Below are 144,179 nucleotides of genomic sequence, written 5' to 3'. Positions count from 1 at the left end.
GACGGAGCCTGAGGGGATTTCAATCCCCTTGAGCTCCCTGAAGCCTTTGTTTTGTTTGTAATAACATTCTGTCCTCTAGTGTTAGAATGTTCTATAAGCCTTATAGCCCTTTGCAGTTGGGCTATACCGGCAATTAAAGTCCCGCTCTCTTGTTAAAAGCTCTCGCCTTCGGCTCAGGCCTTTAACGCAGGATCGGGCCTTTAATAGCCGGTACAGCCTGCTATGGCTAGCTATAAGGCTATATTAAATTGGCCAAACCACCAGCATAGACATGTGATATATAGAATAGTACAGCTATGGGCTACAAAATTATCAAAATAATAATCTACAGTTTTTTTATGTATATTTGGAGATTAGATATAGACTTGGACCACAGTGATCTTAGAATTGCTCTTCCCTGGTACTGATCAGGGTCAAGCATTGGAGTGTCTACTGGGGGGGTCTCCCTACACCAATACAAAGTGACACAATACAATTTAAATGTTTGATGGGTACTTTCACTGTTATTGATTTCTGTCTTCTCCCAATAAAATATGTAATTAGTCTTTTCGTTATAATAAATGCAGGCTAAAACCTCCCAGCAGTGTTTGGCATAGATTCCTGTGAGAGCCAGAATAAAGAAATTGCACATCGTCCCAATAACTTGGTGCCCATAAAATTCAGCCCTAGCTGTTTTCCCCGGTCTATGTTTAACTTCTTAGTATTGGGCACAGTTGCATTAAAATCGCCTCTTGTCCAAGACATGTACTTTGCCTCATTCCGATTAACAGCATTAGTAGTGGTTGAGGAAACTGTTGGCATTGTAGCTTTAAAGCCTGTACATGCATGCGAAAAATAGAAAAGTTGAGTTCTACAGCACTAACGGACAGATTCATGAAACCTAATTGCGCTCGCAAAGGGCCAGATTCTCAGAATCTGGCCCTTTGTGAGTGCAATTTTTGCATTTGGGATTCATCATCCCAAATGCAAAAATCGGTATTAGCGAATTCGCTAATTTGCGAGGAATTACATTTAAGGAATCTCTATTTGAGATTCCTTAAATGCAGTTCATCATCCATTTTCAAATTGCGAAATCGCAATTTCGGGCCGCTATTTACCGCGAGGTCAAACCTCGTGGTAAAAGCATTTTTTCTAAGTTGCATGTTGCACACACACATGTCCTTTGGACATGTGTGTGCGCAACACCAATGTAGATTACCTTTCAGGGGTGCTACTGGGTGTCCTTTGGACACCCCTAGCACCCTTGAAATCGCATCCTTATTTGCTAATCGCAAATAAGGAATGTGTAGGAATCGCAATTTATTTAGCGATTCCTACATGAATCCCGATTTGCGAGTCTGTAATAGCGATTCCCTATGAATCGCTATTACAGACTCGCAAAACGAGTCGTTGATGAATCTGGCAGTATGACTTCAGGACTGTAATTACCATGTCTGGAATTCGCTGCACCGTTATTACCACTTCCTGTATTTTCAGACCCTGAAATTCAGGGCCCAGAACAACTGCAATACTAAGAGTGGCCTTGATCTGTATCCCATGGTGAGGAAACTCACATAATTCATAAAAAAAAAATTCTTACACAGATGACAATTTTCCATAGAGAAAGATTTTGTTTCTGGAGGAGAATCCCATGCCATGCACCACCCAGAAATATGGAGATTGGCACTTTTCTTCTCCACCTCATGAATATACTTAGGACTGCTTTTAATATAGTAGTTATGTATGCAGTATTTAAACTGGAAAACTGTCTCGAAAATGTTTGTGAATACCAACAATCCTAAAATGTTAGGCCACATGCATCAAGGTATTTAGGAATCGCAAACGGTGCGATTCGGTAAAATCGTCCGTTTGCGATTCCTAAATACCTTTTTAGTATGCATCAAACATTTTTGGAAAAATCGCTATTTTTAGCGATTTCCAAAAATGCGATTGATTCTAAGGAATCGCAAATTTGCGATTCCTTAAAAGCAATGCATGATTGTTTTTAAAATTGCGAATTCGCAATTAGGGGGGGCAAATTACCACGAGGGTGAACCTTGTGGTAATTTGTGAAAAAGGTTTAAAATGCTCAAATTAGCATTTTGAACACTGTCATGTTACAGACACACATGTCCTTAGGACATGTGTGTGTGAAACATCCATTTTAAAATACATTAGAGGGGTACAGGGGGGGTCCCTGCACCCATGGAATGCATTAACATTTTGCGAATTCCAATTTGGAATCCGCAATTCCCATTGATTCCTATGGGTCTTTTGGCCCATAGGAATCAATGGGAATTGCGAAATCGCAAATTGGAATTCGCATAATATTTGCGATTCGGTAAAAATTGCGATTTTTCCGAATCGCAAATTTAATGCAATTTCAATCATGCATCCCGTTTTGCGATTCCTTATTTGCGATTCCCTAAAAATCGCAAATAAGGAATCGCAAAACGGACTTTGATACATGTGGCCGTTTATCTATTTACTAGCTAAGGGAGGATGGAAATTTACAAACTATGACTGCAAGTGAGAACAGGTGGTGTAATTGCATTAAACTGGCACGGAGTTGTTGGTACACAGGGGTTAACAAAACTACTGGTTGGTAAGTTACGGAGAGAGTGTCCAAAAGTACGGCTATGGCTCTAAGCATGGGCGAATTTTGCGAATTGGCAATTCGCGAATTTGCGGATTTGCGAATTGGCAATCTGCAAAATTCGCGAATTCGCGCGAATTTGCGGATTTTTTCATTTTTGCGTGTTCGCGAGGCGCTTTGCAATTTCGCTTTTTTTTTTGCCTGCTTAATCACTGCCACCCTCTTGTTTTTTATGCCCATCTGCCCTCTGTACCACTTGTTTCTGTGCCCTTCTGCCCTCTGCCCCACTAATTTTTTGTCCACTTCTGCCCTCTGTCCCACTTTTGTGCCCTTCTACCCTTAGCCCCACTTAGAATGGCGCCGGCAAGCTGCCAGCGCCATTCTAAAATAGCTAGAAATAGCTTCAACAGGAAGCACTAACAGATAAAGTAAAGCAGGTGCTCCAGTTGAAGGTCAAATTAAGTTACACAATCATTAATCACCCCACGTTTGGGGGTGATTAAGGATTGTGTAACTGAATTTGAGCAGCACCTGCTTTACTTTATCTATTAGAGCTTCCTGTTGAATCTGACTTTTGTAACTATTTTAGAATGGCTCTGGCAGCTTGCTGGTGACATTCTAAAAGAGTTACAAAAGTCAGCTTGAACTTTTGACCCAATCCCAGTTCGCGGATTTCCGTTCGCGGATTTTGCGGGAAATTCGCGAATCTCGCGGATTGCGAATTTACCGAAAATCCGCAAAATTCTCGAGCGGAACGGATTTTCCGCCCATGCTTATAAGGCTCCTAGTGTCTAACAATTCTTAATATGGGAATAAGGATCAGTAGAAAATGTTAACATGTGATAAGCTCCACTACACCATGGGGAAGAAGAAGGAGTGGGAAGAACCATCTGGAGCAGATGAGAAGAGTTAATACCTCAGGTTCAGAGTTTATGTTGGGATTATCACAAATCTGATTGTAAGAGGGGGGTTATATACTTTTAAAGAACATATTCCAATCCTCAAACTCAAACTTTCCCAAAAACGGAAATTCAGTGACTCACTTCTTACCTAGGGCAAATCAAGAGCTCAATGCTAAATACCTACCCAAAATTTAAAATAATTAAGACTGAATTCCTTTTGTTTACCAACATCCCCAAACTATTACAGACTCAATTCTGCCTCTCCAACATGAACTTTGATTGCTTCACCAACCAGCTAACAGACAGTGTAAAAGTACCTAAAGTTAGATTTGACACAACTATCACATTCAAAGACCACAATGTCTGGAAGCACAAGACAGGGTGGCACAGTATATTCCTCTTCAAGACTGTGAAACTCCTTCTTTCACACACCAAATTCTGAGCAAAGGTACAAGCCCTTGTTCTCTCTCACCTACACAGAGACAAAGCTTTGTTGACGGTCTGCCAGACACTACTTTGGCAAGCTAGAACTAAATAATACAAACTGTGGCATGCCTTATCAAGGGCTTGAAGAGATTCGACCACATCACACACACAAACTTCACTGGCATCCCATCCAGACATGTATCACCTTCAGGACCAGTTGCATTATCTACAAGAATGTCATGTACAGTAATCCAACATACCTGGCTAGGGCCTACCCACTCTATGTAAACAACATCACATCAGGAGCCTGGGCCTCAATGGAGTGGAGATGAAGAGGTAAAAGTATAAAAATGTAGGCAGGCATACTCCATCTACGCAGGATGATCTGGAACAATATCTCAGATTATCATCACCAGATTAGATATGACCCATCTGCCATTCGGAAAGAAGCAAAAGACCCATCTCCTAAAGGCGCATTACTTCTCCCAAGGAGTATTTACAATTTACCTTCTGTATTGTAAATGATCTTAGTCAAACTCTTGGGCTGTCACCTGTTGTTCAGAAGTCTTTGCGCTGTTCAGATATCATTGCATATATTCAAACATAGATACATACATACACACATGCCTAAACTATTTTGTCTAATTTGTCTATGATGACAAATGTAATAGTGTTTGAAGACAGGAAGAGGACAACTACGGAACAAAATGGAGAAAGACATTTATCTTATTTACAGAGGCAGCTGATTCCTTTAACTGCCTTATGCTAATTGACAGGCAGTCAGTCCACGGTAAAAGAAATACTGCAATTCAAGAAAAGTGCCTCAAAAGTGTGTCAATACGGGGATGCTGAGGACAGCAACATGCAGGTCAAAAAACAGGTCTGTAAGAAACTGGAAAATGTTTTCATGAAGATGTGAGTAGGCCGCGTACCCCATGGGACCCTGTGAAGCTTCTGTTAGGGCTATGCCACGTACAAAATTTCATGTGAGTTCCTTGACAAACAATGTTTTACAAGATGAACACCAAAACATGTTATGAATTGGAACTAACTAATTTAGGTATATTCTTATCTTAGATTAGGGACACCCACTTGTTCTGATGAATGCCATGAGCCCTTTATTGTCATCAAGGAAAAAAACATGTTGACTCACTCCAGCAACTATACGATAATTCTGGCCCGCAGGTTCACTACTGCTTTTAAATTTTTCATGGATTCCACCAAATACTGCTAATAAATGCTCTTACCATTGTTTTGGGGGCATTACATGGTTGCCGTGTCCCGCTGCTGGTCTCCCTGACACTGCTGCACTCTTCCATCAGCGCAGCGCGGCCGAGGAGGAACTTCAATCCCCTGGTGCCTTTGCGGGGGAAGCCGACGCTGCCTACATCGTGCCCGGAGGCGCTTAAATCAGAAGAGAGCCCTGGTGGAGAAGGGCTCTGAGCATTGTTTTGGGGGCATTACCTGGTTGTTGTGTCCCGCTGCTGGTCTCCCTGCCGCTGCTGCACACTTCCATCAGTGCAGCGCGGCCGAGGGGGAACTTCAATCCCCAGGTGCCTTTGCGGCAGAAGCAGCCGCCGCCTACATCGCGCCCGTTGGCGCTTAAATCGGGAGAGAAGCGTTGCGTCGCGGGACCGTGCACAGGCCACACCGGGCTAAGCCCGGACAAAGGGCGGGCCGTCTGTGGCTGTCCGGGCCTTGAAGTGAGGTGAGTACCCGATAACATCATTGGGAGAGGTACAGCGACCACAACTGTCCCGGGCACCAAAAGTACCAGCACTATTACTTCCTTCTTTGAAAGCGTGTTAGAAGATGCTTTCAATCAGGTCACCTCAGAGATCGAACTTACTGAGAGGAGAATTTCTATGGGCCATCCAGCACCTAGTATGCATATGTCTGATGGACCAGACATGAGTGGTTCTATAACCTCCTTACCACTATCACCAACTATAATAATTAATAAGTCAATTCCTCAAGGCAAATTAACCATGGGACAGGAGACCGATAATAACACCACGGACACCCTGCAATCCCAGCAGGACCTTCAAGTAAATATTAGTGCCACCAAACCGGCTGCAAACTCAAAGAATGCAAGGGAGAAAAGGAAGAGAGGTCCTTCAAAAATAACTGTCAATAAGAGGAAACAACCACCTCGTAATAAATCTCAACCAACTCCGCTGAGTATGTGGTCACGTGGAGTAATTGGAACGGGTGGGGTGTCAGCCAGTATGACTGCGCAACCAGAAGATAGCACAGTAGACTTAACTGGAGCAATCCTTAACTCTATTTGTACACAATCTGAGCCAATAACTGTAAATGGTATACAAGGAAGGACAAATTAAAATTCAATTGATACCATAGTGGACTCCACTTTTAATTGTTTGAAAAGTCTAATGGACAAACAGTTTAATATTATTTTTAAACGTTTGGATAGATTGGAAAGTTTGGTTAAGAAAGAGTATGCCAAAAGAAAGGGGGTTACTATTATTAATCAGATTAGGGGTGAACGGCTTTTGAAGGATATGGAAGCTATTAACAAGGGCTTTGTGGGGGTGCCAACAATGTTTGTGGAAAATGTGATGGCAAAAAGATCAGCCTGTCTTCTAACCCTACCCCTGGTTCTGTGGTTAGCACACTGCCCCTGTTAGAGGCACCCGCTGTTAACAGGCACCCAAGCCATACTTCCTTGTCTGTAAAAACCCCACCTGCATTACCTGTTTTAGCCCACTTGAAAGTGGTGGCAGGTTCTAACAACAAGTCTATTTCCGACACACAGGCCAAAAAACCTGCTGAGGTTGTTCTGCATCTGCCCCCAGAAGCCTGCTATTATGTCATAATTCTAGCCGGAGTACCTTCATTAAACGAAGACCAAAGCGAGTCCTGGGACCAACTTAATTGATTGGTTATCCAAGTATAAGGGGACGGGTATGGAGATTGTTAATGAAATTTTGATGGTGAGACGGGTGGGGTGGATTGGACCTTCAGTTAAGAATATTATGGGTGACTGTATAGTCGTGAACTTTAGGCACCCCAACCTGGTGAAATGTATTTTGAAAAGCAATATCAATCCCTTTAGAACCCCAACTATCACTTGAGTCCTTTAATAGACCACCCCAGAGAGCTTGCAACTCAGCTACCTTAACTCATTCTACATACAACCGGTTCGCAGCTCTGTCAGATTTAGAAAGACAGGATTGACTACTAAGTAAACCATTAAAAAGAACTGAACAACCTATGGAGGTACAATTGGGTAATCAGGTTTCGATGAAACCCCAGACTACTGATACTCCTCAAAAAGTTTCTTTGGAAGAAGCTTTATTATCCTGTCCCATTATTAGCGACCCTATATATTTAGAACAAAATTTAAATATACTTAGCTGGAATATTGCAGGCCTAAAATCTAACGTAAATATAGAAGAGTGGACGAAAATGGTTTGTAATTATGACATTTTAATGTTTCAAGAAACATGGTGTACTAGTAGCTTGCTTCTTGAGGGATTTGTTTGCTATAATGACATTGTACCGAGCCCTGAAGTTGGCCGACCCAGTGGGGCATTATCCACATGGATTTAGATTAATGCAGGTAGTAATACTAAACTCCTTGAGACAAATAATGGCAACTTCCAGGCTACAATCTATTTATCAGGGATTACATTATGTTTAATACATTTTTATAATAATGATTATATATCAATGCCAAATAGGATTTTTATTGATTTATTTGAATTTATTGATAATTTGGCAGATGAACATAGGTATGGCAAATTAGATAGAATCTGCCTGGGGGGTGATTTTAATGCACATTTGCACAACAGAACAGGTAAACTGGTTGTTGCATCAGCCCGGGTAATTCCATGTAAAAGAGGGGAAGAACTGTATAACCACCTATCTACTTGGGAGTTCACCAACGTAACGGATAAAGTTGGCTGCAAGCCCAATAAAGGCCCACTGCCTACCTTCAGAGGACATGGTTGTTCATCTACCATTGATTATGTGTTTATATCTTCCTCCCCCGAGAATTACTTAGTCAGGGCTGAAGTCTTATGCGCTAGCTATAGTGACCACAACCCAATTCTGACAACTTTTAGATTTATTAATACATTTTTAAAAATGGAAAGAAATAGGGGCAAAGAACCTGGTAGCATCAACTGACAAACTTAAAGTGATCTGGAAGGGCATAGATAACAAGGCCCTACTCGCACGTACTAAACGTCCTATCCTCTACTTGTGGATACGTGCTTGTCCAGCAGATGCTGAGGTATAGAGATTATCCAGGCCTTTACCGGATTATGTGCTGGTATTAAACACAAAATTTCCAAACCAGTCACAAACCCGAGTAAGAACCCTAGATGGTTTGACGGCACCTGTTCCAGGGCAAACAGAGATCTCCGCAAAGCATTAGCTGGTGACCCCAGGGACATGACCCTGGTCAGAGCCCTGAGAGAGCGCTGTAAGAAAGTGATCAAACTGCGCAGAGAGGAGATACTGAAGGCACGGTGAAATTCACTTGCACAAGCCGTTGCACTTAAAGATGTTACTGGGTTTTGGGGTGAGGTAAAAGCAATGAGGTTCATGGGACTAAATATCACTCCCATAAATTGCAATATAGCCAGCAAGTCATGGGAAGAGCATTTCTCAAGAATATATACAGCCCCCATAAAGACTGTTGATAGCTATTGCCCAGTTTATAAGGTTGTTATATCTATAACAGAAGTAGAAGATGCTATACATCAAAGTGCAGGGAATAAAGCGCCAGGTTCAGATGGTTAATCCATTGATCTGATTAAATCTGAACCAGATTTCTGGTCCCCCTTATTATGTAATGTTTTTAATAATCTGTCCGATTATATAATCCCTAAAACCTGGTCAACTAGTATTATTGTGCCCATTTTTAAAAAGGGCGATAGACTCAACCCTAGCTGTCATCGCCCCATATCTTTGATAGATAATACTGTGGAGATTTTGGGAAGGGTCGTTTTTAATAAGATCAGAGATTGGGCAGAATAAAATCAGATTGTAAATTGTTGTCAGTTGGGTTTTAGGGGTAATGTGGGAATGATATCACAGTGTCTGAACCTAAACCTAATATTGGGCAAATATACTATTGCTAAAAAAGTTCCATTATACTTAGGTTTTATGGATTTAAGTTTGGACTTTGATTTTGTTAACCATTCAAGATTATGGGAGATTCTTTTATATTACGGATTTGATGAAGCACGTGTTCACTTTTTGGCTCATTTGCACAGAGAACTAAATACACAGGTAAGGATAAATAATGAAGGAAAGGTCTCCGGGGATATTTTAATTGGTAGGGGGGTAAGACAAGGTTGTGTCTTAGCCCCCCTACTTTTTATTCTTTATATAAATGAATTAAACATTTCCCTGTCTAAATTGACACCCGATGTACCAAAAATGAATGATAAACTGCTTCCCGTACTTTTATATGCGGATGATGCGGCCCTGATGAGTCGCACACCGAAAGCACTTCGTACTTTAATCACGGGTTTTGTATCCTTTATGGCCGGCCTGGAACTGTGTACTAATTTTAAAAAATCATACATAATGTCCTGCTGGCCTAAGAAACATTGCATTAATCATATAGTGTCAGGAAACGATTTGCTTAATAGCACTAGCACTTTTCCTTACTTGGGCTTAATATTCTCAGAAACTGGTTCATGGCAAGGCCATGTGGCCCATGGTAAATATAAGCTTGGGAAGGCGGTAAATTCTATTATCAGCCTATGACAGCCTAAGCAGGCAGAGGTGGTGACACCATTACTACAGATTTATAAAGCCCAATGTGTTCCAACAGCAACTTATGGTGCTGAAGTGTGGGGGTACACAAATTGCAGTGAAATTCAGATTGAGGTAAATAGATTCTGTAGAAAGGTATTAGGGGCACAAATCACATCACCAAATTATATATGCCATAAAGAATTAAACCTACACTATGTGGAGGATTTTATTAAATCTCGGGCAGCATTATTTTGGCAAAAAAATTGGCAAAATCCGGCTGCGATTCTGGAGATAATTAAAGATTGTCCTAAATACGACAGGGGCGGCCATATACCATGGCTTGGAGCAGTAAGAAATAGCCTTGCCAGTGTGAAGCTGGAGCATATTTTCCTCTATCCCCTAGTTACAGACGGTATAAATCTAAGAATTGTAAGAGGGGCACTGTATGATTTATAACGTAAGGAGAGAGGACACATTGAATTCTGTAAACCATCGATCATCATAGCTCTATCTTAGTGCCGTCAGTTAACAAATACAACATGCCACAGGAATACCTTAAGAAAAACATCAGGAGATGGAATAGGAGTTTGCTCTTTCATATCCGGGATGGCAGCATAAAATACTCACTTTGTTTTCCGGATGGTTTTAAGAAAAATTTAGAAAATGTGTGCTGTCCGTGTGGCATTGGTTGTAATCAGACACTGTTACATTTCTTATTCTTCTGTAAATTTTATGCCAGATATACTAAACAGTATTTAATTGCTTATTTTAAGGCGCATGCTATCATTGATTTTAATCTGGCATTTCATGAAACCTTGCAGCTAGAAAGTGATGATGTGATTTATCGAGTAAGCTTATTTTTGCAATCCGCGGTACGCTCGCGATCCTCTATGAATACACAGTAGAATATGTGAACTCTCTGTAAAATGCTTACTTGAATAGTATTATCGGTTTTATTGGAACTAGCAGATTTATAAATTGTCTTTTTTCACTGAGTCTAAAATTTACATATATGCAAATTTGCACAATTTTATTTTTTGTCTTTTTGTGCAACGGTTAAAGTGGAACTAGTAGAGTTACAAATTGCCTGTTTGCACTGATATGTTTGCATGTATGCAAATTTGTACAATAAAAGTGCTTGTTTAGTTGTATAATGCATTTATGGCACTTCTTGTACTTTATTGCTACCTTTGCACATCAGACTTTTATTATTAATGATGTTTGACCCGAACAAATCCAACCTTATGTTTTTCTCGTTTGTATATTTATGTCCTATTGGTGGTGATGATTTGCACTTTTATGGATATTTTTATCCGAATAAAGACCATTTGACTTGACTTGACTGCTAATAAATCTTAAAGACTTGGGAGATCAACAAATAATGTTTATATCTTTGGCCTGGTCTAGACTCACTTTGGACAAAACCCTCTGGATAGAAAGATATTTTCAGAAAGGGGATATCCAACAAGCTTTTCAGCTGCTGAACATAGGCTCAAAGATCTCTATAAAGTGCTCCTCAAGGAACCCATTGGGTTTAAAAACTCCCCACCCAACAAGGAGCACGACCCAATGATGAAGCACCAACCTTTGTAGGGGCGTCCCTATAGCCTAAAAGTGGATTCCTTAAACAGGGTCTATCCTAAATTTTGCTTAAAAATCAGATTACTTCAAGAACAAATGTAGATCTTCTCCCTGAATATGATACTTGATGTGTGTGCTTCTAAGCTAGAGAGGATGAAAGACAGAGCGACCAATCTATCTCCTGCCTGTTTACAAGCAATGCAACATGTTAATTTTTTGCTTAATTCCTTTGTTGAATCTTCCAATTGTCTTCATGGTTCTCAATCTGGGTTTCGTGCGGGTTTTTCCACGGAAACCACCCTCCTTGGAGTGTCAGAGACCATCAGACGCCAAGTGGATAATGGGGAGACGGTGGCACTCATTCTGCTTGATTTGAGTGCCGCCTTCGACACCGTCTCCCATTCCATCTTATTGTCCACATTGAAGGAGGTTGGCGTTGGTGGTCCCGCCTTGGCCTGGATCGCTAATTTTCTTTCTGACCGCACGTTCCAAGTCTTTTCCTCTACTTCTGTCTCTTCTATTCTCCCCTCCACTCACGGTGTTCCCCAAGGATCTATTCTTAGTCCTCTTTTCTTTAACCTGTATGTGAGGCCGCTTGCTTTTTTAGCGGAACAGGCGGGCCTCACAATCTACTCATATGCTGATGACACTCAAGTCATCTACTCCCTCTCCACCAATAAAAACCTCCCCTCGTCTTCTCTTCAATCCGGGCTGAAACAAATATCGGATTGGATGCTGAAGAACAAGTTAAAATTAAATGGGGACAAGACAGAGCTTCTCCTGTTTGGCCCAGACACTTCACTCTGGGGCCCACACCATTGGCCAGCGGAGATGGGTCTTCTTCCCACTCCATCAGAGTCTGCCCGCAATCTTGGGGTTCTTTTTGATAACCAGCTAACCTTCAAGCAACACGTTGTTAAAGTCTCCGCCACCTGTACCACCATCATCAGGTGGCTGAGAAAAATCACGTGGATGCTGCCTGCGGACACCTTGAGGACCGTAGTCCAGGCTCTTGTCATCTCCCGCCTGGACTATGGGAACATCCTTCTCTTGGGCGCCACCAAGGAGGTTACCAGGAGGTACCAGGTGGTGCAGAATATGGCAGTTCGCCTCATCTGTCACCTTCCTGTTAGATCCTCGGTTTCCCCCCATATGCGGAAATTGCACTGGTTGCGTATCGAGAACAGGGTTAAGTTTAAGGCACTCTGCTATATGCACAAAATCATGACTGGTAAGGCCCCTCACTATCTGTCCGCCCTAGTACAGCAATATATTCCCCCTCGGACACTCAGGTCTTCCACGCAGAATAAGTTCATGATTCCGCGTACCAACAGAGCCAAAATGGGTGGACGCTCGTTCTCCCTGCTGGCCCCTTCATTATGGAACGCCCTACCTCAACTGTTGCGCTCTGAATTTTGCTTTCTTACTTTCCGCAAGGGAATTAAAACCTGGCTTTTCAACACTTAACCCTATGGTTTATTACTTTTCTCACTTTTTCTTGCCGTTAGTTTGCCTTAGCGCCGGGAAACCTTCGGGTAGCTGCGCGCTTAATAAATGTAATTATAAATAAATAAATAAATAAATGCTTTGGCTGAGAGATTACCACAGCACAATAAGTCAGTCAGTGGAGTTTTATGACTGTTGACCATAAAGCTGATTCAGTCCTGATGAAAGCAGCCATGGGTGTGTGCGCATTGGGTGTATGTACTAATTCCACTGCAGTGAATTTTCAGAACTTTGAGGGCTGCACATGCTGTTGGTCAGTACTGATGTCAAGTCTCCATCAGGTTACAGTTGCAAAGCAACTCCGGGGTTCCATGCAATCTTGAGAGCTGTGAGTTTCGGGGATGATTCTTGAGTAACAGTTGGTCCTCTATGATGTGACCTGGGATGTAGAACTGATAACCCCATGTGTTCAGCAGTGAAACACTGAGAACATGCGCTACTACATGTACCCAGATGGTCTGATAGATGTATTCAAGGTTGACTAGCAGTTGGAGGGTGAGTTTATTTCTGATGAATTATGTGTTCTTTTTAATGGAGGGATAAAAATGGAAAAGGGGCTGAAGCACAATTGGGTGTCTAGTTCAGTTAGGGAAACAGTAAGGCTTTTTTAATAACTCTGAAGTGGAATTTAACTGTCATAATAACTGGCCTTATATGGGTATGGAGTTGGGTATACAGACCACTGCATTTGCCACTGCCCAACTGTCATTCTGACCCCTCTGAATTCACCCAGCACATGACTCGGCATCTCAAACATAGATCGGCCAAGGCATGAGTGGGGAAGTGCACATTGCATTTCAACCAAGATAATGGACCATGGTTTCTGTTATCAGAGGGCAGAATGGGATTCAATTAATTTCCATTCCATTTTCCAATTCCGAACTTTATTTCGATCATAAAAGACCATAAAAGCAGACATAAAATACAAACATCACACAATTTTAAACATTGCAAAACATTACCATTAATAATTGGTTATACAAGTTTATAACAAGTTTTTTTAAATGATAAAGTTTAAAAACATTTAAAACATATAATTCGTTGTTAAGAAGAACAAAGCAATGGATGACGGACTGAACATTTAACATTGGTGGATTTAAAATCTTGCGACGCCAAAGCCACATGAAGTTTAGGAAGCGGGACACAGCGAAAACAATGTGGGGTGCGTTGCAGTTCGCCTAACTCTAAAGGTCAGCCGTAGCTCTCTAAACCCCATGTTCCTGCATAGTGGTAAAAGCCAGAACCTCCTGGGAGCGTTGTATCTTAGGCAGAAGAAAAAGACGTGCATAAGGGTTTCTTCCTGACTCTCTCAAACAGGACAGCCCACTGGGGGGGCTTTGGTCCATTTATTTGTAAATTAATGTACTGGCAAATAGCCCCACCTGAACTGGGCATAAAGTGTCTTTGCCATGTGCGGGGAGACCTCATCAAGAAAAGCCGCAAATAGAAACTGGTCTTTGAGATTAAGAAAGTCAGATGTTAGACTGCCAGATTTTATGCCCACATGGAGGTCAGTCAGTCTAAACGATCTGTAGGAATTGACTAGGTCAAGGCGTGAGATTGTCAGGAATGCTTCTTCGGCATGGGTCCATAAGTTTGTCCATTCTAGTCTAAAGCACAGGTCTTTTATATGTGCAAACCAGTATAGTTTTCCCACCCCAGGGAGCCCAAGAATAACCTTTACTTCCAACTGATAAGCTGCTGGTTCTGGAGTCGCCCATAATCTACGCCAAAAAGTCAAGGGTCGTAGCCCAATCTCCTCATTTATAGGTCTAAGCCCAAGATCCATTCGTATGGGGGCGAGAGGGGTACTTGGTGGTAGGCCCAAGAGCTGTCTCGTAAAGTTGTTCTCGGAGCTAACCAGTGCACCTACAGGGCGGTGTCCCCAGAGTTCCGCCCCATACATTATGACGCTCCTGATTTGAACTTTATAGATCTCTATCAATGAGCCCGGTTGTCTAGAGGTTAAGCTCCTATATCGTTTTACTGAGTCCCCAGCCGTCTGTGATAGCCTCAAGCCTGCCTTTTCTTGCTGCGTACCCCAATTAATTCCATCAAAAGTTCCAAATGAGTCAAAATATGTCAAGTGCGTCCCTGCTGGCCCGGACTTAGAAGTGACTAGGAATGCAGCATCTTCAGTTTCCTAAGCTACTTCAAGTAATCATATCCAGAATCATATCCATTTCCCCCCTAACCTAACTGCTCGAGAAATCAGATGCAAGCAATCCTAGACAGGAGTTTACGAAAAAGAGGTTGCACCCCTATGACACTTTTTCAACCCTGGGGAACACTTTTTGGTTGGGATTTGGGTTAGCAGCTTCAGGGAGAATACCTGACCCATTGGAAGCTTTAAATACCTGCCCCTCTCGAAGCTTTCTCAAAGGATACACTTATTTTGAAAAAGCTAAGCTTCCTATAAGAAACTCAGGATGCTGTTTTGGAATGTAAACACGGTGATGGTGGTTGGCCTACTGTGCCCTGCAGTCCACCATCCCTGTGTTTACAGAAAATCACTGAGGGTCGCAAAGTCCAGCCTGCCTAATGAATAATAACTAGGGACATAAGGCCTGATGTATCATATGGTTTTTCCCATTCTATTCCTAAGGGTAAATGTGTTAGTACATATGGGCCATAGATCTGATATCTCTCGCAAATGGTAATTTTGTGAAATGGTACATAAATTCATTCACAAAACCAGATTATATTTGCAAATGTCAGTAAGCAATTTGCAACCGCTATTTGAGGTAATTATAGTACATCAGACCCTTAGAGTAATTCAGACTTTCCTTTTGGAAAATATACTACAATACTACTTCTAGCTTCAAAAGTGATTTACTAGGATATATAGACACTTTTTATATACTGTGGGGATAGGCATCATACCTCCTCATTGTTAAAGCAGTTCACATTTGTAACTGGAAGGAGAAACAGGCAGAGTTACTTTTCACTGTGCAAAATTAAGTAAATGCACACAATTGCATGTGCTGCACAGACAGTTAATTGCAATGTAATGTACTGAGTTTACAATGATTGAGTGTAATGGCACAATAGTGGTCTAAAACAAACAAAATACATTTTGTTAGGTATTAGTTCGCAGTTTGAAAGACCAGTATCCCAAAAAAGGCCTCAGTAATCTAAGAAATTATGCACATGTATTACTTGCTACAAAGAGCAAGAGACCTTTTTCAGAGAAAGCAACATTGTGTGTAGGAAAAAAAATAATTTCTACATTCTCACTGCCTCTTACTGACAATCGATCTCATGTTAGAAGTTTTACAATGATCCTTTTCTCACCTTCAACAAGATATAGTATTAGAGCTCAAAGAAATCTAACAACCTCCCATAATGCACCGGTTGCTTGACCTGCCCTGAGCCATTAGCTCAGAAAGCAGGCATTCACTGTGCTCTCACAATACAGAACCATCCCGAAATGCAGTATACCTTTCTGTTCCAATAACAAGCAACAGAATAGCTCTCCCGGTGCACGTTTCTACTGGCATCTGATAAGTGGACCACCTGCCTGGACTGCCATGGGACATTATCCAATTAATGAGACATCAAAAGAGTTTTCACAATGCACCTCCATTCTGATGTACATCATAAAATGAATTCCAAGTAGTGAAATATGATTCAAGCTCTCACAATGCAGCTCTACGGGGCTGGTTCTAGGGCGGTGAGACCGGTGCCACCCCAGCAGGTGCTGACTTCAGGGGGCGCCGTGTTTGCAAGTTTGTTTTGTTTTTAAATCACCTGCTCCCGCGTTTCTTGCGTCAAGCAATTTCCAGCCAACAATAAAAATGTCAAGATAACTCCTGTGATTACTGTTCTTCCTGGAGAGAGATCCGAGTTGTGTTTAGTGGACGTTTTGACTCATCATAAGGTAGTGCAGAGGGAAATATGCCTGCTGCAAAGAACGGGTACCATGCAGATCACAAAGTGCATATACTGTAAATAGGTCTGGGGTTACTGCGGTTGTAAAAAACATCATTTGTTACTTGCATTTATAATTTAAAATCCTAATATAGAACAATGAATTATTAACTGTCATCAAAGAACTGCATGAACACTGCAAAGAGCATAGATTAATGTTGCAAAAACGATTAATTTGGGTAATAATCAATTCTTAATTTTAAAGAGAACACTAAACTATGGTGTTCGATTTTCAGTTCTGAATTTGTGCTTCTCCAGACCAAGCACTCAAACTATCCTGCCTGTCAGTGATATGCCATTCCTATACCTTGAAGTCCTCTGGCTTATGTAACATTTCCTATATGCCGATTTACACAAATATGAATGATTGCCTTGTGTAATGTGTTTGTAATGCACAGTGCTCCAACACCCTACACTGGTATGAGTGGCACTATATAACGAATTAAATGTATCTGCAAGAGAGTGGTTATGGAGACTTGAGTGGCACTGTTAAAAGGTGGTGGTGAGGGCATCCCTGGTGGAGGTGGTCACCTCCTCCACCATGAATGGAGGGGTGCCAAAAAACATTGTCACACCAGGTACCACCAGTGCTAAATCCAGCCCTGCAGCTCTATACCGACCTGCAGTATGCATTTGTATTGTGCAGAGCTCTCCCAGTGCACTACCTACTTGTCTTCTCAGGCACTGACATCCCAATACTAAAATATTCCCAGAACTTTCACTAAGCACAACTATCTTGAACTGCTGGATGCACTTGCACCCCAATAGAAAAAGTTGCATGGAGCTCTCACATAGCTTATGATTTTCCATATTTATCAATGACCTGGTCCTTTCATCAAGGCAGATTTTATAGAATGCACCCAAATTTCTACCTATACCATGTAAAACTATCTTAATGCTGTAATGTTCGAACAGCTCTTTTTCAATGCACATCTACTACAACTAACTTCATTCTCCACGCAACGGTACTCAGCTGGAGCTCTCTTACCGTAACTCTCTGTTACAGAGACTTCTTCTCACGTCTTCCACACATCCCAGCATCGGCCAATAGATACGGCTTCAAATATATCGCTAGTCAAACATATACCATGCACCACAATTCCAATGTTGACATTGCAATGGGAGTGTCATAGATTGTGTCTACACTGACAGGCTCTATGCACCACAATCTCATTACGAGGACAATAACAATTTTCTCTGAATGCTCCTTTGTCCACCTTGTGTGTCACTCTCTCACCTTAGTATTTTTTCAAAACACATTTATTTACATCCACTTATTGGGGGTTACAACTGTGTCCCTCTTTCTCCTGACATAATTCAGTATACCTGCTGCCGAAACCAGTATCTTCCAGGTTCACTGCTCTTAATTCTGATTGTGCGTATTAATCCTCCAAGTCATCTGAGGATGTTAAAAATAGATTAAGATAAAAAACAAAATGTTATGATATGCATGTTATTTTATCTTATGTTGTTATGTCACAGTATGATATGGAAAAGTACAGTACAGTAAAGCACGGTACGATATGATATTGTATGTTATATGGCTATTTTAAATAGAAAAGAAAGACCTAATGCTCAAAATAAAATGCTATGAAATATGTACAGATAGCTGACATATTGAGGGTGGCTTGGCAGCATAGAACCTTTGTGGTCGTTTGTGAAATTAAATAGGTTGGCATAGAGGTTTCTGTCCTATTTGGTATATTTTTCCCTCCCTCCTCTTGGACCTAAAAGTAGTGTAGGGGGGGCTTCTTCCTCTATGTTATTTTTCTTGGTATTTACCGCAGGTTTCTAGCAACTTTGCTACCCCTTGTACCTTTTCCTCATTTGATTAGACTATTTTGAGTTACAGGTTGTTCCCTTGGTAGACTAAGGGTTCGATTCCGATTTGGGAAAAACCGCTCCGAATAGCCGTTCGGAGCATTTTCCCCGTACAAATCGTACCCTGCAACCTCCCCCGTACGTACGACGAAGTACGATTGGTACCAGGAGCAGGACTCTGTACGAATCGTACAAAAACCGTACGACTCGAATCTCGAAAATCATACAGACGTTTTTTTTCCCGAATCGGAATCGACCCCTAAGTATTAGCACATCAGCAGTGTTTTATTAACCTTGGCACAGTGAGCCTTCATTGGTGGAGGGTATTTCTTTCTTTCTTTTTCTTTCTATTTCTTTTCTATTAGGAACTAGTAGGGCAACAATGGAAGGATTTAAAACATTTGGCTTCAGCGATGATGACTTTTCAGCGCTCATCGGACTAATAGCTGGTTCTAATGGAGATAGTATAGGCCCAGTCAAGGACAATAGTGAATGGAAAAAACTTACAAACCTAAAGAAAAAGGCAAAGAGAATGGAGTCTCATGCATCATTTATGCTTGAGTACTTCAAAGCAGGGGCTATTCCTCCGGGCTTGAGAGTCAGAAATGTTCCAGCTCTCTTTGGTAAGGTACGGCTATTCCTGGAGTGATGGTCACAGATTGCGAACCGTTGCTCCAGGGACTGGATGATCCTCATCATAGAGACAGTGAAAGAGATGATACAGATCTTAAATAAAGAGATTCTGGAACTGGAAGTAAAACTTAAAACCAACACTAGTGTAGAAGAAGGCAAGAACAAACTGCTTAGTATAAATCAAGAGCTACAAGAGTTTGAAGAGTACCTTTTTAAAAATAAAATTAAAAATTAAAAAGGGATATCCGTTGGTTTTCACAAGAGGAGGTTTACTCTTACCTTCAAAGCAACTTCTATCAAGAAGAACGCAATGAAGGTGGCCAATTAAAAACACGTACTTGCAAAAGACAAAAAACATTTTCTGACATGAACTCCTCAGATTCAGATTATAAAGGCCCTGTAACCAACGAAGGACCAGGCCACAATCCAAGAAATTGCAGAGGACTATCTTATAATCAACAACAACATGGACAGTCACCTTATTTAGAGCAAGGCAGGGGCCGAGGGCATCTGAGGTTCCAAAGACAAGAAAGGATTCATTATCCCCAAACAGAGCAAGCACATCCACAGCCATACATGCGGACACGAAACCAGTAGTATTTGAAGTCTTAGACAGAAACACTCTAAATGAAGATACCATCCCTATCTTCAATCTGTCTAGGCACCAGCTTGCCATAGAAGAAAATACCTTTTTGAGTAAAGGGCTTTTCTTTGTCCCCAGTACACAACCTGATATCTTCACTATGAACAAAGATATTTTTTCATTCTTTCGAAAAAACTCAACAATAAAAGTTCATGCCTAACAATCCTCCCTCAGAAGAAGACATCAACTATTCAGGTTGTAAGCCTCCGTCCAAATTCAAGCCATCCCTTGAGATGATAGGACCTGAAGTTGCAGTCTTTGAAAAAACTGTTATAAAAGAATTTGAGAAGGTCACCAAATATGTCCGTAAGCCACTTCCCAATCTTACCTGGAAGCACAGGCGCTTAGAAACCTACAGAATAATACACACATTACCACCCGATCACTGACAAAATATCGAAGGTCAAAAAATCGACCTACAAAAATATCGAAGCAAAAATACGGACATCAATATTATCAACATCATATCTACAACATGGTAAGTACAAAAATATCGGAAAAAAACCTATTGATGTAAAAAAAATTGTTATTAAAAATATGTTTTTTTAGTTAAATAAATATGTAAAATAAAATAAATAACACTTATAAATAAAATAAACATAATGACAATACAATATTTAATAATGTTTCAAATTAATAAGTAATATATAACATTTAATGACACATTAATTAAACATATACTTATGATAAATATTATGTAAACTTACTTAATAATCAGTTTTAATAATTATTTTAATAACTTCTAGATTATGAAAACATATTATAAATTACAAATACATCTATACACATAAAAAATAACATAAATACAAATTAAATAATTATGTATAACAAATGTAAAAAAAAATTACTTTTCAAAATTTTTAAATTATATATATACTACGTTAACTAAATTAAACACAAAATATTTTATAGCAGAGGGAATAAAACTAACATACCAACTCAAAAAAAACAACACTAAAGATAATGTTGGATAGCGTAGGGCTTAAAATGACTACTCCCCCTCCAGGGAGTGCAACAGTAGGGAAAGTGTTGGATAGCGTAGAGGTAAAAATTACAATTCCCACTCCAAAGAGTGCAATAGTAGGGAAAGTGTTGAATAGCGTAGGGGTAAAAATTACTATTCCCACTCCAGGGAGTGCAACAGTAGGGAAAGTGTTAGATAGCGTGGAGGTTAAAATTACTACTCCCACTCCAGAGAGTGCAACAGTATGGAAAGTGTTGGATAGCAGGAGGGGAAAACTTACTATTCCCACTCCAGGGAGTGCAACAGTAGGGAAAGCGTTGGATAGCGTAGGGGTATAAATTACTATTCCCACTCCAGGGAGTGCAACAGTAGGGAAAGCGTTGGATAGCGTAGGGGTTTAAATGACTATTTGCACTAAAGAGAGTACAAAAGTGGGAAAGTGTTGGATAGCGTAGGGGTTAAAATTACTATTCCCACTCCAGAGAGTGCAACAGTAGGGAAAGTGTTGGATAGCGTAGTGGTAAAAATTACTATTCCCACTCCAGAGTGTGCAACAGTAGGGAAAGGGTTGGATAGCTTAGGGGTATAAATTACTATTCCCACTCCAGAGAGTGCAACAGTAGGGAAAGCGTTGGATAGCTTAGAAGTAAAAAATAACATACTTATAAATAAAATAACTTTTTAAATTAATTAATGAATTATTTATTAAATAATGCTAAACTATTTTCAAATAGCAATAAATAATTAATAAAACATAATTACTAAAGAATAATTAATTAACAAAAAATAATAATAAATATCAATAAATAATAATAATAAATATTAATTACCAAATAATAAATATTGATATATAAAATATTTGCAATAACAAAAATAATTATTACTAAACATTAACCACCAATTAACAATTACTTATCAATATATTAATTAAATGTGTCAATAAATAATATTTAATAATATTTAATTACCAATTAATGCTGAAACAACAACACATTCATTTTCATAACCAAAACATTTTAAATTACAATAATTACCGAACAATAATTAATGTCCAATAAATTAATTATCAATGCCCCTAAAACATTTATAATTATTTAATTACATTTAATTACTTCAAACACTATTCCCCTATAAACACTCAACACACTCCAATACTAAATAATACACTTAACATAATTATCAATTAATCAATTAATAAAAAGCAATTACCAATTAATAACAATCAATTACCAATTATTAATAATTAACAAATATATAATTATCAAGACCAATTATTTAAAATAAGTTATTACTTAATTACAATTAAATTATGTCACATCATATTCCCCTATGTACCCACAACCCGCTACAGAACTTAAACGCAAAAATTAATTAAAATGAATTTATAATTCCTAAAAATGTATAATTATTTTAGTATAATTAAATTACTTCCCACCCTATTCCCCTATAAACTCACAACTAAAAAACAAAAATAACTTAAAAAAACATTATTAAAATATAAAAATTGTACACATATATATTAAAAGAAGTAGCGAACTTAATAAAACACATATAACACATACATATTAAATACGTAATAAAATACATAACAATAATATAAATATCGATATTAGTAACATCAATATTAATATTAATAACATCGATATATTTGATAGCGATATTACTAACTTTGATATTACTTACATCGATATATAAACAAAAAATCGATATTACTTACCTTAGGGTCGATATTCTGTCCATTTATATTCCTAACATCAATATTCTTTCCCTTTGATATTGTGACATCAATATTAGTGTAGGTCGAATTTTTTTTCTCTATATTTAGGGGCCCGTTAGGATGACGGGTGGACAAGCCATCCCATCGTAAAAAGAGTCCGCCCGTCATAAGGTCGGGGGTCCCATGGGGGAAATTAGGATGCACCCGCCACAGTGGCGGGCGCATCCAGCATTCCTGACATTGTGACGGGCGGAACACTCAGCACCGCCCGCCACAATGCCAGGAAGACATGCTGTGCACTTCCATGCACAACATGGCAGGCACCGCGTGGTGCCTGCCATGTTGTGCATGGAACTGCTGGGGGTACCATAGGTACCCCCCATGTGCACCCCCCGGAGTCCCTGGGGGCCCGCAACGGGCCCCCAAAGCAGACTCTGCATGCCTTTCCGTGGCGGCAATGCCACCATGGCAAGGCATTTGAAAATGCCCATTGTAATATGGCTGGCGGTGTCTGATAGACACCGCCACCATATAGAAGCCTTTTCCACGCGGTCGCAAGGCGACCGGGTGGAAAAGCGGAAGACGGTCTTTCCGTCCGCCATGGACCCCCCAGCCATGATAATATTATGGGTGGTCATTCTGGCACGGATTGTGGGCGGATCGCCCCCACCAGGCAGGCGGTGGCTACAGCCGGCCTGGCGGGATCGATCCGCCCGCCATCCTAATGGGGCCCTTAGACTGCTCATCATTACCATCAAGCCATTTGACAAAAGCAGGGGGTATAGTGCTGATGGATAGTGACATATATTCAGAAACAATAGAGACTATGCTAGCTGTACCTGAGCATTACCAACGTGTGCGCAGGACAGCAATAGAAGATCTAAAAAGAAGAATAGAAGACAGCACAGCCAAAGCCTTTATGGATGGCTACATATGCCAAAAAGAGATGGAATTCCTAAATAAGAGCAGCACAGTCATCCCTTCACTGTACAGAGTCCCTAAAACGCACAAAAATATAAGGGACCCACCCATGCGACCTAACCAGGGAGGCAGTGGCAACTCTGTTGGCTAGAGTTCCTGGGGAGAGACCAAATCATTTCATCTTGGAGTGTCTAGATATAGTCCTGCATTGCAACTTTTTTGAATTTAAGGACAATCTCTACCAACAGATACAGGGCACCAGCTTCATGTGCTCCCAGTGTAGCGAATACTTATATGGGAGAATTTGAATTAAAACATATATTCAATGAGGTAGCTCCATATTACAAGAATATAGAAGTCTGGCATAGGTTCATAGACGATATATTTATCGACTGGACAGGAGATGAGTCAGACTTGGTGCAGTTCATTGAATGGCTCAACCTAAGTGACTGTAACTTGAAGTTTACGACAAAATACTCACGTGACAAAGTATAATTCCTCGATATTTGGATCATGAGTGGAGAGGACAGCATTGAGGTCAGCCTTCACAGGAAAACAACAGCAAAAAATGCGGTGCTACAACAAACTAGTTATCACCCCCCCCCCCCCCCTTGTCAAAAAGATTCAATCCCCTTTGGGGAATTTTTGAGAATCAAACGCAATTGTACTAACATGCATGACTTTACGACACATGCAAAGCAACTTAAAAAGTGGCTCTTGCTTAGAGGATATCCTAAACGCTTGATCAGATAATCTATGAAACGTGCCAAGTATTACAACAGAGATAGTCTGATCAGTGGAAGGGAAAAATAACCTTTAGAAAGTATTGTTTGTGTTGTTAACCACTCCAGTTCCAATAACAAAACACAACAGATCATACATAGGAATTGGAAGATTCTAAACACCAACGAAGACAGTATGGCACTTATGAAACCCATAGCGGCTTTTAGAAGGAATTCTAATTTAAGAGATTAGCTAGGCCATAGCAGAATAAAATCACCTGCAAAAATCTGGGAACAAAGCACAATGGAGGGGCTTCCACCAATCCTAGGTAACCACAGATGTAGTACATATCATGCCTGCCCAACAGCCATTACCACTGAAACATGGACTTATAGCACTAAATCAGGAAAGCTGAAAAGCCACACTAACTGCAGAAGCAGTATTATGGTGTACCTGATCTTCTGCCCTTGTGGACTTGGTTACATAGGGGAGACAGGCGGAGAATTTTGCCTGGGACTGTCAGAGCACAAGTCGGCTATTAAGACGCACAAAACACAAGCCCCTATGGTAAAACACTATGGAAAATTACCATAGTGGGAAGGATCTCAAATGGCTCATCCTAGAGAAAATCATGAGCTTGAAATTTTCTTAAGTGAATACCAGCTAGGTTCATGACGGTTTTAACCCATATAGCAAATGAGGTGGAGGTAATATCTTTGTGTGGTTTAACAAAGGATATGAGTAATTGGTTCACACCAGGGGCATGAAGACCAGACATTCTCTGATCATACTCTCTCATGCAATCAACTACACAAAGTTTAGGGCAAAAACCAAAACGTGGATAGAATATTGAGCCTGAAATAGTTTTGGTTCTTCTATAAATCTCAAATTTCACACCAAACATTTTACAGGATCTGTTTGAAACCTCTAGAGCTTTGACATCGAAGACTCTTCGACAGGAAATTTGTTTTTTTCAGGAGAGATTAATCAGGCCAGTTAGTGAAAAGGCCTAAAATTAACTTAACATCCCAGAGAGACTCGTATTTGGGCTCAGGAGGCCTTCTTTGACTAATGCTTTTTATTACTCTGCAAATAATTACGTTATTACCTACCATTTTACTGTTGACCAGGACATGGCCAACAGAGACAGCTGATCTATAGCAATTGATAGCTCTGTAGCTAAGACCCCTATCAAATTGTTCGACAAGAAAGTTAAGTATGTCAACAATAGGTACCTCCAAGGAATCCAGGTCCTTTCCAGGCACCAACGAACCCAGCTAGTGAGTGCCTGTGGCCCAAGACTCTCTGAGGAGAGTTGAAGCTGTTGACAAACCCCCTGAGATTTTGTTGGATCTCCTGACACCTTCTAAGCAAGAAGGCTCAAACTCCCTGTCTGAATTAGGGAGGGACTTCCTCCATCTACGTCTGTTAGGAGATACTCTTGGGTAGGGATTAGGAAGGGGGGTTGCATGCTAGTTCCAGAATGGTGGGGAACCAGACTTGAGATGGCCAGAAGGGGGTTATTACAACAAGAGAGCACTGGTCCTGTCTCACTTTCTGTAAAACCCTTTGGATCATGAGGAAAGATGTAAGCTTTGACTCCTTTCCAGGATTGGAGAAAGGCGTTCACTGCACCCGGGTTGGGCATCCAGCTGAAATTATTTTCCAATTGAAGGGTTTGTCTGCTCACAAATAGGTCTATTTCCATGAGACCCTAAATCCTGTTCAGGGTCCTGAAGACGGAAATGTTGGAGTTTCCAATCGCTATGATCTAACAGGAATCTGGAGTTCCACTCTGCAGAGATGTTCGTCTTCCCAGGGAGGTATTCTGCTTTGAGAGAGATTTTGTATTCCAGACAGAACATCCAAAGTTTCTTGTCTAAGTTCGAGAGGTCCACAAATTTGGTACCTCCCAGGCAATTTATGTAGGCTACTGCGGACATGTTGTCCATCTTTAGGATGACTGACCTGCCCTGTAGAGAGTGTTTGAAGCTTATCAAGGTGTAAAGACCAGCTGTTAGTTCCAAGTAGTTTATGTGGTGAGAGAATCCTCTTGCGACCAGATGCCACCCGTGTTCTGTTCGAGAAGGCAAGCTCCTCAGCCATGGAGGCTTGCATCTGACTCCAAAACAAACTCTGGTTTTGAACCAAAGATCGCTTTGCCCTTTCACCCGTCTAAGTTCTCAGGCCACCAAGCTAGTTCCAATTGGGCTTGATGATCCAAGGTAATCCGATCTTCGTACCAGAGACCAGATATTAAGGGTCTCGCTTTTTCCCTTTGGAAGGCCCGATAGTTTAGGGGACTGGGAAAGATTGCTTCAAAAGAGGAAGAGAGGAGACTGAGAAGCCTGGCTAGCTCTCTCAGAGAAAGATCTTGTTGTTTCAAGACATGACGCATTTCCGTCCTGATTTTGATGATTTTCTTTGAAGGAAGTAAGGGAAGAGATCTGCAGGTATCTATGGTGAAGACTAGAAACTCCAGAGATCTGTACGGAGTCCATATTGATTTTTCTTTGTTGATGATGAAGCCTAAGATCTTGGGTTATTTGAGAAAGGTCTTGCGACATTATAAGAATGTTGTCTAAGTAAATGATCAGACAGATGCCTCTTTCCCTTAGGTAAGAGGCAATTGTTCTCATAACCTTGGTGAAACACCAAGGGGAAGAGGAAAGGCTGAATGTAAGAACCTGGAATTGATATAAATGGTTTTTCCACAGGAATTGAAGAAAGGGTTGGTGAATTTGTGCCATGGAAATGGTGAAATAAGCATCCTTTAGGTCCAGTTTGACCAACCAGTCTCCCTTCAATAGATGATCTCTCCGGAGATGGATCCCCTCCATCTTGAAGTGCCTGTAAACTAAATATTTGTTTAATTCTCTTAGATTTATCACGGGTCTCCAACCTTTGTCCTTTTTTTCTACGAGGAAGAGAGTGCTTATGAACTTGAGTTCTTCAAGGGGAACTTCTACGATTGCTCCTTTCTGGAGCATCGAGGAGATCTCCTCTTCTATTATTTTTTGTTGGTCTAGAGGGCAAGCGGTCTGTTAGGTGCTTCTGTAAAGTCTATCATGAATCCCTTGACAGTATTTAATACCCAAAGATCTTGTATGATTAGTCTCCAATTCTGAAAAGAGAATCTGAGTATGCCTCCTACCTTTTGGGGAAAAGAAGGAGAGGTAAGGAGGGGAGGAGTACTCACTTGGAAGGTTGCTGTTGATGGTGGTTCTGCGGGATCTGAAACCTCTGGTGCGCCTTCCTCTCCCTCTCTGGGGGTAGAATTGGGAGTTGATGAACTGCTGATAACCTCTTCCGAAACCGCGTGATCTTGGGAAGGGCCTTTGGTTAAATCGGCCGGAAGAGAGGCCCCTTGTTCCAGCCCGCCCAAAAAGGTTAGAGTTTAAGATCTTGCACATATTTTGGTGGGTCTTATCCAAGGCCAGAAATGTAGAGATGTATTTCCCCAGAGATTTAATAAGGTCTTCTCCGAAGAGTAAACCTATGGGGTTTTGTGAGGTTTCCTTGTCGGCCATGTTGGAAAGCTTAGGGTAGATCTTTGGCAAAACAACTCTTCGTCTCTCAGCGTTTAGGCTAGCGTTAGCATTGCCAAGTAGTATTAATCCTATCTGACTCCAGCCCCTGATTAAATTTGTGATAAGAGGAGTGCCATTTATGTGGCTATCCTCCGCTGCGTCAATAACCCTGGCTAGGGGGCCCAGTACGTCGAGGAGACAGTCTTAACACCCCTTAAGGGATCTTTCCATGCCTTTTCTTGGATCCCGTCCAAGTTTGAAACAGCACTTTATCAGTTCCGGGTCCAAGTTTGGGGTGTTGAAGGTTTTGTCTTCAATAGAAGGTCTAGAGCACTCGGCTCTAAGGATATTGCGGGTATCACGTTCTAAAAGGTTCCTTAACCACTTTTTAATACATTTTGCCACGTGGTCTTGAGGTCACCACTCTGAGCTTCTAGGGTGCTTAAGGTTTAGGGGAGAAAACATTTCTTCTCCCAGAGGGTCGAGATTATTATCCTTTGAGGATGATAGGGGTTCCTGAGGATTGTAAATGTCTTGGTTATCGTCCTCATCTAGGTCTAGGATATATTCATCAGGGGTGTCTGATGAATTGTCATCATTGAATTCATCGACTCCCGTAAAATCATGAGCACTCAGATATTTTGGGTCGCTAGGGACTCCAAGATATTTTGTGCTGCCAAGGATACCCGAATATGTCATGCCGCGAGGGGCACTCAGGGAGTTCGAGGTGCGTTGACCTCCATTGGTAGTTGGGATGCTAAGACCTCCCAAATTAGATGAGGTGCTAGGACCTCCCTTAGTGCTCTTAGGAGTTAATTGCTCTATGTTTTTTGTTTTCTTTAATTTTTTACCTCTCAGTTGAGTAAAGACATCATCGAGGATCTCTGAGACCTTGTCCTCCTTGGAGGGGAATGACCTTTTAGAGGACATGACCTTGTTGAGGGTTTCAATCATACAGCTTCTCATTTCGTTATGTAAAATCTTTTTAAATGCTTTGTTATCTAGGTTGGGTGTAGGGGCAGTGGGGTCATCTGATTCTGAGTCAGATATGTCGCAGGGCAGAGAGCGAGAGTTTTGTTTTATGAGAAATGCTCTGTAATTGAAAGAAACGTTATCAGTGCACAGGTGGATAGGTAGAACCATACCCTTTTTAGGGAAGTAGGATTAATTAAGGCAGGTATTATGTAAATCTTAACTAAGGCAGAGGTTATATAAGGTAGGCAATATAAAGGGTTTCTCTCCTTTTTGAAAAAAAAAATGTTATGCAATAGTTTGGGAAATTAATGAAAAAACTTGCTGAATGGTAGGAGGCAGAAGCTGAACGCGATATCTGATGAGTAACTGGCACTCACGCCATACGCGAACAGCTACTGCTGCTCGTTGTCAAGGGAACCGTTGCCTCATGCTTGATCGTCTTTGCAATCAGCTGGAGGCCTGCTTGGCAGTGCGGAAGAAAGGACCTTGGCAACAGGAACACGTGACATGCTGGTTGCCAAGGTTCATTTCTTTAAAGTGAATGCGATGCGGGTCGTGCTCGAGCTAGTAGTCTGCATCGGAAGGGGGAGTAAACCGAGTTGGAACAAGGACAAAACAGGGGTCGCATTGACGAAGAGGAGTAGGTGAGGCTCCTTACTTTAAGCAATATACATTTAAACAATGAAAACATTGAGAAAACATCTAAAATGTAGTAATTTGAGATGCGGTAGAAAATCAAATAGGCAGGTAATTAGTCAGATGCTTACCAATGGTAAAAAGGGATAGGAAAGGGCAATAAAGAGGGGGATTTTCATAAATTGGAAATCGGTATGGAGGAGGGAAAGGGGGGGTGGAGGGTGAGATTAACCCATAGATTAAATACAATGAAAGGTATTAGCAAAACAGTTATAAAGTTAAGGAAAAAGAGATCAACGTATCTGCTCAGAGCCGCATTTAAAAGAGGCAGATTGTTGATGGCTCATGCCCTTTATGTATTCCTAATGTTCTATTCTGTAACCTTTGAATATTGTGATGTATGGGGCTGCTTGGAGACTGCATTAAAAGATCATGCATAATGTAGCCTCTGTTCTTGTAGTTAAATTTAGATTCTGTATCACACCATCCACCTGAGTCCAGCACCTATAACTTAGATGAAATCAGAGGTCCTAAGCACTGAGCTTGGTGAAATGAGAATGAGAAGAAATAAACACTGGCTAGTTGGAGTATTGCACTTGTGCTTAAGATTATACATCCGAGAGTCTACCACTCACCACATAGAGTGCAGGTTTGTTGGGGTATGTGAAATGTAGTCCTTTGCAGTATGAAGAGAATATCTATTCTTCTAAGGTTTTGATGGTCTACTGCAGTCATACTGTGTATTCTTTTAATGTCAAGAAGTAGGTCTTGATTATCTGAAGGACAAGATATGTTGTCTTCTCAGTCTTGTAAACATAAGTTTGACATGCTCTTTCTGCAGCATTGACAAGGGTGTTGTAAAGAGATCTCTTGGCATTGAGTGTTCCCCTTGGTTTAAGCAAGAAGCTGCTGCCATTTCCAAGGGTGCAATCTATGAATCAGCGTCTCTCTTGTGCTCTCTTGACTTGCATCCCATGCAGTTTTCCATGAATTTTGCCTTTTTTTCTGTAACATCTAGGTCCAAGGACTGAGCATTTCACACTGGTGTCACAGGACTTAGGGCACTGTAATTGTTGGCCTGATTTTATAACTTTAGTTGTGTTTTTAAGTGACAAGATTCATCAAGGTTCCCTGTAAGAGCAGAGATCATTTTATCACTGTAATCACAAGAAAGGGGTGAGGGTTAAAGACAATTTATACTCCGCCACCCCGAAACACCCCGAGAGAACACTAGTGTACACACGAAAGGGGTGGGAAGAGTAAATAATAATACCGTATATACTAATATGGTAAAAAATAGAGTCAGCCCCAATAGGGCAAATCGCTCTATTTGGAAAAACTAATCTCACTCACATACCGAAGTATGTGACATGCTTCATCATTGGGCCTGCTTACAATACGGCCTGGTGTACCCCACACAGGACGGAGCATAAGGGAGGGGGGAAAACAATAAATTCCACTTAACACAACATATAGTCAAACAGACTAACAGACACAACACTTAACACATCCACTGTGGTGAAAATAGTGCAAACACCTTGTGTTTCCAAACCGAAAAGTGTGTCAAAAAAATTGTGCAGTATGGGGAGTGATTTAAGACTGATTAAAGGTGTCAACTAGAAAAACAAGTTTATTAAACGTTACTTGGCACCTCTACCAGGATTAAAAAGATGAAAAAACAGAGGATGGGAAAATGCCTTCAGGAGATAATTAGGAACCTCAAGGCTTCCCTCCTACCACTGCCAGAGTCAACATGTTTCGACCGCTATTGATGCGCCTGTATGGTCACTCCGGTCTTCGTCAGGACCGTCGCATTCGGTTTCTTTTGGGGTCCCCCCGTAATCTGGGGGAAAGTTATTACCCCTACATGTAGGTAGGTCCAGGAGATCCTTACCAATCCTGTGTGATCTATGGAGAGTGTCCCCTTAAGTGTGGGAAAACAATCACTGTGGCAAAGAAAGAAGAACAGAGAGGGCAGATAAGGACCCTTATGTATATCCACCCATTCCAACTTTCAATAACGTACTTTGTTTAATTTGTGGCCACTAAGTGGTGTGTCTGTTGAGTTTTAGAAAGCCCCAGATGTATAGTCGTGCATAGGCTACTTTAATAACAACCTTAAGAATCCCTATGTAGTCTGAGAATCTTAGGCATGCATCCCTTATACTAAACCATTTGACTGTCTTGGAGCAGACAGCCGTCCCAAGTACTTAGAAGCACTATATACAGTACAATAACCATTCCTACCAACAGTATCCAAAACTGTTGTAATGTCCCCACTGTAGTCTTTAGACTTACCGAGTTTATGAGTTACAAACACTCGCACTGGTGTCCGGTGTACAGGACGCCAGAGAACACAATCTGCAAATAAACATATAGAGGGAACAATGAGGTGAAAAGTATATGTCCCTCTTATATGTCAAACACACTCTTGTGTTCTATTCCACTATGGTTGTCATCTTATTAACGAGTGGAGAAATTGCCTATGCCAGGAGCGATCCCCACTCGCAACTCAGCGCTCAAAATGCCCTCGTCAAAACGTGAAAACCGCTTGTGTCAGAAGCGTTCACCCCTTCAAAAACGTGCATACAGGATTGCCCTCGTCAGTTAATAAGCAGCCGCTCATATCTGTAGCGAGTATCCCCTTCCTCCTAGTGAGGCCCCCACGGTACCGTTCTGAAGGCTCGTCCTTTGCAGGTCTGGTACGACCCGTGGCACCGCGTAGATGGAATACGCGGTGGTGCACCCGCCTTCTTGTTGATCTGGGATGCACTCGCGTCCCACGTGACAACGTCTACGGACGTCTACGCGTCTCCCGCGTCTGTCCCGAGGATCATGGGAAGTGTAGTTGCACACGCCCATAGCACACTGTGCCCCGAGTTCGAGGCTGCTATGGGAGCAGAAAAAAAGGGCATTTCTACTAGAGTAGCGTGACATAATGGAAAAATGTCCTAATATTACCCTTAATAACATGGCATAATTATTCTCAAAAGAAGTGATGTAGGCCACTCACATTTCCCAAAATAATGGCGTATAACAGAAAATCTAGATTACTTGTAAGGAAGTCAGGTGAGATCAGAGAGTTGACAAATGAGTCCCTAAGGAAGAGTTTGTGATTATTGCGTGCACAAATGGTTAGGTGTATTATAAATACCATATTTCTCCTTGAATGTGGAAGAAGGCGAGTGACGCAGGGGAAAGACCAAAAGTGTATAAAAGAAAATCAATTACCCCTTCTTGGTATCCCATGACTCCGCTCATATACAGCTGGATAAGCCTATTTAGGGGTTCCAACAAGGGAGAATACACACGCTGGTGGGGCCTTTGGGACAAATCAAATACCCTCTTCGTCTTCGTCTTTCATGATTCAATATTGGTCTCAGGATGGACGCTCCAGTTAGTTCTAAGGAGTGCTTCAACATATTCAGAGAGCCCCATATGGATCTTTCTGGGATATCTAGACCCCTCTGGTACTGGAGCCAACCCTGTTGTTGGGACTGACAGATTCATATGTAGGGACATCAATAGCTAAATCTCTGTATTCAGAGCTATTGCCTACTTAACGCTTGCCATGGAATATCATCATTCAGTCCTACTAGGTGACTTTTTAATCGATATACCTATCTTTGCTCCCTGCGGAGCAAAAGATTCTGGTCGTCTACTTGGTATCTCCCCAATTGAATTTTTTCTATAACAGTCCACTCCAGGTCATCTATACCATGTCCCTTTTCCTGGAAGTGGGCTGTAAGACGGGTATTGGTCTTCCCGCACCTGATGGTACTGCGATGTTCAGTAATTCTCACACGGACCTTCCTACTTGTCATCCTTACATACATTAAATGACAAGGGCATGTGATCAAGTATATAACCCCCTGGGAATTACAGTTGGTATGAGTTTATTGTTCCCAGGGGGTACGGAGGCCTAGATCTATGGTTTTTGAATTACGTGTGAGGTGGCAAACGCTACATGATCCACACCTCGTGTGGCCAGTCAGTTTAGGTAGACCTGGTAGTGTATTGGTCTCCTTTACTCCCCCCAGCTCCCTGGGTCTGGTGTGTACCAGTAAATCTTTTAGATTCTGGCTCCGTCTGAATGAAAAGAGGGGTGGTAGAATGTTCATTCCCCCTGTGTTCAAGATTTTCCAATTTTGCATTACCAGGCGTTTGATATAATGTGAGGCCGTGTTAAAGGTTGACACAAAAACTGGTTTGTTCATTTCTGGTTTTACCGTTTTTACAAGTAATGCCTCTCGGTTCGTGTTGAGGGTCCTTTTCTTGGCTTTTTTGATTATTTTGGGTGGGTATCCTCTTTGTTGGAGTTTTTTAGTCAAAATCTCTGATTCAGATTGGAAATCTTCTATTGCTGAACAATTTCTCCGAATCCGGAAGAATTGTCCCACGGGTAAGTTCTCCCGCAGGGAGCGAGGGTGGAAGCTCCCAAACTCCAGCAGGGAATTCTTGTCCGTGGGTTTGTGAAACACCTTTGTCTTGAGGGTCCCATTCGAAGCTTCAATCATAAGGTCTAGGAAGGGTAATTGTGTTGTAGTGATGGTAGAGGTAAAATGTAAGAAAGGATTTTGGGCATTGAGCCATTCCAAAAAGCGATCTACTGATGATTTATCACCCCTCCAGATTATTAGGACGTCATCTATGTAACAACGCCATAGTCGGAGGTTGTCACACCAAGGTCCATTGCTGTCCAATACGGTTAGATGTTCAAACGCGCCTACATATAGCCCTGCCAGGCTGGGGGCGAAAACGCTCCCCATTGAGGTCCCATGGGTTTGAAGGTAAATGGACCCCTCAAATTCGAAAAAGTTCCTAGTTAAGGCAATTTCGGCCAAATGTAGGATGAAGGTCTGCGGTGTTTCAAACAACCACTCACGTTCAAACAGTAATGTTTCCAATACCCTGAGGGTTTCCCGCTGCGGAATGTTCGTATATAGGGCTTCGATGTCAAGCCCTACTAGGAATTCCTCTTCAGGGTTGAACGGAATTTCCTTCAATAGATTAAGGACATCTAGGGTATCTCTCAAATAAGTTTGTAATTTTTGGACCATGGGTTTCAGGTTGACTCTGGCAGTGGTAGGAGGGAAGCCTTGAGGTTCCTAATTATCTCGTGAAGGCATTTTCCCATCCTCTGTTTTTTCATCTTTTTAATCCTGGTAGAGGTGCCAAGTAACGTTTAATAAAGTTGTTTTTCTATTTGACACCTTTAATCAGTCTTAAATCACTCCCCATACTGCACAATTTTTTTGTCGCGCTTTTCGGTTTGGAAACACAAGGTGTTTGCACTATTTTCACCACAGTGGATGTGTTAAGTGTTGTGTCTGTCTAGTCTGTTTGACTATATGTTGTGTTAAGTGGAATTTATTATTTTTCCCCCCTCCCTTATGCTCCGTCCTGTGTGGGCTACACCAGGGCGTATTGTAAGCAGGCCCAATGATGAAGCATGTCACATACTTCGGTATGTGAGTGAGGGCAGTTTTTCCAAATAGAGCGATTTGCCCTATTGGGGCTGACTCTATTTTTTACCATATTAGTATATACGGTATTATTATTTACTCTTCCCACCCCTTTCGTGTGTACACATCATTTTATCACTGACATTGTTCATTGTTTACATGTGAATGTTATAATTAGTATAATATTTAATCTGTCATGTAGTCAATTGTGATGATATGAATAGTTTTTTTCTAATTGTTTAAGTTTTTATTTATCTGAAATCAAATATTCTAATTGACTGAGTGGCTTCTTCTACTCCTCCCTACAACTGAGCCACATACCTCTGACTGCTAGCCACCCAACCCCAGCTCATATGCTCTCTTTTTCCATTTGGATTAATATTGCTATCTTAAGGCATATGATAACCAGCCACTACCCATTTGCAATTAGTGTATCCTTAAAGCAATAATACAATTGTATTTCCTTCATTCATTTATATGGGCCCTAAAGCAGTTGTTTTTATTCCTATTGGGCAGCTTTTATTTGAAGCTGCAAAGTCTTTGGTGGTTTGTACATTGGTCTATATATCACAATGTCTGTTAGTTTGCCATGTTGCAGCAAAAATAAATAGTCCAGTTACACAGTGCAGTTAGACCAATACAATAGAACATAGTATGTCACCATATGAAGAGCTAAAGACAAGGGAACAGCACTGCAACTCTCAAGTATTCTAAAAAAAGGTTGTTTGCAGGTAACTGCAGGAAGATTGGCTGCTAGTATCCATGAACAATCTCAAAAATACACACATGCAGAGAGACAAAAGATACATCAACACCAGGTTTGTAGAGCAGTGGTTCAGAAAAGGAATTGGCCTTTACATGCCAACCCTTTCTAAAATGGTGATTGCTCTTCCAAACTAAAGCAAAACACAGCATATTTTAAACATTCAGGCTTCAGGCCTTGCAGGTCTACCATAAGCTATGACAGTCTCTTAGAATTAACTTTAGAGTGTCAGGTTCTACTTGGTAATTGCCCTAATCTGCCTTCTTTTATTGGTGACAGTTATTTAAGTTGCTAGAGATACTTGGGTCTTCATATAAGGGGCCAATTTTATTGGGTGGAATACTGAGATTTTTTGAAGATCTAAACAAATAACTTGGAACGCTTAGCAGGAGATTTAGGTATCTACAGTTGAGGAGATATTTGAGGCAGCAGCTCACAATCATTGAGGCAGTCCTTAAGGATAATGAGTTTCTGGACAAATTTGCTAGGATACTGAGTCGAGCATTAGCAGTATTTTTCATAAAATCTTGGTAGAAATTAGGAACTCTAAAGGTAGCATTGAGCATTCGGATAATAAATGGGAGCAAACATTTGGCTTTGAAGTTTCCACGACTGAGATCACTTTGAGCATTATATCATCACAAGACATGCTCAATGTATCACGGCTCAAGGTTCATTCTTTTCAAATTTTGTATGATCTATATTATATGTAAGTCTGGGCAGTGAACTCCGCTCCGCAATCGGAATTTGCAGAGTTTTCCACACTCTGCTTTATGTGGAGCTCACAGAGTTACGAAAACGCTCCACTTTGCATTGCGGAGCAGTTTTTTCCTTGCTTGCGTTCGTCAACGTCAAGTTGGCGAGTGCCAGTGAGGAAAATCCACCTCCCGGTGGGATTTTTCCTCATTCGCGATCGTCAACATCAAGTTGGCGAGCGCCAGTGTAGAAAATCAACCTCCGGAGGAGATTTCTCAAAGACGGCTGTCAGATTTCTCACTGTGCGTGGTCGCATATGCTTGCGACCTACCGCATTGAGAAACCACCCACTCGTGTTGATAAACCTGCCGCTCGAGTAAAAATCTACTCACGCGGCACAAAAGAAGCAGCGCCCGCTTGCGCTGTGTGTGATGCCATTTGCAATGATTGCACAGTTCGGACAGGCACCTGGCACTGACAATCACTACAAACTGCATTAATCTAAAGAAATTCCGCCGCTCGTTGAGATCTGCGTAGTGCGGCAGAGTTTTTTGTACACTTCGCGGAGTTCCGCATTGCGGAACTCCACGAACTCCGACCAGGGTTAATTATATTCCTCATAGGCTGTACAGATGGAGTCTTAGTGAGACTTCAGATTGCTTCTGAAGTCACATTCCCGTGGTGGATATTAAACATATTTTTGCTTCATACCCTAGTATTGTATCCTATTGAGCAATGGTGTTTGATAAATTCAATAGGGTTCTTAAGCTTGAAATATGACCAGAATCTAAGGTCATCTTGCTAGACATACCATCATATCGTCACTAATTTTTTTCACAAATACTGTGGATCGAATGCGTTTGGCACAAGTACGGTTTAAAGGGCAGCACCGGATTTTCGGAGCATGGTAGCAGTGGTTTTTTCTTTTTGTATGGGCTTGAAAAGTCGATTATCTTTGGCAATCAGAGATAAAAGAGACTTCGTAAAATCTAGGCCCAATTTAATGAATAGATGATGGCACACAATCATATCTGTGCGGACACCATTTAGTTTCTTCTGTTGAGTATATGACATTAGGTGTTTAATTGTGGATGTACTCTTTTTTTAAATTGCATTCCAACAATGTCAAAAAAGGTATTTTTATTCAGAGGATGGCTGTATTACTGAAAACGTTTATGTTTTAGATGATAGAGCATCCATCCCCAAAATTATTGTGGACTGAATTAGACTGCAATAGTTAGGAAGAAGTTTGTCCTTTGGAATTAGAAAGAAGCCTGGCCATGGAGAACCCCATCTCTCCACAGTATGTTGAAACAAGAGAGAACTCAGGCAAAGACAAGTTAAGGAGGGAAAAATCTGACTTAGGTGGTCAACAAAACCATGCTCCTTTTCAAACGACAATCTGGCATGAAAGATTTGGCTGAGACAGCATAAAGGGCTCTGTAACAACCCTGCGAGTGACATAGGATCTGACCATTTGATTTTTGATCTTAACACAAACTGCATGACCTTTTGGAAGGGAAAAGAACTGAGGAAGATATAGTAGAACTGCCTTCAACTCCCTCTTGTTGGATGACTTCACACTCTTCTCTGGACTCCAAAGCCCTTGGATTAACATATTTCCCAGAGTTGCACCGTCCCACACTGCCAGCATTCATGGTTATCATTTCCTAAAAATAGAATTTCGAAGGCAGACCCCTGTTAAGATTGTTTGTCATGAACCACCATTTAAGTAAGTTACTTATGTAACCTGGTACTGGAATCAGTAGTGTAGTCCTCTGACCCAGGACCCAAAAATGACAGGAGATGTTATACCAATGCTAGTAGAGGAAAACATAATCAGAGTAAAACCATTAGTGCAGATGCCATCAGCTGTACTGCACTTGAAATAAGGATCATTAAAGGATGTTTCAGCTACTGCTTCCTTACGGATGACAGAAATACCTGCCCAACATTTGTTCAGAACAGTGAAAAGGTGAATTTAATGTCTTGAACAAGGTGAGGTTGAGATTTTTTAGAGTCAGTAGGAATCTGTGGTCTTGGAAAATTCTGTAAACAAACTTAATGACCTTAAAAAAAGAAGAAAACAATATTAACTGGATATCCGTATAAGGGGATATTTGAAAATGAATCATACTCACCAGAGGAGCTAATAGCTTTGTAAATATTCTTGGGGCTATTGTGAGACCAAATGGTAAAACCTGGAACTGGTAATGACAGTTCTACACACAAAACCGTAGGTGTTTTATGAGAATTGGAACGGATTGGGACGTAAAAACAGATATCCATAAGATCCAATCGTGTTAGGAAATTGTTGGTCTTATGAAGGAAGAATGACTTGTAGTAATTCTGTCTTGAGCGATTCATGTGTTGTAAACAAATTTAGCAATTAGAGGTCTAAAACTGGTCTGGCATGGCCGCCATCTTTATCTCAAGGTATTGAACTCTATTTAGTAGCATTTGAGATCATAGAGGATTTGAAGAAAATGTAGATAGTGTAAAATAACTTTCCAGCGAATGTGAGAACTTATTTGATACTTGATCTAACAATCTCCAGAACCCATTTAGCTGACACTGAACTTTCCCACTCAACATGAAAAGCTTACAACTTCTTCCTGTAGGAATTTCTGGGAATCTCAATGTACAGTTATGCATTTACAGGGAGGAAAAGGCTACAGATTGGGGTTTGGTATATCCTCAAAGTAAAGGCCCCTTGGCCTTCTCCAAGAGGGCTTAATTGAGACTTTTGAAACTACAGGAGGACCAAAAGTGCTCTTGAAAGTAAATCCATTGTTTCTAGATGGAGGGCGTATTTGAGTTATTAACTTTCTGTCTTCCATAAAATTTCTTCACTAAGACTTCCAGTTGTAAACCAAACAGTTTTGCTCCGGAGAAACATAAATCCTTCTGCATACGCTTTGGAGGAGCATTAGGCTTCCAAGACCACATCTTTAGATGACGTCTCATTGTCACCCCAGATCCTGAAGCTGCAACTGCTGCACACAAAGAGCCAAGAGATATGTCCCATTGAAATTGAACTTGCTGTTCCATGATTGACAAAGCAGCAGTCAAATCATTCCCTTGTTGAATTTTGCCTGCTGACAACTGAAAGTCTCTCAGGAGTGATAACAAAGTGTAATCTCTGAAACTATTTGCCAAAATTGTGAAAATACAAGACCTCCTCACAACAGTCTCTATCTTTCTGTTAACAGAGTTGAAACTGCCTCTTCAAAAGTGACAACACCTTGAGATAATGACCCTGCCACCAATGAATCTACTATGATTGTAGAAGGAAACATCTCAGAAACATTTTGTAGGGGATTTGACCGTGTAAGAAATCTGGGAATGTCATGGCATTCAACATCCTTTCAGTTGTGTGCTAAAGATGAGGAACAGAGTCTGGCTTTTTAATTTGACATTGCCCAAAAATGATCATCCTCCAGAGACATTTGAGGCTCAGGAAGCGACAGAAGGTCTGTGAGATGGGCCAGTGTCCCAGACAATTCTACCCCTTGACTATCAGCTCTCATACCATCTGAGCACAGCTCAAAATCAGGCATAAGAGAAGTCAATAAAAAATCATTGCAAAGCCTATCCTTACAAAGAAATTAATCAAGCCTAGCAATTAATCACTAACCTTCAGAATGCTAGGATTGACAATCTTCACCCATCTTACATAGAGCAAAAAAAAATGAGTTGAATACCTTCCCCCTTTTGTCTTAGGAAAAGGTCAAAAGTCAAGAAGGTAGCCCTGTTTAAAGGACTTTTTGCTTTACTACTGTTAGTAAACAATATCTTGACATGGAAAGCATTCACTCACCAAGTAAGGACTAGTATGTGGAAAACGAAAGTGGAAGTAATGTAGAGTTCTCTGTTGACCTCCAACTACGTGTTTCCTGCCAAGGCACCAATACATAATTTAATTGCTACATATTTTATGGTGAAACTGAACTAACTCTAAGGAAGGAGGCTGCGTACTCCTCGAGACTAATCATTAATGTCTGACAAGCATCAGCAGCACTACCCTGTAAGTTGTGGGCAATGGCCTCTGCCTTACCGGTATGCCTTAAGACATAGGGCACACCAATAATATTTGCTTACATACAAATCTGTGTGAAGCAGACACTAGGTGATATTTCATTGCTCTAAAAATTCACAAATGTATATTAATTTATAAAAAGCAAACGTATCGTTCTTTTTTTTTCTGAATCAGAAAATGCTTTATTCGATTTCAAAGAATTAATAACATTATTTTTAGTTATATCTTTAATAATTTAAGAAGAAATATAAATAGTTAAGATACAATAAAAAGCAATAACCCGACCACGAGCAATACATAATAAAAAAGTAGATACATAGGCAAACATCAGCATAAATAATGGCATGCATAACCCCTGCATATCAATTAATGTGTTACAAGAAAGTCAGTTGTATCACTTGGATAAATAATTAGCAAGAGAAAGAGAGAAAGGAAGAAAGAAAGAGAGAAAGAAAGAAAGAGAGAAGAGATCGAGACCCCTGCTAAAATAGGGAGGGAAAAATTAAGGAGAAGACACAAAGGGATATTGCTCTACCATGCCTTGTGAAGCTAAATCCACATATCTATCCAAAGATCTCCATACCCCACTAGAAATAACAGGTGAAAAATGTTTCTCCTCTACAGAAGTATAATCCCAACGGAGAAAAGAAACCCAAGCCCACCATGTATGATAGGATATGGACCCAAATGATTTCCATTCCATTAGGATAATCTTAACCGCAATTGTCAATAATAAGTCTAGTAACTGCATATCTAAAGGATCCAATGGCAATGGCGATATTGTAACCCATGGGCCCAACAAAATTAAAGGTTACGAGAGCTGAAACTGAATGTCAAAGATTAGCAGGAGATGTTTGTGAACCAGCTCCCAAAAAGGTTGGAGTAAAGAATATTCAAAAAACATATGTTGATGTGTTCCGGCGGCTAAGTTACAACTCCAACAGAGATCATTTCCCTTATGTTTGAGGGATTACAGGTGTACCGGGGTCCAATGTAAAAGATTGAGAGAAAATTTTTTAGACTGAATTAGAGAAGGAGCAATTTTATTACGTAGGGAAGATTTTCCAATAATTTGCCAAGTTTCTGGTGAAATATGTTTAAAAAGGTCATGATCAAAATGATGTAGCCATTTCTGTTGTGTGACCGTATTCAATAAAGGCGGTGTGGTGGAAAAAAATGTATATATTTTAGAGGCCACATGACCTGCTTTAAGCCACATAGATAGAAGGGAAACTGTATGTGAATCTGGGTCAAAATTAACCTTAGCTACAGCAACCTTTATTTTTTTAAATGTATAAAAATCTAAATTATTGAGAGAATACTGCCGAGCTAAGAAAGAAAAAGGTAATGGATCATGATTTGAGTCATAAAGGTGTTTAACCAACGTGATACCTTTGCTAGCCTAGTATTTCACTGTTGTCGAATCAAGATCAAGCTTAATCTTAGGATTGTGCCACAAAGAAGACCATTAAGACTTATGAGTTGGCTTAGATACTTTTCTATCTATAGCCTTCAAGGCAGCAATGGTATCCAAAATAATACACCCAGAAAAAGGAATAGATAATGTGGACTCAGTTAAAAAGGAGGATGTAGGTAGAGGAGAAGACAAATCTAGCTCAATAAGCAACCACTGCGGAATATGTCAAGGATCTGTAGAAAACCAAAGAGCCCATTGAGAGGCTAAGAATGCCACTTGGTATCAATCCCAATCTGGAAGATTACAACCTCCTATATCATAAGGTTTCCTCAAATGCGTATCGGCTAATCTGGCTGGTTTATTGCTCCAGAGGAATTTTGAACTGAGGGTATCAATTTCATGGAAGAAAGACGAAGACAACTTGACAGGAAGCATTGAGGACACAAAATTAATAATTGGAGTTATCATCATCTTCAAAGTTTGAACACCATGAAATATATTTAGGTGACCATGTATCCAACAATTGTCTAACTTTAACTAAAGTTTGAGATTCAATATACAAGACGGTGTCTGTTAAATTATGACAGAACCAAATCCCTAGATATTTAATGTGCTTTGATTGCCATTTAAAGCCAGCATTCCCCATGTGAGCAGGAAAACAATACGTGTTGAGAGGAAACATCTCCGTCTTATCTTTATTCAGAGTATACCCTGAAACACTAGAAAATACTTTAAAAGTCTCGGAAATGGCAGGAATTGCATTAGCTATATCTTCAGAAAAGAGGAGCACATCATCTGCATAGGCAGCCGTTTTGATAGTGGTTGAACCAAATTGAAAGCCTTTAATGTCTTGATTAAGAGTATGTTGCCAAACAAGAGGGTCAATAGATAGCAAAAATAACGGACAACCTTGTCTAGTACCCTGACACAGATTAACAAAAGGAAGAGGTAGCTCCATTAACCCTGATATTTGCTCTAGGTTGCGCGTACAAAGACATCACCATATTAACAAATAAATCTCCAAGATTGTGAGACTGAAGTACTGCATGTAAAAACGGCCAAGAAACCTTATCAAAAGCCTTTTCGGCGTTGAGAGCAATGGCTGCCAAGGAAGGCTAGATAACTTTGCTTTTCCCAGGATATGGCAAAAAGTCTGGATACTATCCCTAGCCAACTTGCCCTTAACAAAAGCAGTCTGCGATGGGTGAATAAAGGAAGGAATATATGGTTCCATACGTTTGGCCAAAATCTTGGCAAAAGTTTTTGCTTCCATATTCAGAAGAGATATGGGGCAAAAATTCTTAGGTTCCAAATGATCTTTACCCTCTTTAGGGATTACCACAAAAGTAGCCTCAGCCGCAGAACCAGAGACCTACCCTGATGAAACAAAGTTATCAAAAACATCTTTGAGACTAGATACTAAAGATGGGAGAAAAGTCTTTAAAAAAGAATAGGAAACCCATCTGGACCTGGAGCTTTCCCTGAGTGAGTGGCCTTAATAGCATTGATAATTTCTTCGTGATCAATCGGTTCCCCAGCTTTACCCCATCAGCATCAGAAACAGTATGAGTAGGTATCGAATTCAAGAATTGTTGGCATTGATCAAGAGAGGATTGATTATGGGGAGTGTATAATTTGCTATAACATTCTGGAAATACTTCAAGAATCTCTTTAGTTTGAAACTTCCTAGCTCCAGAACCATCATTTATACACAATATTTGTGCTGATCTAATATTAGAATCTTGATACTTTAACGTAGCCGCCAATACTTTCCCTGCTCGATTCTTTAGGAGCAAATGTTTGGACTTCGGTGCCTGGACACCAATATGAGCTCTCTTAGTTACAATAGAGTTGTAAGAATATTTTATATTCTTAATATCTTGTAATATAAATGTATCTTTAGAGCATCTATATAAGCATTCTTTACGTTTAATATTATCCGCTAAATCAGAGAGTTCCTTTCTAATATCTGAATTCCTTTTTGCCATTTTTTTAATAATCTTTCCCCTAATCATACATTTGAATGCATCCCATAGAACCACTGGAGACTTAACCGAGGACTCATTCTCATGGGAAACGTTTTTGATATCTATGTTAAGCATGTCAACCTGAACCTGATCATACAAGATCTCTGTATTCAGACGCCAAGTGCATGGCTCCCTATTTTCTGAAAAATTCAGAAGCGTAAACAAGACCGCTGCATGAGCAGAAAAATGTATGGGATGGATGACAGGATTCGATGAATATTTTAAGAGTGCTGAGTGAACGAGAAGATAGTCAATACGAGAAAAACTAGAGTGTGGAGAGGAAAAAAAGGTGAAGTCGCTACCACTGGGATTATGTATTCTCCACACATCAGTAAGACTAGAGGAGGAACAAATATTAGTTATCTGCTTGTGAGCCCTGGGAGGACGAAACCTAAAAGCAGAGTGTCTGTATAATATGGGAGATTAAAGTCCCCACCAACAATCAAATTACCATTATGAGGAACTTCTGAGAGCTTTTTTAGTAATAAAACGCCAAAAAGATAGATCGTCACCATTAGGTGCATAGATATTCATGACATAGGTATCCAGAGAGCCATTGGATAAGCGAGTAAGCAACCACCTACCCTCTGAGTCATGCTCCGCAGTCACAATAGTCAGCCCAGAATTCTTGGAAATCATAGTCACCACTCCATTCTTCTTACCAGAGGCCTCAGAACAAGCAACATCAAGAACCCTCTGCTTCCGCAATAGTAAAGCTTCTTTATACACTATTTTGGTTTCTTGTAGCAAGACTAAATCACTAGAAAGGCTTTTACAATAATACAGCATTTTTGCCCTCTTCACAGGATGATTTAAACCACGCACATTTAGCAATAGAACATTCAGGCCCGGCTTATTAGCGAGGGACCAATATACCAAATAACACTTGGTGCAAAAAAAGGGGAACACATAGTATCAGGATCTGAAAAATAAAGATAAAACGAATACAGTGGAGACACAAAAAATGGATTGTAGCAGTAGGCTCCAGAAAAGAAGGAATAAGAAAAGAGGAAAATAGGAGAAGAAGGGACGAGAAAGAATAGAAAAAAGAGAAAAGATGTTTCAAAGTGAAAAAGAGAGTATAAAAGGAAAAACCCCACCTGGGGATGTTTGTAATAGACATAATGCATGGGGAGAAAAAAACGCGGAGGTACAACCACAGAGGCCAACACTACCAGTGCAGACTACTTGAAAGTAAATAGAAATGTCATAAGCAAAGGTATCCTTCTGAGAAATCCATTCAATTTTTCGTTGTGAGTAGTTTCAGGTTGCTCAAGCATCAGCTGAAAGGGAGACATCAGTTTCATGTCAGTTTATGACTAAATTATCTTAGAACCCAGATGGGATGTTACTGCTGACAAATACCATTACCTTTTCTAGTCAGAACAGATTGGAAAAATCCAAGTAGAAATAATTCAGAAAAGCTACTTTGGGTTTTAATATTGTATAACCCTAAAAAGTACCTTTATTATTAGTTTTATGTTTCATATCTGGCATTTTATTATGTTATAGGTAGAGTGACTGTGACGCCGTGACCGTGAGAGAGGAAATAGTCAGAAAGCCAAGAATATAATTTGAAAGAGCAGTAAACAGCAATGATTTTAAGTTTCAGGGTCATACTGACAATTCAAGTGCACTTCATAATTCAAGTTCCTCTGTACTGTTCTTTCAAATAAGACTATTATTAGCCCGCTTAGAATGCGATAAGGACCATGATTAGAAAATCAGTCTTGTTCGAAACTTAGGGGCATATTATCAAGGACCTGTGTAAAAATTATCGCCGTTTGATCGGCAGGAAACTGCCGATAAAACAGCGATATTGGCCTTGATAATACACCCTTGTTAATTCCCATAGAAGCCCATGTTCTTATGTTAACATGGGCTCATAGAAGCCCATGTTCTTATGTTAACATGGGCTTCTATGGGAATTAACAAGGGCGTATTATCAAGCCCATTATCGCCGTTTTATGGACAGTTTCCTGCCGATAAAACGGCGATAATTTTAACACTGGTCCTTGATAATATGCCCCTGAGGGGCTTATTTACAAGCCAATTGGGCCACCCCTGCTTCACTTTTAATATGGGAAAAAGTGACGTACCTGCAGCGCTTGGAGCTTGTAAATATTAAGCCCCGGAATCTTGTATTCTCTGTCCAGACCGATTTACAGTCCACAACTATTTGGAAATAATTGACTAATTTCTGCCGAAGCGCAATCAATTGAAAACTATTAGCGAAAGGTTTTCTAACTGTTGGTGGCTTACTGAGTACTGTAAGGAGGGTTGGCGTAGATAGATGTTTGGCGGGAAATAAATGTTACGTTAAATTACTTCGAAAAATGTACCTTCGCTTCTCCACCAAATAATGTTAATTAATATCACGGCAAGTTATCTTGACATTTCGTGTAATCCGAGGAAAGTAGTAATGACATTCTAAAATCCTTATCAAGTGGCTCTCAGAAGCCCCACACTGAAATCAATAACACGCAGATTGAGTTAGATGTGGTTTGAGTGGCGGGGCGGCTGCTGACCGCCTCTTAGGGAGGAAAACATGCAAGGAGTGATTGAACGCGAAAACAGCATACTGCAGAAGATTTAAATAAAGAAAGCCATCTTCCTGAACTAGCAATTTGCCGCAGGGAGCACTTCTGAAACGTTTAAAAGCCGGTTAATGATATGGTCTGCCGACAGATACTTGTGCAGTGAGAGGGAAAGGTTTCATCATGCTGTCCGTTTTTTTTCTTACTGAAAGCTGAGTCAAAAGCTGCGCAGTTGCAATTTCAAATGTCTGCATTGAATATCACGTCAAGTCCGAGAATGTGGCGAATCACTACAGCACAGTACCAGACTTTGAAGACGGGAAAGTTTTTGTCCCCGTGTACACAGTAAAAGGGTGAAAACGTAAAACGGAAACTCGTTTTTTTAGTTTTGTTTTTTAAGGAAATTAACATTTCGTCAATGGAACCGGGACATCTAAAGGATTTTGGGGTCCCAGGGACGAACGCATTTTAGGGGCCCCTGATCGGGACAGCTTTTTATTTATAATTATATTTCAGCTCTTTCATGCCTTCCTTGGCTAGGTCACTGACAGTGCACAGGCACACTACTGGTCCATATTCTAAATGTGTTTGCATCTAATATTCAGGCATAGTGATGTGTGCTTTCAAAATTGTAGCACAGCAGCAACTCACTTATATTACTGCAAATAATATCTCTGACAACTTCTCATTTCTCATATGCCAGGTCTTGTTTCGATTAAAAATTTGCAGGTAGATTCATCAAAGACCCGTTTTGCGAGTCTTTAATAGCGATTCATAAGGAATCGCTATTACAGACTCGCAGAACGGGATTCATGTAGGAATTCCAAAATAAATTGCGATTCCTACACATTCCTTATTTGCGATTAGCAAATTGCTAATCGCAAATAAGGAATAACTCCCCATTCAATCCTATGGGCCTAAAGGCCCATAGGAATGAATGGGGAGTATTCCTTATTTGCAATTAGCAATTAGCTAATCACAAATAAGATAGCGAATTCAAGGGTGCCAGGGGTGTCCAAAGGACACCCTGTAGCACCCCTGAAATGCAAATTTACACAGGTGTTGCGCACACACATGTCCAAAGGACATGTGTGTGTGTAACATGCAACAGAGAAAAATGCACTAAAGTGCTTTTTTCTTTTTTTCGCAATTTACCACGAAGTCAGACTTCGTGGTAAATAGCGACCAAATATTGCGAATTCGCAATTTCAAATTGGTTAATGAATTGCATTTAAGGAATCTCTAATAGAGAATCCCAAATGCAAAAATTGCACTCGCAAAGGGACAGATTTTCATAATCTGGCCCTTTGCGAGCGCAATTTAGCTTGATGAATCTACCTGAAACTTTTTATGGCTGTTGCATGAAACATAAACACATTTCTCTGTAAAATGTCTATAATAGACACACATTACTCACACTAAAATTAAATTAAAGTAAAACTGCATTTAAAGGAATCTGTTCAAGAATTATTCAAGGTCATTAGGGAAAGACTTTCTGCAGAACAGAGCTGGGGCCCTGGGCTAGAGACTACTTTGCTGTTGCCTTTAAAAATCTCTGCACTGGAATGCACCATATGTGCTTAGTTTAAAAAATGTTTTGCATAACTTGATAATGTTTCATGCTTCTGAAGCACTGACTCTCACCTACCATTGCATAGGTTTCAGTTATGCTGGAATGGGTGCTGAGTTACTGGCAACTCTCTTTACATTTACTGTTTCTGGTGGTCGGGGCTTTGGCGCTATTGGTTTGGTCTTGTGATTGACATGTAATTCTTCACTAAATACCTGCTGTGTCCAAGAGGTGCTTAATTTGAGCCGGTGGTCACATGCTGGGCACCTGTAATTAACTGTCAGCACCAGCTCTAGTGACGGTCCACCACAAGGTGGCACTGTCTGTTTAATTTTGAGAGAAGCACAACAACCGTGTTTATTAAGTCAAATCACATTGAAAACTAATAGAGCTGGCCTCTTATGCCAATATTAAAGCTTTGTGTGGCCTGAAATAGTCAGAAATGTCACATTTGTAGGAATGTGATGGTTACGTGTTATATTGGTACTGTTGTTGGCAACACTGGCAGAGGCAATGCACAGTGCAGCCTGCAGTGGGCTTCCGAGAAGTGCCCAGACAGTTAATGTTTTACAAATTAAGCACTTTTTGGTAAGGGAAGGGGAAGGGGAAGGGGAAAGGAAAGGAGAAGGGAAGGCAATCGGAATCTCTAAGGGTAAGAGTGACCTCTGTATTTTATGAAATTACTCAAAGCATGACTTTTAAGGTATGTATTTGACTGAATACATATCATAAAGAGGGAAAAAATGTTGCTCTGTACTTCTTTTCCTGTATAGCTGAGTGATTTGAAGTAGTTATAAGACAACGCATTGTGTCATATATTTCTCCTACAAATTGAATGGTGGGTGCCACCTGCCAAATAGGCAAACTGAATGGGGATCAAGTTCACAAGGCTTGTTGCGGTGATATGGGATAGGGATTTTAGGTGGGCGGAGCATAAAACCATGATGGAACTAGAGGAACATGTTCCAGAGCAGCGATGGGTATGAGGGAGTAGAGAATAATTAAGCTGTAATTGGGTGGTCTAGAATCAGCCTTAGCAACACAAACTGGCAGAATGGAAGTAAAAAAACCTTGTCCACCAGAGGCCGGCACAGGTAAATGTGCTGGGGCAGGGTGGGAAGCTGACAGACGCAGAATAGGTTTTATTCAATGAATAAATATTACCTAATCTGTCGTCTGTCGGCTTTCCCCCGCCGTGCCCTGCCCCGCCTCACCCCACTACACTTACCTGAGCCAGCTGCCACTGAGTCCTGGTCAATGATCTAGAAAAGCAGATATTTTCTTTGCTCAAGTGACTTCCGTTCCAATATGGTTGGCTGTTCTTGCTGTGAAGCATTAGATTGTGTTAAAAAGATAATTGGTGGTTCATGCTTACTGCACCGCCTGCACAGAGCCCTCATGGCAGAAAATGCGAAACTTCCCATACCTTTCTGCTCAATGACCATCTTTTTGGGGCTGCTCACAAATGTCTCCTCGCTCTATTGTTTCTTCAAAAAATGAATATGTAAGACATATACATATAGAAGATTTTGATTATGGCTATTGATCAATTTTCTTCTTCAAACTTGCTTTCATCATCAGTTGGAAGTTTAATTTTCTTTGAAGTACAGGGTTATGTGACATATAGTACTGCATAGTACTATATAACACGTTTGTACACTGCACAGCAACTAACTTTCAGACATATATAAGAAATGTGCGCACATTTCATTTGAACATTCACAAAATATTGCATTTCTACTGCACAAATGTTATGTCTATTGTTTTAGCTGTCAACAATTTTATATTGGTGTAAGCAATTGCCCCAGTAACCTTTAGAAATTCAGAAACTGTTCAAAACCCTGTTTTTGCTGAGGCTTTTTCATCGATCGATCATACTAATGAAATACAATACATAAACTTCCAGAATTTGAGCAAGCATTTTTGAAAATCAGTTTGAGAAGCACCTAAAATCAAGCAAAGGTGTCGAGATAAAATCATATTGAGCCACACTGTAAAACAGAAACCACTTGCACTAGTGGAGGAACTGCAGTTCTAAATTTGTGCAGCTTTCTAATCTGGACATGGCTGCCTTCAAGATATGCTGTGTTGTGTCATCATTTTTTTCGACATTTTTTAAAAGGTTTCCTTCCCGACTTGTCCAGTAAATGTAACACGAAATTCAGTGTCTGGTGGTTGGAGATCATTTTGCCAAAGCAGCAAAGAGAGTCACTTTCATTGACAGCGTCAACGCGGCAACTTCAGAAGATAATACATTGTGTTTATTATATGTGAGTAAAAATGCAGAATGGTTTCACCAGAAAATAATAGGGAGGGCTTCCCCTGATGACTGTCAGTTTCTCCATAAAAAAGTAGTTTCCAAGGTCGAATAAACTGAAGCAGAACTTTAGCACAAAAATTACTGATAGGCCATTATTAGGTCGAGGCTAACAGACAGCACAAGCTCTCTGGTTGCAAAAGACAGATTATGGGTTTACCAGTGCTCAAGTTGAGCTTGTGGTTTCGGGTGATCTGGCACTTAATAATCAATACTGACACTATTCATGAGCACCAGTTAAGGACACATTCATTTATGGTAGGCACGGGTAGATTGAGGGATTTGCCCAAAATCACAGTATATTGAGCCAACAACGAGACTCAAACCTGGTTCCCTAGCTACAAAGTCAGCAGCTCTGGCCATTATGCCACATCCTCTCCCCGCTTATATGATTAGTAGTTTAGGCAGTGCTAACAGGAGAAATGGGCTGGTGCAAGCTGCCTCGTGACTCAAGCCTTGGCCTTTATTTTTTTTTACAATTAACCATTGTGGCTTACCAATAACATGAAAGGGGGGTTGAAGCCCCTCCATTGCCTAGCATTGATTGACTTTCCTGTCACTCTAATTTGGCAGCTTCTCAGTTTTTTGGGTGTCAGTTTTTGTTTGTCACTGCACAAAAGGTGTTTGAATCTGTAAAATCTCTCTAAATGACTCAATTTAATGCTGTAGGCTCAAGGTATGCAGAGGATATTGGATAAGAAATCCCATCCACAATGTATTGTGGCATGCTTCATCGTAGGAATCCTCTCCACATCAGTGTATTTGAATACCGCCCTAGCGGGCGCATCCACATCAGGAGTTCTTATACAATTTTTTTCTGTACATAAGCAGGGATCCAGTGTTAAAAATATCTAAGGCTAAACCCAAAATATATTTTTATTAGTCAGCACCCTTGAAAAATACCTCAGAGAAGGATTGGTGGTGAAGTACAATGGTTAAACCATCCTCTTTGATGGCCAATATGTCTCAACTAAGTTTTTCAAGCCTAACCGGTCTATACTATTCTGTTCTATTCTATTCAATTCTATTCTAGCAATTTGTAAAGTGCATGGCTACCCACCGGGCCTCCTAGTGCTGAACTATCAACAGGACTCTAATGCATCACTGAATCTGAGTGTCTTGCTTAGGTCAGGTTAGTCTCAAAATAAACAAACAGCCATGCTTTTTACTAAAGTTATTTTTATTAATGATCACAAAGTAAGACATGTCGGCACAACTGGAGCTGTTTCTGCTCAGCTTCAGGGTCACCCTTCCAGGATCACATGGGAGGGGCCCCAGCACCGCGCCCAGTTTGGGATTGAGCCCCCTCGTACCTCAGGGCAACCCTCACATCTGAGGTGGCACAGCAGCTCTCGGAGGGAAGATGGCATCTTTGGTCTGCCATTACTGCTACATCCTTCCACGACTCTCCGACTTCTTCGGGTCTCCTTGGGACAGCGTCTGACCCCCTCAGGCAAATGCAGGGCAGTGAGAGGAATCCGCAGTGCTGTGTGTTGGCAATTCGGTTGTCCCACAACAGTCGAAGGAGGTTTGATGGGCCCCTGGGAGACGGAGAGTAGGAAGAGCATGTCCTACTCCATTGCCTGCCATACCACTCACACCTCACAACCATGCTTTTAACATCTTCCTAAAAGTCACTTCATCTTCAGTTTCGTGGAACCTGATCAGTAGAGAGTTCCAAACTGGGTTGTGGCCTGGCCGCCGACCATCATGGCCACACAATACTGAAGCTCTGGAGCCTGGCACCCAAATCCTGCAGGTAGCAGGAGTCCTACGCATCCGCTGGTGGTGGACCGAAATGTGCCAGGTGTGAAGGTAGCCTGCGCCTGGGGCAGTGGCCCTTGCTGTGCTCCTGCCTTGACTCACTGCTGCCATATACCAACAAAGGAGGGGCCAGCCCAGCCTGTCTCAGAGGCCCCATGGCGACAAGGACCACGGGGGAGCCTGAGGCTAGGGCTGCGGTGCCCCGCTGGGCCTGCCCTCCTCTCCCCCACAATTCAACAGGGATTTGATGGCTGTGGAGAATTGTTGCCTGCACGGGTCCAGCTAAACGCTCCAATCTTAGGTAGCAGACCTGCGGCCTGATGATCCGTGCCACACTAGACATGTTGCAGAGGAGAAGCCCAGCCTGTGCGTCTGGGGTGGAGACCAACCTTCTTACGGTCGCTGATGCCACTGGGCTGGTGGAGCCCCCATCTATACTTCCTAAGCATCAGCAGCCCTGGGGGTAGAGGTTGAGATCTCTGAGCGTTTCTGCATTGGGTCATTGGGGGCGATTGGGCCTGCCTCAGAGGCCCTAGGATGACATGGCCACGGGTTGACCTGAGGCTAGGGCTGTGGCATCCTGTTGGTCCCCTTGCTGCCCGGAGATTTCATTCAACAACCATGGGATGGCTGTTGGAGCCGGACGTCATGGGGCGGTTGTTTCCCCACCCCTTCAGCAACTTGACAGTGTTGTAATTTGACAGCGATTAGATTAAGCATTAGCAGAAGACATCTCAGTTTTAGCTATTATCGTGACATTCAGTGGACACCATTTTGTATTCATGACAACCATTTTATTTGTTACATGCAGGCGCGTGTCAACCATGTGCTTTGTCCTATCTTCCTGTTAACTGCGCTTGAAATCTGCCCGGCAACGAGTTATATTTAGCATCCCCCACTTTTGCACATGCCCAGTAGGGTCTACAGCTGTTGGTGATTAGTACCAGACAGGAATGTGTTTACCAGTTCCCAAAACCGTTAGCTCCTCCCACTGATCGATTGTGCCTTTCTATATTACCTTATAAGTACATAAAACTTGCTTCTGTGTTTGTACCGCCTTCTTTTGAGCCTCTGCGTGGGTATAAATGGACCATGCTCTTTTAGTTTGGGGTGCTACTTCTTGCAATACCAAAGGGTACTGTATGTACTGTAGCACCACCTCATGAGGTGTAATAAATGTTATCTTTTCTATTCCAGTTTCTGTGCTAACTTCATCCTATTGGTCTGAGGACCTTGTGCAGAGAAGGGCGAACCCCTTGCACTGGTGGGCCTTGCTGAGGCTTGCTACTACAAATTGGCGCCCGACACATGTAGCTCATCAACGACTCGGATGCCCAATGGAGTGGTCGCGACGAAGGATTGGGATCTCGCCGCAGACGATTATTGCCCGAGGAGACCCGAGTCTTGCCAAACCAAGGCGTTTTTCCCTTTTTTCTGATCTGACTATCGAGGTGGCGCCGGTCCTCGACTGAGATCTCTTCTGTTGATTCGCTGTGCAGTGACAGTTTGGTCAAATTTAGAACTTGGCAGTTGGAATCTGGAAGCCCTGTGCGTGCCCTTGTTTGGTTAGGTAGTTTTAGGAACACTTACCGTGGCATATTTGTTTGGAAAGACTAGTCAGATTTGTATTCTTTGTATGTGATATATAAGTTGCAATTTATATAGGCAGGTAATGTGGAGACTTTTCTCCAATTTGATTTGGATTGGAACGGCACATTGTACTAGAAGTACCTTAAGTGCTACTTTGATTATAATGCTGCATCTTTTGCCTATTTTTGGCATGCCTGTTTTTAGCCCACTTCTTAGGATGTGTTGCTTTTGTAGTGGTACCAGCTTGAGACTTGAGGAATCGCAACCGGCTCCCCCAGAGGGGACGCCTAATAAAGACATGTATGTTAAACACGGTCTTTCTTTCATAATGTACAGCACATTGTGGAATAAATACACTCGCAAGGATCCTGAGTTACGTTGGCCTACACATGGGTCATTTGATATACGAAAGATTGAGTATGTGGAACAATGTATGTTTAGGCGAAAGTCTAGGCGTGATATGTTTGAATGTGTGCGTATGTGGGAGAAAAAAGTGCGTGAACGAGCAAAGCGTGAGCAAGCATTGATTGAGAAAGATCAATGGAAGAATGTGTACGAGAAAGCATTGGAGTTGAGAAAGAAAGAAGGTAAAGAATTGAAAGAGAGAGAAGAGAAAGAACACAGATTGCAGGTATATGGCCAATACGCTGTTCGACAACCTCTCTATCCTGTCCTTAATAAACCGTAAGATGATTTTTTGTTACTAGATCGCCCTCCAGCTCCGTATGCCGTTCCGTCTGCCCCGTCTGATGATGATGAGGATTCCGGGTCAGATCAACAAAAGACGCGAGACACCCGTTCTATGCTGTCCATTGAGCGTTCGTCCGAACTCAGACAGGCTGCTCGTAAAGCACGTCATAGTTCTGCTCCTGCTTCCGATCTTTTAGAAAGTAAAAAGGGGTGGCAGGAAAAGAAGCAGTTATACTTTACTGAGACGTTTGCCTCGGAAGGTTTTGAATTTTTTCAGAAATATTCCAAAGACTTAGAACCTGATGATGTAGCAGCTGATTATAAGCACATGCGTGATGGTCTTTTTGTTCTCTCCCAGGTGAATGATGCGATCAGGCGTTTGGATAAATTATGAACTGAAGCGGCTCGCTTGCAGGAGGAGAAAAATACTGCAGACACAGCTGCACGGAAATCTCAGACCGGAGGGTCGCAAGCTTCTATCTTCGGAACAGATAAGACAATGATAGTTCATGCGAAACCTATGCGGGAAGCCGCACCTTTGTATGTTCCTTCTATAGGAGCGGGTACAAGTGATGATAAAAGTTCTAATGATGCTAAAGGTTATTTTATCTATAATTGGGTGTATACTCTTTGGAATAGGGCAGATGTAATGGCACTTAAAACAGTATTACCTGACCCACGGAAAAATCCAGCCGCTTTCTATGAGGAAGTTGAGGGAGCCATTAGGTCTTGCAATATGACCTTGTGTGATATTGATTTATTTTTCGGATTGATATTACCACCGCTTATGTGGAGGACCGTTCATAAAGTTAATGATCGCGTAACTTTTGGCGCAGAATGGAAAGATTTAGAGCAAATGGATGAGGAAAGGGAGCCTGGTCACAAGCTATGTCAGTTGATATTAGATCTTTCCACAGCTATATTAGTCAAGTTAAAAGCGATTTTCCCCCTAAAAAGATAGATTGGACTGTTCTAGCGTTGTGTAAGCAAAAAGTAGATGAATCAGTGTCTGATTTCTTTACACGCTTTGAGGAAGCATTTCATGATTTTAGCAGTCAGTCATTGACAGATGATACGGACAGACATCTCTTTGTTGATAAATATGTTATTGATCATATAGATTTTGCAGAGTTCCTCAAGGCTATACTGAGAGTCACAAGATTAGCTGAGAGAGATCAGGGTGTTGCTGGAAAATCTAGGTTTGAGTGAACTGTGGGCTAATCCTCTTAATGCATCATTTCCTTCTAAGAAGATCTTGAAGGAGATGTATTGGGACATGATCATGGTTACAGTATGCACAAATGGCATTTGACTGGCCGATTCCTTGAATTCAAGATTAGGCCTGCATTAGAACAGTATTGGGATGTTATTGAAAAACCTTTTGAGAGAAAGCTGTATTTTCAACGGAGGGCCGGTACACTACCCGTCAGGTCATTCACCAGTAAATGGACAGGGGTGGTTGAGAAGGTGTGTCCAAAATGTCAAGAAGTACAGGAAACAACTAGTCATCTGTTGTTCTTTTGCCCTCTGTATAAGAAACCCTGTGCTATATGGGTAATACCTATTTGTAAATTACTTGGTTTTAGTAGGCATGGAGAGGCGCTGAGAGTACCAACAACGGATGCATTTACGCTAATAGCAACTGCAGTTGCCAAATTTTTGGGTTGGGCCTGGTCCATCCGGGCAAAGGCACTTTCTTAGGGCTGTTTATTGATCTATTTCTATAATGTCATCTTTGCATTCCACTATTTACAATGAACTGGGGTTATGAAATATCTGAGGGATATTCCTTTTTATGAATTTATTTTATCAATTTTAACAAGAGCCTTATCCGGCAGTTATATGAGGTTTAATATTTTCTTAAATTGTTCTTAAAATTTGTAATATTTATTGTTTTAGATTGTGTGTATCTGTATGTTGAGCTTTTATGACAAATCTGTCGAATAAAGCTATTTTGACTTGAGAGTCCAAGTATTTACAGCCAAGCATTGAAAATACAACTTGATTCTTTTGTTTTGCCTGAAGGTGTGGCTCTCATACAATATATTGATGATATCTTGTTGGCTGCTGATACCCCTGAACAGTGTGAAAAATGTACTTTGTCCTTGCTTTTTTTTCTTCCTTCACATCATCATAAAGTATCACGAAAGAAATTGCAATATTGTAGACCAAAGGTAACCTATTTAGGTCATCTTTTGTCTAACAAGGGACGTGCACTCACATCAGATCGCATACAAGCAATTTTAGACACACCAGTACCTTCTACACAGAAAGAAGTGTGTGCATTTCTTGGTCTTACTTCTTTTTGTAGGCAATGGATATTGGGGTTTTCATACATTGTTAAACCTTGGCTAGCACTTTTGATAAAAGATACTCCAGTACCCCTTCTATGGACAGATGAATGTGAGACTGCTTTTCAGCAGTAATGACAAGCCCTTTGTTCAGCACCAGTGTTAGGTACTCCAGATTATACGAAGCCTTCTACACTCTATGTGCATGAGAAAGATGGATGTGCATTGTCAGTTTTAGTTCAGACACATGGCGATAAGCAACCTCCCTGTGCATATTTTTCAGCAGTCCTTGATCCTGTTGCCCGAGCATTGACTGGGTGTTTTCGTTCAGTTGCGGCAACAGCTGTGTCAATACGTCAGAGTGAAGGGATAGTTTTGTCACATAAGCTGTTGGTGCTGGTACCCCATGTGGTTGATGCCCTTTTAAATCAAACAAAGATTCAGAACTTAACTAGCGCCCGTCTCACAGGATATGAATTGACATTGCTAGCTCCTCACATTACATTGAAGAGATATGCAACCCTAAACCCAGATACTTGGTTGTAGTATCCGGTGACTCAGCCTCAGTCACAAGAAACACATGATTGTATATTCGTTACTGAAGAACAGACAAAGGGTCGCATTGATTTGCAGGATACGCCCCTTCCAGATGTGGACGGGGAATTGTGGGTTGATGGGTCTTGATTGAAATTGCCAGATGGTACGATTTTGGCTGCATATGCAATTACTACGATTCACACGATAGTGGAGACAGCTCGCATACCTCAGAAATCGGCTCAAGCAGCTGAATTGATAGCTTTGACAAGAGAATGTGAACTTAGTACTGATTTATGTGTGAACATTTATACAGATAGCCGCTATGCTTTTGGAGTGTCGCATGATTTTGGCCTGCTCTGGAAGGAAAGAGGTTTTCTTACATCCCACGGGATGCAAATAATGCATGGAGAACTTTTGACTGCTCTGACATACCCAAAGAAAATAGTTATTGTGAAGTGCAGTGCACACAAGAAAGTGACTGGTAAAGTTGGACAAGGTAATGCCTTTGCAGACCACATAGCACGTGAGACTGTGATGCAGCAAAGCACTACTCCCATGTATGTACTGAAGTCACAAGCTGAATGTTGGCATGATGCTAGACAAGAAGTATTAGAGATACAGAAATCTGCTTCTGAAAAAAGAACGTGAACAGTGTCCTGAAGAAGGAGAGTTGGATGATGAGGGTTGTTGGCAGAATAAGCAGATGGATAGTTGGAAACTGCCTACAGCTTTTGTACAACCTATGGTTCAGATGGCACATGGGCTAGCCCATGTTGGAGCTTCAGCAATGACGAAATTGCTTACGCAAGTTTGGGAGCATCCAGAAATTGCTAGCACAGCTAAGAGAGTAGTACAGTATTGTTTAATCTGTTTACAATATAATCCTGGAAAAGGGACACAAACTCCAGCAGGAGGGTTTGCTACACCAACCGCACCTTTGAAGTTTTGCAAATGGATTATATTCAGTTTGAGCATTGCAACAACCTAGAGTATGTCTTGGTGGTGGTCTGTGCCTTTAGTAAATGGATCGAGGCATACCCCACAAAGGACGATACTGCTATCACTACAGCAAAGGTGTTGTTGAAGGAATTTTTCCCGAGATTTGGTGTTTGCAAACTCTTATGGAATGATAACAGGCCTCATTTTGTTGGGGAAGTTATTAAATATGTCTTGAAAGGATTAGGGATTAAACAGAAGTTTGATGCGGTGTTCCACCCACAATCAGCAGGATTGGTGGAAAGGTATAACGCTACTCTGAAATTGAAAATAGCGAAAATCCAGGCTTCCACATCTTTGACTTGGCCAGATGCGCTGCCACTGGCATTGTTGTCCATTAGATCAGTACCACATTCTTGAACAGGTCTTACTCCCTTAGAGGTTGTGTTTGGGAGGCCAATGAATATTTGAGGAGCTCCGAAACCGAGTTCTGTATATGATGTACCTTGTCTCCTGATGAATGACTATTTGGCTCAGTTAACTGATAGCTTGGTTTCTATTCATCAAAAGGTTCGAGAAGCACTTCCTGACAGATCTACAGGTGAAGGCCATGAACTCCGACCTGGTGACCATGTAATGGTTAAGTCGTTTGAGAGATCGAGCAGCCTAGAACCGAGGTGGCGAGGGCCAGAGCAAGTACTCTTCATCACGAGAACAGCAGTTCAAGTGACGAACCGTAAAAATTGGGTACACAGCACCCATTGCAAGAAAGTACTGCCTACCTTGGTGGAACCTGCTGTGCTGACCAATCATCTAGAGATCCTGACTATGGAGAAAGGCCAAGCTGTATCACCTGATGAATCTGCGGAGTTCTTCCCGGACCCCACGATTTCTGAGGCATCGCAATACGACTTGAGACCAAGAACAGAATCTGCAGTTTTGAAAAAGACAGGTTGAGCTACCCCCCTGAGTTAGCGGAAACGGAATGCCGATATGACAAGGGGGGGGGATCAGCCCTGCGAAGTGTAGTGACACCCATCTTGATCTTCGGGGAAGAAATCAGCGGCTGCCCACGGGATAAGAGTTCCAACGGTTGTTTTTTAGTTTCTGGAAAGAATTGTTTTTCCTTGTTGCTAAGATGAATAAGAAAATGATCATCGGTGCTATAGGGTTTGTTGCTGTTTTGATGATTATGGCAGCAATCACTTGGTCTATCGAGAAGATGGACCCTGCTTGTCAGCTTTTTTTTGCTAATACTCCAATCCCAGAGGACCACCACTACTTCACCCTTCCGTATTATGAGCAGAAGCATTGTAAATCTTATCTTAATAACACTTTTGTTCAGATGTAGCATCATACTCATAATGCCACAAACACTATCAACTGTTGGGTATGTGGAATGATACCTGCGCATCAAAAGAAAGGAGGCACACCTTTTATTCCTTTTCCTTTCTCACATAATGGTTCTTACCAAGCCTGGTATATGCTTTTGTTTGCATCTAGAAGGCCTACAGTGAGAGGACTTCTTTTTCGCCTTAATAAAGTGTGTTATCAAGACAAAGATGGGTATCCCCAAGCTCTGAAACTAAATGGGAATTGGAGGAATACCGACCGGAGAATATTTCGACGCCTTATGTCTTCACCAACACAAGAGACTCTGCCGAAAATGAATAATATGTGATTACTGTTACAAAGACTAAAGCAGATTTATGTGTACAAAGAATTGGACGAATTCCAGTTGAAATGAGTGATTGTATTACGATTTTAGATATTGAAGGTGTACACAACAGTTCTTTTGTAGCTTCACATAGCACATACCTCGTATGTGGCAATTATGGATATTATCGACAACCAATTGGATGGTCGGGTATATGTTATGTATCTTTTCTATTACCTCCTGTGTTTCTGGCACCTGTATCATATCATCGAGATATTAAACTGTTTAATGATATTACTAAAAATAGATACAAGAGGATAATAAGTACTTATGAAGTAGACCAAACAGACACTAGTCTACAACAATATGTTGATTTTAATTTAGGTTTGTTCTCTTTTGTAGGTGCCGCATTAAATAGTAGGAAAATGAGATGATTAACTAGGGTTGCAGAAGCTGTTACCAATCAGACAGCTATAGCACTTGGAAATATTACTGAGGAATTGCAAATTGCAAGGATTGTAGTGCTACAAAATCGTATGGAGTTGGATGTGATGTTAGCTGATCGAGGTGGTGTATATCGAATTATCGGTAGCAGTTGTTATGTCTTTATTCCCGATCATGCGCCCTCAGTATATGATGCAATATTTAAACTGCATAAAATTTCTGCAGAAGTTCATACAGAAACTGGTACCTGGACTTTTGCTGGATGGTTTTGGGCTCCAGTCTCTGCTTGGGGTTGGAAACTACTGACTATTCTATGTATTGTAATTGCAGTGTTTTTCACATGTTGTATGTGTATTCATTGTGGCTCAATCCTTTGCTCCATGTGTATTACTGCCTGTATACCAGCCAAGAAGGATGTTACAAAAATGAAAGCACAACACATGTTAGATAAGGAAATAGCTGAAATGATGAGTATAGATATATAGGATGAATATTTAGATTATCCCAGGAAAACGAAAGTCTTCAGCTAATGCTGAAAGGGTTGTCTGTCGTAATTTGACAGCGATTAGATTAAGCATTAGCAGAAGACATCTCAGTTTTAGCTATTATCGTGACATTCAGTGGACTCCATTTTGTTTTCATGGCAGCCATTTTGTTTGCTACATGCTGCCGCGAGTCGACCATGTGCTTTGTCCTATATTCCTGTTAACTGGGCTTGAAATCTGCCCGGCAACGAGGTATATTTAGCATCCCCCACTTTTGTGCATGCCCAGTAGGGTCCTACAGCTGTTGGTGATTAGTACCAGACAGGAATGTGTTTACTAGTTCCCAAAACCATTAGCTCCTCCCACGGATCGATTGTGCGTTTCTATATTACCTTATATGTACATAAAACTTGCTTCTGTGTTCGTACCGCCTTCTTTTGAGCCCCTGTGTGGGTATAAATGGACCATGCTCTTTTAGTTCGGGGTGCTACTACTTGCAATACCAAAGGGTACTGTCTGAACCATAGTACCACCTCATGAGGTGTAATAAATGTTATCTTTTCTATTCCAGTTTCTGTGCCAACATTTTCCTATTGGTCTGAGGACTTTGTGCAGAGAAGGGCGAACCCCTTGAACTGGTGGGCCTTGCTGAGGCTTGCTACTACAACAGGACCCGCCTCCGACAGCAGACTCCTGGGTGCCTGGCTGTCTGCATCGCATATGGGGGTTGCCCATCGCCCAGAGTGCACCTCTATTTTCACAGTGTCACGGCCTGCCAATGTATGGCACATCCATTGTTAAATTGGCTTCTCCTCCATTTGGTGCCTTGTCGTCTGCTTCATCACTTGCCTGGGGTGGGCTGACGGAGGCACTTGCACCCCCCTCAGCACAGAATTTGGACCTAAAACTGACCTTTTTCGAGATATTATCCTATCCGGGCCCGTGGACCCGCTTGGACATCCGTCCCCCGCATGCCCCACTTGCGAGACCTATTGAACTGTGCTCTTGACAGTCCCTCCCCACAATACTCTCAAGTTAAAGATCGGCCGTGGGGAACCCAAACAATCGTGTAAAGGCCGGGGGAAACATTGGACCCAGATGAGACGCCCATCCCCCACTCGAGGGCACAGCATCCCCCATGGCTGAAATCAAATCAGTATTCGATGCTAACAATGCCAGATGTAATGCCCTGGCTGGTTGGATTGCATGTGAGGGAGGCTAGATGGGCAGGGCATTAGACTGGATGCAGTAGAGGGGCAGGTGTCCGAGCATGAGGACCAGACTACTGCACTGGCCTGCCGATTGGAGAGGACTGAGAAACTCCTGAAGGCAGTTGCAGTCAAAAACTAGGATCTTGAAGCACGGTCCTGGAGAAACAACCTGCTAATTCTAGGCCTGGCAGAGTCGACCAACACGGGGAGCCAAGAGCAGTTGATAGAGACCCTACTCTGTGACCTATTCCGAGCACCAGATATCACAAGTCATTCACGGTGGAGAGAGCACTCAGATCCCTGGGCCCCTGTCCACCCCCTGGCACCCCTGCATGTCCCATTGTGGCCCCCTTCTTGAATTATAGGGACCAGGATAACATTTTACGACTGGCTCGGGAGAACTATCCCCTTCAGTACCAGGACAAAATGCTCTCTTTTCATCCTGACTACACCCTGGCAGTCTTGGAAGCCAGGCCAAAATACGCAGAAGCAAAAGCACAGCTACAGAATCTGAAACTAAAATATGGTATGCTGTACTCAGCCATACTTCGAGTAACAGTGGATGACAGGCCTAAGTTCTTTGATACTCCTGCAGATGCACTTGCTTTCTGCAAAACAATGAGGGACAGGGACCGACATTACCCCCGACCCTCGGTCAGTGTGGAACTCGTCCCAGCTGACTGACAGCTCCTTCTCCTGGGCAGCGAAGAACAGACAGGGATTGAGTCATGTAGCATGCCCAAGTGCACCGAGACCCTCACTGTCACAATTATTGGCAGAGTATGTGAAAAGTTGCATTACCGCTACCTTCATATTCTATAATTGTTAATGTTGATCTGCATAAGTATGGGCACTAGGTTCCGAGGTGTCGCCCGCCTTCCACGGATGATTCCAAAAGATATCTTGTTGGGGTTGTGTTGTTGGGTTCTGTGTCGCAGTGAATTCACCAGCTTCTCTCTGCCTGCTGTGGGTGGTGTGCGAGCGTCTTAGGGTTTTATCGGGTCTATCTGCAAGATGTTTCCCCTTCTTATTTCGATTTTTCCTCATCTATGTCTTTCATCTCTACTGTGTGCGCTGCATCTTATGTGGGATACAGAGTTGACATTGTGCTACAACACAAGCAATGGGGTCACATAGATCAGCGGTTGAGATCTGGATACTGACCTGGAATGTCTGGGGTCTCAACAATCCATGTAAATGTGAATTAGTCCTTTCTTACCTGCACAGACATCAGGATAAAATTGCATTTCTCCAAGAAATGCACCGACCCCCCCAGTCCTCCACTCAATTTGCTTTTTCCTGGGAACCTCACAGATACTTCCATGGATACAGCACATACTCTAGAGGGGCGTGCATGCTCATCCATTATAGTCTCCCATTCACCCATCTCACCACCATCACTGATGCACAGGGCCTGTATGTGCAGGTTGTGGGAACACTCCTCGGGAGGGAAGCGATGTTCTTAAATATATATGCCCCAAATTTTGATGACCCCTCCTTCTTTATTGAACTGGCCACCCTTTTAGATCGGTACAACTACAACACCCTAGTGAAAGGTGGAGACCTACTTTTGTGGCTGAAAACTAGTCTGTAGGGAAATCAAAAAAGGGGGGAGGAAGAGGTGGTGCTGTGTGGCACCGAGGTAGGCACGTCCTCCTCTTGCGAAAGTAACAGTAATCAGAGAGGTGGAACTTTCTGATTACTGTTGAAAACTAGTCTGGACACTTAGGCACAGGCCTCGGCATCAAAGCCCAATTTCTCTGAGTGTTCCACAACCTCTTGAAATCTCTGGCCCTTCGGGATGCATGGTGTATACAACAGCTGGACACTCCAGGCTACAAATTCCATTCCGCCCTACACTCGACATGGACACTTATCGATTACTGGCTCATTTCTGCTGCCACATGCCCGTGGATATGGGATGTGGAGGCCCTCCCGCATACAATCTCAGATCATGCTCCAGTGCTCCTACATCTCATGGTACCCTATAATGTGGGGTGGGAACGGAGGTGATCGTTTCCCACAATGGCACTCCTGGACAAGGTAGTCTGCACGGAACTCCATGATGCCATAATTGAATATGTCGCACTTAACACAGGGTCCATTGCACAACATTCTCTACTCTGGGAGGCCTTCAAGGCGTACAACGGAGGCATCTACATTTCCAAGCAAACAGCGGTGCTGCTTTCCCAGCACAGCAACTTTGCTCGGATGAAAACAGAACTTGTGCTTATTGATAGCATCGATGGCCCAACTCACACGGCAAACACATTGCATAATCAAGCAACCCTCTTAGTGAAATTCAATGAACTAGCTGACAGGGAAGCTAAGCTGTCGAGTAAATATAGCATGACGCGTAAATATAGGGCGGTGAGCATCCGGGCAGGACACTGGTTCGTCTTCTGCGGCCCCCTTGTGGAGCCCGCCATATCCCATCCATCTGTTTGGAGGACAGCACTGCAATTATGGACAGCGCTACTATAGTGCATGAATTTATTGCATATTACCAATCATTGTAATCTTCCAGTCTTCCCCACAGATCGACCACCCAATTAGCCTATCTCGGGGAGGTGGCCATTGTATGGCTGGAGACTGGGCAGGCCCAATTTCTCAGTGTAGCTTTTACAATCGTAGAACTCACCCAGGCAATTGATTCATTAGATGGCTCGAAGGCTCGAGGTCTAGATGGCCTGTCTGGCAGTCTTTACAAAGCGTTTGAAGAAATACTGGTCTCCCACCTGTTGTAAGTCACTTGGAGTCCATCGAGAGCGGTACACTCCCTCTCTGGATGTGCGAGGCCGCAATTACACTCTTGCCGAAGCCAGGAAAGGACCCCACTAGGGGTGCGTCCTATATGCCTTTATCTCTCTTCACTTTCAACAATAAGATACTGGCCAAGGCAATGGCACATAGGCTATCATTGCTTATAGATAAGATTCTTTCACCAATCCAAACAGCTTTTATGATTATCCCGCATAGGTTAACAGCGCTGAACCTCAGAACAGTATTTGACGTATTAAATAGAATATCGCCCACAACCCCCATTACGGTGACACTCCTAGATGCCAAGAAGGCATTCAACTCTCTTGAAAACCCATTTCTCATTGCAACTCTTCGTAAGCTCGGCATACCCAACAATTTCACTGCATTGGTCTCGCTTCTGTACACGTCGCCACGGCCCGGCTGCCGGTGAACGGTACTCTATTGGATACCTTCCCCATCTCAAGGGGGACCCGGCAGGCTTGCCCTCTATCACCACTGCTATTCTGTATTGCCATGGATCCCCTGGTTTAGTGCCTTCAAGAAAAACGTGTACATCGAGGCCTGTAATTCCATTCTGGTCCTCTCCTAGGGGCAACTAATGAAAAAAGAGGGCCCCCTCGAAACTGATGCGAAGCAGACAAGCAGGGGAAATTACAGTAAACAAAATCACAAAAATGTCTGCCCCTTCATGATATATCAATGGCTCATAACGAGTCCATAATTTGAAAAAAAGCAAAAAGTGAGCTCACTGCAGCCAAAAGTCAGACACCAAGGACAGTAAGCATAACATTGATATCAACCAAACTTGTTTTTTTATTTAAATAGTTATAGTTTTTGTTCTTTTTTTCTTCTCTTTGTTTTTTGAGTGATTAAACATAATTCATTTGAAGATAAATATATAATTTCAGCAAAAGATACATTGACAATATATTCATCAGATCAATTTAGGCCCCCCAAAACACACTCCATCAACCATTCAACACTTAAATACAAAACGCCATACCCAGTCACACTAGGCCACAATCATACACATATATTCATAGCAACTTCTACCCTCATCAGAGATTAGGATGAAGCACTCTCTCTAAGTCCCGCTGGGTCTTCCTAGATCATAATGGGATGTTCACACATATAATGCCGCCACTCTTCATATTTGAATAGTCAGTATCAACAGAATAACCTTTTAGGAACGTGCACACTGCAACTCTCCCTTTCCTCCATTCTTCTTTTTTCTTGGTCTTCTTCTTTCTGGGTATTGCGAATTCTGCATGATGTTTGACGTGTTTTCTGTAGACCGCTTGCAGTAGTACTGCAAAATCGCAGTTTGTGAGAAGACTCGCAATGTTACGCTACTGGTTAACCATGGGACCACCACAGTATTACAGACCTCTCCTTTACAGGGAATGCGATGTCACTGTACGATTGTTGCCATTCATCTTTTCTGTAATTTGTGTTCTTCTAATAAAGCATACAATTTCACCCAAAATGTATTTAAAAATTAAAAAAGAGAGAGTTCCAAAGCTTAGGTGCCAAATAGGAGAAGGAGTGATCTCCAATTTTCACCCTGCAAAATACAGTTCCCTTCAGGGCCTACATATTACCTGCTTACTTACTGCATGCACTCCATGCAAAAAACGAGGCATAAGGCTCTCATGCCTGTCTTGTGCAATCCCTATTCTGTAATAGAATCAGATGCCATGGTCATAGCCGGTGCACCTCTCTTGTAATCACCCACTGGTCAAAGAGAAGATGCACCTGTTACACCCATGCAATTAGATTGTATTACTATCCCTTTGTGAATACATAATTTTTGTTTGTACTTCCCAAGGTGTATTGCCTTGTTTTCACATCCCTTTTACTGGTTGTCTTCTATATTCCCCCCGCCCGCTTTTAGGTAACTACTTTTTCCTGACTTTTAAGCACTTCTTGAGTGTGCATGTGTTTTGCAGCTGTCACTCTTCTTTTATTTCCCTTGCTCTCTACACCCATGTGCGTCTCTCCACCCTCCTGCACTTCTGTACTCTCTCTTGCCTGTGTAGTCCTGCATCCTGCACTCCACATTGCTCTTTCTTGCCCATGTCCTCTCCCTCTTGTGGCTTCTCACCACCACCTACCGAGTTCCTTCTCCTTCTACTCACCGAGTTGCTTCATTCCTGTCCCTGCCGAGCCTGTTCCTTCTACCTGGTTATCCCATATTATAAATATTATTTTTAGAGATTTAGCACTAGATTTTAAATATAGGTGGACTAATCATTTGAATTGTTCTGGTTTCTAGAGTTTAAGTTACATCTATCATTTGCTATGCATTGCTTCCTGGCAGGTAGTGCACATGAACATTTTCTAGGGTAGTTCTCGATCACAAATATAGGAAGTAACTCATAGTGGGTGGTAAATAATTACATAAGGCTCACAATGGTATTTATAGGTGATAAGACGCACAGCAGGCATGCACGGTGGTTTATCTAGCTAATTTCAAGAAGCTGCTGTCACATTACTAGATTCGAGTAAGGAGTCGGCAGTACAGAACACCTAATTAGGTTTGTAGCGCAGTTTGCACGACACAGGTTATGTGAACAGTGTACCAGGTCAGTTGCAAGTAATTCTGCACTACTTTTTATAAATAGCGCTTTCACACTACTTTTTGAAAACAAGCATTTACAATGCAACGGTCTTGCCTTTGCAAATGTTAGAGCTATTGGCATTGTAAATGACAACATTTTTATTTATGTGTTGGTTTTGAAAATAGATAAATAAATGGCATTGTCATTTACAATGCCAATAGCTTAATCTTTGCAAATGCAAGACCTATTGCATTTGCAATGCAATAGGTCGCGTATTTACACGTGTTTGAGCTATTGACATTGCAAATAACAATGCGTTTTATTTGTTTCCAAAAATAAAACATAATTAAAATGTCTCTCACACTGCTGTCTCTCTCACACTGCTGTCTCTCTCACACAGTAGCAGAGAGTAGTAGTAGTTAGTGAGTAGTAAAGAGTTAGTAAAGTATACTAGCGAGTAGTAGAAAGTGAGTAATCAGTGAGTATTAATGAGTGAGTAGTAGAGAGTAGTATAGAGTGAGTAGTAAAGAGTTGTAGTAGAGTTAGTAGTAGAGAGTGAGTAGTATAGTGATTTGAGAGTAGAGAGTAGTAGAGAGTGAGTAGTAGAGAATGAGTAGTAGATTAGTAGAGAGTAATAGAGAGTCGTAGTGAGTAGAGTAGTAGAGAGTAGTAGAGGGAGTAGTATAGAGGTAGTAGAGTTGTAGAGAGTGAGTAATAGATAGTAGAGAGTGATTAGTAGAGTGTGAGTAGAGTAGAGAGCAGTAGAAAGTGAGTAGTAGAGAGTAAGTAGTAGAGAGTGAGTAGTTGAGTGAGTAATAGTGAGTAGTAGAGAGTGAATAGTAGAAAGTGCATAGGAGAGGAGTAGAGAGTTTGTAGTAGAGTAGTAGAGTGAGTACTAGAGAGTAATAGAGTGATTAATAGAGAGTGAGTAGTAGTGAGTAGTAGAGAGTTGTAGAGAGTACTAGAGTGAGTAGTAGTGAGTATTGTGAGTAGTAGAGAGTGAGTAGAGAGTAGTAGAGTGAGAATTAGAGAGTAGTAGAGAATGAGTAGTAGAGTGAGTAGGGAGTATTAGAGAGTTGTAGAGTAAGTAGTAGAGTGAGTAGTAGCTTGAGTAGTGAGATTATTAGAGAGTAATTAGTAAAAAGTGAGTAGTAAAGAGTGAGTAGTGAAGAGTGAGTAGTGAAGAGTGAGTAGTGAAGAGTGAGCAGTGAAGAGTGAGTTCTCAGCCATCGGTCACCTTTAGCTAGCCCCTCCCTCTCCTGTCCTCAACCGACTCCCTCCCAGGCCCTGATAGGAAACAGACAGCCAGCAAGTGAGGTGAGAGAGAAAGTGTATGGTGCGAATGTGACTGCGTGCAAGAATGAATGTGCGATAGAGAGAGGGAATGAATAAGCGCACTCGTCTGTGCATAGGTGTCCACGTGAGAGACCACAGTGTGCAAGACTGAGTGGGAAAGATCGGGGGTGGGTGTGTGTGTGTGTGTGTGTGAGAGAGAACGAGAGAGGCAATGCTTGTGAGAGATTGACTTCCTTAATGCAGTAAAAGTGATGTCGCTCAGTCACTTCCTGCTCTCCTCCCCCACTCCACCTCACCTCTGCCGCTACCAACATCTGCGCATCCATTGCACTCACCTCACCCCCCCAAACAACTGTTCTCAGCCATCGGTCACCTCTAGCTGGCCCCTCCCTCTCCTCTCCTCAACCGCCTCCCTCCCAGACCCTGATACGAAAAAGACAGCCAGCAAGTAAGGTGAGAGAGAAAGTGTATGGGTGCGAATGTGAGTGAGTGCAAGAATGAATGTGCGATAGAGAGACTAAGTGAATAAGCGCACTTGTCTGTGCATAGGTGTCCACGTGAGAGACCACAGTGTGCGAGACTGAGTGGGAAAGACAGGGGTGGGGGGTGGTGTGTGTGTGTGAGAGAGAGAATGAGAGAGGCAATGTCTGTGAGAGATTGACCTCCTAAATGCGGTAAAAGTGATGTCGCTCAGCCGCCTCCTCCCCTCCTCTCCCACTCCACTTCACCTCTGCCGCTCCCAACATCTGAGGGTCCAACATCTGCGGGCCTTTCGTCTGAGTAGCTTCTTGTTGACCTGTGGGAAAGCCTTTTGAGAATGTCGTAGTATGTGACTGAACCCGTCAACACTGTGGCCGATGGAAGGAGCGGCAGCTGAAGCCTTCGCTGACATTGCACCATTTTTCCTGCTCGGCCCTCCTGTCACAGGAAGTAAGAGGACAGAGTGCATTCCCTCTGTAGGGTCAGTGCACTTCTGTCCCACACAGGAAGTAAGAGGACAGAGTGCACTTCCTCTGCAGGTGTCAGTGCACTTCTGTCCCACACAGGAAGTAAGAGGCAGAGTGCGTGCCCTCTGCAGGTGTCAGTGCACTTCTGCCCATCAGAGGCTATTAGGGGCAGGTCAGGCTCCATCTGTAGGTGTCAGTGCACTTCTGCCCCTCACAGGAAGTAAGAGGGTAGAGAGTGTGCACCCTGAGTGCGTGTCAGTGCACTCTGTCACAGGAAGTCAGAAGGCAGACACTGTGCACCCTCCTGGGTCTCAGTGCACTCTGTTAAAGGAAGTCAGAAGGCAGAGAGTGCACAACATCTGTCCGTCACAGGAAGTAAGGCAGAGAGTGCGCTCCCTCTGTAGGGTCAGTGCATTTCTGCCAATCAGAAGCTATCAGGGATAGGCCAGGCTCCCTCTGTAGGTGCCAGTGTACTTCAGTCTGTCACAGGAAGTAAGAAGACAGAGTGCGAGCTCTCTGCAGGTGTAAGTGCACTTCAGTCTGTCACCAGAAGTAAGGGGTTGGAGAGTGCTCCCTTTGTAGGCATCAGTGAATTTCTGTCAGGCACAGGCAGTCGGAGGACAACCGGTGAGCTCTCTCTAAAGATGTCAGTGCACATCTGCCCACCACAACCAGTCAGTCTCACTGCAGGTGCACGTCTGGCCATCTCTCAGTCTGAGGGCCCAGGATGGGCTCGGTCTATAGGTGCCTGTGCACGTCTGTCCATCCCAAGGTTCTGGAGGGCCCTGGGTTAGCTCACTCTATAGGAGAGCATATACGTCTCTCTAGCACCACAATCATAGTGCACAGGGTTCGCTCCCTATAGGTGCCTGGGCACGCCTGTCCATTGCAGGCAGTAAGAGGACAGTAACAGAGCAGGGGGTTGCACGTCTGCTCATCACGCACAGAGGTGATGAGAGGGCAGGTGGGTGTGTGTGGGGGGGGGTCAGCTCTGTCTCTGTCTACAGGTTATGCCCCTCCACCGCCGTGCTCATTGGCAGACCCCCACCCCTCCCTTCCCACAGTGAGACCTTGAACCAGAGGTCCGCGGAGGTCGCGGCCTCGGGGAGCAGCCGGGCCTCCTCATGTCTTTCAAGAGTGCACAATAAACCGGGCCTTATGGCAGATCACAGCCCGCCTGCTGCGCACAGAACGCCCCTACGCCCTGCCCCAGTCTCCCGCCCTCGTCCACACCGAGATGCTTCTGTATTTGCTATTCTACATAAACAAAACACTGCTCCACAATGCCCACATAGAAGGGGGGGGGGGTCCGAAGTTTTCTGGCAATGAATAATAATTACAAAAATATCTATTTTCCAAAAAAGGGGTCGGTTAGAGCGCAATAATACATTTCTTTTTTTTTTCTATGAATGAACACTTCAAATGTGTGGTGGGCAGTCCCAGAGCATGCAGCCTCTCTGGTGTGTTCATGAGGCCGGGAGGGCTGGGGTGATATCTGACAATGAGTCGTGTGAGGTGTCCGCTCTAAAGAAGCCACCTCGGGTGACAGACACACCCTCTGTCTCCGTGGGGGCACTGCTTCATTTTTGCCAGTGGGTTTTAGGTGGTGGCACAAGCGGGGTGGGCGCTCGTTTAATTACACGGTCCCTGGCGGGGTGGGCACCCGCCAGGGATATATATAAAATAAGAAATAATCGCACCAAGCTCCTGCCGGGGTGGGCACCTACCAGGGGTCTTAAATCCTCGGCAAAGTCTCTGGAGGGGTAGGCGCCCGCTAGGGACAAAAATGGCAGGTATGCAGGGGAATCCCCACGCCGGGGATTCCCTTGCAAAAATGATTGAAGCTCCACGCTCCAGTTGGACACAGAAGCGCTGCTCCTCTTGGCCCCACAACAGAGGGCTACTTTAGGAAAAATAAAGCGCTTCTTTAGCAGGAGCAGTAAAGCGCTCCCAGGTGCTGTAGTCATTAAGCCCAGGGCAAGTCTTTCAGAAGGTAGGGGGGCAAAGGCTGGGGGCAGAGCCAGCATTGTGAAGGGAAGGCCCAGCCCTGTTCTGGTCCCAGGTACACTCCTCCCTCCCATCATGCAGATCTCTCCATTCACCACCGGGGCAGACCCATCCTGACTCCTGGAGCCAGGCACACCAGCCAGCTCCAGCCATTCACAAGCCAGACAGTCAATTCACATTTACTACACAGACATGCCATCTCCTAGAAGTGGCACTTCTACATTAGATACATTAAATCTGCACACACCGTCGCGCAGCATTTAATCACACGAGTTCGCACATACCAAATTCGCCCCTGCACTCCCCACACATCAGGAACTACCATGGACACATACATTCCCCGTGCATTCCTATGGAAGGGCAGGCCAATCTCACAATGCACTCAGAGTGCGCACGCACTTTACACTGGGACACAGTGTTAAAGTGTGCAGAAGAAAAAAACAATCAACACCAAGTCACATTAAAAAGCAAAAAGTTTAGGGGTGAACCTGCCAAAAGGGCCAAGTCCAAAACTACCTACCATCACAAAACATCCACGCACACCCAACCCCGCTGCTATTTCCTTAAAACCCACCACCCCATGCGCACAGAAAGACGGTACCCAACACACGCAGACTACCCATCCACACACCATCCCTATACATGCTAAAAATCCACACATCACCCATTCACACGCATATCCACCGGAGCAGGATGCTCAGAGAACGCCTAGACGTCACCCTTCGCCCATGTGCACACACGGAACCCCCACAACCACATCCCACTAACATGGGTACATACACAGCCCTCCAGTGGCTCCAATGCACATTCGAAGCCAAAATCACAGTTACAACCTTGTCTGATAGGACACTCGCCAAGACGGTATAGAATCGCAGGTCATCAACCCCACAACAGCTCTGCGAAGGGTCGCATCACAGCAGCAGCACCAGACACACGTCAGTATACACTGACCTGACAAACAGATAGACAGACAGATGCGAAGGACAGAGAAAAGCAAGCACATTATGCTGCCTCGTCCTCAGAACTGGAGGGAGTCAATAACCTGCTTTAAAGCCCAGGCTTCACTAGCGCCTCTGTTGATGAGCTTCAACCTGCTGTTTATAGCATCTGCATCAATTTAAGCCCTTAAGTATGCTACTAGTAAGAGACATCTATTCCAGCACGAAACAAGTTATTTACAGCTAGGAATTTCTTCTAGCAAGACGCTGCACTGCTTCCTCCCGCCAGGGCGAAGTGGAAATGGAGCCCGTGAGGCTCCTCTCTTGTCTCGGCTGACCCCGCCCACCGTCAGGCACGAGCGCCGGCTTGGGCTCATCTTTTTTCTTCCCTCAATGCGGATGGGCACCCGTTTAAATACAAAGCAACTGTCGGGCTGGGCACCTTCTAGGGCATGGGTACTCACAAACTTTCTCTCGGGGCCAAATTTACAGTGTGGTTTTTTTCAGAGGGCCGCACCAGTGGGGGCGGGGTCAGTGGGGGAGGGGGTGGGGCTATATCAACAAAAAAAACTATGACCATGAGGTTGATCACAGGTCCCTGCAGCTGATGACTTCTTCGACTGCGCCACCAGACCCGGCATACACACATGTATCTCCCTCCCTCGCTCCCTCTCTCCCTCCCTCCCTCTCTCTGTCTCCCTACATCCCTCTCTCGCTCCCTCTCTCTCCCTCCCTCGCACCCTCTTTCTCTCCATCCCTCGCTACCTCGCTCTCTCCTTCCCTCGCTCCCTCCCTCTCTCTCTTTCTCGCTTGCATTCTAGCATACCGGTGTGTGGTCTTTTGGCGGTCGAGTACTGCTACCAGTCCTTTTCTACCAGGAGCGTCACTATTTTCATCAAACCTCACGGGCGATGCTATGACCAGATCATTCTCCATAGTATTTTCCGCTCCTGGGACATCTTTTCTACTTTATCTTTAGATGAATACAAAATATTCGTGCTAACAATTATACATCATTATTGCTCGCCTCCGGATATTTTATCAACTTGTGGAGATAAATACTAGTTTCCTTCACTATTGCTCTCATCATCTTACCATCTACTCACTGGAAGTTATCCTCGTGGAGGTTCTACAAATGTCAACACAAATAACGATCTGAATCTAAGCTACCTCCACTATACTGTTCTACCACCTCCTTTTCTCTGATGTCATAACATCATATGACAAGCTATAGGACTACATCGTTCCACATCTCAAGATCTTAAGAAGCTGCCTTTACCGACTGACCTTTTATATCCACGCCACACCTAACTGTGAGTCCTGGACTCTTTGAAACTCTAACAATAGACGGTCACCTGAAGAAGGCTCAAGAGCCGAAACGCGCGTAGTGGTGTCTACCGCTTTGCCTTCATCACTGTATATATGTTTCATGTCTATTGATTTTGTATTTTCTCTTTTGTATTTTTTAATTCAAGACTATATAAAATTTAAACACATAATCACTTATAAAAACTATATATATAAAAAAAACTGTAGAAAACAAAAGAAAAATAGTCAACAACAATAAACAATAAAGCAATATCAGAAATGATTTTGCTCATTGGTTTCTGTACACAAGTGGACTTAATATACTGTTTCATTCTAGGTTTTTATTTACAAAAAAACGTAAATTGTATTATCTAATCAATGTCTGTCACTTTGCTATAGACCTTTCCTAACTCTGTTTCTTCCCTATGTATAGCTACTATATTATATAGGGGTCCCCTTTTTCCAAATATTTAGAAAGCCCTCACCCACCAACCTAGTTGGTGGCATGCTTCATCATCGGGCCCACCCAGTGACAACTAGCGTGTCCCGGGTGTGCTACGACGCCTGAATACAGCGGAGCAGGTATGTCACTGTGTGTGCGGTGAGGGATGTTAAGAAAGTACGTTTAAAACGGCTTGGCGGGGGTCCCTATACCCATAGGGTAAAAGACTTTATTAATAGGGCCTCCGTCAGCGGTTAAAAATAAGGCTGTGGGACGTAAGAGGCGAGTTACGACCTCTCACGTCCTTTAGAGTGTCAACATGTTTCAGCCAGTGCCTTATTGATATGCTGGCTTGAAACAGATGGCCCCATAAAGAAGATAAGAAACCTCTACGTTACCAGTATGTCAAGGAACCCAATCTGAAAAAGACAGAGCTAAAAGAGAAAGGAGAACTTCACTAGGACCTCTTCTTCAATGGCTGGCCACCGTTTAGGAGACCAGCCAATGGAGAAGAGGGGCGGGGCTCAACCTCGCTAATGAATCTCTCCCTACATCATTAAATCTCGCCAGCTCGACTGCGTATGTGCACACTCTTTCACAGGTTGAGACCTAAAAAAGTGCTGATCCCTCTGAGATCAGTAAATACATTTTTTTTAATATGTGTCCTTTTGTAGGCATGCGCATTATGTTGCACGCGTGAGAGCACATACAAAACAATAATCTGGCTTTGTTATTCTGTTTTTTTAGGTTTTTAGGTTGAGTCTGGATCGACCTGTTGTATCCTCTTCCAAGGGCTCTGGCAAATCTACCAATTGCAATTGGTTTTATCTTGTGCCACTCCGAAATGTTGGCCTACTACTGGTCCATTTCTTTCAATTGTCCCTCCTTTGAGTATCTGTTTCAGCGAAGGCGATTTCACTAAGGGATTGTGTATGTTGGCACTATAGGACACTATAATCTGTACTGTGTCTCCTCTATAAATAGATGGCTTCTGAGAGTGACACTGCTGACCTTTAATATCTCCTCCTTTTCCTTTTGAGTGGGGGAGGTGAGGGGAGGGTCTGTAATGTATTGTGACGTAAAACTATCATCTAGAAACAAATACCTTATCATTCTTTGTTACATGTGGTTTGAGAGGTGCAAACATTTTTCATCACTGAATTCATGATGACTTTTTCCTTTTCACTTAGGAAAGGCGGTATTGCCAATTTTAGAATGCAAAAACTATCCATCTGAATGAGCTACTGGCAGCTGACCACTCAGTTCACGCCCCCCTACCCAAGTCCATTACCAGTTACCCCGGCTAGTTAAAGATTTGCTATGCATTCTAGGATTTGTAGATCTCTGAGTTCCATTACAAAATCATCTCCCATGGTCAAAGAAGGAAACCTGGACTGGGTAATGTTCTCGTGCATGAAGATGGGAAACGCAAGAGCTGTGTATGGTCTCTATGTTGGAACCTGCTATTTCAGTCTAATAATGTTGTCAGCTTCCTGGCTAAACACAGCCCTCCAATGACTTGCTTGCGAGTGACTGTCTGCAATGCACACATGGTGAAACAGCCAATATTCAATCGCTGCTGTCTAGTTATAGAAGCATCGCCAGTCGACATTAAGAGTTAAAGTCTTCCTACTCCTCCTGCCTGCGATTCCCTCCATAGACCTTTTTTTTAATTATTATTGTTTGCTTATTACCTTTTCCCCATGGTAAATGGTGCTTTTTTTTTACCCATGTTGGTCTTCCTACGTATCCCATGCAGCACAAGCTAATTTAGATTTATTTGTCCAAAAGCACAGGAAGTCTTCTGATAAAGGTATCAATTACCGTTTTTCACTTACCAAGGTATTTCCGAAGCTTCATTATAGTGGTAAGGAATTGCATTGTATTGGGTTACCGAATACCGTTGCACACATCAGACAGAAGTCAGGAAAATTGGCAGTGGAACACTATATGGAAACACCAAGCATGCTACAGTTATCAGGGAAAAAAACTATGCATATATTATTTATTTTATCCATTTAAAAAAAATTGCTCTGATGCCCCTCGTGGCCCATATAAACCGTCTGCCATAAATACATAAATAATTGCATTTCATTTTTTTATATTTTTTTTGGACTTTTACATAAATGCGCACACAAGCCTGACATGTTTCAGTATATTTAGGTTGGTGTTGTGCTGGACAGTGTTGGTTTGTCTTATATTAAAAATACAAGCAATTGTTTCAAACTTCCTCATGTATTAGATTATCACTTCCATATTTACATGTTTTTATTGCACAGCAACATCATTGCGCTTTATTTTTCCTTTAGCAGTGGTAGAAAGCTGGCTCTCTATATAGTGCACTAACACAGCACCTCTTCAGCATCAGAGCAGCACCACCTCAAAATCAGCGAAGCATCACCTCAGCACAGCACCAATTCAGCATCACTCAGCACCAACTGAGCACGAGCTCAGCACCACCTGATGACTAGGGCAGCAAAACTACCTCAGTATGACTCAGCAAAACCTCAGCATGACTCGCCACCAGCACAGCATCACACAGCACCACCACAGCATCACCTGAGCACTAGCACAGCATCTCCTCAGCATCACTCAAAACCACCACAGCATCAGCATGCACAACCTCCACATTAGTGCATCTCAGCTCCAGGCCAGCACCAATGCAGCCCCACAACAGTATCGGAGTAGCACCACCTCAGAACCAGCACAGCATCACCTCAGCACAGCACCAACCCAGCCTCTCCTAGCACCATCTGAGGACCAGCTCATCACCATCTCAGTACAGCACCAATCCAACATCACTTAACAACATCTGAAGACCAGCTCAGCACCACCTGCACATCAGTGCAACTCCACCACCTCATCATAACTCAGCACTGCCTCAGCATCACTGTGCACCACCTCTATATCCCTCACCATCACCTGAGCACCACAACAGCACCACCTTAGCCTCAGCACAACACCATCTCAGCAGCAGCCCAGCACCACCTCCTCATCAGTGTACCACCACCAATGCAGCACCAACTCAACATCAGCACAGCATCACCTCAGCACCAGTCCAGCATCAACTCAGCATCAACTCAGCACCAGCACAGCACCAACTCCCCATCAGTGCACCACCACTAATGCAGCCCCACTTCAGCACCAGCGCAGTCCCATCTCAGCATTTTAGCATCAATGCAGCACCACTTCAACATCAGCTCAGCACCACTTCAGCATCAGTGCAGCATCACATCAGCACAGCACCAACTCAGTATCCTTCATCACCACCTGAGCACCAGCTCATTACACCCTGAACACCAGTGCAACAGCACACCCGAGCATGACTCAGCAGCATAGCATTACGCAGCACCAACTCAGTATCACTCAGCACCACTTCAGTACCACTCAGCATCACCTGGGCACCAGCATACCACCACCTCAGCATCACTCAGCACCACCTAAGTATCCTTTTGCATCACCTAAGCATCACCTCCGCACCAGCACACTACCATCCAGCATCACTCAGCACCACCTCAGACTGTCCTCGGAATCAGGCATCTATTGCATCTCCCCTAGTGTCCATCCGCTGCTCATGTTGTAATTCACGTACCATTTTCCATTTTCCAACCTCCAACCTCCCGTTGTTTATTTACACCCCAATAACAAAAAATATATATAATGACAAGCATTAGAACAGACAGGAAGAAGTTGGCAACATTGCAAATACAAAAAAACTAGAAGTCATTTTTTAAGTTAATTATTTTTAATAGGGTCATTTAGTTGTACATAATGTCTTCTTGGTTATATATAAGGAAACAAAAATGCTTATAACACTGTTTTATTATAACTTTCAACATGATGCACAGCAGCCACACTGCTCCACAGCATAGCTTAAATATATTGTCAAAGCCAATAGCTCTGGCTAAACATTGATAAGGTCCAAAGGGCGAGATCAGTTGGCTATGCTGATACCTGTTTTTTTAAATCATTTTGCAGAAAAGCTGCGGTCCTATACAACAGTCTAAAAATCACTAGAAAAACCAATAGGTATTATAGGCGAGATGTTGGCTTTGCCCATGCTTGTTTTAACTTATATGCATTTAAATACAAGATCAAAATAAGGTATTTCTCGCATTTGAAATTAATATTAACAAGTATCCAATAATCCAAGCTACTTGTGGTTCACAGCACAGACAAAGCCATGTTGCTTGTACACGAATATCTTGAAATTTAAGATTAAGAGCTAGAGAAATCCCCACCATAGAGTAACTAGAAAACACCTGTTTCAGATGTATGTAATCTTATATGTCCCCCATTCCTTTGTTAAAGATATGCACTGGTTGTACATTAAATGCACAAAAATGATACCGAAAGTAACACTGCAGTGCTAGTTCCTGGCGGGTTGTGCTTCTGGTGATTGCCATGGAAGCCAATAAGCATTTCCGTCACTGTGAGCAAACTGAGTGTAATATGAAAAGGTTCCAAACAGCAACTTGGGAGAGTCAGTATCATTCTTTTTACGGACTAAAAAGTTGCTAACAAAACTAACCCACCAACTTTCTGAGGTATTTACATCCTTAAAGGTGTTATCTGCAAGCTGCAAACCAGGCACTCAGTGGTTTGCGCCATCTTGTATCTTACAAAGGGGAACTAGGGAATAGGATTCACATAAATAGTTTGAGATTATGTTGGTGTCTATGATTCCCAGTGTTGAGATGAGTTTGTGGCTGATGGTGTATGTGCTCTTACAAGAACAGATTCAGTAGCTTGTAGTACCGACCACAGAGGTCCACTACTCCTTTGAGAATCCACGATTTTTATCAAAGAATTTTCTCACTCTAGCATTAAAAAACAAAAGTAGAAATTGATGTCACCCTACCCATTGTCCTTCACTTTAATTACTCTCTAACATACCACATATGGCGCCACACTCTGAAATGTCCCACATAGAAATTACAAACGCTTCTCATGTGCATTACTAAATTCTCTTTTATAATGCCGTGCTAACCGGATGACTGTGCTATTCATCCAAATGATCTGGGGAAATAGTTTCTTATATTTCTATTACTCCTGCTGTATATGTAGTCACACTACATTACCAAGTATTATGCATTCTCATTGAAGTGGAATATAGGTGCAGTCCATATATTAGAATTGCTCTTGTTGTAGAGTTCATGTGGCTTCTATCCTTTGCTATATTTAATTCTTTCTTAATTAATTTATTCTATGTGCAAATGTACTTCCTTTTTACTTGTTTTTAACTCCAAAAAGTCTTTTATATTATGATGTGCTGTTTTATATACATATGTAATGCTTTTATGATATCTGCATATTGAAATAAAGCTATCAACCAACCAACCAACCTTTGCTATGCATTGCTTTTCTGGTAGACCGTCCACATACACTTTTTAAGGGTAATTTTAAATCACAAATCTAACAAGAAACTCATAGTGGGCGATACACAATTACCAAAGGCTCACAATGGTATTTATAGGGCAGAAGAGGCATAGCAGGCATGCAAAGTGGTTAATATGGCTAATTAGAATAAACTGCTGCCACATTTCTAGACTCAAGTTAGGAGCCAGCAAAACAGAACACTTAATTGGGTTTGCAGTGCAGTTTGCATGACACAGGTCATGAAACTAGAGTGAGTAAAGGTCAGTTGCATACCTCAGAAGGGGTGCAGTGAAAAGAGGAATATACAACAAGAAATCAGGGGAAACAGAGTGAATATATGAAATTAAGTTTGTAGATTATGGGATATATTTAAAAGCGTCAAGGCGTAGTGAATGTCTGGGCTTAGTCGGGTGGGTTTCAGACAAGTACAGTCTGAAGAGGCACATTTCAAAATCTGTTGTTAACTCCAGAGAGGATTCTCAGACTTTAAAATCTCATTTTGGTTTATTTTCTTTTTCAGACAAAAATCATGGTAAATCTTCATGTGCAGGGATTTACCTCCCAATTTCGAATTTCCTTTAAAACGTTAGACATAGTGAGTTGTAACAGAGTTTTGATTCCGCCTTTATCTGAATTAATGTTAAGAACCTTATCTGTTGCTTGACTACATTGTGCAGTGCTTCAGTGCTTAAATCAGCTTAACCACAGGCACAACAATTTCCACCAGTTCTACAGTTGAGATTGTTTTTGAAATCTTTTTTTTAAATATATATATATATATATATATATATATATATATATATATATATATATATTACCTACTGGCGGTCGCCAGTAGGTATATATAGTTAGGATTTTTTCCCTATGGGATTTCTGAAAATTCTATGTCTAATAACTTTGGCGTTTGTGGACGGAATTGGCTGAAATTGTCTGGAAAATGGCACATTTTGTTTCTGAGCAGCTCCTGGAAATTTGGGGGGTGTTCGGCAAGGGGGGGCTGAGATAAAAGGGGGTCCCAAAACGCGTTTTTCCCATGTTAATTTCCATAGGGCGGTTGGCCTCACTTTTAGCCCGAACGGCTGAATGGATTTCCACGAAACTTGGCAAAATTGTAGGGACTGTTAGCCCGATGTGCCTTTGCTAGGTCTCAATATATGTGCTTCAGTGGATTTTGAGAAATTAACGTTTAAAACAAGATATATATCTGTAACAGCGCTCCGGGCAGCGCTCCGGTTCGCGAACTTTTCGCGTATCGGAACTTTGCGAAGCGAAGCTGATTGGCTCTCCGGTGTCTGTCAACATTCTAAACAGTCCGGAGCGGCCGCCATCTTGTCTCTCGGTAGGATCGACAGACAAGAGGAGGCCAAAACAAAGGGGGAAATTACCATAAGGGGGCATAGTAGATCCTCGTTGACCCCCTAGGTTTTATGTGGAGGTTTTAAAAGGGCCCAGGAGGGTCCAAAAAAATATGTTTTTTTTTTTTTTGCGTGGTGAGCGCCAGGTTCGCGAACCGGAAAGCGTTCTGGGCAGCGTACTATAAGGATAAAAGAATGATAGACTTTTCTAATACTGTATGTTAATTGTTTGTTGTTTTTGTTGTTTTTTTGTTGTTTTCTTTATTTTAAAAGTATTTTTTTTTATTTTGATTGTGTGTCATAATTCATTAAACTTTTAACATTCAATAAACATATAAAAATAAATAATGTGTCAAACAATTTTTGAATTAAGAAATTAAAATTTATTTTTCATTTTGTTTTTCAAAATTTAAAAGAAAATCTAAAAAATCGTGATAATTTTTTTCTTCATTTTTTAGTAGAAAATCTACTGCATCTACGCATTGCACAAGTTCATTATTTATTGTGTCGTCGTAGAAATCCATGTCATCTTGTGTCTCAATTTTTTCTTCTGTTTCAGTTTTCATGTTGTTTTGTTGTTCTTCCATTTTCAATTCTGAAAAATGAATTTTTAAAAAATATATCAGTACAGAAAGGGCATTGTTGGGTTTCAGTACAGATTGGCAGTTTGGTTATTTATATAGTGTTTTTTTCACAAAGAAAGGTGTCGCCTGCAATTAAGGTCTATTGCAGGGGGCCCCCTCCTTGGGCCTCCCATGGATGGTATCAGGAGGTATAGGGGAGGGAGAAGGAGACGCTCCCTCAATTGCAAGGAGACCATTCACAGGCACTGAGGGGGCCCATTGTCCAGCATTTTTGCGCCCCCACAGTTTTAACTTTTAGACACACAATCAATTCTCACACCTATGAAGGTGTGAGATATGCGTGTGGATTTAAAGTTAAAACTGTGGGGGTGTCAAAATGCTGGACAATGGGGCCCCCTCAGTGCCTGTGAATGGTCTCCTTGCAAGGGGCCACTTATGTAAATTGGAGGGGGCTTCGCGCACGTTCCTTTTTAGCCTATGGTCTTGGAAATTTCTTGGAATGGCTCTGCCATAACTAAAACAGAGTAGTCTATTTTTTTCTATAAGTATTACAGAGTGATAGAATATGATTCTCAGAAAATGTTTTTCTAATTAGGTTTCAGTACAGAACATACTTAAGTTTTATAAATAATATCTTACCTTTTAAATATAAGTTGAAGTTATCAGTTGATTTTTTGTTGTGCACTTCACGAAGTAGCAGTCAAAATGGCTGTGTTTCCTTCTCTTCCTTTATATATATTCAGGTATATAACCAATCAAATGTCAGGTAATAAAAGTTGAAAATGAAAGTAACATTTTCATTGGTTGTCAATTCCAACACTTCAGATGTGTTTTGTGAAGTAATTTACCTCACGGTACTTAGAGAGGTCTACAGGCTAAATGGCTAAATGAAATTTCAATCAAATTTGTGAAAATGAAAAGGATTGTTATGTAGTATGAGCTAATCTATATTTGGTGAGAGTGTCTCTAGTCGTTTTTCTGTAAATTACTTTCCCACCTTTTTTTAGGACCGCTTCCCGGAAAGCGGCTCGGTTCGCGAACCTTAAGCGTCACGGGAGTCCACCATTTTGTGTTTCGGTCGCATTAAGATACAAGATGGAGGGCAAATAATGTTTAGAATGGGTAGAAGGGGTCATGGTAGACTTATCTTGACCCCCTAGGTTTTCTGAGGGTGGCTGAGGAGGCTTATATGTGCGGAAAAAAAACATTTTTTTAAAAAATTCCGCGAGTTTGGGAGCATCCAGAAATTGCTAGCACAGCTAAGAGAGTAGTACAGTATTGTTTAATCTGTTTACAATATAATCCTGGAAAAGGGACACAAACTCCAGCAGGAGGGTTTGCTACACCAACCGCACCTTTGAAGTTTTGCAAATGGATTATATTCAGTTTGAGCATTGCAACAACCTAGAGTATGTCTTGGTGGTGGTCTGTGCCTTTAGTAAATGGATCGAGGCATACCCCACAAAGGACGATACTGCTATCACTACAGCAAAGGTGTTGTTGAAGGAATTTTTCCCGAGATTTGGTGTTTGCAAACTCTTATGGAATGATAACAGGCCTCATTTTGTTGGGGAAGTTATTAAATATGTCTTGAAAGGATTAGGGATTAAACAGAAGTTTGATGCGGTGTTCCACCCACAATCAGCAGGATTGGTGGAAAGGTATAACGCTACTCTGAAATTGAAAATAGCGAAAATCCAGGCTTCCACATCTTTGACTTGGCCAGATGCGCTGCCACTGGCATTGTTGTCCATTAGATCAGTACCACATTCTTGAACAGGTCTTACTCCCTTAGAGGTTGTGTTTGGGAGGCCAATGAATATTTGAGGAGCTCCGAAACCGAGTTCTGTATATGATGTACCTTGTCTCCTGATGAATGACTATTTGGCTCAGTTAACTGATAGCTTGGTTTCTATTCATCAAAAGGTTCGAGAAGCACTTCCTGACAGATCTACAGGTGAAGGCCATGAACTCCGACCTGGCGACCATGTAATGGTTAAGTCGTTTGAGAGATCGAGCAGCCTAGAACCGAGGTGGCGAGGGCCAGAGCAAGTACTCTTCATCACGAGAACAGCAGTTCAAGTGACGAACCGTAAAAATTGGGTACACAGCACCCATTGCAAGAAAGTACTGCCTACCTTGGTGGAACCTGCTGTGCTGACCAATCATCTAGAGATCCTGACTATGGAGAAAGGCCAAGCTGTATCACCTGATGAATCTGCGGAGTTCTTCCCGGACCCCACGATTTCTGAGGCATCGCAATACGACTTGAGACCAAGAACAGAATCTGCAGTTTTGAAAAAGACAGGTTGAGCTACCCCCCTGAGTTAGCGGAAACGGAATGCCGATATGACAAGGGGGGGGGATCAGCCCTGCGAAGTGTAGTGACACCCATCTTGATCTTCGGGGAAGAAATCAGCGGCTGCCCACGGGATAAGAGTTCCAACGGTTGTTTTTTAGTTTCTGGAAAGAATTGTTTTTCCTTGTTGCTAAGATGAATAAGAAAATGATCATCGGTGCTATAGGGTTTGTTGCTGTTTTGATGATTATGGCAGCAATCACTTGGTCTATCGAGAAGATGGACCCTGCTTGTCAGCTTTTTTTTGCTAATACTCCAATCCCAGAGGACCACCACTACTTCACCCTTCCGTATTATGAGCAGAAGCATTGTAAATCTTATCTTAATAACACTTTTGTTCAGATGTAGCATCATACTCATAATGCCACAAACACTATCAACTGTTGGGTATGTGGAATGATACCTGCGCATCAAAAGAAAGGAGGCACACCTTTTATTCCTTTTCCTTTCTCACATAATGGTTCTTACCAAGCCTGGTATATGCTTTTGTTTGCATCTAGAAGGCCTACAGTGAGAGGACTTCTTTTTCGCCTTAATAAAGTGTGTTATCAAGACAAAGATGGGTATCCCCAAGCTCTGAAACTAAATGGGAATTGGAGGAATACCGACCGGAGAATATTTCGACGCCTTATGTCTTCACCAACACAAGAGACTCTGCCGAAAATGAATAATATGTGATTACTGTTACAAAGACTAAAGCAGATTTATGTGTACAAAGAATTGGACGAATTCCAGTTGAAATGAGTGATTGTATTACGATTTTAGATATTGAAGGTGTACACAACAGTTCTTTTGTAGCTTCACATAGCACATACCTCGTATGTGGCAATTATGGATATTATCGACAACCAATTGGATGGTCGGGTATATGTTATGTATCTTTTCTATTACCTCCTGTGTTTCTGGCACCTGTATCATATCATCGAGATTTTAAACTGTTTAATGATATTACTAAAAATAGATACAAGAGGATAATAAGTACTTATGAAGTAGACCAAACAGACACTAGTCTACAACAATATGTTGATTTTAATTTAGGTTTGTTCTCTTTTGTAGGTGCCGCATTAAATAGTAGGAAAATGAGATGATTAACTAGGGTTGCAGAAGCTGTTACCAATCAGACAGCTATAGCACTTGGAAATATTACTGAGGAATTGCAAATTGCAAGGATTGTAGTGCTACAAAATCGTATGGAGTTGGATGTGATGTTAGCTGATCGAGGTGGTGTATATCGAATTATCGGTAGCAGTTGTTATGTCTTTATTCCCGATCATGCGCCCTCAGTATATGATGCAATATTTAAACTGCATAAAATTTCTGCAGAAGTTCATACAGAAACTGGTACCTGGACTTTTGCTGGATGGTTTTGGGCTCCAGTCTCTGCTTGGGGTTGGAAACTACTGACTATTCTATGTATTGTAATTGCAGTGTTTTTCACATGTTGTATGTGTATTCATTGTGGCTCAATCCTTTGCTCCATGTGTATTACTGCCTGTATACCAGCCAAGAAGGATGTTACAAAAATGAAAGCACAACACATGTTAGATAAGGAAATAGCTGAAATGATGAGTATAGATATATAGGATGAATATTTAGATTATCCCAGGAAAACGAAAGTCTTCAGCTAATGCTGAAAGGGTTGTCTGTCGTAATTTGACAGCGATTAGATTAAGCATTAGCAGAAGACATCTCAGTTTTAGCTATTATCGTGACATTCAGTGGACTCCATTTTGTTTTCATGGCAGCCATTTTGTTTGCTACATGCTGCCGCGAGTCGACCATGTGCTTTGTCCTATATTCCTGTTAACTGGGCTTGAAATCTGCCCGGCAACGAGGTATATTTAGCATCCCCCACTTTTGTGCATGCCCAGTAGGGTCCTACAGCTGTTGGTGATTAGTACCAGACAGGAATGTGTTTACTAGTTCCCAAAACCATTAGCTCCTCCCACGGATCGATTGTGCGTTTCTATATTACCTTATATGTACATAAAACTTGCTTCTGTGTTCGTACCGCCTTCTTTTGAGCCCCTGTGTGGGTATAAATGGACCATGCTCTTTTAGTTCGGGGTGCTACTACTTGCAATACCAAAGGGTACTGTCTGAACCATAGTACCACCTCATGAGGTGTAATAAATGTTATCTTTTCTATTCCAGTTTCTGTGCCAACATTTTCCTATTGGTCTGAGGACTTTGTGCAGAGAAGGGCGAACCCCTTGAACTGGTGGGCCTTGCTGAGGCTTGCTACTACAACAGGACCCGCCTCCGACAGCAGACTCCTGGGTGCCTGGCTGTCTGCATCGCATATGGGGGTTGCCCATCGCCCAGAGTGCACCTCTATTTTCACAGTGTCACGGCCTGCCAATGTATGGCACATCCATTGTTAAATTGGCTTCTCCTCCATTTGGTGCCTTGTCGTCTGCTTCATCACTTGCCTGGGGTGGGCTGACGGAGGCACTTGCACCCCCCTCAGCACAGAATTTGGACCTAAAACTGACCTTTTTCGAGATATTATCCTATCCGGGCCCGTGGACCCGCTTGGACATCCGTCCCCCGCATGCCCCACTTGCGAGACCTATTGAACTGTGCTCTTGACAGTCCCTCCCCACAATACTCTCAAGTTAAAGATCGGCCGTGGGGAACCCAAACAATCGTGTAAAGGCCGGGGGAAACATTGGACCCAGATGAGACGCCCATCCCCCACTCGAGGGCACAGCATCCCCCATGGCTGAAATCAAATCAGTATTCGATGCTAACAATGCCAGATGTAATGCCCTGGCTGGTTGGATTGCATGTGAGGGAGGCTAGATGGGCAGGGCATTAGACTGGATGCAGTAGAGGGGCAGGTGTCCGAGCATGAGGACCAGACTACTGCACTGGCCTGCCGATTGGAGAGGACTGAGAAACTCCTGAAGGCAGTTGCAGTCAAAAACTAGGATCTTGAAGCACGGTCCTGGAGAAACAACCTGCTAATTCTAGGCCTGGCAGAGTCGACCAACACGGGGAGCCAAGAGCAGTTGATAGAGACCCTACTCTGTGACCTATTCCGAGCACCAGATATCACAAGTCATTCACGGTGGAGAGAGCACTCAGATCCCTGGGCCCCTGTCCACCCCCTGGCACCCCTGCATGTCCCATTGTGGCCCCCTTCTTGAATTATAGGGACCAGGATAACATTTTACGACTGGCTCGGGAGAACTATCCCCTTCGGTACCAGGACAAAATGCTCTCTTTTCATCCTGACTACACCCTGGCAGTCTTGGAAGCCAGGCCAAAATACGCAGAAGCAAAAGCACAGCTACAGAATCTGAAACTAAAATATGGTATGCTGTACTCAGCCATACTTCGAGTAACAGTGGATGACAGGCCTAAGTTCTTTGATACTCCTGCAGATGCACTTGCTTTCTGCAAAACAATGAGGCACAGGGACCGACATTACCCCCGACCCTCGGTCAGTGTGGAACTCGTCCCAGCTGACTGACAGCTCCTTCTCCTGGGCAGCGAAGAACAGACAGGGATTGAGTCATGTAGCATGCCCAAGTGCACCGAGACCCTCACTGTCACAATTATTGGCAGAGTATGTGAAAAGTTGCATTACCGCTACCTTCATATTCTATAATTGTTAATGTTGATCTGCATAAGTATGGGCACTAGGTTCCGAGGTGTCGCCCGCCTTCCACGGATGATTCCAAAAGATATCTTGTTGGGGTTGTGTTGTTGGGTTCTGTGTCGCAGTGAATTCACCAGCTTCTCTCTGCCTGCTGTGGGTGGTGTGCGAGCGTCTTAGGGTTTTATCGGGTCTATCTGCAAGATGTTTCCCCTTCTTATTTCGATTTTTCCTCATCTATGTCTTTCATCTCTACTGTGTGCGCTGCATCTTATGTGGGATACAGAGTTGACATTGTGCTACAACACAAGCAATGGGGTCACATAGATCAGCGGTTGAGATCTGGATACTGACCTGGAATGTCTGGGGTCTCAACAATCCATGTAAATGTGAATTAGTCCTTTCTTACCTGCACAGACATCAGGATAAAATTGCATTTCTCCAAGAAATGCACCGACCCCCCCAGTCCTCCACTCCATTTGCTTTTTCCTGGGAACCTCACAGATACTTCCATGGATACAGCACATACTCTAGAGGGGCGTGCATGCTCATCCATTATAGTCTCCCATTCACCCATCTCACCACCATCACTGATGCACAGGGCCTGTATGTGCAGGTTGTGGGAACACTCCTCGGGAGGGAAGCGATGTTCTTAAATATATATGCCCCAAATTTTGATGACCCCTCCTTCTTTATTGAACTGGCCACCCTTTTAGATCGGTACAACTACAACACCCTAGTGAAAGGTGGAGACCTACTTTTGTGGCTGAAAACTAGTCTGTAGGGAAATCAAAAAAGGGGGGAGGAAGAGGTGGTGCTGTGTGGCACCGAGGTAGGCACGTCCTCCTCTTGCGAAAGTAACAGTAATCAGAGAGGTGGAACTTTCTGATTACTGTTGAAAACTAGTCTGGACACTTAGGCACAGGCCTCGGCACCAAAGCCCAATTTCTCTGAGTGTTCCACAACCTCTTGAAATCTCTGGCCCTTCGGGATGCATGGTGTATACAACAGCTGGACACTCCAGGCTACAAATTCCATTCCGCCCTACACTCGACATGGACACTTATCGATTACTGGCTCATTTCTGCTGCCACATGCCCGTGGATATGGGATGTGGAGGCCCTCCCGCATACAATCTCAGATCATGCTCCAGTGCTCCTACATCTCATGGTACCCTATAATGTGGGGTGGGAACGGAGGTGATCGTTTCCCACAATGGCACTCCTGGACAAGGTAGTCTGCACGGAACTCCATGATGCCATAATTGAATATGTCGCACTTAACACAGGGTCCATTGCACAACATTCTCTACTCTGGGAGGCCTTCAAGGCGTACAACGGAGGCATCTACATTTCCAAGCAAACAGCGGTGCTGCTTTCCCAGCACAGCAACTTTGCTCGGATGAAAACAGAACTTGTGCTTATTGATAGCATCGATGGCCCAACTCACACGGCAAACACATTGCATAATCAAGCAACCCTCTTAGTGAAATTCAATGAACTAGCTGACAGGGAAGCTAAGCTGTCGAGTAAATATAGCATGACGCGTAAATATAGGGCGGTGAGCATCCGGGCAGGACACTGGTTCGTCTTCTGCGGCCCCCTTGTGGAGCCCGCCATATCCCATCCATCTGTTTGGAGGACAGCACTGCAATTATGGACAGCGCTACTATAGTGCATGAATTTATTGCATATTACCAATCATTGTAATCTTCCAGTCTTCCCCACAGATCGACCACCCAATTAGCCTATCTCGGGGAGGTGGCCATTGTATGGCTGGAGACTGGGCAGGCCCAATTTCTCAGTGTAGCTTTTACAATCGTAGAACTCACCCAGGCAATTGATTCATTAGATGGCTCGAAGGCTCGAGGTCTAGATGGCCTGTCTGGCAGTCTTTACAAAGCGTTTGAAGAAATACTGGTCTCCCACCTGTTGTAAGTCACTTGGAGTCCATCGAGAGCGGTACACTCCCTCTCTGGATGTGCGAGGCCGCAATTACACTCTTGCCGAAGCCAGGAAAGGACCCCACTAGGGGTGCGTCCTATATGCCTTTATCTCTCTTCACTTTCAACAATAAGATACTGGCCAAGGCAATGGCACATAGGCTATCATTGCTTATAGATAAGATTCTTTCACCAATCCAAACAGCTTTTATGATTATCCCGCATAGGTTAACAGCGCTGAACCTCAGAACAGTATTTGACGTATTAAATAGAATATCGCCCACAACCCCCATTACGGTGACACTCCTAGATGCCAAGAAGGCATTCAACTCTCTTGAAAACCCATTTCTCATTGCAACTCTTCGTAAGCTCGGCATACCCAACAATTTCACTGCATTGGTCTCGCTTCTGTACACGTCGCCACGGCCCGGCTGCCGGTGAACGGTACTCTATTGGATACCTTCCCCATCTCAAGGGGGACCCGGCAGGCTTGCCCTCTATCACCACTGCTATTCTGTATTGCCATGGATCCCCTGGTTTAGTGCCTTCAAGAAAAACGTGTACATCGAGGCCTGTAATTCCATTCTGGTCCTCTCCTAGGGGCAACTAATGAAAAAAGAGGGCCCCCTCGAAACTGATGCGAAGCAGACAAGCAGGGGAAATTACAGTAAACAAAATCACAAAAATGTCTGCCCCTTCATGATATATCAATGGCTCATAACGAGTCCATAATTTGAAAAAAAGCAAAAAGTGAGCTCACTGCAGCCAAAAGTCAGACACCAAGGACAGTAAGCATAACATTGATATCAACCAAACTTGTTTTTTTATTTAAATAGTTATAGTTTTTGTTCTTTTTTTCTTCTCTTTGTTTTTTGAGTGATTAAACATAATTCATTTGAAGATAAATATATAATTTCAGCAAAAGATACATTGACAATATATTCATCAGATCAATTTAGGCCCCCCAAAACACACTCCATCAACCATTCAACACTTAAATACAAAACGCCATACCCAGTCACACTAGGCCACAATCATACACATATATTCATAGCAACTTCTACCCTCATCAGAGATTAGGATGAAGCACTCTCTCTAAGTCCCGCTGGGTCTTCCTAGATCATAATGGGATGTTCACACATATAATGCCGCCACTCTTCATATTTGAATAGTCAGTATCAACAGAATAACCTTTTAGGAACGTGCACACTGCAACTCTCCCTTTCCTCCATTCTTCTTTTTTCTTGGTCTTCTTCTTTCTGGGTATTGCGAATTCTGCATGATGTTTGACGTGTTTTCTGTAGACCGCTTGCAGTAGTACTGCAAAATCGCAGTTTGTGAGAAGACTCGCAATGTTACGCTACTGGTTAACCATGGGACCACCACAGTATTACAGACCTCTCCTTTACAGGGAATGCGATGTCACTGTACGATTGTTGCCATTCATCTTTTCTGTAATTTGTGTTCTTCTAATAAAGCATACAATTTCACCCAAAATGTATTTAAAAATTAAAAAAGAGAGAGTTCCAAAGCTTAGGTGCCAAATAGGAGAAGGAGTGATCTCCAATTTTCACCCTGCAAAATACAGTTCCCTTCAGGGCCTACATATTACCTGCTTACTTACTGCATGCACTCCATGCAAAAAACGAGGCATAAGGCTCTCATGCCTGTCTTGTGCAATCCCTATTCTGTAATAGAATCAGATGCCATGGTCATAGCCGGTGCACCTCTCTTGTAATCACCCACTGGTCAAAGAGAAGATGCACCTGTTACACCCATGCAATTAGATTGTATTACTATCCCTTTGTGAATACATAATTTTTGTTTGTACTTCCCAAGGTGTATTGCCTTGTTTTCACATCCCTTTTACTGGTTGTCTTCTATATTCCCCCCGCCCGCTTTTAGGTAACTACTTTTTCCTGACTTTTAAGCACTTCTTGAGTGTGCATGTGTTTTGCAGCTGTCACTCTTCTTTTATTTCCCTTGCTCTCTACACCCATGTGCGTCTCTCCACCCTCCTGCACTTCTGTACTCTCTCTTGCCTGTGTAGTCCTGCATCCTGCACTCCACATTGCTCTTTCTTGCCCATGTCCTCTCCCTCTTGTGGCTTCTCACCACCACCTACCGAGTTCCTTCTCCTTCTACTCACCGAGTTGCTTCATTCCTGTCCCTGCCGAGCCTGTTCCTTCTACCTGGTTATCCCATATTATAAATATTATTTTTAGAGATTTAGCACTAGATTTTAAATATAGGTGGACTAATCATTTGAATTGTTCTGGTTTCTAGAGTTTAAGTTACATCTATCATTTGCTATGCATTGCTTCCTGGCAGGTAGTGCACATGAACATTTTCTAGGGTAGTTCTCGATCACAAATATAGGAAGTAACTCATAGTGGGTGGTAAATAATTACATAAGGCTCACAATGGTATTTATAGGTGATAAGACGCACAGCAGGCATGCACGGTGGTTTATCTAGCTAATTTCAAGAAGCTGCTGTCACATTACTAGATTCGAGTAAGGAGTCGGCAGTACAGAACACCTAATTAGGTTTGTAGCGCAGTTTGCACGACACAGGTTATGTGAACAGTGTACCAGGTCAGTTGCAAGTAATTCTGCACTACTTTTTATAAATAGCGCTTTCACACTACTTTTTGAAAACAAGCATTTACAATGCAACGGTCTTGCCTTTGCAAATGTTAGAGCTATTGGCATTGTAAATGACAACATTTTTATTTATGTGTTGGTTTTGAAAATAGATAAATAAATGGCATTGTCATTTACAATGCCAATAGCTTAATCTTTGCAAATGCAAGACCTATTGCATTTGCAATGCAATAGGTCGCGTATTTACACGTGTTTGAGCTATTGACATTGCAAATAACAATGCGTTTTATTTGTTTCCAAAAATAAAACATAATTAAAATGTCTCTCACACTGCTGTCTCTCTCACACTGCTGTCTCTCTCACACAGTAGCAGAGAGTAGTAGTAGTTAGTGAGTAGTAAAGAGTTAGTAAAGTATACTAGCGAGTAGTAGAAAGTGAGTAATCAGTGAGTATTAATGAGTGAGTAGTAGAGAGTAGTATAGAGTGAGTAGTAAAGAGTTGTAGTAGAGTTAGTAGTAGAGAGTGAGTAGTATAGTGATTTGAGAGTAGAGAGTAGTAGAGAGTGAGTAGTAGAGAATGAGTAGTAGATTAGTAGAGAGTAATAGAGAGTCGTAGTGAGTAGAGTAGTAGAGAGTAGTAGAGGGAGTAGTATAGAGGTAGTAGAGTTGTAGAGAGTGAGTAATAGATAGTAGAGAGTGATTAGTAGAGTGTGAGTAGAGTAGAGAGCAGTAGAAAGTGAGTAGTAGAGAGTAAGTAGTAGAGAGTGAGTAGTTGAGTGAGTAATAGTGAGTAGTAGAGAGTGAATAGTAGAAAGTGCATAGGAGAGGAGTAGAGAGTTTGTAGTAGAGTAGTAGAGTGAGTACTAGAGAGTAATAGAGTGATTAATAGAGAGTGAGTAGTAGTGAGTAGTAGAGAGTTGTAGAGAGTACTAGAGTGAGTAGTAGTGAGTATTGTGAGTAGTAGAGAGTGAGTAGAGAGTAGTAGAGTGAGAATTAGAGAGTAGTAGAGAATGAGTAGTAGAGTGAGTAGGGAGTATTAGAGAGTTGTAGAGTAAGTAGTAGAGTGAGTAGTAGCTTGAGTAGTGAGATTATTAGAGAGTAATTAGTAAAAAGTGAGTAGTAAAGAGTGAGTAGTGAAGAGTGAGTAGTGAAGAGTGAGTAGTGAAGAGTGAGCAGTGAAGAGTGAGTTCTCAGCCATCGGTCACCTTTAGCTAGCCCCTCCCTCTCCTGTCCTCAACCGACTCCCTCCCAGGCCCTGATAGGAAACAGACAGCCAGCAAGTGAGGTGAGAGAGAAAGTGTATGGTGCGAATGTGACTGCGTGCAAGAATGAATGTGCGATAGAGAGAGGGAATGAATAAGCGCACTCGTCTGTGCATAGGTGTCCACGTGAGAGACCACAGTGTGCAAGACTGAGTGGGAAAGATCGGGGGTGGGTGTGTGTGTGTGTGTGTGTGAGAGAGAACGAGAGAGGCAATGCTTGTGAGAGATTGACTTCCTTAATGCAGTAAAAGTGATGTCGCTCAGTCACTTCCTGCTCTCCTCCCCCACTCCACCTCACCTCTGCCGCTACCAACATCTGCGCATCCATTGCACTCACCTCACCCCCCCAAACAACTGTTCTCAGCCATCGGTCACCTCTAGCTGGCCCCTCCCTCTCCTCTCCTCAACCGCCTCCCTCCCAGACCCTGATACGAAAAAGACAGCCAGCAAGTAAGGTGAGAGAGAAAGTGTATGGGTGCGAATGTGAGTGAGTGCAAGAATGAATGTGCGATAGAGAGACTAAGTGAATAAGCGCACTTGTCTGTGCATAGGTGTCCACGTGAGAGACCACAGTGTGCGAGACTGAGTGGGAAAGACAGGGGTGGGGGGTGGTGTGTGTGTGTGAGAGAGAGAATGAGAGAGGCAATGTCTGTGAGAGATTGACCTCCTAAATGCGGTAAAAGTGATGTCGCTCAGCCGCCTCCTCCCCTCCTCTCCCACTCCACTTCACCTCTGCCGCTCCCAACATCTGAGGGTCCAACATCTGCGGGCCTTTCGTCTGAGTAGCTTCTTGTTGACCTGTGGGAAAGCCTTTTGAGAATGTCGTAGTATGTGACTGAACCCGTCAACACTGTGGCCGATGGAAGGAGCGGCAGCTGAAGCCTTCGCTGACATTGCACCATTTTTCCTGCTCGGCCCTCCTGTCACAGGAAGTAAGAGGACAGAGTGCATTCCCTCTGTAGGGTCAGTGCACTTCTGTCCCACACAGGAAGTAAGAGGACAGAGTGCACTTCCTCTGCAGGTGTCAGTGCACTTCTGTCCCACACAGGAAGTAAGAGGCAGAGTGCGTGCCCTCTGCAGGTGTCAGTGCACTTCTGCCCATCAGAGGCTATTAGGGGCAGGTCAGGCTCCATCTGTAGGTGTCAGTGCACTTCTGCCCCTCACAGGAAGTAAGAGGGTAGAGAGTGTGCACCCTGAGTGCGTGTCAGTGCACTCTGTCACAGGAAGTCAGAAGGCAGACACTGTGCACCCTCCTGGGTCTCAGTGCACTCTGTTAAAGGAAGTCAGAAGGCAGAGAGTGCACAACATCTGTCCGTCACAGGAAGTAAGGCAGAGAGTGCGCTCCCTCTGTAGGGTCAGTGCATTTCTGCCAATCAGAAGCTATCAGGGATAGGCCAGGCTCCCTCTGTAGGTGCCAGTGTACTTCAGTCTGTCACAGGAAGTAAGAAGACAGAGTGCGAGCTCTCTGCAGGTGTAAGTGCACTTCAGTCTGTCACCAGAAGTAAGGGGTTGGAGAGTGCTCCCTTTGTAGGCATCAGTGAATTTCTGTCAGGCACAGGCAGTCGGAGGACAACCGGTGAGCTCTCTCTAAAGATGTCAGTGCACATCTGCCCACCACAACCAGTCAGTCTCACTGCAGGTGCACGTCTGGCCATCTCTCAGTCTGAGGGCCCAGGATGGGCTCGGTCTATAGGTGCCTGTGCACGTCTGTCCATCCCAAGGTTCTGGAGGGCCCTGGGTTAGCTCACTCTATAGGAGAGCATATACGTCTCTCTAGCACCACAATCATAGTGCACAGGGTTCGCTCCCTATAGGTGCCTGGGCACGCCTGTCCATTGCAGGCAGTAAGAGGACAGTAACAGAGCAGGGGGTTGCACGTCTGCTCATCACGCACAGAGGTGATGAGAGGGCAGGTGGGTGTGTGTGGGGGGGGGTCAGCTCTGTCTCTGTCTACAGGTTATGCCCCTCCACCGCCGTGCTCATTGGCAGACCCCCACCCCTCCCTTCCCACAGTGAGACCTTGAACCAGAGGTCCGCGGAGGTCGCGGCCTCGGGGAGCAGCCGGGCCTCCTCATGTCTTTCAAGAGTGCACAATAAACCGGGCCTTATGGCAGATCACAGCCCGCCTGCTGCGCACAGAACGCCCCTACGCCCTGCCCCAGTCTCCCGCCCTCGTCCACACCGAGATGCTTCTGTATTTGCTATTCTACATAAACAAAACACTGCTCCACAATGCCCACATAGAAGGGGGGGGGGGGTCCGAAGTTTTCTGGCAATGAATAATAATTACAAAAATATCTATTTTCCAAAAAAGGGGTCGGTTAGAGCGCAATAATACATTTCTTTTTTTTTTCTATGAATGAACACTTCAAATGTGTGGTGGGCAGTCCCAGAGCATGCAGCCTCTCTGGTGTGTTCATGAGGCCGGGAGGGCTGGGGTGATATCTGACAATGAGTCGTGTGAGGTGTCCGCTCTAAAGAAGCCACCTCGGGTGACAGACACACCCTCTGTCTCCGTGGGGGCACTGCTTCATTTTTGCCAGTGGGTTTTAGGTGGTGGCACAAGCGGGGTGGGCGCTCGTTTAATTACACGGTCCCTGGCGGGGTGGGCACCCGCCAGGGATATATATAAAATAAGAAATAATCGCACCAAGCTCCTGCCGGGGTGGGCACCTACCAGGGGTCTTAAATCCTCGGCAAAGTCTCTGGAGGGGTAGGCGCCCGCTAGGGACAAAAATGGCAGGTATGCAGGGGAATCCCCACGCCGGGGATTCCCTTGCAAAAATGATTGAAGCTCCACGCTCCAGTTGGACACAGAAGCGCTGCTCCTCTTGGCCCCACAACAGAGGGCTACTTTAGGAAAAATAAAGCGCTTCTTTAGCAGGAGCAGTAAAGCGCTCCCAGGTGCTGTAGTCATTAAGCCCAGGGCAAGTCTTTCAGAAGGTAGGGGGGCAAAGGCTGGGGGCAGAGCCAGCATTGTGAAGGGAAGGCCCAGCCCTGTTCTGGTCCCAGGTACACTCCTCCCTCCCATCATGCAGATCTCTCCATTCACCACCGGGGCAGACCCATCCTGACTCCTGGAGCCAGGCACACCAGCCAGCTCCAGCCATTCACAAGCCAGACAGTCAATTCACATTTACTACACAGACATGCCATCTCCTAGAAGTGGCACTTCTACATTAGATACATTAAATCTGCACACACCGTCGCGCAGCATTTAATCACACGAGTTCGCACATACCAAATTCGCCCCTGCACTCCCCACACATCAGGAACTACCATGGACACATACATTCCCCGTGCATTCCTATGGAAGGGCAGGCCAATCTCACAATGCACTCAGAGTGCGCACGCACTTTACACTGGGACACAGTGTTAAAGTGTGCAGAAGAAAAAAACAATCAACACCAAGTCACATTAAAAAGCAAAAAGTTTAGGGGTGAACCTGCCAAAAGGGCCAAGTCCAAAACTACCTACCATCACAAAACATCCACGCACACCCAACCCCGCTGCTATTTCCTTAAAACCCACCACCCCATGCGCACAGAAAGACGGTACCCAACACACGCAGACTACCCATCCACACACCATCCCTATACATGCTAAAAATCCACACATCACCCATTCACACGCGTATCCACCGGAGCAGGATGCTCAGAGAACGCCTAGACGTCACCCTTCGCCCATGTGCACACACGGAACCCCCACAACCACATCCCACTAACATGGGTACATACACAGCCCTCCAGTGGCTCCAATGCACATTCGAAGCCAAAATCACAGTTACAACCTTGTCTGATAGGACACTCGCCAAGACGGTATAGAATCGCAGGTCATCAACCCCACAACAGCTCTGCGAAGGGTCGCATCACAGCAGCAGCACCAGACACACGTCAGTATACACTGACCTGACAAACAGATAGACAGACAGATGCGAAGGACAGAGAAAAGCAAGCACATTATGCTGCCTCGTCCTCAGAACTGGAGGGAGTCAATAACCTGCTTTAAAGCCCAGGCTTCACTAGCGCCTCTGTTGATGAGCTTCAACCTGCTGTTTATAGCATCTGCATCAATTTAAGCCCTTAAGTATGCTACTAGTAAGAGACATCTATTCCAGCACGAAACAAGTTATTTACAGCTAGGAATTTCTTCTAGCAAGACGCTGCACTGCTTCCTCCCGCCAGGGCGAAGTGGAAATGGAGCCCGTGAGGCTCCTCTCTTGTCTCGGCTGACCCCGCCCACCGTCAGGCACGAGCGCCGGCTTGGGCTCATCTTTTTTCTTCCCTCAATGCGGATGGGCACCCGTTTAAATACAAAGCAACTGTCGGGCTGGGCACCTTCTAGGGCATGGGTACTCACAAACTTTCTCTCGGGGCCAAATTTACAGTGTGGTTTTTTTCAGAGGGCCGCACCAGTGGGGGCGGGGTCAGTGGGGGAGGGGGTGGGGCTATATCAACAAAAAAAACTATGACCATGAGGTTGATCACAGGTCCCTGCAGCTGATGACTTCTTCGACTGCGCCACCAGACCCGGCATACACACATGTATCTCCCTCCCTCGCTCCCTCTCTCCCTCCCTCCCTCTCTCTGTCTCCCTACATCCCTCTCTCGCTCCCTCTCTCTCCCTCCCTCGCACCCTCTTTCTCTCCATCCCTCGCTACCTCGCTCTCTCCTTCCCTCGCTCCCTCCCTCTCTCTCTTTCTCGCTTGCATTCTAGCATACCGGTGTGTGGTCTTTTGGCGGTCGAGTACTGCTACCAGTCCTTTTCTACCAGGAGCGTCACTATTTTCATCAAACCTCACGGGCGATGCTATGACCAGATCATTCTCCATAGTATTTTCCGCTCCTGGGACATCTTTTCTACTTTATCTTTAGATGAATACAAAATATTCGTGCTAACAATTATACATCATTATTGCTCGCCTCCGGATATTTTATCAACTTGTGGAGATAAATACTAGTTTCCTTCACTATTGCTCTCATCATCTTACCATCTACTCACTGGAAGTTATCCTCGTGGAGGTTCTACAAATGTCAACACAAATAACGATCTGAATCTAAGCTACCTCCACTATACTGTTCTACCACCTCCTTTTCTCTGATGTCATAACATCATATGACAAGCTATAGGACTACATCGTTCCACATCTCAAGATCTTAAGAAGCTGCCTTTACCGACTGACCTTTTATATCCACGCCACACCTAACTGTGAGTCCTGGACTCTTTGAAACTCTAACAATAGACGGTCACCTGAAGAAGGCTCAAGAGCCGAAACGCGCGTAGTGGTGTCTACCGCTTTGCCTTCATCACTGTATATATGTTTCATGTCTATTGATTTTGTATTTTCTCTTTTGTATTTTTTAATTCAAGACTATATAAAATTTAAACACATAATCACTTATAAAAACTATATATATAAAAAAAACTGTAGAAAACAAAAGAAAAATAGTCAACAACAATAAACAATAAAGCAATATCAGAAATGATTTTGCTCATTGGTTTCTGTACACAAGTGGACTTAATATACTGTTTCATTCTAGGTTTTTATTTACAAAAAAACGTAAATTGTATTATCTAATCAATGTCTGTCACTTTGCTATAGACCTTTCCTAACTCTGTTTCTTCCCTATGTATAGCTACTATATTATATAGGGGTCCCCTTTTTCCAAATATTTAGAAAGCCCTCACCCACCAACCTAGTTGGTGGCATGCTTCATCATCGGGCCCACCCAGTGACAACTAGCGTGTCCCGGGTGTGCTACGACGCCTGAATACAGCGGAGCAGGTATGTCACTGTGTGTGCGGTGAGGGATGTTAAGAAAGTACGTTTAAAACGGCTTGGCGGGGGTCCCTATACCCATAGGGTAAAAGACTTTATTAATAGGGCCTCCGTCAGCGGTTAAAAATAAGGCTGTGGGACGTAAGAGGCGAGTTACGACCTCTCACGTCCTTTAGAGTGTCAACATGTTTCAGCCAGTGCCTTATTGATATGCTGGCTTGAAACAGATGGCCCCATAAAGAAGATAAGAAACCTCTACGTTACCAGTATGTCAAGGAACCCAATCTGAAAAAGACAGAGCTAAAAGAGAAAGGAGAACTTCACTAGGACCTCTTCTTCAATGGCTGGCCACCGTTTAGGAGACCAGCCAATGGAGAAGAGGGGCGGGGCTCAACCTCGCTAATGAATCTCTCCCTACATCATTAAATCTCGCCAGCTCGACTGCGTATGTGCACACTCTTTCACAGGTTGAGACCTAAAAAAGTGCTGATCCCTCTGAGATCAGTAAATACATTTTTTTTAATATGTGTCCTTTTGTAGGCATGCGCATTATGTTGCACGCGTGAGAGCACATACAAAACAATAATCTGGCTTTGTTATTCTGTTTTTTTAGGTTTTTAGGTTGAGTCTGGATCGACCTGTTGTATCCTCTTCCAAGGGCTCTGGCAAATCTACCAATTGCAATTGGTTTTATCTTGTGCCACTCCGAAATGTTGGCCTACTACTGGTCCATTTCTTTCAATTGTCCCTCCTTTGAGTATCTGTTTCAGCGAAGGCGATTTCACTAAGGGATTGTGTATGTTGGCACTATAGGACACTATAATCTGTACTGTGTCTCCTCTATAAATAGATGGCTTCTGAGAGTGACACTGCTGACCTTTAATATCTCCTCCTTTTCCTTTTGAGTGGGGGAGGTGAGGGGAGGGTCTGTAATGTATTGTGACGTAAAACTATCATCTAGAAACAAATACCTTATCATTCTTTGTTACATGTGGTTTGAGAGGTGCAAACATTTTTCATCACTGAATTCATGATGACTTTTTCCTTTTCACTTAGGAAAGGCGGTATTGCCAATTTTAGAATGCAAAAACTATCCATCTGAATGAGCTACTGGCAGCTGACCACTCAGTTCACGCCCCCCTACCCAAGTCCATTACCAGTTACCCCGGCTAGTTAAAGATTTGCTATGCATTCTAGGATTTGTAGATCTCTGAGTTCCATTACAAAATCATCTCCCATGGTCAAAGAAGGAAACCTGGACTGGGTAATGTTCTCGTGCATGAAGATGGGAAACGCAAGAGCTGTGTATGGTCTCTATGTTGGAACCTGCTATTTCAGTCTAATAATGTTGTCAGCTTCCTGGCTAAACACAGCCCTCCAATGACTTGCTTGCGAGTGACTGTCTGCAATGCACACATGGTGAAACAGCCAATATTCAATCGCTGCTGTCTAGTTATAGAAGCATCGCCAGTCGACATTAAGAGTTAAAGTCTTCCTACTCCTCCTGCCTGCGATTCCCTCCATAGACCTTTTTTTTAATTATTATTGTTTGCTTATTACCTTTTCCCCATGGTAAATGGTGCTTTTTTTTTACCCATGTTGGTCTTCCTACGTATCCCATGCAGCACAAGCTAATTTAGATTTATTTGTCCAAAAGCACAGGAAGTCTTCTGATAAAGGTATCAATTACCGTTTTTCACTTACCAAGGTATTTCCGAAGCTTCATTATAGTGGTAAGGAATTGCATTGTATTGGGTTACCGAATACCGTTGCACACATCAGACAGAAGTCAGGAAAATTGGCAGTGGAACACTATATGGAAACACCAAGCATGCTACAGTTATCAGGGAAAAAAACTATGCATATATTATTTATTTTATCCATTTAAAAAAAATTGCTCTGATGCCCCTCGTGGCCCATATAAACCGTCTGCCATAAATACATAAATAATTGCATTTCATTTTTTTATATTTTTTTTGGACTTTTACATAAATGCGCACACAAGCCTGACATGTTTCAGTATATTTAGGTTGGTGTTGTGCTGGACAGTGTTGGTTTGTCTTATATTAAAAATACAAGCAATTGTTTCAAACTTCCTCATGTATTAGATTATCACTTCCATATTTACATGTTTTTATTGCACAGCAACATCATTGCGCTTTATTTTTCCTTTAGCAGTGGTAGAAAGCTGGCTCTCTATATAGTGCACTAACACAGCACCTCTTCAGCATCAGAGCAGCACCACCTCAAAATCAGCGAAGCATCACCTCAGCACAGCACCAATTCAGCATCACTCAGCACCAACTGAGCACGAGCTCAGCACCACCTGATGACTAGGGCAGCAAAACTACCTCAGTATGACTCAGCAAAACCTCAGCATGACTCGCCACCAGCACAGCATCACACAGCACCACCACAGCATCACCTGAGCACTAGCACAGCATCTCCTCAGCATCACTCAAAACCACCACAGCATCAGCATGCACAACCTCCACATTAGTGCATCTCAGCTCCAGGCCAGCACCAATGCAGCCCCACAACAGTATCGGAGTAGCACCACCTCAGAACCAGCACAGCATCACCTCAGCACAGCACCAACCCAGCCTCTCCTAGCACCATCTGAGGACCAGCTCATCACCATCTCAGTACAGCACCAATCCAACATCACTTAACAACATCTGAAGACCAGCTCAGCACCACCTGCACATCAGTGCAACTCCACCACCTCATCATAACTCAGCACTGCCTCAGCATCACTGTGCACCACCTCTATATCCCTCACCATCACCTGAGCACCACAACAGCACCACCTTAGCCTCAGCACAACACCATCTCAGCAGCAGCCCAGCACCACCTCCTCATCAGTGTACCACCACCAATGCAGCACCAACTCAACATCAGCACAGCATCACCTCAGCACCAGTCCAGCATCAACTCAGCATCAACTCAGCACCAGCACAGCACCAACTCCCCATCAGTGCACCACCACTAATGCAGCCCCACTTCAGCACCAGCGCAGTCCCATCTCAGCATTTTAGCATCAATGCAGCACCACTTCAACATCAGCTCAGCACCACTTCAGCATCAGTGCAGCATCACATCAGCACAGCACCAACTCAGTATCCTTCATCACCACCTGAGCACCAGCTCATTACACCCTGAACACCAGTGCAACAGCACACCCGAGCATGACTCAGCAGCATAGCATTACGCAGCACCAACTCAGTATCACTCAGCACCACTTCAGTACCACTCAGCATCACCTGGGCACCAGCATACCACCACCTCAGCATCACTCAGCACCACCTAAGTATCCTTTTGCATCACCTAAGCATCACCTCCGCACCAGCACACTACCATCCAGCATCACTCAGCACCACCTCAGACTGTCCTCGGAATCAGGCATCTATTGCATCTCCCCTAGTGTCCATCCGCTGCTCATGTTGTAATTCACGTACCATTTTCCATTTTCCAACCTCCAACCTCCCGTTGTTTATTTACACCCCAATAACAAAAAAAATATATAATGACAAGCATTAGAACAGACAGGAAGAAGTTGGCAACATTGCAAATACAAAAAAACTAGAAGTCATTTTTTAAGTTAATTATTTTTAATAGGGTCATTTAGTTGTACATAATGTCTTCTTGGTTATATATAAGGAAACAAAAATGCTTATAACACTGTTTTATTATAACTTTCAACATGATGCACAGCAGCCACACTGCTCCACAGCATAGCTTAAATATATTGTCAAAGCCAATAGCTCTGGCTAAACATTGATAAGGTCCAAAGGGCGAGATCAGTTGGCTATGCTGATACCTGTTTTTTTAAATCATTTTGCAGAAAAGCTGCGGTCCTATACAACAGTCTAAAAATCACTAGAAAAACCAATAGGTATTATAGGCGAGATGTTGGCTTTGCCCATGCTTGTTTTAACTTATATGCATTTAAATACAAGATCAAAATAAGGTATTTCTCGCATTTGAAATTAATATTAACAAGTATCCAATAATCCAAGCTACTTGTGGTTCACAGCACAGACAAAGCCATGTTGCTTGTACACAAATATCTTGAAATTTAAGATTAAGAGCTAGAGAAATCCCCACCATAGAGTAACTAGAAAACACCTGTTTCAGATGTATGTAATCTTATATGTCCCCCATTCCTTTGTTAAAGATATGCACTGGTTGTACATTAAATGCACAAAAATGATACCGAAAGTAACACTGCAGTGCTAGTTCCTGGCGGGTTGTGCTTCTGGTGATTGCCATGGAAGCCAATAAGCATTTCCGTCACTGTGAGCAAACTGAGTGTAATATGAAAAGGTTCCAAACAGCAACTTGGGAGAGTCAGTATCATTCTTTTTACGGACTAAAAAGTTGCTAACAAAACTAACCCACCAACTTTCTGAGGTATTTACATCCTTAAAGGTGTTATCTGCAAGCTGCAAACCAGGCACTCAGTGGTTTGCGCCATCTTGTATCTTACAAAGGGGAACTAGGGAATAGGATTCACATAAATAGTTTGAGATTATGTTGGTGTCTATGATTCCCAGTGTTGAGATGAGTTTGTGGCTGATGGTGTATGTGCTCTTACAAGAACAGATTCAGTAGCTTGTAGTACCGACCACAGAGGTCCACTACTCCTTTGAGAATCCACGATTTTTATCAAAGAATTTTCTCACTCTAGCATTAAAAAACAAAAGTAGAAATTGATGTCACCCTACCCATTGTCCTTCACTTTAATTACTCTCTAACATACCACATATGGCGCCACACTCTGAAATGTCCCACATAGAAATTACAAACGCTTCTCATGTGCATTACTAAATTCTCTTTTATAATGCCGTGCTAACCGGATGACTGTGCTATTCATCCAAATGATCTGGGGAAATAGTTTCTTATATTTCTATTACTCCTGCTGTATATGTAGTCACACTACATTACCAAGTATTATGCATTCTCATTGAAGTGGAATATAGGTGCAGTCCATATATTAGAATTGCTCTTGTTGTAGAGTTCATGTGGCTTCTATCCTTTGCTATATTTAATTCTTTCTTAATTAATTTATTCTATGTGCAAATGTACTTCCTTTTTACTTGTTTTTAACTCCAAAAAGTCTTTTATATTATGATGTGCTGTTTTATATACATATGTAATGCTTTTATGATATCTGCATATTGAAATAAAGCTATCAACCAACCAACCAACCTTTGCTATGCATTGCTTTTCTGGTAGACCGTCCACATACACTTTTTAAGGGTAATTTTAAATCACAAATCTAACAAGAAACTCATAGTGGGCGATACACAATTACCAAAGGCTCACAATGGTATTTATAGGGCAGAAGAGGCATAGCAGGCATGCAAAGTGGTTAATATGGCTAATTAGAATAAACTGCTGCCACATTTCTAGACTCAAGTTAGGAGCCAGCAAAACAGAACACTTAATTGGGTTTGCAGTGCAGTTTGCATGACACAGGTCATGAAACTAGAGTGAGTAAAGGTCAGTTGCATACCTCAGAAGGGGTGCAGTGAAAAGAGGAATATACAACAAGAAATCAGGGGAAACAGAGTGAATATATGAAATTAAGTTTGTAGATTATGGGATATATTTAAAAGCGTCAAGGCGTAGTGAATGTCTGGGCTTAGTCGGGTGGGTTTCAGACAAGTACAGTCTGAAGAGGCACATTTCAAAATCTGTTGTTAACTCCAGAGAGGATTCTCAGACTTTAAAATCTCATTTTGGTTTATTTTCTTTTTCAGACAAAAATCATGGTAAATCTTCATGTGCAGGGATTTACCTCCCAATTTCGAATTTCCTTTAAAACGTTAGACATAGTGAGTTGTAACAGAGTTTTGATTCCGCCTTTATCTGAATTAATGTTAAGAACCTTATCTGTTGCTTGACTACATTGTGCAGTGCTTCAGTGCTTAAATCAGCTTAACCACAGGCACAACAATTTCCACCAGTTCTACAGTTGAGATTGTTTTTGAAATCTTTTTTTTAAATATATATATATATATATATATATATATATATATATATATATATATATATATATATATATATATATATATATATATATATTACCTACTGGCGGTCGCCAGTAGGTATATATAGTTAGGATTTTTTCCCTATGGGATTTCTGAAAATTCTATGTCTAATAACTTTGGCGTTTGTGGACGGAATTGGCTGAAATTGTCTGGAAAATGGCACATTTTGTTTCTGAGCAGCTCCTGGAAATTTGGGGGGTGTTCGGCAAGGGGGGGCTGAGATAAAAGGGGGTCCCAAAACGCGTTTTTCCCATGTTAATTTCCATAGGGCGGTTGGCCTCACTTTTAGCCCGAACGGCTGAATGGATTTCCACGAAACTTGGCAAAATTGTAGGGACTGTTAGCCCGATGTGCCTTTGCTAGGTCTCAATATATGTGCTTCAGTGGATTTAGAGAAATTAACGTTTAAAACAAGATATATATCTGTAACAGCGCTCCGGGCAGCGCTCCGGTTCGCGAACTTTTCGCGTATCGGAACTTTGCGAAGCGAAGCTGATTGGCTCTCCGGTGTCTGTCAACATTCTAAACAGTCCGGAGCGGCCGCCATCTTGTCTCTCGGTAGGATCGACAGACAAGAGGAGGCCAAAACAAAGGGGGAAATTACCATAAGGGGGCATAGTAGATCCTCGTTGACCCCCTAGGTTTTATGTGGAGGTTTTAAAAGGGCCCAGGAGGGTCCAAAAAAATATGTTTTTTTTTTTTTTGCGTGGTGAGCGCCAGGTTCGCGAACCGGAAAGCGTTCTGGGCAGCGTACTATAAGGATAAAAGAATGATAGACTTTTCTAATACTGTATGTTAATTGTTTGTTGTTTTTGTTGTTTTTTTGTTGTTTTCTTTATTTTAAAAGTATTTTTTTTTATTTTGATTGTGTGTCATAATTCATTAAACTTTTAACATTCAATAAACATATAAAAATAAATAATGTGTCAAACAATTTTTGAATTAAGAAATTAAAATTTATTTTTCATTTTGTTTTTCAAAATTTAAAAGAAAATCTAAAAAATCGTGATAATTTTTTTCTTCATTTTTTAGTAGAAAATCTACTGCATCTACGCATTGCACAAGTTCATTATTTATTGTGTCGTCGTAGAAATCCATGTCATCTTGTGTCTCAATTTTTTCTTCTGGTTCAGTTTTCATGTTGTTTTGTTGTTCTTCCATTTTCAATTCTGAAAAATGAATTTTTAAAAAATATATCAGTACAGAAAGGGCATTGTTGGGTTTCAGTACAGATTGGCAGTTTGGTTATTTATATAGTGTTTTTTTCACAAAGAAAGGTGTCGCCTGCAATTAAGGTCTATTGCAGGGGGCCCCCTCCTTGGGCCTCCCATGGATGGTATCAGGAGGTATAGGGGAGGGAGAAGGAGACGCTCCCTCAATTGCAAGGAGACCATTCACAGGCACTGAGGGGGCCCATTGTCCAGCATTTTTGCGCCCCCACAGTTTTAACTTTTAGACACACAATCAATTCTCACACCTATGAAGGTGTGAGATATGCGTGTGGATTTAAAGTTAAAACTGTGGGGGTGTCAAAATGCTGGACAATGGGGCCCCCTCAGTGCCTGTGAATGGTCTCCTTGCAAGGGGCCACTTATGTAAATTGGAGGGGGCTTCGCGCACGTTCCTTTTTAGCCTATGGTCTTGGAAATTTCTTGGAATGGCTCTGCCATAACTAAAACAGAGTAGTCTATTTTTTTCTATAAGTATTACAGAGTGATAGAATATGATTCTCAGAAAATGTTTTTCTAATTAGGTTTCAGTACAGAACATACTTAAGTTTTATAAATAATATCTTACCTTTTAAATATAAGTTGAAGTTATCAGTTGATTTTTTGTTGTGCACTTCACGAAGTAGCAGTCAAAATGGCTGTGTTTCCTTCTCTTCCTTTATATATATTCAGGTATATAACCAATCAAATGTCAGGTAATAAAAGTTGAAAATGAAAGTAACATTTTCATTGGTTGTCAATTCCAACACTTCAGATGTGTTTTGTGAAGTAATTTACCTCACGGTACTTAGAGAGGTCTACAGGCTAAATGGCTAAATGAAATTTCAATCAAATTTGTGAAAATGAAAAGGATTGTTATGTAGTATGAGCTAATCTATATTTGGTGAGAGTGTCTCTAGTCGTTTTTCTGTAAATTACTTTCCCACCTTTTTTTAGGACCGCTTCCCGGAAAGCGGCTCGGTTCGCGAACCTTAAGCGTCACGGGAGTCCACCATTTTGTGTTTCGGTCGCATTAAGATACAAGATGGAGGGCAAATAATGTTTAGAATGGGTAGAAGGGGTCATGGTAGACTTATCTTGACCCCCTAGGTTTTCTGAGGGTGGCTGAGGAGGCTTATATGTGCGGAAAAAAACATTTTTTTTAAAAATTCCGCGAGGTTAGCTTTCGGTTCGCGAACCGGGTAGCGCCCCGGGGAGCGTATTTTGTGGAAAATTTGTGAAAAAAGTTAGAAAAAAATAATAATTGTGAGTGATCAAATGAAGGGTAGCTCTGAGAAGAGCTTTTGGGTTTATGGTACATTTAGGTACTTATAAGTAGGTACCAATGCACAGTCTTAAATTCAGAATGAAAATTCTGTTGCCCTCATCTGAGAAGTGAACTCCATCTCCTCTGTAGATATCTTGCATGTAGTAACGCAAGTTATTGTTGTACAAGGAGCCCATTCCATGGTCTCTCATGAAAGCTGAAACAGATTTGTTTACATGCTTCCTCGCTTTCTCAATTTGTGGACAAAATTGGTTGGACCACCTCCATTTCTGTCTTTGGCATATATTGGAATATACCAAGGCAGTTTGAGGAAAAAGTGCCATTAATTGCTCAAAGGTGTCCTTTAAAAGCATTTCCAGACCTACCCCAGTCAAAGTGCCCAAATCATTACCTCCACAGTGCACAATTAACAGGTCAGGTTTTGGCAAATGCATAAAGGTTTTCACCAATGGTATCAATTGGTGACATTTTAATCCTCTTTGGCCCAACCACTTAATTTCCACATCTTGTAAATTGAGGTTAGGTAAATTTCTGTTCTCAGCATACCTTTGAGCCCAGTGGATGTAACTATGTCCAACAATCCAGACATTAAACATGGTGGGAGAAGGTTTTGCTGCAGTCAGATGAAGTGTGGTAATGAAAGGGCAGTTGAAACAGTAGGAGTTTGTAAAGAAAAAAAACTGTGGATTTCCAGTGCTAATGATTCATTAGCAGTGATTGGTGCATTTCCATTTCTGAAAACAGAAAGTTAGGGTGCATGGATGTGTTCTTTGAAAGATGCAATTTGAATGGTCAAGGAAGAAACATTTAATGAAAGATTGCACTGGATACGCAGGTGCACTGAGAGTTCAGAGTTCAATTGAAACATTGTTGTGTGAACTTGCAAACATGAGAGGTCTTCCAGGAGGTGGTTGCTATGGAAAAAAGGCAGATATCTTTAGGATTGTGTAGGGGATGTAGAGAAGCAGAGGCTTCTGTAAATGTCAAAGTTGTTGAAAAACTGTTTCTTATTGAACCTTTTCCCTTTTCTTTTCTAATTTTTAAATACATGTTTTAATATTTTTGGAAATGTTTGTTCTCTCTTTTACAGATTGAAAGTATGAAAAAATATTTTTAAAAGTTAACAAGAATTATAAGGTAAATGTTTTCTACTCTTTTTACCCGCAATGCACTGTTCTTGATGTCACTGACCATGTCATGAATGATGTAATAAGAGGACATGACTTACTTCATTGGTAGGCCTTCACATGCATTATCTGCTCTGTATTCTTCAACAAGTGTAAAATTGATCTGTAACCCTGAGTAGGTCTCACCTTAAACAAAGCTCAGGAGAGATCACACCTTATCGTCATCCTGAATTGATAAATAGATCTATTAAACAGTATCTCTGGTTTACTCCCTATAGCTGTCTTTCTTTTAACATTACTCTCTGTTTACTTCCCTTATACTAACTCTTCTTTTTTTTTAAAAAATATTTTTTTGGTTCGCTTCAAGTTCGCGAACCGGGCAGCGAACCGGAAAGCGAACCAAAAGAAATAGAGCTTGCCAGAGTGCTAAACATTCAAGCAATTTTATTTGAAAGGGGAGGTAGTTCTGAAAAGAACTTTTTTTTAATGTTTTTGTTGTTTTTTTTTTTTTCTGAACATTTTTTGTTTTTTTTGTATTTTTAGAACAGTTTTATGTTTTTTTTGTGTTTTTCATGGAGGGGAAACAACAAAAAACAGGCATTGAAAGGGCTCAACAGGAGCAAAAAAAAAATTACTGTTTGGGTGGGTTAGGGCAATTGTGGTTTTCGTACGCAATGTTGATTAATTTCACGCTCATGTTCCCACATGAGAGCAGAGCACCACAATATATGCAGGTAAACTTCATGTGTTTGAAGTTTTGCTGTATGTTTGGCACGGTTTCCTGTGCCTCTCTTCCTGTCAAAGAGATAGTTGACGTTGACCTGGCCACAGGAGTTGTCGGGGGATTATCTTGCAGGTCACGCAACTCTGCCCGGCTGTAGTTTAGTGGATGCCACCTGGCCATATGGCGATGCATAGTATAGTTGCCCATACTATACTTTTTTTCAGTGCCTCTAGATAATCTGTATTTGCAAATGAGGCAGGTGGCATACTTCGCATTGACCTTCTTCTCCCCTCGAGGGATTGAAAAAAACTGCCATATGAAACTTGTTTTCCGTCGGGAAACACGGGGCAGCTCCTGTATAAACTGTGGTTCATCTGTCTCCTCTTCCTCAAGGTCATCCTCTTCCCCTCTCTGTTGGAGATGAATTGAGATGGTGGTCCTCTCTTCTCATGAGGAGTTGGAGGTGGTGGTGGGGGTCCACCAGCTGAAGCAAGGATAGAAGCCATTGCTGAACTACAGAAAAATGGTCTTTCTCTCACCAAGATGAAAGTCAGAGTGAGGAAAGAAGGAGGGGTTTTCATGATTTGGGAAAAGCAAAAGTTCTGAACCAATGAAAAGTGTTATTTTTAGGTCACATGACCTAGTCATACATCATTTGGAAACCAAAAGTGAAATGAACCAATGAAAAGTTTGATAAACAAGTCACATGACCTGTTCCGCTTACGTTACGCGGTGCGTGCCGCGTCCCGGATCGTTTCTGGTTCGCGGTCCGGAACACTTCCGGGAGCGCTAACGTGGCGCGTCATAAGACGCATTACGCGACAACGTGATACGTCGCGCTTCCGCGACGCGTCACAGTTGCGCTAACGAAACGTTTACCGGTTCGCGGACTAGGTCGCGGCATCAAGATGAGCTAACGGAAAGCTTCCCGGTTCGCTTACCGGAAGCGAAGAAAAAAAATATTTAAAAAAAATTATCAATGAACATCTAAAATATATTTTGGGATTTAAAGAAGAATACATTTTACAGCTACAGATGTTAGCTTTTAAAAAAACAATAAAATTCACAGAAAAAACCATAGGTTATAGACCATATATAGTTAGGAATTTGCATTTACAAAACCTTGAAAATTCACTGAAAAAACCATAGGTTATAGACCATATATAGTTAGGGATTAGCATTTACAAAACCTTATTTTACTCGCATAAAACCATTAAAATTTCATATATAGTTAGTTGCGCTAACTATATATCGCGCACCCGCAATCCACTGCTGATGATGTCACATATTACATCATTCATGACATGGTCAGTGACATCACTGATGACATCACTGATGACATTATCGAGTGACTGTATGTTTCTGTAAAGTTAAAATATGTCTTACATATTGAAGAATGAGTGGATGTATAAGTGTCTGGATGAAGGATTTAGTAGGTGCATGACTGACTGTATGAGTGAGTGAATAAATGTGTCTCACTGAGTGCATGAGTTAGTGACTAAACTGTCTTAATTTGTGCATCATTATGTCTGTTGTTCTGTAAACTGCTGCATGTGTTGATCAGTAGCTATATGAGTAACTATATGGGTTATTGATTGGTTGCCCAAGTATTTGTATGGGACACTGAGTGTGTGGGTGGGTGGCTGGGAGGTGTATGACTCTGTGTATAGATGTGTGAGCAGTGGATTCACTAGATGTATGGGTTCAAAAGTGCATGTGGAAACAGCTGTATGGGCGGTTGACTGTGTGCATGAGTCTATTGGTGAGTGAATGGATATCTTAGTGCTACATGTCAAAGTAAGTACATATGTAAAACACAGTACATGTGAGAGTTGGCATATATAAATAACTGTGCATGAGAGCCAGTGAATGTGTGAGTGGCTGTATGGATCATTGTGAACTTGTATCAGGGATTGTATAAGAGAGTAAATGTGTGTTAGTTTATGTTTGAATAAGTAAGGTGTGTATAACTGTATAGTTGAGGAAATGGAGGTGTGATTGATTCTTTGCATGACTGACTAGGTGTGTGAGTAACTCCATGGATGAGTGACAGTCTGTGAGTGTCTGTTTACACTGATTGTATCTAAGGTTATATTAGAGTCTGAAGAGGTTCATCGTATTATCACATGAATGATATCATCAGTGATGTGATCAGTAATATCAAATGAGATGTCATCAGTGATGTCATTTGAGATGTCATCAGTGATGTCATTTGAGATGTCATCAGTGATGTCATCAGTGATGTAATTTGAGATGTCATCAGTGATGTCATCAGTAATGTCACTGACCATGTCATGAATGATGTAATATGTGACATCATCAGCAGTGGATTGCGGGTGCGCGATATATAGTTAGCGCAACTAACTATATATGAAATTTCAATGGTTTTATGCGAGTAAAATAAGGTTTTGTGAATGCTAATCCCTAACTATATATGGTCTATAACCTATGGTTTTTTCAGTGAATATATATATATATTCACTGAAAAAAAACATAGGTTTCAGGCACGTTATAGTTAGAAACTAGCATTGAAAAATCCTTAGAAATTCACTGAAAAAACCATAGGTTTCAGGGACGTTATAGTCATCAGTGATGTCATCAGCGATGTCACTGACCATGTCATGAATGATGTAATATGTGATGTCATCAGCTTTGCATTGCGGGGCGTGAATTGTAGTTAGCTGAACTAACTATAAGGGCGGAATTTTTATGGTTTTGTACGAATGAAATGTTCAACTAACTATAACATCCCTGAAACCTATGGTTTTTCAGTGAATTTCTAAGGGTTTGCACAGTGGTGCAGGGAGGAGGCAGGGCCATTAGCGATTTGCCAGTTCCTTTTTTTTTGCTTCTTTTAAAAAATGTTTTGGGAGGGGGGCTGCGTCGCCCCCTTCCCTGGGCCACTTTTCGTCCAGGTACCCCATCTCCTGCGGCCCGGCAGCCTTGTTTTTGTTTTTAAATATGCAGAGGGAGACCGCGTGGCCCCCCTCCAAAGGCCAATTATGGCCTCAGGGGCCACATCCCCAGAGGCCTGGTCAACCTTTTTATTAATATTTTTGGGAAAGGGGCCATGTTGCCCCCTCCTCAGGCCAACTATGGCCCTGGGGACCCCATCCCCTGGGGCCTGGCTGTTCTGTTGGGGATGGTGGGGGGAGCCCCAATTCCCCTGCATTCCCGAAGGTTCCCCACCTCCTGCGGGAGCCCAAATTGCTAATCCACAAGGGGAGCTGCTGACATGCAGCTCCCGTCGTGGAAAAGAAATTCTGCTTTGCTTCACTGAAGAGAGAGCAGGTTTTCCTGTTCTTGCTGCTATGAAGCAACACTGAGTTTGCAATGGCAGGGTAGGAGCCGTGCTCTCACCCTGCCATAGCAAATGGCAATGTCCTGGGGGTGGGCTCCCCGGGACTATGCACGAGCTTGCCCTGGCCCTGTCTGAACTGGGGTGGCAGAGTGGGCTAAAGAACGGTGATGGATTAAACCCAGATCTTTTGACTGGGTTTGAGTGTTTGAATAATTCAGATGCTCCGTCCATCACCACCCCCTTTTGTACCGCTTTGGCTGCCATAAGTGTGGCAGGGTATGCTCAGACGTGAGACCCTTGCTCACTTTGCCACTGGTTTCAAGCAAGCCGGGCTGAAGACGGCTGGAATGCCAGAAACCGGTCCTCGGAAGCTTGTTTCAGGTCCAGGGAAGACATGGCTTGGCAGTTCTGGCTGGACTATTCCCATGAGGCACAGGGTCAGACTGATTTGCATATAGCCATGTCTGAACTGGGGTGGCAGAGTGGGCTAAAGAACGGTGATGGATTAAACCCAGATTTTTTGACTGGGTGTGAGTGTTTGATTGATTCAGATGCTCTGTCCATCACCACCCCTTTTGTACCACTTTTGGCCGCCATAAGTGTGCAGGGTATGCTCAGACGTGAGTCCCTTGCTCACTTTGCCACTGGATTCAAGCAAGCTGGTCTGAAAACGGCTGGAATGCCAGAAACCGGTCCTTGGAAGCTTGTTTCCGGTCCAGGGAAGACATGACTTGGCAGTGCGGGCTGGACTGTTCCCATGAGGCACAGGGTCAGACTGATTTGCATATAGCCATGTCTGAACTGGGGTGGCAGAGTGGGCTAAAGAACGGTGATGGATTAAACCCAGATCTTTTGACTGGGTGTGAGTGTTTGATTGATTCAGATGCTCCGTCCATCACCACCCCCTTTTGTACCGGCCCTGGGGTGGCAGTCTCCAGGGCCATGAAGAGCTCCAGGAGGGGGGCCGCACAGCCCCCCTCATGATGTGTTCAAAGCCCTGGGGAGGTGATTGTCCCCAGGACCTGTGAGGGGGCTTGAGCCACCCACGCAGGTTTAAAAAAAAAATAACAGCCCCAGGGCGGTGGTGGTCCTTGGGGCTGCAGGGGGGGCTGCGTGCCCCCGCAAAACATAAAAAAAAACCCAGGGGGATGGTGGTCCCTGTGGTGTGTGGGGGGGCTTGAGGCCCCCCACACAGTTTTTTTTAAATGAGAGCCCCGGAGAGGTGGTGTCCCCAGGGCTGCTGGGGACCCCGAAAGCCCCTGCTATTAATTTTGCACAGGCCCCCGGGACCTGGCCCACCCGGGCGCTCAATAATATCGAAGTGCGAAGCCTGTGCTTCGTTTTTTTAAAAATTTTATCAGCAGGATTCGAGCACCCAGTGTGAATTCTGCCGTTCGAAAAAAATTTGCTTTTTTGGGCCCTGCGTGTCCTTGTGGGACGCCCTGAGCAGGCCTAGGGGGTCAGGGTGTTTCTACCCTGCCCCCTTTTCTTTGTTTTTAACCTTTTTTAAAACTTTTTTTCTTGTGACTCGGTTCTACCGAGTCTTAAGAAGGATGCTAACACTTCCTGGTTTGGAGTGTTGGAAGCCAATCAGAGTGAAGCTCAAGCCAGAGAGGGTTCGCGAACCCACCGCTGCCCCATATATTGAAACATATTCTTTTTCTAATTTCTCAGGAATTACTCAATGGATTACACCATTTAACATAAAGAACTCTTTCTAAACCAAGGGCTACCTTTTTGCCAAATTTGGTGTAATTTCGTTCAGCAGTTCAGGCTGCAGCTTTGTCTAAAGTGTCCTATGGAAACAAAATGGGGAAAATACATTTTGAGATGCCCCTTCTTCTCAGCCCCCGCTTGAGAATTCACGTTGAAACTTTCAAAACAGGAGCTGACTGGAGCGATCCACTAGTTATGAAAATTTCACGAAGATTTGTCAACTGGTGCCAAAGTTATTGGGAAACGAAAAAATGTGTTTTGAATATAAACAAGATCCTAACTATAACTACTTACTGGTGAACGCCAATAGGTTATTTAATTCTTTATTATTCTTTACAATGTGACCAAGGAAAAGATGTCCATACTGACCGATACGAATCTTTTCAAGTTTGAAAACAAATTATGAATAGGGCGGGCCCCAATGAAGTTTAGGGCCTTGGTGTAACTGCACCGGCTGCACTCTGGTAGCTATGTCTCTGGCTTCTAAATATTCCATGAATAATCTTAAAATGTATTTAGAAACAAAAAATATAGTGCATTGAAATAGGTGAGTGCTCTGCAGTGCTTAATTTGTAAAATAATAAGTGCCGGGGCACTGACCAGGCGGCCACAGCAGCTTGCACTACCTATTGCCCCTCATCGCTGCCAAGGATGGTACCAAAACAACAACTATCATTTCTCTTGACTGCAAGTGTGATAGTTCAGATTATTCTAGGTGCCCAAAGCTAAAGGAATGGCTGGGGAGGCAGGTATTTTTTATTTTTAAACCATATTGTATTCATAAACAACCGTTGTCCTGCTCATCTCTAAATTAGATGAGCGGGGGCGTGGCTAAGCAGGGAAACAAGATGGCCACAGCCTAACATCGCTCCTCTCTATCATCCGCCCTATATATCCGAGACCGGAGGCAAGGACAAGCTGGCCGAATCTCCGCTGATCAGAAAGAGCCTAAATTCGAGCCACCAGTGCCAAGGGACCTTTGGCAACAACCGATATGAGTGAGCGGCCTGCAGCAGGCCGAAAGCTGGGACCTCAAGTGACGAGACAGCCTCCATTGGGGTGCAGACCGGCGGGCTGCATTTACCCGACGCACCGCTGAATGGACCAGAGACCTCCTGAGCACTGAATTGACGTCTGGAGCAGGGTAAGTGTTTGGGCTTCCGCCGTACAGATGAGGTGCCTACTTAGAGTATCGACGAAGTTGGCCTGGGGCGGCAAGACTGAGCATACAGAATCGGAACCCAGTCTGAAGGAGGGATAGACTACAAGCGACCGGTGCCTGGAGGGAGTACCTAGCTGGTAGGAGCCCGTCACGCATGCATGAGCCCAAACCTGTTGCACCAGCAAATAGAGACTGGACGACCTGGCCAGGAAGACCGGATGCCCGTGAAAATGTTGGAGCCGGGGTCTCGCGTACTGGAGGAGCCCTGTGATGGTGCAGGTACCAGCGAGCGCTGTAAAGGATCCGCAGAGCTGGTGGCCCGGGTGTGTCAACCGTCCCCAGAACCATCGGCATGGGGTGCAGCACTAGTGGACACCATACCCTGGGGGCGACACGAGGACAGTGAAGGAACGGTCTCGCTTGGAGTGCCCCGTAGGCGCAATCTCATACGCAAAGCAGCTTGCAGCAATAGGGGCAATGGGAGATCCCACAGACAGGATTTCCCGTATGACGCATTTGAGGGTGAAAAACGAAACCAGGGACCAACTGGCACGACCCTGCTTGGCCCAGTAGTTCTAAAGATGGGACTTCAACTCGACTGACCGGCAAGGCAATCATAAGGGTGCTGGGCGCTCACACAGGGCGTGATGTCGACCTCCAGAGGACCCAAGACCAGTAAACTGGACAGGTACACTTGCCCTAAGACGACCATGCCCGACTAGCAGCAGCATAGAGACAAGCCGATAGGGGGAGCAGAAGGGGGTGTCCCAGAGCCCACATTGAAGATGTAATGGAGGCAATCAGTGAGATCCGCACCTCCCTAGAGCAGAGAATGGACACGATCTCCTCCGAAGTGATGCTGATCAGGGCGGACCTGGCTACAAACAGGGAAAAGGTCAAACAACTTGAAATAACAACCACGAGTCTCGTTGATGACACCAATCAGTTACAAAATGAAGTTAGAGAGCTACAAGCATTCAGTAAGTTTGCCGAAGGGAAACTAGATGACTATGAAGGGCACTCGAGGCGTAACAATGTACGCATCCTAGGTGTACCAGAAAAAGCGGAAGGCCAGGCTGTAGATCTTTTCGTGGAGAACCTAATCACTATTCATCTCCAACCAAAAGGCCTATTAAACATTTTTGTTGTGGAAAGAGCCCATAGGATACCGGAAGGCCACCCGAAGGTCGGGGCTCCCCCCCCCGCCCAAGCTGGCCAGGCTCCTGAACTATTGAGATAGGGATGTAATTCTTCAAACAGCCAGAGTCGCACTCCCGCTCCGGTGGGAGAACTCAGTAATCACCTTCTTTTCGGACTTCCCTCAGGCGGTTCAGAGACAGTGCAGATCATTTTTGACTGTCATGAAAAGACTGAGGGAAAAAGGCCTGAAGTATGCAATGTTATTCCCGGCTCGGCTATGAGTGGAGGCCAGGGGAAAAGTCAGTTTCTTCGATGTTCCGGAGGAAGCTGCCGAGTGGCTGGATGGCTGGAGAGACCCGGTGGAACATGACTCCAATGGACACTAGCTGGCACAGGAATGCCCTAATGACTCCGTTTCGAACCTGTAAAGTTGACGACCCTCGGCCGCATATAGACTGCTCATTGTATAGACTCTGGGTAAATAAGGCACAAGGATATATATAAAGATCCTATGGCTTAATCTGAATATTCCACCATAGCATGCGGCTGGCCATACCCAGGGTCACTACTTGATTATGTGGATGAGGAGGGAGGGGGGAGCTGAGCAGCATTTACCCCCCAATTTTCTTCTCTTAGTATAGTTTTGGGGGTAACAGGCACTCTGCATTAAGTGAATCATGGGCAGTTCCGAGCCCAGAGTGCACAAGAGCAGGAAGGAGTGTAGTTAGGAGGGGTTCGGGTTTTATTGTTTGTTTGTTTTGAATCAACAAGGTACCGAAGATCCGCTACGAGTGTGGCTTGGTAACACGTAAACTCTCATGACTATGCAATGAGATAAGAGTTTTAAATTGATGAGTTGGAACGTGAATGGTCTGGGGGACAAGGTGAAGCATTGTGTAGTGTTGCAATATATCAGACAACATGCTCCTGATGTGGTATTTCTTCAGGAAACACACCTGGTGGGAAACACATGTAGAGCCCTAGACCGGTGGGGATACAAACTAGTAGCACATGCTGGCTTCACCACGGGCTCTTGAGGAACGGTATACTGCTGAGGAAATCCTTCCCAATGACAGTGCAATCCTCTTGGGTGGACGAGTGGGGGAGCTATACAGGCGTCACGGGCCAGTGGGAGGATACACGTTAACCCTTATGTGGGTGTATGTGCCACTGGGCCTTCAGGGACTTGCATTTAAAGACCTGGGTTCTATCCTACTGGCAGTGACAGATGGTCTCCTGGGGGTCGGAGAGGATCTTAACTCTGTGGTCTCTGGTACGTTAGACCGATACCCTTCGTGAGAACTCCGCCCCTCAAACCATTGGCTCCTGGACTTTCCGGAGGCTCTAGGGCTTCTTGACACATGGAGAGCATACCACCCCGACACCACCCTGCACACCTTCACTCTGGTGCTCACAATAGTCATTAGTGGATTGATTACCACCTCGTTCCTCCGGACCAACTAGCACATATTAAGAAGATCAGACACATGGCGAGGGGTATCTCAGATCACTGTCACAAGACCAACGGATAGCGACTCTGGTGACAATACACAAGGAAGGCAAGTCTAGGATGGATTGTGCCTCAAACTTAACGCTGAACCTAAGATCCTGGCTAACCTCCTTGCTATTAGGCCGATGAAGGGGATTGGCAGATTGGTACATCCGGACCAATCAGGCTTTATGCCATAGCGCAACACTGCCTTGAACTTATGGATGGATGGGGAAAGCGGCCACCATACAAGAAGCTGCAGTAATCGTGTGACTAGATGCCACAATGGCGTTCGATACAATTGAGTGGCCGTATCTATTCACAGTCCTGGGAAAAATTGAGTTTGGCCCCCGGTTTATCCAGTGGGTGCAACTCCTATATTCAAAGCCTCTAGCCCAAATGGTTGTTAACACCAAAATGTTGGAAGTCTTCACCCTGGGTAGGGGGATCCGTCAGGGCTGCCCTCTCTCCCAGCCCTTGTTTGCACTGGTGCTGGAGCCCCTGGCATCATGGATATGGAGGAACCCGGTGATACGTGGACTCAGGTACGCGGACACATGGGAAGTATGCATCTCTTTGCACGCTGATGCCATGCTCCTATTTCTGGTCTTCCCAGAGGCATCCCTTATAGCTGTGTTGGACATATTTGCAATCTTTGGCTGGTACTCCAGATACTCAATTAACTGGAGTAAGTCAATACTATATGTCATCCATGAACCCCAGCCTGACCTCCCCAGGGGATGTCCTGTGCAGATTACAACGATGGGCTTAAGTACCCAGGCATCTATATCACAGCTGACCCTGCTAGTAGATATGCTCGTAATCTCTTCCACTCCTAAAGCAATTGCAGAGGGATTCGAAATGCTGGAAGACGCTTCCACACTCTTTGTTGGGCAGGGCGTCCTTATTTAAAATGATGTCCTTGCCGCGCTTCCTGTATTTGTCGCAGAACTCATCGGACCTTGTCCCTTCTAGCCATTTAAAAAAAATTGAAAGCCTGCTGAGAAGCCTGCTGTTGAGTGGCCGGCCACTATAGCACTCTCCAAACTGAATCTCACCTGGTATGATGGGGGCATTAGTCTCCCCGACCTTAAAATATAATACTGGGCAGCGCAACTGGCTGCCATAAAACATGGGATGTATAGGCAAGCAGACGACCCTGGCTACGCAATGGACAGATGATTACTGCTGGGAGGGACCTACTACAGGGCTCTGTATACACGCAAGGGGAAACTCCATCTGACTGGGCCGACCAAGCACTCTGTGTAAATTTGACAAGCAGCGATGAGAAGTTTGGGGTGGGAGGGCAAACCAACATTAGCTACCCCCCTGTAGGATTCCGACCTACTTGGGAACTTGTGGAAAACTAGGGGCTTCGACAAGTGGGACCTTTTAGGCATCTCTAGGATTGGTGACCACTGGGTGAAGGGGGAGATTAAATCATTCCCCACCCTTCAGCAGGAACACGATATGGCCGCCACTGAAAATTTTAGATACCTACAGGTTAAAACATGTACTACAGACATGCCTCCACAGAGGCAAAAACCCTCCTGAATCCTCACCCCTAGAGGAAAGGAATTTAGATGGCTACTTGCCTACAAAAGCCATTTCACTAACCTATAAAAAGTTGGCAAATAACTCAGCTGAACCCCTACAGTATCTATGGGTAAAATAGGAAAGGGACTGCATTATTCTGGATGACGAAGACTGGGTGGAGGCGATCGCCTCACCGTGAGAAGTGGCTATATGAGCTAGATTACGACTGGCCCAACTTAAAATATTGCATCGTATCTACATGACCGGACCCTGTCTACTGAGAATGGAGCAGGTGGAGGAAAGTAACTGTAGGAGGGGCTGTGGAGGTGAAGGGCATTCCTACACCTACTCTGGGAATGTCTGCATATCCAGAGACATTGGAAAAAAAATACACAACATCCTTAGTGAGGTCCTCGCACTTGCTGTTCCCCTGGAGGCCAAACTGTGTCTCCTGAATGTGTGATAGCCAATGGATCTCAACAATAAACGTATTACATGGATCACTTTGGGATCGATGGTGACAAAGCAAAATATTGCCCAAATGTGAGAATCTATACTTGTGCCGGCCGTGTCAACTTGGAAGAAGGACATGGATTGGTGTATGTTCCGGGAGAAGACAATGTATATGTCTAAGAGATGTCCTAAAAAGTTGTCCCACATCTGGAATGATTTGAATGTATATCGTGTTAATATCTGTACTCCCCCAGTTGTGACACCCCAGGAAGATCTCTCATCGCCATAATCATGATACCAACCAATACATCAGACCTCATTTGTAATGGTAAAAATAGTTTTAAGTGTATGGAATGTCATGCACAATGGTACCTTGTAATGTCGATTCCATTTTTTAATAAAAAGAATTATAAAAAAAGAATAGATGAGCAGTGCCACTATGTGGCAAACTGTCATAAGTGGGTGCTGACAATTAAGTGCTGGTGCCGAGTGCCGGAAATCAATTAAGTGCCGGTGCTGAGCACCGGAAACCACCGGCTCAAATTGAGCACTAGTGCTCTGTTTGGCAGAATTGAACTGTTGATAACCCATTTCTGCTGTTTCACTATATGATACAGAACTTCCACATTGTACAACACATTAGTGGCTATTACAAATAGCACAGGCAGATCTACCTTAAATCATCTATACTGCCTGCATTGTGAATAACAAGTCTGGCAGCTTGGTATTTAACTATGTATATAGCGATTGGCTCTTGGTGATGCGTTCCTTTTTAATAAATAATTTACAAATACAAACAGAAAACCACAGTGGAAACAAAGGGTATACCTAAGACTATGGGGCGTGACTGCATACATTCATTTTGTTTGTTGTGTTGTCTTCAATGATGACTAACCTATTGGCCAATTAACTGATGCTTCTTGATCTTTGAATGATGAACTTATCACCTTGCTGCAATGTGACATATAGCCATCTTATGAAAATGCAGATGGGAGAGGTTGGTGCAGTTGCATTAATGTTTTATTATTTGTACTGAGAGTTGACACACCATTTTTACAGGGCCAACTGACAGCTGGCAGTAATGTGTGCATTTATAAAATATGAAGATAAGGTGGGTACATTTCCCTAATGCCTGCCTGCAGCAAATACAATGATGTTTGAGTTCTGCATGTCCACAAATGTCAGTCACAAAGACACCTTGAAAACTATTCAGGTCCTTAGATGTGAAGGAAAGTAGAGCATCCTTAGCAATGCCATTACCTGTTCTGGCATTTTGAAGACCCGTCCACTACAGGTGATGATGGTGAAAATGGTACCAGAGAGCCTTCAAGTTTATGGTGACACCCTATGACACCAATTCTTCTACCAACCTTTCTGTTAGCGAATGTTGTTTTTTCATTGAAAGTCAATGTTCACTGTAGTAAGGCCTATCTCTTCCATAAGCTAACACTGGGTTACCTTATAACATTTTATCAGTGCTGACTTTAGATTGTGAGCAGATAGAGATATGGTGCTTATTTTCAATTGAATTGTAATTTAAAATCCTCCTTAATGACACAGCCTGATTTTGGATCATCATTTTGAAAATGCCATTTTTAGAAAGTTGTCATTTTCCTCCCCAAAGTTTCTGAAGCCTTTCTAGGAGTTTCCAGTTGCCTGGACTTATTAATGGTTCCTCATCAAGGATATATATTAGACCCAGTGTAGCTGGGAAAGGGTCTTCCTGGCAGGAAGGCTGGTGAGGAACTGTACCCACTGATTTAATTTCAAAGGGCCTTGCCCAGAGTACACACTAATGAGCCTGACAACAGGCCTGCCTGTCTTTTGTCACCCTAGACAGTTCTGACCCAAACCTACTACAAGAGGAATAAATTACCACAATCAGTTTTAGTGAGAGGTCAGGGAATTCCCCACACAAAGCCGGCCACCAGATATAAAAAGAAGACCTTCAGAATTACTCATCAGAACACACCTGGAACTATGGAAGATTAAGAAGAAGGATTGCCCCCCTGCCAGAAGGACTGTTGTGCTGCTTGATGGACTACATACCTGCCTGATGAAGGAGGACTAGACCTCCTTGCCTTGATTCCAGGTTACCCAGAGTGACCGCATAGATCAAGTGGCTGACCTCCTGTGTGAGCTCCAGGGACGGAATAAGCTTCCAGAGGCCTCAATGCAACTACCCAGCTGACCAACACCAGTTTGACCTGACTGGACCTGCCTGAGCTCTGCTGCTGGCCTCAGCTGGAATGACTGCTAATCCCTAAGAGGTCCCCCCCCCCCAGGTTCTAGACACCTGGCTGGCATTAGTGAAAGCTTATTTTCAAGAAGACGTAGAAAGTGTGGGCTCCTCTCACTTGGGCCCATTTGTTGTTCTGGTATCATTTTATTCATTAAAATGTACTCTAAATTTCTAAATTGCTTTTATTTTACGTTTTTGCTTTATTACTGTTTGTGTGCTGCATGAAAACTTTACACATTGCCTCTAAGTTAAGCATGAATGCTTTGGTGCCGAGCTACCAGAGGGTAAGCATAGGCTAATGTAATGATTTTTGTGGTTCACCCTGACAAAGATTTTGGTTGCTGCTTTAGTGAAACTTCCACCTCTCAATCAATAACCCAGTTTCTTACAGTCATCATTGCCAGTGCAAAACCAAGGGAACAAAGCTTGCCTCAACAATAATATCTTCTGCAGCATTTACTTTTTAAATGGTATTCTGATGGAATAAACTTCTGAAAAAGGCCTGAAAAAAGAAGACATATTTGTTAATAGAAAATATTGCCCTGTGGCAGAAAGATGTAAATAAATACAAATAGAAAAAAAAATAACAAGATAAAAGCTCTATCAGTGTCAAGGTCTCTAGGTTCACTTTCAGCAGAGCATCTTCTTCACATTCACATCATAATTAGAAATGTCACAGTGAAGCCGTTGCCTCAGGATATCTGGCTATGTAGTCCAGCACATGCATCAGGACTTTCCTTATTCAGTAATTGACTATGGCTTTCAAGAATACACTGATTCTGCTGAAAAAATCTAGGATGAATCGTGACTGCAACTACAAACTCAACTTGACATTACGTAAAAAATAATAAATTAGATAAGTGCCCACTTTCCAAGCCTTTCAGCTACTTCAGGATGCGACTCATTGATTTTCCTGTTCTTCTTTATATCATTCTTTTCTGACTCGAAGAGCCAATTGTAGGTTAAGATGGCTTAAAGACAGCCACTACTTTCTTCCTTCTTTGCAGGAGAAATTGCTAATATTCTCTGATAATCTTCTTTGGAAATGTAAAATACACTGAAATACTGTAACTTATGCCCCGCCGTGCACAGTGTTAGCGTCAATGATGTTGTTTCATTTGCCATTATGGATATTAGTCATTTAGGATGTCATCAGTGATGTCATAAGTGATCTCACTGAACCTGTCAAGAGTGATGCAATATGTGAGGTCATAAGCAGTGCATGACAGGGGTGCAAGTTATAGTCAGCTCTGCTAACTACAACTAGTGAATTTCTGTGCTTTTTGTCAGTTCAAAACAATAATTTTGTCACTGACATATCCACCTTATTCTAGTGTTACTTTTGTTTTTTTTCAGTGAATAAGGATTTAAAAATAAAAATAAATGATTTTTTTATCATACCTAACTGTAATGTTACCTTAACCTCACTTTTTTCAGTCCATTTCTATGTTTTTGTTTTATGTAAAGTAATATTTTATTGCCATATGTAAAGCCAACCCTTGCTGCTGATGGTCTATGATCATGCGTGGTGGGGGGCTGTTGGCAGGGCCTGGCCGGTGGCCAGGCCCTGCAGCGAACTCCCCACAGCAGCCACCTCACACTGCACACAACCTTTAGCCATGTACAGCAGGGGGTTGGCAACAGGACCTGAATGGCGGCTAGGCCATGTGGACAACCTACCCAGAGCCAGCACAATTGCTTACTACTAACTTGAAAGTGGTGGGGCCAAATGGACAGAGATTGTAGGTGATTTGCCACTTTTGCATACTCAGCAGTAATTCAAAGGGAGAACTGTGGACTAGGCCCTAAGACTTGGAGACAACAAGAACGAACCCACTTGTCTTGGACAGTCACTACAGAAGAGTTTGAGCTCCAATAAATAAACAATGCATTCACGTGTGAAACAGTCAGAACAACGCGGGCAAAGCCACACATAGTCCAACAACTCAAGAGCTACCATGCTTGCCTTAACCATGCATATGCCTGTTGAAGGCAGTGCGCTTTCTAGCAGCTGCTGAGGGGAAGCAGGAAAAAGGAAGGATCAGGAGAGGATGTGTTGAGGTGATTGGGGCTGGGGCTGGGTTTTTGAGGTGTGGGGGTAGTTTTTAAGGGTTGGGTTAGTTTTCAGGGCTGGGGGTCGGGTTGTTTTCAAGGCTGGTGGGTGGGGGAAGTTTTCAGGGCTTAGTGGAGAATGGGGTACTTTTGAGGGCTTAGGGGGGATAAGGAAGTTGTTAAGGGTCATGGTGGGGATGGGGTAGGTTTTCAGGAGGGAGGGGAAGTTTTAGGTCTCAGGGTGGGGTTGAGGGGCCATTTCAGAGTTTTGGGTGTGGGCAGGGATTGGCATACTTTTTAGGGCTTGGGAAGGCAGGGTAGTTTGTAGGGCTATGGGAGAGTGGTTGGTAGTTTTTAGGGCTTAGGGAAGGGTGGGGTAGATTTTAGGGCTTAGGGTTAAGGAAGATTTTAGGGCTTGGAGAGGAGGGATTGGTTTTCGGGAGGTAGGGGGTAGTTTTAGGTCTCAGGGCAGGGATCAGTGCTGGGAGTATGACTTACCTGATAAGTCTTAACCACGCTTAAGTCTTTGCCATACATGCCTTAACATTGCATATTTTGTTGTAAAGGCATGTATGGTTAAGACTTGCATGGTTAAGAACATGTGGAACCAGCATGTGTGGTAAACACATGCTGGCTTCAGTCACACATCTCATTCACCTCCTTCAAGAATTTAGAAAAGTTTTCAACATACAAAAAGGAAACATTTTTTATATCAACCTAGAAATTGATGGGAACACCGTTGCATACTAATAACATGGAAGGGGCAGCTGAAACGGGGTAATACATATACCTCAGGACACAAGTGGACTTTATCCCCCGAGTAGCAGTGCACCAGGAGGCGCGTTTGCAGATTGGTGTAAAAAGGGTGTGTGGCTCCTGACAAATCTCAGTACACCAGATATATGGGGCTTGCTGGAGGTAACAGGAGGGCTCGTTGGCCCCCAGGGACCCTCAGAAGGAAAGGGGAGTACATCGTCCAACCAAGAGTGTGGCAGGAGGCACGTTTGCAGAGTGGTGGAAAATGGGGGCATGGCCTGTGTCCACCTATCAACAATCCCAATATTTGGGGCATACTGGAGGTATCAGGTAGGCTAGTTGGCCCCTAATGACCTCCATCAGGGAAGGGGACTTTAATCCCCATCCCAGAGCGCGTCAGGGAGTGCGTTTGCGAAGTGGTGGGGAAAGGGGGCATGGCCTGCTATGACAACTTAGCAATCCCACTGTGTGGGACTTACTGGAGGTAATAGGAGGGGTAGTTGGCCCCCAAGATTGTCCTTGAGGGCCAACTATCCCTTCTATTACTTTCTGTAAGTCCCACACAGTGGGATTGCTAAGAGGTCTTCAGAGGCCACGTCCCCCACTTTCCCCACCACTCTGCAAACTCGCCACCTGGCACAGTACGGGTTGGGGATGAAGTTCACTTTACTTTTACTTACAGAGTCTGTGTTTTGGAGAGTAATTATGTGGTACTGTAGTCTGTGTTGTGTAACCTCAGGTTTAGTCTTCATCATTTCCATAGGAGCTAAACTATAAACTCAATGAGACACAAAAAAGAAGGAACCACTGAGGAGCACTTCTGGGCCTAGTCGGAGGTATGAGAAGGGCCACTGGAATTATGTGACTGTTCAGCTGCACCAATTTTCACATAATTAAACATGTTCCGCATTTGCCAAATATTCCATCCTCTGCTACCTAATCTGCAGATTTGAACAAAAAAGTATTGTTTCTAGCTCAATCGGCTCAAATGTTCCCAAAAATGCAACGTCATGTGTTACCGCATGGGTGTAGGCCCTTTGCAAACCTGGAATGGTCATGTGTTACTTATTGCAAAATGTGGGTGTTAAACTGGTACTATTAGTGCACAAAACTCTCTTCTTTCTGTGCCTCTCTTAACTCTTTCTGCATTTCTCTTGCTTCTTTTTGCACCTTTCTTCCTCTTTCTGCACCTCACTGTCTTCTTTCTGTACTTAATTTGCCTCTTTCTGTACTTCTCTTGCTCATTTCTGCCCCTCACTTTGCTTCTTTCAGGACCTCTGCTACTTTTTTCTGCAGATCTTCTGCCTTTCTCTACAACTCTCTTGCCTCTTTCTGCTCCTCTCTTTGTTCATTTATCTTGCCTTTTTCTGCAGTTCCCTTGCCTCTTTCTGCCCCTTACTGTCTTCCTTCCGCACCTCTCTTGCTTCTTTCTGCACTTCTCTTGTTTCTTTCTGCACCTCTCTTGCTGCTTTCTGTACCCTTCTTCTCTTTATTGTACTGCCTCCTTCTGCTGTGCTCTTGCTTCTTTCAACACCTCTGTTGCTTTTTTTCTGCACGTTTTCTGCTCTTTCTTCAACCTTCACACCACTTTCAGAAACTCTTTTGCTTCTTTCTGCACTTGTCTTCCTTCTTTCTGCTACCTCCTGCCGCTTTCTGCACCCCTCTTCCCTATTTTTATACATCTCCTGCTTCTTTCTGCTCTTTTCTTGCTACTTTATGCACTGCCGGTTCTTTCTGCATCTCTGTCCCCTCTTTCTGTACCTTTCTTGCCTGTTTCTGCACCTCTCTTTCGGCCCCTCTGTTGCTTCTTTCTGAACTTCTCTATCCTCTTTCTGCACCCCTTTTGCCTCTTTCTGCAATCGTCTTCCCTCTTTCTACATCTCTCTTGCTTCTTTCTGTACTTCTCTGGCTTTTTTCTGCACCTCTCTTGCTTCTTTCTGCACACTTCTTCCTTTTTTTGCATCCCTCTTGCCACTTCCTGCTGTTCTATTGCCATTCTCTGCACCTCTCTTGCAACTCTCTGTATCTCAATTGCCTCTTTCTACACTTCTCTTGCTTCTTTCCTCTGTTGCGTCATTCAGCAATTCTCTTGTCTCTCTGCAATTCTCTTGGATGTTTCTGCACCTCTCTTGTGTTATTCTTTACCTCTGTTGCCTCTTTCTGCCCCTCACTTGCTTTTTTCGGCACCACTCATTCCTCTTTCTGTATACATCTTTTCTCATTTGGTACCTCTCTTGCCTCTTTCTGCACATCGGTTCCCTTTTTCTGTAACTTTCCTGCCTGTTTCTGCACCTCTCTTGCCAATTTCTGTACCTCTGTTGTTCTTTTCTGCACTTCCCCTGCTCTTTCTGCACCCTTTGAGCCACTTTCAGCACCTCTGTTGTTTCTTTCTGCACTTCTCTTGCTTCTTTCTGTACTTCTCTTGCTTCTTTTTCACCCATCTTGCCTCTTTTTGTACCCCTCCTCCCTCTTTTTGCACCTCTCTTGCCTCTTTTTACTCCTCTATCAATTCTTTCTGCACTGCTTTTGCTTCTTTCTGTACCTCTTTTACAAATTTCTGAATCCTTCATGACTTTCCATACCCCTCTTACCTGTTTCTCCACCTCTCTTGCTTCTTTCTGCACTTCTCTTGAGTCTTTCTGCAATTCGCTTGCTTCTTTCTATACTGCTCTTTCTTTTTTTACACCTCTCTTTTAAATTTCTGTTTCCCTCTTACTTCTTTCTGCACTACTGTTCCCAATTTCTATACCTTTCTTGCCTGTTTCTGCACCTCTCTTTCCTTTTCGGCCCATCTATTGCTTCTTTCTATACCTCTCTTGTTCCTTCCTACACTCCTCTTGCCTCTTTAAGCACCTCTGTTGATTCCTTCTGCACCCTCTTGCCTTTTTCTGTACCCCTTTTGCCGCTTGCTGTATCCTCTTGCCTCTTTCTGCTCCTCTGTTGCTTCTTTCTGCGCCTCTATTGCCTTTTCTGTACCTCTCCTGCTCATTTCTGCATCCCTGCTGTCTTATTCTGCATTTGTCTTCCTTCTTTCTGCTGTTCTCTTTCTTCTTTCAACACCTCTCTTGCTTCTTTCAGAAATTCTGTTCCCTCTTTCTGCACTTCTGTTGCTTGTTTCTTGACCTCTCTTGCGTCTTTCTGCACCTCTGTTGCCTCTTTCTGCTCATCAGTTGCTTCTTTCTGCCCCCTTCTTAGCTCTTTCTGTACCACTCTTTTCTCTTTCTGCACCTCTCTTGCCTCTTCCTGCCTCCTTGTTCCCCTTTTCTACACCGTTCCTGCTTGTTATTGTACCTCTCTTGCCTCTTTCAATACCTCTGTTGCTTTTTCTACACTTTTCCTGCTCATTCTGCACCCTTCACGCCACTTTCAGTAACTCTGTTGCTTCTTTCTGCAATACTCTTCCTTTTTTCGGTACGCTCCTGCCTCTTTCTGTACCTCTTCCCTATTTTTCCACCTCTCTTGTTTCTTTATGCACGTTTCTTGCTTCTTTCTGCACTGCTGTTTCATTTTTTGCACCTCTCTTGCAAATTATTGTATCCCTCTTACCTCTTTCTGCACCCCGGTCCCTCTTTCGGTACCTTTCTTGCCTGTTTTTGTACCTGTCTTTCCTCTTTTGGCTCTCTGTTGCTTTCTTCTGCACTTATCTTGCCTCTTTCTCCACCCCTTTTGGCTCTTCAAGCACCTCTGTTGTTTCTTTTTGGACTTCTCTTGCTTCTTTCTACACCGCTCTGGCCTCTTTCTGTACCCCTTTTGCCACTTTGTGCACCTCTCCTGACTCTTCTGCACCCCTCTGTAGGAGAGTAGGGTCTGCTATCCTATGGTCACCCCAAATTTTTGCTTTTTGCTTCACTGGTTTATGACTTAATGTGGCTGTGGGCCTGCTAATCAGACCCACAGCCTGCTGTTCTCTCTCTAAATTACTGCCAATGCACTCTAGGTGCATTACGAATTGGAACTGGTTCACCTTATTGGCCCCTGTAACAGTTTACCCTAGGTACCCAGGGCATAGGTGTTTCCAAGGCCTACCAGGGGCTGCAGCATGTATTGTGCCACCCCTGGCCTGGCCTCCACATTTAACACAACTGGCTGATCACTCATCTGGGGTAAGTTGGTGTAAGCACCTCTTACTTAGATATAGTATCCCTATATCTACCCTTAAACTGGACACATATGTTCCTATCAGCCACTCCTATGGAAGGACTCATCAATCCTGGAGGCAGAGTGCGTGGAAATATGTGAGATGGTGCTCTAGCATGAGCTGAGCCTGTCTGCAGCTGTCGGGAACCACTCCCTAAGCTGTTCCGGGATATTGCCATACCATATACTCTTAAGTGCATTATAATCCTCGCGGTTATTTGCTAACTTTGGTTTGGCTTTATCAAAACATGTCGAGTAAGGTGTCATACAAATTGGAATACTATCCCCTCAACAGTTCTGTCGACGGGGATAGCATTCCACCCTTCTGGAGGGACACGACATGTGTGTAGCCTTAACCCCGGTTAAAGTTAACCAGAGCCTCAGCATCACAAAATGGATGCTGCCACCACAGACACGAGTCTGACCCCCTGCTGCTGGGAGTCCTTCCAGCGAGGGAGGCTTGGACAAAGGGTTTCCTGCCTTGGGAGGTGCAAGCACCACCCCAGACAGGGTTTTGTGTATTGGGTAGGACAGGGCTGAATAGATTGAGACATGCCCGGGGCACACAAGGTGTCCCCGTGCATAAGCCAGTCCAAACCGGTCCTGGGACTTTCCAGACCCAGGCCTGGCGAGGATCTGGACAAAGGAAAGGGGGTGTAACCGCCCCCCTTCCTGGTTCCTCCCAGAGGAGGGACCTAGTAGGTGATCCACCACTCAGATTGGGAATAAGAGTGGGAGCAGTGCCATTGCACAGCAGATCATCCTGAATCAACTTTACACGAAGAAGACAACTGGACTTCGACATTCTGCTGCACAGAAGACTGAAGAGAATCTCCCTTGTGGCCTAGGAGTGGCCACCCTGTGAATACAGGCACCAACCAGCGAATCGACATTTGCTTTGCCGCCACCTCCCGTCGGAGCCCGAGCCCAGAGCCTGACAAGACCCAGACTCCCAGACTTCTCACAGCCGGATCCACAGTCCCTGCAAAGAAGGGACCCGTGGAGGCACCAAGAGACGTGGGACCGAACTTCTTGGAAGACACCCAAAGAGCTGACAGCGCAGCACCAGAGGCATCCTCGATGTTGTGCTTTGGGGACTGAGAACCCCCACCACTGAGCAGCCCTTGCACCAAAGATCAGCCCCCCAGCATCTCCACGATCTGCGTGGGGCCCTTTTGCATTGTGCCACTTGACGTGCCATCCCGGCCACTAGCCACATGGTCAGCGGCCATCTTGGCGACTACAACTACAAACTACACTACGGGTCTGGTTGCTCCAGACTTGCCCTAGCTCCTGTGAAAAGGAGCACCCGCTCTGATCTTGCTGGTCCGAGTGTTAAGCCTTTTTTGACTCCTGCGTGGCTTGCTTTAACCAAGGCCTGTTTGCTCCGATCAAGTTGCTGATACCGCCAACAGTGAGAAGCCTGCGTGGGACAGCTCGTGACCGACTCCTGGACGTCCTTGACCCCCGGTGTCCACGTGGCTGCAGAGAGAAGCTACACCTCAACGCCTGTTTGCACCCGACATCGCCTGGTTCCAATCTGGTTCCACGGTAGTCACTGGCTAGTGACTTTGAACATTGTCCCCTCTGCTTTCAGGTCTTCACATCTTCAGATCCACCCTTGGATCCACTGGAACTCTTCACATCGAGCCGCCTGCAGCATCTTCAGCTCCAAGCACCATCGACCAGTGTGACGAAACCCGACACTACTTCGACCCTATGCACCCGCTTCCTGTGGGTGAGGTAACTCAGCTCCGCCGGTGTTCCTACACTGGTACACACCTCTAGGGCCTGTGTCTCAAGTTTCAGCTTTCTAGGTCACTCGGAAGGTTCTGAACTAACTAACTTTGTACTTTTTACGCACCATAGACTTTGCATTGGTGAGTGCGTGCACTTTAAACACTGCACCCGAGTCCCGCGGGCCTTTCCCGACTTAGTCACTGCTAGTATCGAATAGATCCAGCAATTCCTAAGGCCCTAGGCCTGTTTCCTTTCCGATTGGTATCTCTTATACCACTTTCTTAGTATATGGTTTAGGTGGCCCCTGGGGCTCATCCATATTGTGCAACTTTTGTGTATTTTAAACTGTCTTGTGTTTAACGCTTGTGCGTCTGTGCTCATAAAGAGTCCAGGGGATACTTTTAGTTAATAAATCCATATATATTTTCAATATATATCTGTGTGGTGTCCTTTCATTTGGTATTCAAGGGGGTTGTGTATGGTAATACAGCTGGCTTCACATGCCTTTCAGAGTTTAGCCTAAGACTGCTTTGTCCACGTTACCACTAGGATAACTGGTCTATAAGGTTGACTTACAACCAATCATCATAAGGGTTGCTTGGCATGGTACAAAGTGATCACTAGAATTAGTGAGCATTATATACCAGGCCAACTTCTCACATTGGTGAGCAGCGGATTGGGATCTGAGCTTGCTGTTGTTTTACCATTACAATCTTTGAGATTATCATTTGAGCGATCATACAGGTACCTGCTAGGTGCATATAAAAAAAGACTAGTATACTTAAGTTCTACTGAACTTAGTTGTTGTAGAGGAAAGGGAGTAGCACACCCTGACTACAACTACTAGAAAGGTTTAGTAGGTAAACACCAGTGTAGGTAGATTGCAACACATCCACCCATACTAGAGCAATGTCTGGAGCAGATTGTTCCACTGGGAACATCCCTGTTGAGAGTGACCCTCCAAGGGCACCATCCAAACTTGCTATTTTTTCCTTTAAGGAATTAAGACAGCTTTGTGTCTTAAGGGGTCTGAGGACAGGGCCTTCCCCTACCACAGACCACCTTAGAGAGATCTTGGACCAGTCTGAGACTCTAAAGACCTCTAAGGCAGACCCCACAGGGAATGCTGAAGGAGGCCATCCTTCTGAGGATGACACTGTAGAAGCCCCTGTCCCTATAATCCTGGTAGATGAGGAAGCCCCCATCACTGGAGCTCCTCAGGTAGATGAGGAGGAGGAAGAGGAAGAAGAGACAGAAGGGGGAGCAGTGAGTCAGATGATGACAGAAATAGTCAGGTGCTGGTCAGTAGACTGAACCAGGCTAACTTAAGCCTATTTGGGACTGAATCTGGGAACAACCCATTCAGACCCCCAGGTGGACTTAACCAGAAGCCTAGGGGGAGAAGGACTCACTCAGGTGACTCCGACAACTCCCATGCTTCTAGAGGTTCTCATGGTCACTCCAGAAGGGAGATGACTAGCCCTCAGAGAAGGGAACATGAGGCCAAAATGAGAGAGGCTGAATTGAGGATCCAGAAACAAGAGTTAGAGGTTGCCCTGGCCCAAGAGAAACTTGCTAGAGCAAGACAGCCTAGAGAGAGTGGGGTAATAGAACCCACTGGTGGCAGCAATATCCACAAGGATAAAGACAGGTCTTTTGATAACAGAAACCTGAGTAAGATTGTGCCCCCCTACAAAGCTGGGGATGATATCCACAAATGGATAACTGCAATGTAGAGAGCCTGCAGAGTACAGCAGAACCCTCGGGAGCAGTGGGTAGCAATCTTGTGGCTCTCCTTTGAAGGTAGAGGCCGAGACAGACTCCTCACAGTTAGTGATGGGGATTCTAGAAACTACCTGGTCCTTAAGAGTGCTCTGATTGATGGGTTAGGCTTAACCACTGAACAGTACAGGTTAATGTTCAGAGATACCCAGAAGACACAGACCTTGGACTGGTCTGAATTTGTTGAGTTTGCCACTAAGGCTCTGGAGGGATGGTTGCTGGGAAGCAAGGTTACAGACTATGAAGGATTGTATAATTTGCTGATGAGAGAACAAATTTTAAATAATTGTCAGAACCAGCAGTTGCATCAACATTTGGTTGACTAAGTTTTGACCTCTCCCCAAGAATTGGGAAAGAGGGCAGATAAATGGGTTAGAACCAGAGTTAAGCAAAGGAACCAGAACCAGGGTGGTGACCAGAAGAAAACAGACCAGAAGGGTGGGGAGCAGAAATCTAAAGACTAGAAGTCTTCAACAGGGCCCCAAACTGATACAGAGGGTGGGTCCCAAACTTCCAAGAAAAAGAAGAAAGAAGGTCAGAAGAAACCCTGGTGTAAAACTTGTAAAAACACCTCTCACTGGACAAGTGAGTGTAAAAAGGGTGGAGCCCCCAGCACCGCAGCCCCTAAGGCACCTGCACCCACTAGTACAGCTAGCAGTAATGGTCCACAAGCCAAGGGGGTAGTGGGTATCTCCTTGGGAACTGAAGGAGATTCTGACCTAGTCAGAACCCTTACACAGGCTGTTCTGATCTGTGAAGGGGACATAGATTTGACCCCTGACATCAGTCCCAGTAACCTGGGCAAATACAGACAGACGCCTTTGATTATTAACAAAGTGGCTCAAGCTTACAGGGACACATGTGCCAGTGTCACTATGGTGACACCTAACTTTGTGGACCCTGGACAGTACATGCCAGGTGATAATTACCTGGTGACCAATGCCAGCAATGTCAATACTACACATAGTGTGGCACTTGTTAACTTTTCCTGGGGAGGGGCAACTGGCCTAAAAAGAGTTGTGGTTAGTGCTGATCTCCCAGTTGAATGTTTGTTGGGCAATGACCTGGAGAACTCTCTATGGTCGGAAGTTGAGTACAGGACTCATGCAGAGATGTTAGGGATATCATCACATGTCCTTGCTGTGACCAGGTCACAGGCCAAAAAGTGCCTCTCTGAACCTCAGGTCTTGGATCCTGGAACAATGGACCCTGCACCTTCCAAGAAGAAGAACAGGAGGGTTAAGGCTGTGCCTTCCCAACTGCCTACAAGTGAGGATCAAGCTTCACAGGAAGCTGGTCTTGAGACCCCTGAAGGAACTGTCTCTGAAGAACTTGAACCTGATCAGGTTGAGTTTCTGGGGACAGGGGGACCTTCTAGGGCAGACGTGGGGCAGGCTCAGTTAACCTGTCCTTCTCTTGAACCTCTCAGACAGAAGGCTGCTGCTGAGGCTGCTGGGAATGCTCAAGGTGCCCATAAAGTTTATTGGGATGAAGGACTGCTTTACCCAGAGGGTAGAGACCCCAAGCCTGGTGCAACCAGGAGGTTGGTTATACCTCTGCAATTTAGGGGTTTCCTTCTCACCTTGGCCCATGATATTCCTTTAGCAGGACACTTAGGCCAGAATAAGACCTGGGACAGGCTTGTCCCTCCCTTTCACTGGCCTCACATGTCTGAAGACACCAAGGAGTTTTGTCGCTCCTGTGAAACCTGCCAAGCCAGTGGTAAAGCAGGTGGAACCACAAAGGCCCCCCTAATACCACTACCTGTGGTGGGGGTTCCCTTTGAAAGAGTGGGGATTGATATTGTAGGTCCAATGGATCTTCCTACAGCATCTGGGCACAGATTCATACTGGTGGTGGTGGACCATGCCACCAGGTACCCAGAGGCACTTCCACTTAGGACCACAACAGCTCCTGTTGTGGCCAGGGCCTTACTTGGAGTTTTCTCCAGAGTGGGGTTTCCTAAGTAGGTAATATCTGACAGAGGTGCCAACTTCATGTCAGGATATTTGACAGCTATGTGGAAGGAATGTGGTGTCAACTACAAGTTCACCACTCCTTATTATCCACAATGTAATGGGCTTGTTGAAAGGTTGAACAAGACCCTAAAGGGTATGATCAAACGATTACCTGAAAAGCTCAGGCGAAGATGGGACATCCTTCTATCCTGCCTTTTGTTTGCTTACAGAGAGGTCCCTCAAAAGGGGGTTGGCTTCAGCCCCTTTGAATTGTTGTTTGGGCACCCTGTAAGAGGACCCCTGTGTCTGGTGAAGGAAGGATGGGAGTTACCTCTCAAAAAGCCTAAGCAAGACATAGTGGACTATGTACTTGGTCTCTGCTCCAGGATGGCAGAGTACACGGAAAAGGCATCTAAAAACCTTGAGGCTAGCCAAGAATTACAGAAAGCTTGGCATGACCAAAAGGCTGTCCTGGTTGAGTTTCAGCTTGGACAGAAGGTATGGGTGTTGGAGCCAGTGGCCCCAGCAGCACTCCAGGACAAATGGTCTGGAACCCATACAATTCTGGAAAAGAAGGGAGAGGTTACCTACTTGGTGGACCTAGGAACTCCCAGGAGCCCCCACAGGGTGCTCCATGTCAACAGATTGAAGGCATATGTCAGCAGGGCAGACATGGGCTTGCTCATGGCTACAGATGAGGGACAGGAGGAAGAGAGTGACCCTCTCCCAGACCTGCTCACTCAGAACCCTGAGGATGGCTCAGTTGATGGTGTGACCTTGGATGGCAGCCTCACTGAACATCAGCAAAATGACTGTAGACAAGTTCTGCAGGCATACAGGCATATGTTCTCATTGACACCCAGTCAGACTAACTGGTGTACCCATGTGGTGGACACTGGTGACAGTCTTCCTGTAAAGAGCAAGATTTACAGGCAACCTGATCATGTCAGGGACTGTATAAAGACTGAGGTGCAAAAGATGCTGGAATTAGGTGTCATTGAGCCTTCAGAGAGCCCCTGGGCTAGCCCAGTGGTTCTGGTCCCCAAACCAAACACCAAAGATGGCAAGAGAGAGATGAGGTTCTGTGTGGATTACAGAGGACTCAATGCTGTCACCAGGACAGATGCACACCCTATTCCAAGGGCAGATGAGCTCATTGACAAGTTGGCTTCTGCCAAATATTTGAGCACATTTGACTTGACAGCTGGCTAGTGGCAAATCAGGTTAGCTGAGGAGTCTAAAGCCAAGACAGCATTTTCTACCCCTAATGGGCATTATCAATCTGCGGTGATGCCCTTTGGTTTGAAAAATGCACCTGCCACCTTCCAAAGGTTGGTGAATCAAGTCCTCACTGGGTTGGATGACTTTTGTGCAGCATATCTGGATGATATTGCTGTCTTTAGCTCCACCTGGGAGGATCACCTGGTCCACCTGAAGGAAGTGTTTGAGGCTCTGCAGAAGGCAGGCCTCACTATCAAGGCAACAAAGTGCCAGAAAGGGCAGAGCAAGGTTGTATACCTGGGCCACCTTGTAGGTGGAGGCCAAGTTCAACCACTGGAGGGTAAGATCCAGACCATCAAGGACTGGTCCCCTCCAACCACCCAGACTCAGGTCAGAGCTTTCTTGGGCCTGACTGGGTACTACAGGAAGTTTGTTAAGAACTATGGGTCCATTGTGACTCCTCTTAATGATCTGACATCTAAGAAGATGCCCAAAAAGGTTCAGTGGACAGAAATCTGTCAAAAGGCATTTGATGACCTGAAGAAGGCCATGTGCTCTGCACCTATCCTGAAGAGTCCTGACTACTCAAGAGAGTTCATTGTCCAAACAGATGCTTCTGAGTTGGGAGTGGGAGCAGTGCTTTCACAGCTTAATGTAGATGGCTAGGACCAGCCCATTGCTTTTATTAGCAGAAGGCTGACCCCCAGAGAGAAACGTTGGTCAGCTATTGAGAGGGAGGACTTTGCTGTGGTGTGGGCCCTGAAGAAGTTGAGACCATACTTATTTGGCACTCACTTCAAGATTCAGACCGACCATAAGCCCCTCTTATGGCTTAATCAGATGAAGGGTGAAAATCCCAAACTACTCAGGTGGTCCATTTCCCTACAGGGGATGGACTTTACAGTGGAGCACCACCCAGGGACTGACCATGGCAACGCAGATGGTCTCTCCAGGTACTTCCACTTAGAACATGAAGACACAACTGGTCAAGGTTAGTCTAATGTCCCTGCGTTTGGGGGGGTTGTGTAGGAGAGTAGGGTCTGCTATCCTATGGTCACCCCAAATTTTTGCTTTTTGCTTCACTGGTTTATGACTTAATGTGGCTGTGGGCCTGCTAATCAGACCCACAGCCTGCTGTTCTCTCTCTAAATTACTGCCAATGCACTCTAGGTGCATTACGAATTGGAACTGGTTCACCTTATTGGCCCCTGTAACAGTTTACCCTAGGTACCCAGGGCATAGGTGTTTCCAAGGCCTACCAGGGGCTGCAGCATGTATTGTGCCACCCCTGGCCTGGCCTCCACATTTGACACAACTGGCTGATCACTCAGCTGGGGTAAGTTGGTGTAACCACCTCTTACTTAGATATAGTATCCCTATATCTACCCTTAAACTAGACACATATGTTCCTATCAGCCACTCCTATGGAAGGCCTCATCAATCCTGGAGGCAGAGTGCATGGAAATATGTGAGATGGTGCTCTAGCATGAACTGAGCCTGTCTGCAGCTGTCGGGAACCACTCCCTAAGCTGTTCCGGGATATTGCCATACCATATACTCTTAAGTGCATTATAATCCTCCCGTTTATTTGCTAACTTTGGTTTGGCTTTATCAAAACATGTCGAGTAAGGTGTCATACGAATTGGAATACTATCCCCTCGACAGTTCTGTCGACGGGGATAGCATTCCACCCTTCTAGAGGGACACAACATGTGTGTAGCCTTAACCCCGGTTAAAGTTAACCAGAGCCTCAGCATCACAAAATGGATGCTGCCACCACAGACACGAGTCTGACCCCCTGCTGCTGGGAGTCCTTCCAGCGAGGGAGGCTTGGACAAAGGGTTTCCTGCCTTGGGAGGTGCAAGCACCACCCCAGACAGGGTTCTGTGTATTGGGTAGGACAGGGCTGAATAGATTGAGACATGCCTGGGGCACACAAGGTGTCCCTGTGCATAAGCCAGTCCAAACCGGTCCTGGGACTTTCCAGACCCAGGCCTGGCAAGGAGCTGGACAAAGGAAAGGGGGTGTAACCGCCCCCCTTCCTGGTTCCTCCCAGAGGAGGGACCTAGTAGGTGATCCACCCCTCAGATTGGGAATAAGAGTGGGAGCAGTGCCATTGCACAGCAGATCATCCTGAATCAACTTTACACGAAGAAGATGACTGGACTTCGACATTCTGCTGCACAGAAGACTGAAGAGAATCTCCCTTGTGGCCTAGGAGTGGCCACCCTGTGAATACAGGCACCAACCAGCGAATCAACGTCTGCTTTGCTGCCGCCTCCCGCCGGAGCCCGAGCCCAGAGCCTGACAAGACCCAGACTCCCAGACTTCTCACAGCCCGATCCACAGTACCTGCAAAGAAGGGACCCGTGGAGGCACCGAGAGACGTGGGACCAGACTTCTTGGAAGACACCCGAAGAGCTGACAGCGCAGCACCAGAGGCATCCTTGATGTTGTGCTTTGGGGACTGAGAACCCCCACCACCGAGCAGCCCTTGCACCGAAGATGAGCCCCTCAGCATCTCCACGATCTGCGTGGGGCCCTTTTGCATTGTGCCACTCGATGCGCCATCCCGGCCACTAGCCACGTGGTCAGCGGCCATCTTGGCGACTACAACTACAAACTACACCACGGGTCTGGTTGCTCCAGACTTGCCCTAGCTCCTGTGAAAAGGAGCACCCGCTCTGACCTTGCTGGTTCGAGTGTTAAGCCTTTTTCCACTCCTGCATGGCTTGCATTAGCCAAGGCCTGTTTGCTCCGATCAAGTTGCCGCCACGGACAACAGCGAGAAGCCTGCGTGGGACAGCTTGTGACCGACTCCTGGACGTTCTCAACCCCCGGTGTCTACATGGCTGCCGAGAGAAGCTACACCTCAACGCCTGTTTGCACCCGACATCGCCTGGTTCCAATCTGGTTACACGGTAGTCACTGGCTAGTGACTTTTAACATTGTCCCCTCTGCTTTCAGGTCTTCACATCTTCAGATCCACCCTTGGATCCACCGGAACTCTTCACATCGAGCCGCCTGCAGCATCTTCAGCTCCAAGCACCATCGACCAGCGTGACGAAACCCGACACTACTTCGACCCTATGCACCCGCTTCCTGTGGGTGATGTAACTCAGCTCCACCGGTGTTCCTACACTGGTACACACCTCTAGGGCCTGTGTCTCAGGTTTCAGCTTTCTAGGTCACTCGGAAGGTTCCGAACTAACTAACTTTGTACTTTTTACGCACCATAGACTTTGCATTGGTGAGTGCGTGCACTTTAAACGCTGCACCCGAGTCCCGACTTAGTCACTGCTAGTCTCGAATAGCTCCAGCGATTCCCAAGGCCCTAGGCCTGTTTCCTTTCCGATTGGTATCTCTTATACCACTTTCTTAGTATATGGTTTAGGTGGCCCCTAGGGCTCATCCATATTGTGCAACTTTTGTGTATTTTAAACTGTCTTGTGTTTAACGCTGTGCTTCTGTGCTCATAAAGAGTCCAGGGGATACTTTTAGTTAATAAATCCATATATATTTTCAATATATATCTGTGTGGTGTCCTTTCATTTGGTATTCAAGGGGGTTGTGTATGGTAATGCAGCTGGCTTCACATGCCTTTCAGAGTTTAGCCTAAGACTGCTTTGTCCACGTTACCACTAGGATAACTGGTCTATAAGGTTGACTTACAACCAATCATCATAAGGGTTGCTTGGCATGGTACAAAGTGATCACTAGAATTAGTGAGCATTATATACCAGGCCAACTTCTCACACCCTCTTGCTTTTTTCTGCAGTTCTCTTGCCTCTTTCTGTACCACTTTTGCTTCTTTCTGCACTTCTCTTCCTCTTTCTGCACCCCTCTAGCATCTTTCTGCGCCTCTGTTGCTTCTTTCTGCACTTCTATAGGCTCTTTTTGCACCTCTCATGCTTCTTTCTGCATCCCTTTTATCTCTTTCTGCACCCCTGTTTTCTTTTTCTGCACTCGTCTTCTCTTTTTCAACACCTCTCTGGCTTCATTCTGTAGTTCTCTTGCTTCTTTCTGCACCTCTCTTGCTTCTTTCTGCACCCTTCCTTTTTTTGCATCCCCCTTGCCTCTTTCTGCTATCCTCTTGACATTCTCTGCACCTCTCTCACCTCTTTCTGCTCCTCACTTGCCTCTTTCTGCACTTCTCTTGCTTCTTTCCACACCTCTGTTGCTTATTTCAGCAATTCTCTTGGCTCTTTCTGGAATTCTCCTGGTTGTTTCTGCACCTCTGTTGTGTCATTCTGCACCTCTGTTGCCTCTTTCTGCACCTCACTTGCTTCTCTCTGCACCCCTCATTCCACTTTCAGTATACTTCTATTCTCTTCCTGTACCTCTCTAGCCTCTTTCTGCACACCTGTTCCCTATTTATATACCTTTACTGCCTGTTTTTGCACCTCATTTGCCTCTTTCTGTACCTCTGTTGTGTTTTTCTTCACTTCTCCTACTCTTTCTGCATCCTTCATACCACTTTCAGCAACTCTTTTGCTCATTTCTGTACTTTTCTTCTTTCTTTCTGCACCCCTCCTGCCTCTTTCTGTACCTCTCTTGCCTCTTTATGTACCTTTCGTACCTTTTTCTGTACCCCTCTTGTATCTTTTTGCTCCTCTGTTGGTTTTTTCCATACTTCTATTGCTACTTTCTACACCTCTGTTGCTTCTTTCAGCAATCCTCTTGTCTCTTTCTGCACATCTCTTCTTTCTTTCTGCATCCCTCCTTCCTCTTTCTGTACCTCTCTTGCCTCCTTGTGTACCTCTCATATCTCTTTCCGCACCCCTCTTGCCTCTTTTTACACCGCTGTTGGTTCTTTCTGCACGCTCTTGCTTCTTTCTGCACCTCATTTGCCTCTTTCTGCACTTTTCTTGCTTCTTTCCGCTCCTCTGTTGCTTCTTTCAGAAATTCTTTTGCCTCTTTCTGCACTTCTTCTGCTTGTTTCTGCATCTCTTTTTCATCTTTCTGCACCCCTCTTGCTCGTTTCTGTACCCCTCTCCCATCTTTCTGTACCTCTCCTGCATCTTGCTGCACTCCTGTTCCCTCTTACTGTACCTTTACCACCTTTATCTGTACCTCTCTTGCTTGTTTCAGCACTTCTGTTGCCATTTTCTGCACTTCTCTTCCTTCTTTGTGTATACTCCCTGCCTCTTCTGTATGTCCCTTGCCTTTTTGTGTACCTCTCCTACCTTTTTATGCACCCCTCTTGCCTCTTTTCCACCTCTGTTGGGACTTCCTGAACTGTTCTTGCTTCTTTCTGCACCTCACTTGCCTCTTTCTACACCTCTCTTGCTCCTTTCTGCATGCTTCTTCCCTTTTTTGCATCCCTCTTGCCATTTTCTGATGTTTTATTGCCATTCTCAGCACCTCGCTTGCATTTTTCTGCACCTCACGTGCCTCTTTCTGCACTTCTCTTGCTTCTTTCCATACCTCTGTTGCTTCTTTCAGCAATTCTCTTGCCTCTCTGCAATTCTCTTAGTTGTTTCTGCACCTCTCTTGTGTCTTCCTACATATCCTTTGCCTCTTTCTGCACCTCACTTGCTTCTTTCTGCACTCCTCTTGCCTCTTTCGCCACCCTCTCCTCTCTTTCTGCACCTCTCTTGCATCTTTCTGCACCCCGTTCCCTCTTTCTGCACCTTTCCTACCATTTCTGCACCTCTCTTGCCTCTATCTGTACCTCTGTTGCTTCTTTTTGCACTTCTCTTGCCTCTTTCTGCACCCTTGGTGACTCGTTTAGCACCTATGTTGATTCTTTCTGCACTTCTCTTCCTTCTTTCTGCGCCCCTCCTGCCTCTTTCAGTACCCTTCTTGCCTCTTTGTGCACCTCTCCTACCTCTTTCTGAACCACTCTTACCTCTTTTTGAACCTCTGGTGGATCTATCTGCACTCCTCCTGCTTCTTTCTGCACCTCACTTGCCTCTTTCTGCTCTTCTCTTGCTTCTTTCTACACCTCTATTGCTGCATTCAGCAATTCACTTGCCTCTTTCTGCTCTTCTTTTGCTTGTTTCTACAACTCTCTTGCGTCTTTCTGCACCCCTGTTGCATCTTTCTGCACTTTGCTTGCTTCTTTCTGCACTTCTCTTGCCTCTTTCTGTACCTCTGCCTTAGAGGTGGCTTCAATCCCCCTGCCCTATTATGTACTAGGGCCTTACAGGGGAGGTCATGCCAATCACTGGGGAACCCCAACCCATAGTGTACCCTAGTGTATAGGTGTTTTCACTGTATTCTAAGTGTCTTTCAGCATAGCACTGGCCCTGGGCCCGGTTACTCAGAGTCAGTTACCACCAGTACCAGTCAGCAAAAATCTGATTTGGGGGCACAGGATAACTTTGCAATAAGGCCTGTTTCTGCACCTCTATTGGTTCTTTCTGCATATCTCTTGCTTCTTGCTGTACTTTTCTTCCGCTTTCTGCAAACCTCCCACCTCTGTAGGCATAGTTAGAAATTAGCATTTAAAAAACATTTGAAATTCACTGATAAAACCATAGGTTTCAAGGACGTTATAGTTAGGAATTAGTATTTAAAAAATCTTAGAAATTCACTGAAAAAACCATAGGTTTCACAGACGTTATAGTTAGAAATTAGCATTTAAAATACCTTTGAAATTCACTGATAAAAAAACCATAGGTTTCTGGGATGATGTAATATGTAACATCATCAGCAGTGCATTGCGGAGGCATGAGTTATAAGTTAGCTCAACTAACTATAATGGTCAAATTTCTCTAGTTTTGTATGAGTGACATGTCCAACTAACTAAAACGTCTCTGAAACCTGTGTTTTTTTCATTGAATTTCTAAGGTTTTTTAAATGCCAATTTCTAACTATAATGTTCCTTAAACCTATGGTTTTTTTCAGTGAATTTCAAAGGACTTTTAAATGCTAATTTTTAACTCTAACGTCCCTGAAACCTATGTTTTTTTTTAGTGAATATATATATATATATATCTCAACACCCCATCAGGGGTAACAAGCGCTATAGAAATGCAAACCTATTTCCCTCTTCTATTCCCTCCACTATCCTTCTCAATTAAAATAACTAACTAATATCCACCACTCAAATAACTTTCATATTTCACTATACTAATTCACCACTAATCCTTTATGAGTTCTGGAGTAGCGTGCTACTAGCCAAAAAGCCGCTTTGACGCCTCGTCAGGGGTAGTAAGCGCTATATAAATGCAATTACAATACAATATATGCAAAGGGGGATACGTGCTGAAGTAATGTATATAATTGTAAACAGTAGGTTGTATGTAGACCTTAATTATCAAACTATGCATTATTTAGAACAGACCTAGAATACTCTATACTTTATTAATTATAAATTGCAGCGGCTTTTAGTTTCCCTTAGCTCTTAATTTCCTGATTGTTACTAAGTCACAGGTTGTATATAGTGAAACACCGATCAATCTCTGAGGGGTTTTACTCCTCCCCGTCACTATCCTTAAAACTGTCTTCCTTATATAAATGAGTGAGAGTACTTCACATGAATAAGTTTTTTCAACATTGAATTATTGTATATAGATGGTTTGATCTGAATGTAAATACTTTATTTAAATCATTGGTTCAGGGTTACTTTTTGTACTTCACGTAAATTGTACATACTTATGTGTATGACGGAACCTAAATTTATGTCAAATACTTTATTTTTAAATTTAAGGGTTCATGATTACTTTGTGTACTTCACGTAAATTACACACACATTTTTTATGTATATAATCACAAACATGTACTGGCCATGTACTCACTATGCTGGGTTGGTGGTCTAGATGACGATGGAAATAGTAGAGGGTACTTACACTGAGCACTGTATATAAGTAAGGTCTAGACTTGTGGACTCTATGGCCCAGTGGAAGGCAGGAGCCGAAACACGTAGACCGTCCATTTGATGCACTTTCTTTTTTGCACTGGTGTGTAAATAAAAAACGCGAAGAAATCAACCTGTTGCTGTGCCGTGTCTTTGATCTACTAACCGTAGGAAGAAGAAGCTGTGGCAATATATATATATATATATATATATAATATATATATATATATATATATATATATATATATATATATATACCACGCCGAAATGCATCATGCCATTCACAAGCAGTAAATAAAGTGCTCCCGAGAAGTTCCCCTGGTGTCCTCTGGCTTTCTTTACGGAGGGGTCGGTGTTTTCATATCTGACGTGCCCGCCAGCAGCACGTGAAGAGGACCCGTTCTATTCAAGTGTCCTGCAAATGTTGGTGACTTACTGAGAATTACCCGAGGTTCGGATTTTGCAGGACCGCCTCAGAGTCGGATCAGGCAAGTGGCCACTG

This window comes from Lissotriton vulgaris, chromosome 4_1 (assembly GCF_964263255.1).
Source record: "Lissotriton vulgaris chromosome 4_1, aLisVul1.2, whole genome shotgun sequence".
Taxonomy (NCBI): Eukaryota; Metazoa; Chordata; class Amphibia; order Caudata; family Salamandridae; genus Lissotriton; species Lissotriton vulgaris.
This window is presented reverse-complemented; position numbering follows the sequence as displayed.